The sequence below is a fragment of the Abramis brama genome (genome assembly GCF_963993115.1).
Source record: "Abramis brama genome assembly, chromosome: 16".
Taxonomy (NCBI): domain Eukaryota; kingdom Metazoa; phylum Chordata; class Actinopteri; order Cypriniformes; family Leuciscidae; genus Abramis; species Abramis brama.
In genome coordinates this window covers 31,833,523-31,977,701 of record NC_139978.1, presented here as the reverse complement: position 1 = coordinate 31,977,701, position 144,179 = coordinate 31,833,523, and the positions used below count along the sequence as shown (strand labels likewise).

The window sequence follows — 144,179 nt, the reverse complement described above, 5'->3', positions numbered from 1 at the left end:
CAAGCCCTGTAACACCAACAATATCAACATATTATATCTATCTATTCTGCGGAAAATTAGTATTAGAAGCATTTCAAATATTTCAGTGTCGATATGTTGATGATATATCGAAATAATCCAGGTTGGCGGGTGTTAATGTCAAGCCCTGTACATTTATATATATATATTTTTTTTATTTATTATTTTTTATATACATAATTTAAATAAAATAAAATATTTCCTTGTTTGGGTCCATGGAAAGCTTTTATCGAACAGTTCTCTAGTGGAGGTGTTTCTCAGGCATTAAATGCTAATGCCGATCTCTGTGTGAGCAGTGGTTGTGTGTTTTGTGTGATGAAGTGTCCCACCTCCGGAGTCCGGACCATGCTGGATGTGGGATGCGTCTCTCCAGCCTGAGTGGTGAAAGGGTTGCTGCTGGTGTTTTGCATAATGCACTGAAGAGTTTGGGCTGTACAGAGGCACTGTTGCATTAGTTTGGAGAGGTTATTGAGAGCTAGCGGTGCTGTGGGTGGAGAAATGCATCAGGACTTTTGTGGCCCAGAACAAAATGAACATGAAATAACTCTTGGACTTGTCCTTGAGCGAGTCCTGTCCCCTGAGAGATACTTCAGCTCCTTCTCTCTCCATGTCTCTGTCAACATTTAGGCTTATCTGTCTCGCTCACTTTCACTCTGTCTCTCTTGTCCTGTCCACTTCTTATCTTTATCTTCTTAATCAGAAATGATTCTCGCCTTCACAGGGCAATGTTGAATCAAAGGAAGAGAAAGAGGACAGTGAGAAAGCAGCTCATATCACTTACCATTTAATACCAGGTTTCAGTCGATGAGTAAGAAGTGGAATTGGAATGGCTGGAATAGGAATTTTAAATGAAAAGAAATCAAAAGAACTTTAACACAACAGATGTATTTCATTAGTCCAAAAATTATATCATTATTTTTTTTTACTAAACTCTTTATTACCCTTTTATTCAAATTATTTTACAGCACTATACGTCCACCACACTGTTTTCAGTTAACAATAAATTAAGAATGTACATTTCCTGAAGAAAATGTGAAGTGGTGCTTGCAGTGGCAAAACTCGGCACGGTTGCTAGGGTTTTACTAGGCGGTTGCTATGGTGTTCTGGGCTGTTTCCAAGGTATTCTGGGTGGTTGATAGGGCGTTGCTAGGGTGTTCTGGGTGGTTGCTATGGTGTTGCTAGGCGGTTGCTAGGGTAGTCTGGGTGGTTGCTAGGGCGTTGCTAGGCAGATGCTAGGGTATTCTGGGTGGTTGCTAGGCAGTTGCTAGGGTATTCTGGGTGGTTGCTAGGCAGTTGCTAGGGTGTTCTGGGTGGTTGCTTGGTGATTGCTAGGCGATCAAATAAATTAATATTCACAGTAAACAGTGGGGTAAAATAAAGGATTTTCAAATATTCTTAAATGAAATATACATTTATATTTTTGGAATTTTGAAACATTGATTATTACTATTATCTTATGGAAATAACTCTTATGTTGTGTAGATGTTAGCTTTTATGGGTATGGATACGTTTTTTTCCTACTAAAAAAATAATTGATTAAAACTATGAAAAGCTATAGCTTTTATATGCACTCCTTTGAATTTCATTCTATTTTAATTCTACATCCATAAATTGACAAAATTCTGGATTTGAATTGGACTTTAAAAGGCATTCTCAGTCCAATCCAGAATAGCGCACAACTCTGTTTAGTAAACGCTGACTCTTGCCAGAGATTGCTCATGTTAGTTTTACAGCCTCAAATATTGCCAGATCTCAACTTTACTCTGTAATGTTTCATTGGAGACATTTAAACAGTGACTCATAAGTCTATTTTATTCACTCAGCCCACTCTCCCAGCAACAGTTCTCAGTCTTTTTTTTACACACCAATAAGTGTATTAATGGACAGTTATCTGCTGTATAGGGTGTATGTTCTGGGCCTTTACATTTAATACTCACTATTTTTTCACCCCGGCAGCCCAGTGATAGGGCAAATAACTTAGTGGGCCCTACAATTGCATTTATTGGCATCAAAAAAAAGAAAGCTTTGAATTTTAAGTGTTTTTCACTGGCAAAAATGCTTACGCTGGCTTTTCTTTGATTCAGCATGCATCCTATTTAATTTAAGCGCTGCACTAGCTCTACTGCACATTTTCAGCTTTTATTTGGCTCTCTTCACAGCTTTGGATGTTGCAATGATGAAATGTATAGCGACACTGGCTCATGTCAACCTAAACATCCAGTTCTGACTGTTATACGTGTGTTAAAGGTTCACTGCTGGCAAAATGGGCTTTCAATAAAACTTTGCTGTCTATGCAGACACAGTGAAATCGGTACCTGACTAGAGAAAACTGAGAAAAAAGGCTGTCGTCTGTCGCTTTTGCCAAAACTTCAACACCCATAATGCACTGCGCATGTTGCCATCCAAGACCGCTCCCAGTCTGCTATGGATACACTTAAAGGGATACTCCACTTTAAAATGAAAATTCTGTCATCATATACTCACCCTCATGTTGTTTCAAACCTGTATGAATTTCTTTCTTCTGCTGAACAGAAAGGAAGATATTTAGAAGAATATCAGTAACCAGACAGTTTCTGGTCTCATTGACTTCCATAGTATATTTTTTTCCTACTATGGAAGTCAATGGGACCCAGAAACTGTCTGGTTACTGACATTCTTCTAAATATCTTCCTTTCTGTTCAGCAGAAGAAAGAAATTCATACAGGTTTGAAACAACATGAGGGTGAGTATATGATGACAGAATTTTCATTTTAAAGTGGAGTATCCCTTTAAGGCTTGCCCAGACTAAAAGATTTTTAAAATCTTATCATATTTTCCAAATTTAAGAGACCACAAACATGACGATAAAAAATCATAGATTTAACAGTTGTGTTGCTATAGTGTGTGGAGTGCCGTGATGTGACCAGGAAAACACACCACACAGTAACAGATTCCATTCACAAACAACCAAATTCCCGACTGTGAACACATGAAATCTCACAAAATCTCTCACGGTCAAATGTGACTTTCTAATAAATAAACATGGCAGACATTGGGCAAGAAGAATTAATAGTGTTTAGATTGTTTAGACAGAAAATTGTCGGGGGAAAAAAGAAAAAGGTTTGGATGAAGTCGTGTTATGCTTCCGTCTTCTGTCAGCTCGCTTTCTGATTGGCTTTCGTTTCGTTCCATTTGACAATCTACACGGTGCGTGCGCGTTTGTCCTCGGGGTTCACCTCACACAACAGGATTTCTGATCACAAATATTCAACATGTTGGATATTTATGATTAGAGATTGGTGCGGCCCCGACGTTCTTCTGAGCAGATTTAATCACTCTTAACACAGGAAAATCTGATAAAATAATCTGTAGAACCATCAAGATAATCGGGATTTACCTAGGATTGTCGGAAAAGGAGAATTAGGCCCAAAATCTGCCCGTGTGTAAAATTTGTAGTGTGTGAGTGCCTTTACTAGATTCAAATACTGCCTAGGAAATACTTCTTAGCAAACTTTTAGTTATAATGGTGGACTTTATTGTTCCCGGTGCAAGAATTAAAAGTAAACGTTTAGCGGGAGTGAGATCGGTTTCCAGTGAAGGATCCAGTGTGTTGTAAGCAGTGGCTCAAGAATATGGAGAGAAAATCTGGAAAACCTCTGTTTTTGTTGCCAACATTTCAAACACGAACACAGTGTTTTTAGGCCAAACTCATCCAAAGAGTTTCAATCTCTTTGGTTCAAAAAATATCCGAAAGAAAGCTGTTGCCATAGTCTTCCATTTTTACCACAATGCTGTTTGGAGTAGACAAAGTTTTTCAGTGATAAACTTACAAAAACTGTTTTGTTAATAACCCTCTGTCGATCCGACTGTCTGTGGGCGGGGATACCAAAATGCGGATGTATAATATGTAATTTTTTACAAAATCCGACAAAACTCATTTATTTGGTGACAAATAAATGGGAATTTCTCAGTCCAAGTAACTCGAAGAACGTGTAAACATTGTTCATTTATTGTACATATACTACCAACATTGTAACAATACAAAGTGGGTTGAAAATCGGTGAAGTTACGCTTTAAGTCATGTAAGTGTCATATTACTGTGCCATTAGCAGCACCAAACTAAATTTTCTTAATCAAACAGGTTTTCTCAACACTCCACATCACATTAAGTCTCTTTTAAGTTTCATGCATTACCAGACATTTATCAGCCATAGACTGGATTTACATTAGTTTTACAATTAGTTTGTTGTTCAGCGAAGGTTAACCACTGTCATATTGATATTGGTAATTTAATATGAATGCGTGAGAAGCCGATGAAGGGTCGGAAATGAGGTCACAAAGTGTTGACAAATTGTGACGGCCCAGATGCATCTTTCCTTCACACCAATTAACAGCTGCTTTTTCCCATTTTTTACCCAATAGTAAAAGGCAAGGATGAAAATTAAAGACCTGCCTGCAGTGCTCTCAATAATTAATAACCTATCTATGAATATTTCATCGGCTCCAATACGTTTGCAGATGTGAGGGGCTGTGTACAGGCATGGCAAATAAAAAGGAAAGGAAAGTGTACTAAAAGAGAGATCAGCCCCAGAGGGTTATCGGCTACGCACCCTCCTAATCTCCAATCACCACTGTACTACTGCACATCGACGGGGAACAAACCCATTGTCTTGCTCTTCATTGTTGTACTTTGCTCTGATGTTGGAGTCATGTGAACATTTTCATATCATTACGTTTTAATGGTTTGCAGTAGCAACGCATTATTATGTTCTGTGTACATTGCAGAGTGTGAAATGTAGCACCTTGTAAATACAATTGTCAGGATGCTTGTTTGTTTCCAGCAAATGTAATCACTTTTAAAAGCTCAAAGGCGAAGATTTAGCAGTATAACTTTTTGCACCAGACTCGTGAACAGCTGGCTGGATAATCTCGCTTAAATTACAATCTGAGCCATTCATTCAGTACACTTCGCTTGGCCACTGACCCGAGTGGCACAACTTTTTATAATAGACACAGTGAATCAAACAACATCTGTATCATTTTTTTCCTTTCAGTTTTTGTATCATGAGGACTTTGGCACATGATATGCAGACACATTCAAAAATCTGATTTTTTTGTTGTTTGAAAAAAAGAAAAATCAGGAACTGGTGAAACACACTATAGAGTAATGATTTTTTATGTATTCTAACTTATTAATATTGATATTAATGGCAACATTAGTGTATGTGTGACCCTGGACCACAAAACCAGTCACATGGGTCAATTTTTTGAAATTGAGATGTATACATCACATGAAAGCTGGATAAATAAGCTTTCCGTGGATGTATGGTTTGTTAGGATAGGACAATATTCGGTCGAGATACAACTGTTTGAAAATCTGGAATCTGAGGGTGCAAAAAAATCGAAATATTGAGAAAATCTCCTTTAAAGTTGTCCATTTATGTACGCGACTGTGCTGCATTCACTCACAAAAATAAATGTTTTTTATATTTACGGTAGGAAATTTACTAAATATCTTCATGGAACATGTTCTTTACTTAATAGCCTAATGATTTTTGGCATAAAAGAAAAATCGATCATTTTGACCCATACAATGTATTGTTGGCTATTGCCACAAATATACCCGTGCTACTTGAGACTGGTTTTGTGATCCAGGGTCACATATATGTATGTACAGTGCATATTTAATTTTATAAAAACATTAAGCATGACTATGCAGTGCAACAATTATATTTTCTATAAGTGTGTAATAGTGTAATAATATATAATATTATAATATTTACATAACTATTGCAGTGCAGTGTTTCTTTTCTTTTCTTTTAAATTAGATTATATCCTTAACTGGATAGTTCCAAGAGTTTAAAGAGATTTATTTTTCTATCTATTTTAATTATTTTCATCTTTGTTTCCTTTAGGGCCTTATTACTGTAATCTCTCGAATGTGTATTTACATTACAGATTCACTAACCCGCTCAGGTGGTTCTCTCTGTCTCTCTCTCATTCACTCTTTCATTCAGCTCTTTCCCAGCTCTCTCTCTCTCTCTCTCTCTCTCTCTCTCTCTCTCTCTCTCTCTCTCTCACTGAGTCTGTATGTCCCATCACACACATATGCACAAGGAAGCCCCAAGGGTTGGTCCTTTTTGCTTCTTCCTGTCAGGTTGCCATGGCATCAGGCAAGGTGGCCCCATTTCCTGCCGCGCAGAGGGGCCGGGGGGGTTACGTCCAGAATGACCGTCCCAGTGTCTAATGCGATCGGACAGGCGTGCGGAGTAGTGTCACACGCTACAGCCAGACTGAGACTCAGCTGACGCACACACACACACACACACTCACAGATACTTCTTCATCGCTGAAGGTGATCTGATCTCTGCAGCAGCAGGATGGGCGGAAACAAGATGGCTTCTGCTTAATATGATCTGTCTCCTGTCTGTTAAAGGATCAGCACCTCTGAGGGTGAGAGGGGGCATTGGAAAGATATATCCCTTTAAAATCTCACTTGCTTCTCTGAGACAGCAGTGAGATTAAATAGAGAGCAAAAAAAAAAGGAGAATTTGCCTCTGATTTGTTGATTAAAAAAAGGCCATGCTGAGATTTGCCATGATACCAAATATGTAAGAAATCCCAATATGTACTCAAGATCAAAAAGATCTAATGATCTGAGCTGCTAGCTCTGCGTTCTAACTGTGTGTCAACTATCATCTTTTTGTCTTTTCTCCCAAGAATTCTTCCCCAGATGCTATTAAAATGCACGGGCTGGCAGAATGAGAGTTAGCGCACTGAGAATAGAGAAACACTCTAGCCTTAGGCAAGAAATACACGCAAATATGCTAACGCTGATGTAAATGCTTGGCCAACACATTGCTAGCATAATACTGGTCTCTTCTGAAAGTAGACACACTTGTTATTCTCAGTAGTGTTGTCAGTGTTAACTAAAACTAGATATGTTTTTCAGTAATTGAAATAAAGATTACAAAAACCTAGACTTAAAAAAAATGAATATCTGACAAAAACTTGAACTGAAACTTAAATTAAATATAAAAAATGGAAAAATAAAAGCGAATTTAAAACATTAATAAATACTATAATATTGTTTTAATAATAAAGTCACACTGATTTAAAGCCTGTAAGTTCAGCTTCTATCTACTTGAATGGAGATAATATTAGAGAATATAAACACAGTATACAAGTAATATATAAAACTTTGTCAAAATGAATTTTTAATAACATTAAATCAGGAATAAAACCTGACAGCAATGGTATCATAAACTGCGCTTTTTATGCTCTAATCATACCAAAAATAAATAAATAAATAATTTGTTTATACATATTATATTCCCATTCAGGTACATTAGTTGCATGATTGGAAATAGCTGACAAGATGGCCACCAAGTGAACCATGTGAACACTTGGACTACAAGGATGTTTACCAAACACTTGACATAACAGATACCAGATATTGAATCATGATTGAGCAGGTATGAGTTTCTTTATTACATTATAAATCTGCTACAGTATGCCAACATTTATGATGATATAAATGTGACGAAGGCCAGCTATAAGAGCTGTGCTGGTAAACATCACTCCCCTGGCCTCAAGAGGCTCACTGGCGACTGGTGCTGTGGTTATTTAGCACCCTTGTTAGCGCGCCCGCCTCCTATGCCGGAAACGCTGGTTCAAATCCCATTCGGAGCAGTGCGAGTAGAACCGGAGGGGTTTCATCCATCCATCCATCCATCTTCCGCTTATCCGGGGCCGGGTCGCGGGGGCAGCGGTCTAAGCAGGGATGCCCAGACTTCCCTCTCCCTAGACACTTCCTCCAGCTCTTCCGGGGGACCCCGAGGCGTTCCCAGGCCAGCCGGGAGACATAGTCCCTCCAGCGTGTCCTAGGTCTTCCCCGGGGCCTCCTCCCGGTGGGACATGCCCGGAACACCTTCCCGGGAAGGCGTCCAGGAGGCATTAAGAAAAGATGCCCGAGCCACCTCAGCTGGCCCCTCACGATGTGGAGGAGCAGCGGCTCTTCTCTGAGCTCTTCCCGAGTGACGAGCTTCTCTCCCTATCTCTAAGGGATCGCCCAGCCACCCTGCGGAGAAACTCACCCACAGCTCATGACCATAGGTGAGAGTAGGAACGTAGATTGACCGGTAAATCGAGAGCTTCGCCTCAGCTCTTTCTTCACCACGACAGACCGGTACAGAGACCGCATTACTGCAGAAGCTGCACCGATCCGTCTGTTCCATCCTTCCCTCACTCGTGAACAAGACCCCAAGATACTTGAACTCTTCCACTTGAGGCAGGAACTCTCCACCAACCTGAAGTGGGCAAGCCACCCTTTTCCGACTGAGAACCATGGCCTCAGATTTGGAGGCGCTGATTCTCATCCCAGCCGTTTCACACTCGGCTGCAAACCGTCCCAGTGCATGCTGAAGGTCCCGGTCTGATGGGGCCAGCATGACAACATCATCCACAAAGAGCAGAGATGAAATCGTGTGTTCCCCAAATGACACCCTCTGGCTGCGCCTAGAAATTCTGTCCATAAAAATTATGAACAGAACCGGCGACAAAGGGCAGCCCTGCCGGAGTAGAACCTCGGATTCAGGAGGAACAGTGCGGTTTTCGTCCCGGTCGTGGAGGGGTTTCATAACGTTGGTAAATGTACATTAGTAGTAAATGTAAATAAATGTAAAAAAACAGACCAGTAACAAACCTCAGTACTCAAGAGAGTGATAGGGTTACCCTCATTTGTTTGAGCCATTAAACAGGTGTTTTATTGGACAGATAGCTGCTATAAAATTGTGATTTCACTTGCTCAGCATGACTTTCCTGAGAGTAGTTGACCTGAAAGAGAACACAGTTAAATGCTAATATCAGTTATAGCACCCCACGCTTGGCTTGCATACTTGTATTGTGTTATGAATTGCTGCTAAAAGCATTTGCTTTCACATACCTGTGAGAGTACATTTCAGGCTTTATTCAGAAGATTGTGTCATTAGGGATTTTGAGATCTCAAATGTCATCATGATTCCCGGTAGCTTTGTTTCCAAAGAAACAGAACAGGTTGTACGTGAGTAAAAGTGACTCTAGTGTTGTTAAAATCTGATCTGTCCAACCTGAACTGCCTATAGGAAGCTTGACGACAACTCGACAACAAGCTAATGCAAGAGATTGCATGAAGTGTTTTGGACTTTTATGCACCGATATGTTGTGACAGCACAAGTCTTAGAAGTACATCAGACGTTTGAGGCTCTTTGCAGCAAAGAGGGACACACCCCATCCGTCTGACTGTCCCCTCCCCCGTCTCATCTCGCCCCTCTTCAACACACCTCTCAGGGGAGTTCATTTGTGTTCGACGCATGAAAAGATCATAGTGTGGAGGGGGGTGATTGAGGGTGGGTAATTTTTCCCCATCTTGTTTTCATTTCCAGAGCCAGTGCCGTATGAGCGTTCATCCACATTCTGGCTTTGTTCTGAGAATTTTGAACAGGCCTATCGCTGCAATCAAGAGCACTTTCCACAGGCTGAGCAGATTAAAAGACCCCCAGACTCAGCGGAATATAGGCGGCTCATGTCTCTGTGTGAAAAGTGTTGTATTTTATTGTGTTATACTGCCGCCACACGTGGAATTGTCTACCATTTAAAGCACTCAATCTCAAGTCAGGTCTCTCTGAGGTTTATGACATTCACTAATGAAAAGCTCTTTCATATTATGAAAAGTACCATGGTGTTTTCTGAACTTCTTGGAGTGTAAATAGCATGGTAGGCTATATGAATATGGGCACCTAACCCTTCATGATATTTGTCAAAATATAGGACACCATGGTATTATCATCATGGTAAATACCATAGTACTTTTTTTTTACCATGGTATTATGAAAGAGCTCTTTATTACCATGGTTTCACCACAGTACATTTTTAGTTCAGATGAGCAGTTAGGACAACAGATCACGTAGAATCACATAAAACCCTGTGCTCTCCTAGTTATTGTCTTATTTTGCTTATGACATAACAGAAAGGGAAGTTGCGCTTGATTGCATCACTGGGTCTATTTTAATGTGCAACCAGGATGTGTGGTTTGTGAGAGACAAAACTTTGATCCTCTCACTGATGTGCTTTGAACGAAGTTATTGTTACATTTGGTGCACAATATAAGTGTCACTTTCCATCTGCTCAGTGCTCCGTCATTTATCAGCTCTCATTTTAAATGTTCAGGACCCACATTTTACATTGGATGTCAAATGCTGACCAGTACAGAAATACTTTATCCTAAAAAGTAAAGAAAATTGTATTCAAAATGTTAAGTTATTTAAATTAAATTGATCTACATAGCTATCCAATAATTCATAGTGCAAAAAACAAAACAAAACAACCTATACCTATAGTCTGGGTCATATTTTATTTTACTTTGCATAGTTTTGTTCATGGTTTTCAAGGATGATACCATGTAACACTACTTGTCCATGGTGGCATCTTTCTTATTTGATAAGCCATGAATTTACTTGTCATGAATATTATGCTTTTGACTCTGATTGCATGAACTGAACTGATTGAATCAGTTCATGCATTCCCTGGTAATCAAACCCATGACCTTTGCATTGCTTTTCTATTTAAAGTACAGTAACACAATAAGTGACAGATGTATTTGCATCAACAGACTGTAGAGTTTGATTGGAAACACAGCCTTTAACATCAAGAACAAAAGATATTGGAATTGTTTTCTATTTCTATCTAGCCTATTTATTTTGCAATCCTATCTATGGTTATCCTAAATATGGGAATTCTTTATATTTGTATATCTATTTTGCCATCCTAACTATACACAGTTATACAGTGAGTTTAATTTTATTATTTGAGTTAAGCATTGTTTGTTTTTTTCTCTGTTCCCATCAGTACAAACCTTGACAAGAATCACTGTTACGACTCTTCTAAAGTCAGTTAGTGTTGCCGTTTGTTCTAATCAGTGCTGTCTTGCTTTAACTTCAATTACAGATTTGTGAAAACATATGGTGGGACTTTTAGATTTTCCTAGTTTAGTGTCTGTGTGAGTCATGCTATAAAACCTATTAACAGCTCAGTCTTCAGTTCTTCTCTCGCACCTCCTGCCTGTTAAATCCAGCTCATTAGCACCGAGCAGCAATCAGGGGAGCGATGCATCACAAACCCTGGCATAGTGGGAGATCAAACGGTAGTCCATCACCAAAGGCTCCTGTTTGAACTCGGGGTATATGTCTTTCTTTTTATGACGTTGAAAACAAAATGCTTTTTATGACAAATGCCACGTTGTGTTGTTGTATGTAGGTTATTTTCACTCCAGATGTCTTTGTATTGCGGAAGATTGAATATGTGTGGTAAGCAAATTCAAAAAGTAGCCAAAATGCTTGAGGCTTAAACATGCTCTTGAGGTCTCAAATGCCTCTGGCCTGGAGATATTTTTGTCCGTTGGATGTTTAGAGTGTGATAAAGTGCTTGGAATCTGTTTTATTGCATTGGTATTCATTTTGCCTTTCCTGCCGTATAGTTGCAGCCCCTCTGAGAGCAGTTACACTCAACGGTTACAAGACGGTGCAATTCTTCCAGGCGCACTTACACTTATGGGAAGATTGTACTGAGACGTATGGTGGAGCACACAGGCTTTGATGTGTGGCTCCTTTCATGTGTTTGTTGGAGCCTGTGTTTGGCAGGTGTATTTTTTGCATGCAGGCCGGAATAATGCTGCACGCTCGCTAACAATTGCTCTCTGTTTGACTAGAATGAGAGATGACTGAATAATCAATTATCAGAGGGATCTCTGAGCACTGGCAGGGGAACGAAGTGTAGGATATTAAAAATGTCAATTCTGGATATTTACTCATTGCAAAAAATGCTGCTTTGATTTGTTTGTGTGATCTTAAGGAGAGCAGAAATTGCAGTCTTTATGTTTAATATTCCTTCTGCGTGTACTGCAACTGATGCTAATAAATATCACATCTAAAGTTGCCGTTTATGTCATTTGCACTCGGCTGACATCATATAATCTGCTTGATTTATATGTCTTCTTTCTTTTTCATTTTGCAGGGCTGGATGAGAAAATTCCTGTTTTCCATTTCGCAGAAATCTTCCCTCCAACTGTCAACTACCTACTGGGCACAGCACTCTAGAGATGCTCAATATGGAGAGAACTGCCATTTCCACTTCACTGCTCACAGTCTGTTTTGTGTTGGCTGCGTGTCGCTGTTCCCTTGCGATTCCCTTCTGCCCTGCCCAATGTGTCTGCGAGACCCGCCCATGGTACACACCTCAGTCAGTCTACCATCAAGCCAAGACTGTTGACTGCAACGAACTCCATTTGAGCAGAATCCCATGGAATATTTCAATTGATACTCAGGTGCTGCTTCTTCAGAGCAACAATATCTCCAGGGTAACCTCAGAGCTCCAGAGCTTGGTCAACCTCACGGAACTGGATCTCTCCCAGAACCACTTCACACAAATCCAAGACGTTGGCTTAAGTAACCTAACCCAACTGGTCACACTCTACCTTGAGGAAAACCAAATTAAAGAGCTGCCTGATATGTGTATAAAGGATCTAGTCAGCTTAGAGGAGCTTTATATTAATCATAATCAGATCTCTTCTATTGGTCCTAATGCCTTTTCAGGCTTGGGGAACCTGTTGAGGCTTCACCTTAACTCCAACAAGCTTGTGGCGATAGACAGCCATTGGTTTGAGTCCCTACCCAACCTTGAGATCTTAATGATTGGGGAAAACCCAATTCTTGGGCTGCAAGATATGAACTTCCACCCCCTCTCCAAGTTGCACAGTCTGGTTCTCGCAGGAATGGGGCTCAGGGAAATACCTGAGGGTGCTTTCCAGGGATTAGAGTATCTCGAGAGTCTCTCGTTCTTCGATAACAAGCTCACGGCTGTGCCGAAGAAAGCCCTGCGTGTTCTACCGAGCCTCAAGTTTCTTGACCTTAACAAGAATCCTATCGTCCGTATACAGGAAGGTGACTTCAGAGACTTTCCCCACTTAGAGGAACTCAGTTTGAACAACATGGAAGAACTTGTGGCGGTTGAGAGGGGCGCGTTCTCAAACTTACCACAAATGGCCAAATTGGAGCTCTACAACAACCCTCACCTGTTCTTTATAGACCGAGCCGCTTTCCTAAAAATGCGTGTCTTGCGCACCTTACTGATCCACAATAATGACCTCACACTTTTGCCCCATGAGATTTTATCCGCTTTCCCCAGTCTGGATGAAATCAGTCTTCATAGCAACCCACTCAGGTGTGATTGTCTCGCCAATTGGGGGCCCATCCTGGGCAACCAATCGAGCCTCAAAGTTCTGGAGCCCCAAATAACTCTTTGTGCATCCCCACCTCATCTTGTCGGCCAATCCCTTCAGGAAGTGGTGTCTGCAAGTTGGAATGGGGCAAGCAATACCTGCCTGCCTCTAATTTCCCAGCATGCCTTCCCTCCACTGCTCAATGTCACCTTAGGACAGCTTCTAACACTCAACTGCTGGGCCGTGGCAGATCCAGCGCCTCAGTTTTACTGGGTGACACCCACCGGTGACAAAGTCACTTCTGAAGCTGTTTCCCCATCCTCAAATGAAGGAGGAGGAATGACGAAGAAGAAGCACCGGATGCAAGAACAAGGAGCTCTTGAGATCCCACATGTCGAACCTGAGGATTCTGGTCTCTATACATGTGTTGCTTGGAATGCAGAGGGAGCCGACACCAGAAGTGTCTCTGTCTACGTGGATAGGAGCAACTGGCATGGTGGACGGTCTATTGGAGGTCATCATGGGGTGTTGAATACCACCGGATCCTTGGTAATCCTGGCAAAAATTGTCCATGCCCAGTCTGTGGTGCTCGAATGGAAGGTGCACCCTTTTGCCGTCTCTTCCAACCATGAGGTGGCACAACCCAAGTGGCTCAGCGCTACCGTAAAGATTGACAACCCGCAGATCAGCTACACTGCAATGGTCCCCGTAGATGTCCAAGAGTACAACCTCACACACCTCCTACCTTCCACTGAGTACAGGGTTTGCCTGACCATGGCCGGCACCGAGCAGACCCAGCACTCTTGTGTCAACGTGACCACTAAAGAAGCCAGCTTTGCTGTGGAGATGGTTGCCCAGCCGGCCAATGTAGCCCTGGCAGCCGTCATGGGCTCAATGTTCGCCATCTGCATCATGGCTCTGTTGGTGTTCTATATGGGACGGCGCATGAAGCAGAAATCTTGTCATCACTCTCTTAAGAAATACATGCAGCACACCACCTCCATTCCCCTGAACGAACTCTACCCACCGCTTATTAACCTCTGGGAGAATGAGACGGAAAAAGAGAAAGAGGGCCCTGCTGACCCTCAAAACTCACAGATAGACACTTCAAAAACGTATATGTGGTAGCTGCACAACAGAAAGTAGATAACAGACATTTTAAACAGTATATGTACTGTTATGTACATAAATGACAAGTATGTGTTACTGATTTGTCATTGTGAAAAATATATGTATTTTTAGATTGTACCCTTCAATGCCAAGCACACTTGGTTGCAGTTGTGATTTGTTAGAAGACCAACAGATGTGGGCAGCAAAACACATTTTATGCTTTTGCATTGCATTGTATTTTCTGAGACTAATTCCACGTTAAGCATGCCAATGTGTTAATAATTCATATAATTTATTCATTCTATATCAGCACTTAGCACGATAATACACTAACACAGATCAACACTATTTATATCGCCTCACACATATCAAATGCGTTCACATGACATCAGATACACAGATTCTGGAGTTTTTGCATGGAATTTTGCATGATATTTTGGTGCTAACAGGGTGAGTCCTTTCCTAGTTCTCTCACTTCTAAAAATACACCGGTGTGAGAAGGTGACATAAGCGTGCTCGTTGCTCTCATTTGTCTTCAGCTCGTCGCATTTTATCACCTGCATTGTAATGAAAATAAAACCTGCCAGGTGCTATGAAGTTGAAAACTAATTAACTGTCATATGTAATTAATATCTGGAACACAACTGCGCAGCTGTGCTTATTTATTCTTGCATTGTTAAATAACTATTTATTGAAGAGTGTTTGAAAATGGCTGTGTTTATTAGCACTGCCTGAAAATGTATTTCATAATTGATAGAAAAAATCATTAGCCTATAATGATTATGTGGTTCAAATGTGTGACATTTACTAGCAGACATTCACCTTCGTTAACAATGATGGGGCCGTTTTATGCTTTGCACCTCATCATGCGCTTGTTGTTTTGATTACTGAGAGATTGCTTCAGTTCTCAGTTAAATATGTTGCCAAACTCAATATTCACACAATTCAGTCTTAGTGCGGTATATTAGGTATCAAGTGAGTGTGGAGAATGAGAACTGAATTGAATGAAAATTGAAAACAAATCAATTTTGTTGTTTTTTCTCCTCGCATAGATTAGTTAACCTTTAAATTGCACATGCCACCCTTAAAACAATATTAATTTTGTCTAAAGGTTTTGACATGTTTAAAATTTGTGCACAATCCTGCATTATATTGATCAATACAAATGTTATGCAAGACACATGCTCATGTATTGTTGTTCTGTTTTGTATGAGCAAATCCAACATCCATCCAGGTATGAATGAAATATAACCAAATCAAATTTTGATCTATCAAAAGTGTTCTAAAAGGCTTTAACTTTAAAGGTGCACTCTGTAATTTACCCTAATTAAGAATAATGTAACCCTAAAAAATTACATTATATTTTATTTTTACATTAGAGAGGACTCCAGTCATATCTAATCTAATAAAAGCTTTTACATGGACAACATATGACTTTCTATAATGGCATTTCAAACCGGAAACTTTAGCTTTAGCGTGATGCTGCATTCACATTGCTAATTGTCAGTGTACTGTAAGTCCAAGAAGACTCAGTGCAACATAAAAAAATTATGTTATGAATTATTTGAATGGATGTGTGGGAATATTTAGCTCTGAAGGACTGTGAGGAAAATATACTATCTTAAAATAACATCTGTTTTCTTGCTCAGTTTTTGAGCTAATTATTGTAATTGTTATTATTTTGTATTTTATGCTGAATTTTTTATTTTACTTTATAATTTGTGGGGATAGAAAATGCACTCAAGTCCATGTGGACAACTTCTAGAATTGACATGTTTGCAGTCAGTTCTGATATGAAATGTATTTCATACACGTCACATGATTTTAAGGTGTTCTTTCATCACTGACTGTAAATCACATTGTGTGTTATTACTGGAAGAAGAGCAGAGAAAATGTCACCTTAGATTAAGCATTAAATGTTTCATTGCAGCTCTGCCCTCTAGTGGTGGAGGACACTAATTGCGTCTTACACGATTTGCTGTCTCTCAGTGAATAGCAGGGTATTTTGTAATAGAGGAAAAATATTGCTATATTTCAAAGTCAAAAATAATGGTTTTACACTGTTAAGGCGTGTTGTGACGTCCATGCGCAGTAGTTCAGGAGAAATGATTGTCTGAAGAAACATTTGAGAGAAATAAACACAATATCACTACAATAGGCTACAGCTTCTCTTTATTGTTTATCCTTGAAGTTTATGTCTAAAACTGTTTGAGTATCAATACATTATTTTTAACTTTAAAATTGCTTCTGCTGAAAAGTTTCCCCTTTAAAACTTTTGTGACAAAGTGCCATTTTAATTAGTTTAATATTAATAGTTACATATTTTTTTTACTTGCACCCTGATGATCCAACCCAGCATCAAAATATTTTGGAAGCCTTTATTTTCATAAAATGAGTTTTAACCTTTTCAATTGCTATGTTATAAACCAAGATATCATCCAGTCATTTATGTAATTAACCCATTACATTTTGATATATTGACAAGTATTTTCGAAAGGTTTATATTTATTAAAGGTTTTTTTTATTCTAGGTTTTTAGAATGTCCACTCTTATTATATTATATTAGCCTATATTATATAATATATCATATTATATTACATTATATTCAGTAATTGAAACATTCACATCATAACAGAATCAAGAACCGTATAGTTTGTCATCAACAAAGTCTAATTAATCAGGATTTTTTAGTTTTCTAGTATAGAGGATGGTATGCAAACTATACTATTTTGTATTTTATTTAATACAACAGAAACCAGGTTGAGGAGGTATAACAGCATTTTATTATTATCAAAATATGAGATATAATAGATAGTGGCCACACTTAAACTGTAGGAATGTCACTGCATTAGAAAACTAAATATGAAGGGAGGTGGCATTTATTTAAAAGACAGTATTTTCAAAAACACATACCATTTTTAATGATCATTTATACAACAGAAGGTCACAAATGTTTGACTTGAACACTTTAATGGGTTAAACCTTGTTATATTTCTGCTTTGGAATAATATCTTAATATATCTTAAAATACACAGCTATAAATTCATAAACAAACTTTTGCAAAATAATATCCTATGAAATACGATTTGGATTACTAACATTTTAACTGTTGTTTACAAGACTATCACATGTCAAAACACATTTTTAAATGATAATTAATATTTATTTTGTTTGAAGATGAAGGGTATTAGGCAATTTATGCTTGTTTAGCTGCCCATGAGTCCACATAGTATTAATCCACTGTTACTAGTTTATTTAGATTTAATAAAACCATAAACGTTCATAATAAACAGAATGTATGTATGTATGAATGAATGAATGAATGAATGAACAATTCACCTGACAGCTTCTGAAGCAGAGCACAGGAGAGGCGGAACGAGCGGCGAGACGGAAATGACGTGCCGGTGTCGTCAGCTGTATGTTGATGTTGTGTGGCAACAGTAAGACCGAGGGACGGAAGACAGTTTGTTTTTGTTCTGTTATCCGCTGTTTTTACCCTCAAAACCACCTCCTATTGAATTAAATTCGCTCCAGGGTGAAAGGAGCAAACATTACGAACTAAAAGACGCTCACGTTTAAATGTTAAAACGCGGTTGGAGTCGTTAAAACGGACACCCTCCCTGTACGGTCATGACGATCCTGCCGAAGAAGAAGCCGAACTCATCGGTCGGTGTGTCTGATCACCCCGACGACCCCGACCGCAGGACCGGCTCCGACCCGCATCAGCACCAGCACTCCCACGGGGTCCGATCGGGTGCGAGGCCTCGCGCTTCCCCGCCACCTTGGTCTTATCAAGCCGCTCCGCCGGCGTCCAGAGAGGACAGGCGAACTGAATCCAGCTCCCGGCCGCAGCAGGCCTCTCCTCCGCCGGTGGGCGCCGGGTCTCCGGTTGGCCCGGGGGATGCGGCAGGGATGGCGTGTGTGTCCGGGGGTCGGGCTGAGCTGTCAGGTGGGGTGGGCTGTGGAGGTGGGATGGGAGGGTGCTGCTCGGGGCCTGGGCTCAGTAAGAGGAGGAGACAGGCGACCTGCTCCGGTGGGGTGGCCGGTGGAGGGACCGTACCCGGGGCGACAGGGGGAGGAGGCGGTGGTGGTGGAGGAGGAGGGGGTCCCAGTCCCGAGCAGGAAGAGGGAGCCGGGTATAACAGTGAGGATGAGTATGAGAATGCTTCCAGACTACAGTCAGAGGATCCAGCGACTGTTGAACAGGTATGTGGATGGGTGATGTCACCTAATGCTGAGAACCATTGACATGCTGTTTTATTTAGATGTGTGACACGTGGTCTGACACTGTGTAGACACTGGTATATATATATATATATAGTTAGATAGAAAGATAGTTAGACAAACTGTCAAATAGAGACTGACAGCTAGGCAGATATACTGTAAATAGATGGATGGATGGATGGATGGATAGATAAAGATAGACAGAACAACAGACAAAAGTATAGATAGATAGATAGATAGATAGACAGATAGATAGATAGATAAAATTATGGATTGACATATAATCAGATAGGTTAAAGATAGGGAGACAGACAAACAAATTAAAGCAGATATTGATTGTATAAGTGAAGACTGAAGATCAGTAAAAAGCTGTTTTCCATTAGACTGCACTCAACATGCATGGCATTAGTGATGCAGTGGTTCGTCTTGGCAGGAAACAAGTGTTTTTAAAATGATCAAATTTGCCTGAGTAGCCTAAATGTAGTCCACATAAAGGTCCAGACTGAGGCACAGCTGTGCTGAGCTCCATCTCCTCTGCTCTTTAGAAGAGGGAGTCTCTTTAAAGTCAACATGAAAGTAAAATTGAGCCTATTTCATTTCTGCCTTATTTTTACTCAATGCATGATATCGTGAAATTAAATTCCCACAAATTCCCAGTGGATAAAACCAAGGCCTGTCCTACATTTTCTTATTCACAATCCTGTTTTACTCAGAAATATGCGTTTATCACGAAAGTAAAATGGGTTGCAAAGGTTGACTTTAACCTTAAAGGGTTAAACCCTATATATATATATTTATGTTTTATTTTTATTTTATTTTTTACAGTCTATGGTTAAACCTTAGGATGAAAAAAATCCCATAAATTCATAAACACTTTTGCTGTAAAATGATATACATTGTGAAACATGATTTGGGTTTTGTATGCATTTTAACTGTTGTTTCCAAGACAATCACATGCCATTCTTGCAATTTCAACACGTGACGCACTTTTCAGCATTCCGTTGATAAATAGAAAGATCAAAAGAACTGCATTTATTTGAAATAGAAATATTTTGTAACATTATAAATGTCTTTACTGTCACGTTTTTTAATTTAATGCATCCTTGCTGAGAAGAGTATTAATTTCTTTAAAAAGAAAATGTAGTTTTGTTATACAATACACATTATAAACAGTCATACCTCAAATGATGATTTAGTGTATTTTTTTGTGCATTTAAAATTTTAAGCCACTAAAAAGTTGCTAACCACAGACCTTATTTTATTCATAAATCTAAAACCACTGTTCCAAAAACCCATTAGAAATTCTCAGAGGTGGACAAAGTACACAACTTCCTTACTTGAGTGATAGTACAGATACTAATGTACTGATGAAATATTACTCCATTACAAGTAAAAGTTGTAAAGACCGATTTTTTTACTTAAGTAAAAGTACAGAAGTTCTTGTTTTTAAAAGTAAAAAGTAAATGTCAATGCGTTGTTTTATTATTGTTGTATTGTTACAGTACCTTATGCCTCTGAAGCAACCTAGTGAATACACCGACCAGTTTATAGTATCTGTGGAATTAAGAGCTTTTAGAATGTTACAAAATCTATAGAAATTAAACAACTGAATTGATTAAAAAAAAGACAGCCATAATAATCATCTTCATCTTTTCTTATTTAACACTCCTACCACCCCCACAAAAGAATTATGCATCTATGTGTATCCATTTATACACATTTGAATCAAGTGGTCAGTAAATACAGACTGATCAGAAAAAGAAACAAAACCCCAGCTACACAACTATAGCTGTATAACTGCCCAACAGAAATACTTGTTTGCCATGAACAAAACTTTCAAACCATTAGTTGTGACAACAATACTGTTGCTCACAGATCACTAGTAAAGAGAATCGTACTAGTCGTCGAACTTCACGACACGTGACCCTACAAGAGTGATTACTGATAGGCTGTCTGTTACCTGCACAAATCAAATCACGTATTAGAGACGAGAAAAAATGATGCCCTGACTACTTTTTACTCAAGGACCTTGACAGAAATGTAGTGAAGTTAAAGTAACAAGTTTCCAGAAAAAAAAATACTCAAGTAAAGTACAGATACTCAAAAAGTACAGTACTCAAGTAAACTGTCCACCTCTGGAAATTCTTGAGAGAACCGATGGTTCAAATGCTAATTCTCTTCTGGGTTTCAGGACTGCAGTCTGACTCTGAACTGGGCTGCATTTTCCTAAAGCATCATAAGCCTAAGTAGATCAGACCATTGATGGGATCATTTATACAATCTACTATGATTTTGATGCTTTTGAGAAACGCAGCCCTGCTTTACCTGTGACGCATATCTGAACCTCACTTTACCCGGACATAAGGCTCACTAATATTAAACATTATACCTAAATTCTTTGCTTATGGTGTTAAATGATTATTGAAATATTAATATCCATTAAATATGAACATATTTGTCTAAGGCTGAGAAAATTGTAATGGGATGAATGTGCATAAAATGTGATGATCTTAGAACTTCTTTGTGATGCTCTGTTGACAGTCTGAGAATGCACTAACAATGACTTTAGCATCAGAAGTCCGTCTGTTTATCAAGCACGTAATAATGATCCCCCACTGTGTCTGTCCTGAAGTTTTGCCTCTGTTACAGCAGGAACACTGGTTTGAAAAAGCACTCCAGGAAAAGAAAGGATTTGTCATCAAAAAAATGAAGGAAGATGGTGCCTGCCTCTTCAGAGCTGTTGGTGGGTACATTATTAACCACTTGATGTTCACTCAAAGTCAAAAGATTCAGCATCTAGTTATCTAGTTCATCTATTGGCAATAATGTAGAACCTGGGTGATTGTCCTTGTCAATTTGGCAGAATGCCATCTTACATTTTTATTTGTTGTATTGTAGGATTTGTAAGACGTAGACTGTTCACACACTACTCTTTCTATTTCTGTGATATTCATACTCTACACAGAGTATGTACATTTTCTATATGTACAGTATAGAAAACGCAGATGACCTGCTACGTTTGGTAACGTGTGCTGCATCAAAGCAAATTTCGACTTTTCTCCAATGTTAAGTGTCTGGATTTTGATTTCATGTCGACTTTAACCTTCCATTTCCATTGCAGCAAATTAAACACAAGTATTATCATCTGATTTTTTTTAAATACACCCGTGTTTAAAAAATCTGGGGTTTGCAAAAATCAGTAATATTGAGAAATATCATGGCAGTTTTGAAATAACTATTTTCTATAGTTAAATATTTGTTTAAATGTAATTTATTCCTGTGATGCAAAGCTGAATTTTCAGCATCATCACTCCAGCCTTCAGTGTCCCATGATCCTTCAGGAATGGTGCTCAAGAAACTTTTCTGATTATTATCAATACTAAAAAACAGTTGTGCGGCTTAATATTCTTGTGGAAACAAGAATAAATAGAAACTTTGATAAATAGAAAGTTCAAAAGAACTGCATTTATTTGCAGTTATTTTATTGTAACATTATAAATGTCTTTACTGTCACTTTTAATTAATTTAATGCATCCTTGTGGGAAAAAGTATTTTCTTTTTTTTAAAAAAAGCCTTACTGACCCCAAACTTTTAAATGGGATTTTTTATTTATAGGATTTTTATTTATATTTATTATGTTGCAAGTTAAGACATTTGTACACAAAATTGAATGAAAGATTTAAAATAACTGTTTGTATTCCCGAAACATTACCTATATGCCATTTGCTGGAGAAAAATGTAGCAAACTGCTGCTTGAAATGGTTGTTATTACATAATGTGTTATGTTAACTAATAGTAATAGTTTACTTGACATGATGCATTAAGCTAAAATGGACCATCTTTTTCTTAATACATGTTCAAGATCTTATTCTGCTTGATTCCACTGTAAACTTGCATTTTCCCTATGTTTATTTTTTCCCCTTGATGGAAACATTAAGGAAAACATTTTAGAAAATGAAAATGGGTTGATTTTATGTTGACTTTAAGCAGTGTGCTAGAAGCATAACATTAATCAGAATATATTATTGGTTTGTTAACAAAACAGCAATGCTTAATAGGAAACCTTAGACCTATCTAAATAACAGTACTGTACCAGAACATCCCTCTGGATGGCGCTACTCATCTACATAAGTGAAGAGTGCAGTCAAGCACTTGTGTCAAAACATAACCTGTTATCTGAAGTTTCACATACTGTGAAAGTTGTATTACACTTCAGTTTCAGCTTGACACCAAATTCTTAAACTTTTTCTGTTTGTTGCATTTCTTGCATCGTGAATACGAATGCACGGGTCTTTACAAGCCATTTTAATCATTTAGGGTGTGACAGCCACTCTGGGGGTTCACCTTTGACCCGTTCCCATAATTTTACATGACTGTCCACTTTATATGTCAAAGTGGTTTTATTTTTGACGCATAAATTCAACATGACTGACGAAAGTGGTGCAACACCAAGTATCTTATTAGCATTTTTTTAAAACTAAATTATTAATGTATTTCTTTGTCGTTCACTTTCTGTAACTGTGCATTTGTTTAATCTAGTGGAGACCATATACATTAAACAGTGTATTTGTTTACTAGGATTTTTCCCTCAGCATTCAGCAACTCTCTCTGCAACCACCATTGTGTTTCCTCTTTCATTCTCTCTTTCATTCTCTCTTTCGTGTCTCTGTTTCCTTCTCTTGCTGTTTCTTTCTCTCTCCTTCATGCACAGCTTGCACACGTTCATTTCGTGAATCTTTTCCCTGTTCTCGTCATCACACCTCTTTCCTTGAGTGAGTTTTATGCAGGGTTTGATAGACAGGCATGTGATGTGCTGACCTACATGAAGCATTCCCATCAGGGACACTGTGCCACAGTTCTTGCACCGCAGGTGTGAAACTATCCATCTCCAAACAATCACTCGAGTCAAACAATCCATGTTATATAACTAGCCCGATGGTAATAAGGCTCTCACAGCCAGTGGGATCATGATAACCCAGGACAGGATAGTTTCTTACAGGACGCTGTTGGTGTGAAGTAATAGATATGGATGTGTATTAGATTATAATTATTATTGTGGTGTACTATAATGACCCTGTGGCTTATGAATCTGAATCTACTCAAGGCATTAGTTTCTTGCTCCCGAAATGTAGCTTTAAATGACCATTAAATGCAGCTTCTTTTTTATTTTTGGGTGAACTGTTCCTTTAAGACTACACTAATGTTGCATTCCTTTTATGGATAACCAAAGCAGCATCAGATCCTCTTCTTATAATAAAGGCGTAGGTGAGACTTGGTATATTTTAGTTCTGCTTTTTTGCAGAATAATGTTTATTGCACAGAATTAGGAGTATTCCTAACTCTCCTGTGTAACTCTTTTATATAAAATAGAAATAAATCTATCTTCCTATTTTCCATGATTTGCATACTTATAACCGCATACTTTACTTCAATAATGTATGCTGGCGTGTTGTTTATGAATTTGAGATCGTTCTCATCACATAATAATTAGTTCGTGGCTGTCAACAAGGCAGCAACAAACCAGATCTCTGCTATCAGATTTTGCCCTTATTTTCCTGGTCATCCTCATTGTTTTGTTGTTGTTTTGGTTCTCATATTATGAAAAGGTAGGTCAGGAGAGCAGTGCTTATTTCCCATGATTATCTATTACAATCCTGCATGACTAAACAACTTTAGATTACCGTTCAATGTCAAATGTTTTTAAAAGAAGTCTCACAAAGGCTGCATTTATTTGATCAAAAATTCAGTAAAAACAGAAATATTGTGAAATATTATTACAGTTTAAAATAAATGGTTTTCTATTTGAATAGATTTTAATTTGTAATTTATTCCTGTGATGCTAAGCTGACTTTTCAGCATCATTACTCCAGTTGAAAATAGTCGTGCTGCTTCATATTTTTCAGGAAACTGTGATGCATTTTCCTCAGGATTATTTGATGAATAGAAAGTTGAAAAGAACAGCATTTATTTGAAATAGAAATATTTTGAAATATTAGTTTACTTTAGAGTAAAATTGAAATATTTTATAAAATCCTTACTGTCACTTTTGATTAATGTATTGCATCCTTGCTGAGTAAATGTTTTAATTTCTTTTTCTTTTCTTTTTTTTAATCTTACTGACCTGAACGGTTTTTTTTTATATATATAAATTGCTTGGTGTAGAAAGCTTCAATAATGAAAAAGGTGACTTTTGAAGAATTTCTACGTCACCTTGAATGACTCTTCAAGTTTCCCATGTTTAGCACAACCAAACCTGACACTCGCAGTTCATATTCTGCAATAAAGAGGCTTGTGGCGCTGGTGTGCAAATGCTTATGCAATGTTTTGCAAATTGGTTTGCAAATGATTTTCCAAGGTATTTTATCTCACAGATGCTTATATCCTGAGAAGTCCATTCCATGGTAATTTGTGGTAATGTTATAGACCATCAGGAGGACATTTAAACGCACCTTCCAACTATTTTCCACCTGTCTTATATTTTATGCTCTGGACATTCTGTCTAAAACCTTTTTGAGCTGGAAACTGTATTGAAAGGATGTTCTTTTTTCACTATCCAGCCAAAAGGCATTTACATTTACATATAACAGATGCATTTATCCAAAGCGACTAAAGGTAGGGGAACAAAAGCAAAAGAAACGCACAGGTGCCTACAATTTGTATTTGTCTGGAAATAATGAGTGTCCACTGGTTTTGACAGAGTTTCTGATCAAACCCGTCACATTTCACAGCATCATGGGTGGGTGGGTGGGGGGCGTATGTTTCACTTTTACAGAAAATGAGCGCCATGTCGGACATATGGTCACACGCACACACCTGTGTCTTCTGTTCGATAGTGAGAACTCTGCCACTGTGGTTTCTGTTTTGGTATTACAAAGAAAAAGTTTCAAAAGGTTTTGTGGTTTCACATATCTGCCATTTGGTTTGGTTAAAATGAGATGGATCCAGCAATCTACAACGTTCAACAACTGTTGTAATACCCAGCTTTAGTGTGGTTTTATAGGGCCACGTCCTAAGTATGAAAACAGTTTTGTTGTGAATAAGTCTGAATCACCACATCCTGACGAAAACATTGCAGCATGTAATGTGTTCTGTGCTGTAGTAGTAGTTGTGCAGGGTTTTGTGTAGTGAATGCGCTTCTCCTTTATGATGCGTGGGAAACAGTGTCATGTGTTAGATCCCTGCCCTAGCTCCCAGCATTCTCTCTCATTTCCAGTGCTGCTCTGCTGGTTATCCAGAGCACCGCCCCTCTTTCCAGAGCTCGACCTGGACTCTGGTGAACAGGGAAGCAGTTGACACCATTACCAGCACACACACACCGGCTGTTTACACTTATGAGCGGGGTGACCTGACCCAGCCAGCTAAACAAACATTAATTAGGCTCTTCAAAACGGTTTAACCAATGTATTTTCCAAACTTTGGCCGTAAATAGCTCAGCCATCCGATGTGAACGCTTGTCCACAGTTCAGCAGGTTAAAAGGTGCAGATTCTTGCACTGTAATGGGAGCGCATTTAAATGTTTTATTTTTTCCAGTCTCCATTGAAGATTAAGGTTACATGGTAGATCGTAATCCTACACTGGAGGAAGTTGATGTTTGTTCGAGTAACAGTGCACTTGTTTGCTTTTGGCTTGGATTTGCACATTTCTTCTGAAATGCAACAGTGCCAGCTGTGCATTTTATCAAAGACTCCCTCTTTCCGGGCAAACCTCAATACAGAGGGATAAAAGTGCCTGGCTCAGTGACCAACTATGTGGGCTGATCTCTCTACTTGGTCCACAATAGTCTGGCTGTGACATTTATTTTGTGAAGTATTTGAATAAATATTCAAAAAGCATTGAGTTTTTCGGCTCTAAAATCTGATTGGATGATCCACGTTCAAAGGCATTGTAAAATAGCTGATATGTGCGCACCTGTAGCCTCAGATCATTTGAATTTTACTTATCTGCCTACAGTTATTCTAATCAACTCTTTTACCTCGCAGAATAATTGTTTATACTGGAGAAAATCATGTTTCAATGTTGGGAATGGTTAATGGTGGTTGCGAAGCAGCGTTGTTATTGTTAAAGGGTTAGTTCACCCAAAAATGAAAATTCTGTCAGTAATTACTCGCCCTCATGTTGTTCCAACCGCGTAAGACCTTCGTTCATCTTCGGAACACAAATTAAGATATTTTTGATGAAATCTGAGAGCTGGATCACTTCTCCATAGGCTGCTAGGTGACCGAAACTTGCTGGCCTAGAAAAGTTATTAAAGAGATCGTTAATATAGTCCAAGTGACTACAGTGGCTCAATCTTAAGTATATCAAGCGACGAGAATACTTTTTGTGCGCAAAAACAAACAAAAATAACGACTTTATTCCACTATTCATTTCCTTCTCTCTGGGCCTCTAGTTGGTTCATGTAGTGTTTTTGCGCTGCGCGTCTGTGTTGCACGTCACCACGTAGGCTCACAATTGGCCGACGCTGGTCATGTGTGTGATGCGTGTTGACGTGCAACACAGATGCGCAGCGCAAAAACACTACGAGCCCAAAAAGAAGGACATGAATAGTGAAATAAAGTCGTTATTTTTGTTTGTTTTTGCGCACAAAAAGTATTCTCGTCGCTTGATATACTTAAGATTGAGCCACTGTAGTCACTTGGACTATATTAACGATCTCTTTAATTCCGAAGATGAACGAAGGTCTTACGCGGTTGGAACAACATGAGGGTGAGTAATTACTGACAGAATTTTCATTTTTGGGTGAACTAACCCTTTAACTAAAACTATTACAAATGGATTTCATAATTGAAATAAAGCTCAAATAAAATATATAGCCTAAATATTAGATGAAAAACTTAAATTCAAAACTGTAAACTAAAATGAAATCAGAAATGCTGACTGAAATAAGTTGAAATAATACAATAACTAAAACTGAATTAAAATCAATTTAAAGTGGAAAATAATTTATTTATTTTTTACATAAAAATAAACGCTAATTTAAAATATGAATAAATACAATAATAGTATTTAAATAATACTAAAATAACACTGCTGCTAAGGTGTTGTAGGTGGTTGCTCCTTCAGTTTAAGTTTGTTTAAATCGTTAATCTTAAGTATGGGCAATAGTATTAGTTATGCTTGCCTTTGCAAACACCACTAATAAATTAAATTTTTTATTGAACTTCTGTGTAACTTATTATGTTGTGAATTTGATGCTTTTTAAAAGTTTAACCATGGCAAAGTCACTGTAATGCAAAGCCTAGGCCTATGTTTTTTTTGTTTTGTTTTGTTTTTTTACTTTTTCCAAGAACTATTGCATCAAAACCCTGTTATTTTTGTAATCTAGGCTTCTTTTGTTCACTCCATTTCCTCAGAATTTAGTTTAAATATATGTACTTCCTTTTGTCAAGTCAGTTGTTGTTTCCACTTTCTCCTCATGCAAGCTGCTATTTCAGGAACAAGCGTTATTGTCTCTGATCGATCTGAGGAGGCGCCAGTGTAGACGGAGGGCTAAGAACGGCCTCACCTGGGGCAATACTAACCCTAACCTCACATGGGCGAAGCTTTATATGAAAATCGCCGGGATATGCAAAGTGCATTCCAATCTAAGCCCTGTTTATTTTCCCCCGCACGCACTGTGGGATCACTTCCAGATACCTGCTTCGGTAGTAAACAATACAGCCTGTGCCCTGCCGGGAACCTCTGACGGACAGCTCGGCTGCATTCCTCTCGTTTTGTTGTTCGTCATCTTGTTGTGATTGTAGAGCAGATGCCATAAATGCCATAACATGATTTGACAGAGTGGGAAATGCCAGCCCGCTCTCAAAGCGAAGGTGGGGCCGAAATTCCTCTCCTCCAGATTCATTGGTGCCTTCTCTCCACCTTGCCCTTAGGTAATTAAAAGGACAGTTCACCCCCCCAAAAAAAATTCTGTCATCATTTACTCGCTCTCATGTCATTCCAAACCTGTATGAATTTCTTTTTCTGTGCAGTACACAGAAAAAAAACAATAACATTGGACCGACTTTCATTGTATGGATAAGATGCACTTAAGTTGTGTCCCTAATGACTTACTATACACTATGCACTTATGCTATGAGCTATTTACTGTAGTGTATGAATTTTATAAGGTTATTTTGTCACCGAACATCGGAGTCGGATATAGTCCCTCCCCCTCCCCCTCCACTACGAATACAATGCTGCCAAAGTTGAGTGCCAACATTCCACACTTTTTTTTCATTTTTTTTCTTTCAGTTACGACAATTAAGGGTGTGTTCACACTTGGCATGTTTGGTTTGATTAAAATGAACCCTGGTGCGATTGCTCTGTTAGTGCGGTTCATTTGAATAAGTGTGAACGCTGCTATCCGAATCCTGGTGCGCACCAAATAAGCGGGGGCCGAGAACGCTGAAAAGATTGGTCTCGGTCCACTTCCAAACAAACTCTGGTGCGGTTCGAATGAAATATGAATGCATCACAGACCAAAGACGTAAACGAACCAAAAACTGGACACGATGTCACAAGATGCGACCCTAAGATATGCTCAAGCATATCTGTTTTTTCTCGTCATAGTCGCGATGTTGCCTATATCACAGTTCTGTGTACAGGCATCAGATCGGCGTCTCCTCGCAGCAGATCTGCATTTGTGTGTGACGGAGGGATTCCTGCTGCTGTTTTGACTCCTTTACACATTTATAAGCTCTTCACGAGTTCTCAGCTGGTCAAAATACCATCATATGTAGGCTATACACATACAGTGTATACATTTAGCCCAGCACACAGCATTGTTTTGGATGTTCTGTAAGTTCCGTCACCAAATATACATAATAAAAGCCGACCAATCAGGTTGTGAACATATCCCTTTAGGTTCGGTATCTTTAGTTTCGGTGTTAAAATGCCAATGTGAACGCTAAGCGGACCAGGACTGAATTTTTTTTTTTTTTAACAAACCAAGCCTAGTGAACACTCCCTAAGTGCGTCATGCGGTGTTTGAAGTGCGTCATGAGGTGTTTGAAGTGCATTTTTTCTTTTTGGAGTTTTCAGTGCGAACACTACTCACACTATTTATACTACAAAATAGCATAGATTAGTGTATAAGTACGTGAATTGGGATGCACCCATAGTCATACAGGATTGGAACATGACATTGAGTAAATGATGACAGAATTTTCCTTTGAACTCTACTACTATCCCTTTGAACTCTTGTATTGATTGAACTTTTTAAAGTTTCCCCTAAAACATGAAGTAATGAATTTTAAGGTTACATAAATCTTCAAATCAGTCACATACAGGTCAGCACACTGGATTATTGCGGATGTGAAATGTAAAAAGCATAGGTCAGCTTTCAACTATCTTTTTTTGTTTTTGTATTGGTCCAGCATAGTATTTCACTCCTGGATGTCATGTACTGTAGCTTTGTGGCAAACATGGAGCAAAGTTTGATGCCATGTTGGAATCAAGGGTTGCTAGTAGATTCCTTGTCATACATTGATCAACACCTTCTGGGATAGGAAAGTACAGGTTTCAACACAAGCACTGCTCACGTAACGTCTTTTAATAGTGCTTGGTTTCTATGAGACGGGAAATGGTGAAGAACTTGAGGATGTTGACTAGTTTGATCCAGCGTAAACCAGTGAGTTTGCGTTTTCCGTCACCAAATATACATAATAAAAGCCGACCAATCAGGTTGTGAACATATCCCTTTAGGTTCGGTATCTTTAGGTTCGGTGTTAAAATGCTAATGTGAACGCTAAGCGGACCAGGACTGAATTTTTTTTTTTTTTTACAAACCAAGCCTAGCGAACACTCCCTAAGTGCGTCATGAGGTGTTTGAAGTGCATTTTTTCTTTTCGGAGTTTTCAGTGCGAACACTACTCACACTATTTATACTACAAAATAGCATAGATTAGTGTATAAGTACGTGAATTGGGATGCACCCATAGTCATACAGGATTGGAACATGACATTGAGTAAATGATGACAGAATTTTCCTTTGAACTCTACTACTATCCCTTTGAACTCTTGGATTGATTGAACTTTTTAAAGAAGTTTCCCCTAAAACATGAAGTAATGAATTTTAAGGTTACATAAATCTTCAAATCAGTCACATACAGGTCAGCACACTGGATTATTGCGGATGTGAAATGTAAAAAGCATAGGTATATCTTTTTTTGTTTTTGTATTGGTCCAGCATAGTATTTCACTCCTGGATGTCATGTACTGTAGCTTTGTGGCAAACATGGAGCAAAGTTTGATGCCATGTTGGAATCAAGGGTTGCTAGTAGATTCCTTGTCATACATTGATCAACACCTTCTGGGACAGGAAAGTACAGGTTTCAACACAAGCACTGCTCACGTAACGTCTTTTAATAGTGCTTGGTTTCTATGAGACGGGAAATGGTGAAGAACTTGAGGATGTTGACTAGTTTGATCCAGCGTAAACCAGTGAGTTTGCGTTTTCCGTCACCAAATATACATAATAAAAGCCGACCAATCAGGTTGTGAACATATCCCTTTAGGTTCGGTATCTTTAGGTTCGGTGTTAAAATGCTAATGTGAACGCTAAGCGGACCAGGACTGAATTTTTTTTTTTTTTTTACAAACCAAGCCTAGCGAACATGCCTAAGTGCGTCATGAGGTGTTTGAAGTGCATTTTTTCTTTTCGGAGTTTTCAGTGCGAACACTACTCACACTATTTATACTACAAAATAGCATAGATTAGTGTATAAGTACGTGAATTGGGATGCACCCATAGTCATACAGGATTGGAACATGACATTGAGTAAATGATGACAGAATTTTCCTTTGAACTCTACTACTATCCCTTTGAACTCTTGGATTGATTGAACTTTTTAAAGAAGTTTCCCCTAAAACATGAAGTAATGAATTTTAAGGTTACATAAATCTTCAAATCAGTCACATACAGGTCAGCACACTGGATTATTGCGGATGTGAAATGTAAAAAGCATAGGTATATCTTTTTTTGTTTTTGTATTGGTCCAGCATAGTATTTCACTCCTGGATGTCATGTACTGTAGCTTTGTGGCAAACATGGAGCAAAGTTTGATGCCATGTTGGAATCAAGGGTTGCTAGTAGATTCCTTGTCATACATTGATCAACACCTTCTGGGATAGGAAAGTACAGGTTTCAACACAAGCACTGCTCACGTAACGTCTTTTAATAGTGCTTGGTTTCTATGAGACGGGAAATGGTGAAGAACTTGAGGATGTTGACTAGTTTGATCCAGCGCAAACCAGTGAGTTTGCGTTTTCTGGCATGATTGCAATTTGCTTTAGAGCAGATGTCAAGGAGCATAATTCAATAGCGAATGCTGTTTATAAAGTCTTTTTAACCAAAAACCATTTTGAAACTCAGTTGTAAAATGGTTTCAATCACTTGACTCGCAGACGTTGATTGTGATAAGACCGTCTGCACCCTTTAACTTAGTTTCCTCGGGTCTTAGCTGCCCTATGAACTTTTGCACATCTGGAAAACAGATGCTCAGCAAGTCTCCCCAACTTTCACCTAGACACCACCAAGAGTGTAAGAGCTGCATCTTCTCTTGCCAGGATATAGAAAACAATGTCATCACCGACACTTGGCATCGTCTCTTACAAAACCAAGCTGTTGACGAAATCGTTTAGACACATCATTGAAGTCTGGAGTTTACGCTAGACTGTCAGTGGTCCTCTGTGACCTGCATTGGATATGCCAGTAGACAGCATGCCTGGTTGCAATACAGTCTCGTGAGCGTGAATGAGTGTATTTGACCGTCGGTGTGTTTCTGGGGCAATAGTAAGCTCTGTGTTACTCAACGCTCTCATGATCAACGGCTGACTTTTCTGGCATTAATAAAAGGCAGTTCAGTCCGTACATAAGCCATCCTTCGATATCTAACTGTACTTCCTCAGCACAGGGTGTACTTTGAAAAGACGTTTGTGATCTGATCCCCAAATGTGCTTAAGAATCAATATGTATTGATCTATACGATCACAATCTCAAATTCATAGTCTATTGAAGCGCTGCAGATAAGTGAGCTGAACACACGGTAGTCAATAAGGCCATTGAGTGGAGTTACCTTTGGGCCTGCTGTAACTGCTGTCTGTTTTTAGAGTACCGCATCGATTAGTTCGTTTGAAGAGCATGTTTACTGATCAGCTGTCGAGGTGGACGTGGCCTGTTAGATGTTATTGTGACCACTGGAGTCAAGGGGCACATAAGTGCAGGTCAGAGCGGTGATCTCAGCTCTTTCTGGATGGACTATGCAACTCATGTTCCACACTGTCATATTTGGACATGGGGATCAAGGTTTTATGAAGTAATTACAGTAGAAATATCTATTATGTCATACCTGTTTGCATCCATAAGCAAGTGTAAAATAGCCTATAGTCACAGAAATAGTTCACCCCAAAATGACTATTCTGTCATCATTTCTATGCCTTCATGTTGTTAAATCTGTATGTCCTTTTTTCCTTCTGTAAAACATAAAAGGTCATGCTTTTCTTAATGATACGCATTACTCTTTTCGTAATGATACCTGTGGCTTTAAAATGGCAAAAAAAGACTTACCATAAAGAATCATAAAAGTCCTTAATTTGACACGTGCATTATATTCCAGTTCTTCTAAAGTCATATGTTAGCTTTGTGTGAGGAACAGGCTTAAATTTGGATCTACTCATTCAATTAAAAGATCTGACTCAAAAGAATTAACACAGACATTACACAGGTGCAGATTTTCAATGAATGACAATTTAAATTATCAGTCTGTTTCTCACACAAAGCTATCATATGACTTCAGTACTTGCAATGTAGCGAAGATGCTTGTCTCCAAGATGCTTGAAGAAACCTTATTAACATGCCTAAGACTTTTGCACAGTACTGTACATATATATATATATATACATACATACATAGATACATATATATATATATATATATATATATATATACAGTGAGGAAAATAAGTATTTGAACACCCTGCTATTTTGCAAGTTCTCCCACTTGGAAATCATGGAGGGGTCTGAAATTGTCATCGTAGGTGCATGTCCACTGTGAGAGACATAATCAAAAAAAAAAAATCCAGAAATCACAATATATGATTTTTTAACTATTTATTTGTATGATACAGCTGCAAATAAGTATTTGAACACCTGTCTATCATCTAGAATTCTGACCCTCAAAGACCTGTTAGTCTGCCTTTAAAATGTCCACCTCCACTCCATTTATTATCCTAAATTAGATGCACCTGTTTGAGGTCGTTAGCTGCATAAAGACACCTGTCCACCCCATACAATCAGTAAGAATCCAACTACTAACATGGCCAAGACCAAAGAGCTGTCCAAAGACACTAGAGACAAAATTGTACACCTCCACAAGGCTGGAAAGGGCTACGGGGAAATTGCCAAGCAGCTTGGTGAAAAAAGGTCCACTGTTGGAGCAATCATTAGAAAATGGAAGAAGCTAAACATGACTGTCAATCTCCCTCGGACTGGGGCTCCATGCAAGATCTCACCTCGTGGGGTCTCAATGATCCTAAGAAAGGTGAGAAATCAGCCCAGAACTACACGGGAGGAGCTGGTCAATGACCTGAAAAGAGCTGGGACCACCGTTTCCAAGGTTACTGTTGGTAATACACTAAGACGTCATGGTTTGAAATCATGCATGGCACGGAAGGTTCCCCTGCTTAAACCAGCACATGTCAAGGCCCGTCTTAAGTTTGCCAATGACCATTTGGATGATCCAGAGGAGTCATGGGAGAAAGTCATGTGGTCAAATGAGACCAAAATAGAACTTTTTGGTCATAATTCCACTAAACGTGTTTGGAGGAAGAAGAATGATGAGTACCATCCCAAGAACACCATCCCTACTGTGAAGCATGGGGGTGGTAGCATCATGCTTTGGGGGTGTTTTTCTGCACATGGGACAGGGCGACTGCACTGTATTAAGGAGAGGATGACCTGGGCCATGTATTGCGAGATTTTGGGGAACAACCTCCTTCCCTCAGTTAGAGCATTGAAGATGGGTCGAGGCTGGGTCTTCCAACATGACAATGACCCGAAGCACACAGCCAGGATAACCAAGGAGTGGCTCTGTAAGAAGCATATCAAGGTTCTGGCGTGGCCTAGCCAGTCTCCAGACCTAAACCCAATAGAGAATCTTTGGAGGGAGCTCAAACTCCGTGTTTCTCAGCGACAGCCCAGAAACCTGACTGATCTAGAGAAGATCTGTGTGGAGGAGTGGGCCAAAATCCCTCCTGCAGTGTGTGCAAACCTGGTGAAAAACTACAGGAAACGTTTGACCTCTGTAATTGCAAACAAAGGCTACTGTACCAAATATTAACATTGATTTTCTCAGGTGTTCAAATACTTATTTGCAGCTGTATCATACAAATAAATAGTTAAAAAATCATACATTGTGATTTCTGGATTTTTTTTTTTTAGATTATGTCTCTCACAGTGGACATGCACCTACGATGACAATTTCAGACCCCTCCATGATTTCCAAGTGGGAGAACTTGCAAAATAGCAGGGTGTTCAAATACTTGTTTTCCTCACTGTATATATATATATATTATATAGGTTTTTGAGGTGCCTTTTTTGTTATTTTGGAAATGACAGCCTCAGTTGGAATTCAGTTTCATGAAAAGCGTGGCCACGAAAGAAAGTCTAGTTTAGTCTAAGTCTAGTCATTCAGTTTAGATTAATAAATAATGACAGAATGTTCATTTTGTTGTGTTTTGTCCCTATTAATGGCTTTTTGTTGCCTTTTATAGAAGTGTTTCTCTGTGCACATATCAACCCCCTTAACTATGGTAAAATTACTGCAATGCACATATTTTCTCATAGTTTATTGCTTCAGTAACATACAACCCCAATTACAGAAAAGTTGGGACATTTTGTAAAACGCAATCAAATCAAGACTCTGTGATTTGTTAATGCTTTTGAACCTTTATTTAATTGACAAAAGTATAAAGAAAACAAATTCAGTGTTTTCACTGGCCAAATTAATTATATTTTGTAAATATAAACTAATTTGGATTTTGATGGCTGCAAAACACTCAAAAAAAAAATTGGGACAGAGACAAAAGAAAGGTGAAACGATTACAGAATATCTAAGTTAAACTTTTGAAAAAGTCCACAATTAGTAGGTGAATAGGTAATAGGTGAGGGTATCTAGTTAGGGTATAAAAGGAGCATCCACCAAAAGCTCAGTCTTTGCGAGGAAAGATGGGTCATGGCTCACCCCTTTGTGCCCAATTTCATGAAAGAATTGTCAAACAATTCAAAAAATCACATTTCTCAATGAAAGATTTCAAAGTATTTAGGTCTCTCATCATCTACCATACATAATATTGTGAAAAGATTCAGTGAATTCAGAGAAATCTCAGTCTGTGTAGGGCAAAGCAGGAGACCTCTGTTGAATGTAATTAAAAGGAAAGGTGACAGACAGTGGTAAACGTGTCTCTTTCCCAGCTTGGTGTTGCAGCCATAAAATTAACATAATCACAGATTCTTGATTTTTATTGCATTTTACAAAATGTCCCAACTTTTCTAGAATTAGGGTTGCACATTTGCACAGTATGCATGCAGGGGTTTAAAAAAAGACTTTACTTAAAGCCTTTATGTATAATGTATAATAAAGGTATTCAAAATGCACGTTATAGTGCATATGTTTTAATAAATAATTGTAACCAAAGTTAAAATGCATTATAATACTTGAAATTGAAATTGGTGGTTTGTCTTGTGTTTAAATGCATTATACTTTCTAAAGGTGTAACAATGAATAGATAAGTATTATAATGTATTATAACTGTGGTTACAATTACTCATGATATCATACATTGTATTATATGGTGCATAATTAATGCATAAAAATACTTTTATAATGCATTGTATAAGTAAATTATTACCGATTTGTTTTATTTAATCTTTTTTTTTTGTTCAATTTTTTTTTTTTAATAACGTTTTGCTTTAGAATTTGCTTTCATGACAGAAGCACTTGAGCCGCCATGAAAAAAACCTGATGATCACGTTCTCCAGCATGATTTGAGATGCTCCAAAGAGCATCTGGAGCTTCAGTGGAAGACAGTCTGACCTTCCACATGACCAGTCACATATTTGCTTACGTTAATACCTAGAAATAGTGCAGAATCTTGAGTATTTCTTCATTTTTCAAAATTGTTTTAAATGTGGTCTCATAATTTGAAGCCCACTGTATATGCATCAGGTTTGGTATAGGTTGTTGCTCTTGTTCATACTATGCAGTTTTTTTATTCTGTTATTTGCTTTTCTCTTTGTAGCATCCATGTTGTTTACACATGACACACTTCCTGCTGTTGAAATACGTGAATGAAGCTCATAAACTAACGTAGGGTGTGTAAAGTTCCTGGGAATCTTTGACAAATTCAGCTCATTGTGATGTCACTGTGGCCCTGCTCTTTGAGGATAAACCTTATCGATGACCACCAGACCTCAAGGGCAGGTCTGAGCTCTCTCTTCTCTGAGTTTAAGCTGGGCCTGCCCCTTTCTTAGAATCGAGACGCTATCTGCGGCCTACATTAGTGGAAGTGAGCTTGTGGTTTTGTTTTTGCTTGGTGGACCTCTGCTCTTCTCTTTTCTCGTGAACTCTATCACCGGCATCAGTCTTTCGTGGTAAACCTACCCAGTGTATTTCTCTTTTCTGCTTTTTATATTCACTGTCGATCGCTTCTCATCAAAGTGTCCGCTGGCGGCAGAAAGGTCAACCACCAGCTTAGTGTTGGGAAACGTCCTATTGCAAGGGTGATCGTTGCGGTGGGCTAGTCGCGTTTTCACTGCAGTTGAGACACAGTTATGTGAATGTAAACAGAAATGTCTGCCTGTTTTCTATGTTTGGTTGCGCAATCAGAAGAAACCTTATAAGTAATACAGACAGAGATCACGAATTTGTCTTCTGTACCGCATTATTATTATTATTTTTTATTTTTTATTATTCTGTTAGAAAGACAACATAGATTTTGTTTTTTCAACCTAAATTCTGATAAATCAAGCAAATGATAAGTTATTTGAGGTGCAGCTTGCATAAAATGGTTGGAAAATATCATGTAGGTTTATCACGTGTATCTTGGGATCAGAATATCATATCACTTATATTATACTTTTATTAAGCAAGGATGCATTACATTGACAGTAAATATAATGTTTCACAAGATTTCTATTTCTAATAAATGCTGTTCTTTTGAACTTTCTATTCATCAAGAGTCCTAAAAAAGTATGACAAAAGTATTAAATATTAAACAGCAAAACTGTTTTCAACATTGATAATAATAAGAAATGTTTCTTGAGCAGCAAATCAGCATTTAAGAATGATTTCTGAAGGATCATGTGACACTGAAGACTGGAGTAATGATGCTGAAAATTCAGCTTTGTCGTCACAGGAATAAATGATATTTTAAAACATTGTAATTGTATTTCCCAGTATGACTATTTTTACTGTACAGTATTTTCAATCGAATTAAGCCTTTGAGAGAAGAGATTTCTATCAAAAACAAAAAAATCTTTTGAAAGGTAGTGTAAAAGTGTAAAGAACTTAGTATTGCCACTCAGGACACTCTTGGAAACACCCTAGAAACCACTCAGAACACCTTAATAAATACTAAAAATTTCTTAGTGTGAAAAACCCAATGAATGAGGTGTTTTAGGTTGTTTCTAGGGAATTGCTAGGTGGTTCATTATTGGACCAGGTCAAAAGAGCCTGTGAAAAGTAAGTTGGGCCACAAAAGTATTAACATGCCTCTCAACATGCCACATGACTTTTATCACTGTCCATAACATAATTCAGGATCTATCACATAATACAGTTTGTCATCATTTACTCACCGTCATGTCATTCCAAACCTGTTGAAGATATTTTAAGCGTCTCAAAATAAAAGTTTTTTTGTCCACAAAATAAAAGTCAGTGTGATCCAGTGTTGTTTTGACACCAACGTTCTTCAAAATCTCATTTGTGTTAAAAAAAGGTCATACAGGTTTGGAACAATGACAACATTTTCATTTTTCCATAAACTGTCCCTTTAATGTTGGGAGATTTGGAAATTAACCATTAACCAAGTATAAATGTTGAAAATGCAATTAGGTCAACATACTTAAGGAACTATTTTTCTTGAGTACTGCTCACTGTTTGTTCATGCAAAAGTTCCAGGCCCCATGTGGCAGCACCACTATAGTAAAGCTGTTTGTTATTCAAATTTGGGGTGAAATCAGGAAAAAGGCGAAGGCAGGTGTTGATCATCACACATGAGTCAGAATAATGCAAAGGAGCCGAGGGGAATCCCTGATTCTCCCCCGCAGCACCCACTGACGACAAGTCTAGTTATCCACTGCATTGTGCTGTAATGAATGGAAAGGGCAAGACATATGGAAATACCAACAACAGACCAAATGGGGAACCAAAAACAGACCGAATCTCCAGCTGCTGTTCTCCTGTGTGTGAGCTAAAATCTTCCAAATGACAGCTTCAAGTGTTAAGATCCTGGTTTTAACAAATGAACTTGTGTCTTAAAGGCTCACTTCACCTATTTAGAAAAGTAAAAGCATTCATTGATCTAAATGGAGATTTTTACTTGACAAAAGTTGGCTTCAGAACTAAATTGTAGTGTTGCACCAACCACATTGAGCTTTAAATTAACACACGTCCAGCTGTAAGCATTCATAAATGGAGGTTCCACTTTTCCCAAACAAACCTTGGGAGTGACATCTATAGCTAGCTCATAAAAGCAACATGGACCTGCCAGAAACTGCTACTATTGTTCGTTTCGGGAACAGAACGACCGGTTCTTTCAGATCAAATTAATATCCTAAGAAGCACAGAGCGTTCACTCATTGCTGGATGTGCCAATTGCAGTAATGAACTGGTCTTTAATCAAACTTTATGAGAGCTTTTGCTGTGGGATATTCGTTTCTGCACCAAAGACTTCCTCTTCCTTAAACACCCTATTTCATTTGATCAGATATGGTTTACTGGGCCTCTTCTGAGAACTAAAAAAGTGCAAGTGTCTTAAAATAAAGCACCTGTATTGGTATATTGGTCTGAACTGTCATTTGAAGCTTGTTTTTTTTAAGCAAAGCGAATGCAACTTCCTTAGTCTGTTCAGAAGTGTCACAACAGAAGTAGGCCGATGCTGCGAAAGAGGAAATTGACTAAGAGATTCTGAGAATCTTTGCGGCAAGTGGTCATGTGACTAGCCGGAATGAGCTTTGAGGCTGAAGCTCATTTGCATATCGCTGCTTTTGCAAGGAAAAGGTGTCGGCCTCTGAGTGGAGCTCATACGCCCGTTTGTTTACATCTGTTCCTTATTTGGGCCCCTGGTCTTGCTTTGAGTCACTCACTGGCACTTAAATGAGTATGATAAAGCCCGCCAAAAGTGGCGCTTGCAGAACGAGCCATGCAGCTTTTGCATGCATGCATGCATTACAGAATTTGCCTACAATCAAACCCCTCAAGGTTCCTCAGTGGTTGCTTGCTCCCTATAATTTTGTTAGGTGTTAAAAGAAAAACGATTTAGAAAATTCAAACTACCATAATAACTAACATGAACAGTATTTTGTTTTGCAGCTTACCCTGTCCTCCTGTCTTGTTTTTGTTGTGCAATTGTTATTTTTATGATCTAAAATTAAAGAGAAAAATGAACTGTGTACTGTGTATTGCTACATAACATAATTCAGTTATAACTTTTTATTTTGCAGAGACACTACAATAAATGTAAGAAAATGTAAGAAAATGCAATAAAATATGAAATGCTCTTAACTGCTGTAAAATTATTGCATGCAGAGACTTATTGTTAATTTGCACATAACCGTGGTATCATCCTCTTTATACAGCTGATCAGGTTTACGGAGACCAGGATATGCACGAAGTCGTCCGCAAACATTGCATGGATTACTTGGTATGTGATGTTCTTTCTTTGGGATCATCAGAGTGTACAAAACCTGATTATGTTATAATTTCTGTATGATTTTACTTGCAGATGAAAAATGCGGATTACTTTTCAAACTATGTGACAGAGGACTTCACTACATACATCAACAGAAAGAGGAAGAACAACTGTCACGGGAACCATATTGAGATGCAGGCTATGGCGGAGATGTACAATCGGCCAGTGGAAGTTTATCAATACGGCACAGGTCAGCACAGGGTCCAATTTGCATTATGGTGTCCATAAAATGTGATTATGCACATTTAACTACATTGTAAAAAATTATATGATCAATAAGTTATGACAACATGTTTTAACATTGCTTTAACTCATCCCAAGTTTTGAAAAAAAGTTATAGATTCAACAAATTTTTTAAAAACAGTTCAATGGAATTTAAGCTGAAATGACTTAAACATCCAAGTTGATTGTACTTAATTTAAGGCAGCAACTTTTTTTTTTTACAGTGTCCACTATGCAAGTACACTAGTGAATAGCGATTTTGTTAATATGAAAATTATTTTGTGGATGTATTGTAAGGAATTACATGTACATGCAATATGTTTAACAGACACTGTAGTGATGCATTTTGCTCGTATAGTGATGCAGTTGACCTGTATGTCTTGTTCTCGATGTTTCTAAATGTTATTTTGATGGCCTCTTTTAGAACCAATCAACACGTTCCATGGCATCCATCAAAATAATGACGAGCCAATCAGAGTTAGTTACCATCGGAACATTCACTACAACTCAGTTGTGAATCCCAATAAAGCCACGATTGGAGTTGGGCTTGGACTTCCTGCCTTCAAACCAGGGGTGGGTACCTGCAGCTGCCACTAAAGTCAACATGAAATGCCATTCGCAACCTATTTACTTCCATAATATGTTATGATAATGAGTGAAGCAGGATATTCAATGAGAAATAATGTTGAGTGGGTCAAGCTTATATATTGGGGTTGGACAATGAAACTGAGACACCTAAAACACTTGGTTTTAAACCACTATGATTTATTAGTCTGGTGTAGGGTGAAGTTACTTCTTACTGTGAAGTTCTTCACAGTGGCCAGAGGGATTTTGAGCCATTTCTCTTCCAGAACAGTGGCCAGGTCACTATGTGATGCTGGTGGAGGAAAACATTTTCTGACTGAACACCCCAAAGTGGCTCAATAATATTCAGATCTGGTGACTGTGCAGGCCACGGGAGATGTTCAGCTTCACTTTCATGTTCATAATACCATTCTGTCACCAGTCCTGCTGTGTGTATTGGTGCATTATCATGCTGATGCACGGCACCAGCTTCAAGGTACAATGTTTGAACCATTGGGTGCACATGGTCCTCCAGAATGGTTCGGTAGTCTTTGGCAGTGACGCCCATCAAGCACAGTCGGGAATGCCATGATATTGCAGCCCAAACCATCACAGATCCACCCCTGTGCTTCACTCTGGGCAGCAACAGTCCAGATGTTACGCCTCTTTGGGGTTTCTCCACACCGCAACTGTGAAAAGACAGTGAAAGTGGACTCATCAGAGAACAATACATGTTTCACATTGTCCACAACCCATGATTTCCTCTTCTGGCACCATTGAAATTGACATTTGGCATTGGCACGAGTGACCAAAGGTTTAGCTATACCATAAATATTGACTGTGGAACTCTAATGTTATTTTATTTGGACCAGACTACTTTTTTTTTTTAATGTCCAACTCATTTGAACTATATTACATAAGAGATTCACAATACTTTTTGTAACATAAAGTAATCCGTTAGCGAGGACATTTTTTTAAGTCTCATTTAAGTGAGAATAGCTGGTGATTGTGTATTTTCAGTGTGAGATATGTGGTTGACCCCTCTGAGTTTGACACTGTGGTGTCACTATTGTCTATGTGTATTCCTTCACGTACACCTCCATCTGCCTGTGCAAGAACGGCCATTTTTCACACAATTATAATAAAAAATTTCACGTAATATATTTTTTAATTAAACAGCCTGCAGCGGTGGCCTGTATGTTCTACTCAGGAGTGTGTAACAAAGTCTTTGTGGGTTTGTGAATTGGGAAGTCCATCGTCTCGTCAGAGTGTTCCTCCTGTTCACTCATGCAGTTCCGTCAGCTGATCCACAGTCTGAATTTGGAGACGGTCGTCATCAAAGAAAAAAAAAGACAACAAAGTGTGACCTGCAGTGTCCTGTTTTCCCTGATTGCTCTGGGTGGAGAGGGAAACATTCCACACGTTGGTGGTTTTCGGGGGAGACCCATTAACAGCACACTGTTTTGTTTACGTGCCACATGCCTTGTGATAATTTAAGCCGAGCAGAACAAAGACAGATCATACCTTCCTATCAAAATTAGAGCTTTCGTGTGTGTGTGTGTGTGTGTGTGTGTGTGTGTGTACATGTTTTTCTATCCCGGTGGGCACACAGACTCATGGGGACTTGTGTCACTGTGGGGACCTAAATTGAGGTCCCCATGGGTAAACAAGCTTATAAATCATACAGAATGAGTTTTTTTGGTAATGTAAAAATGCAGAAAGTGATGGGTAGGTTTAGGGGTCTGGTATGCACAGCCCTGTTTTTTGACATTGTTACGAGTCCAAGTGCTGGATTCATGAACATCTTCTTTAGAAATTTTGTTAGAATGTAAGTGTGATTATTAATACCCTCTGCATCGCTTTAATGCACTGTGTGTTAAATAGTTATTTTTAAAGAGCCTGTCTTAAGATGGAGCAGTCAGTTACATTTATTCATGCTCTATATATCTATCTGTCTGTCTATCTGTCTGTCTATCTGTCTGTCTGTCTATCTATCTATCTATCTATCTATCTATCTATCTATCTGTCTGTCTATCTGTCTGTCTGTCTGTCTGTCTGTCTGTCTGTCTGTCTGTCTGTCTGTCTGTCTGTCTGTCTGTCTGTCTGTATATCTGTCTGTCTGTCTGTCTGTCCTTCCAATTTTTAACTCTTTTGACTTGCATTTGTATAAAAAGAGATAGACCGCAGAGTGATATAAGAGACAAAAATATTTGACTACTCAGTGCCGTGACTGACCAATCAGAATCAAGTATTCTGGGGAGTTTTATAATGAAGTTCTTTATGAGATCCACGCTTAGAAAGTGTCTTAAAAAAGACGTATTGCTCGATTTGCATTTAGCTTAACAATGTTTTTCCTCTTCCCACAAATCGACTCCTCTTCAGCGTGCTCCAACAGAAGCATTCTGACCTGTGTCACCTGGGGGCAACGCTGTGGTATTTAGCCCATCTGTCTGTCAAATCGCAATAATGCTTGCACACCATTTTTGTCGAACTGGCTTGACAGAAATTCAGCACTCGCCATTTGGTTTTTAATGTTGAAATAGTTATTTTTAAAGAGCCTGTCAAGATGGAGTGGTCTGTTACATTTATTTGCTCACCATGTTTCTTGCGTTCTTTCTAGAGTGAACGTGTGCTGTGTATGGATGCTCTCATATCTATCCATCCATCCAATTTCTAAACCGTTTTTGACTTTTTATGAAAAGATGGACTGTGGAGTGATATAATAGACAGACTGTGACTGACCAATCAGAATCGAGATTTTTGTAAAAGTATACTGTTTCTGGTTGCTGTCAAATGCAGCTAATCCAGTCAGAATGAAAAATCAAAAACCCTTTTTATGAGATGAGGATCATCATCAGTGTCTGTCTTTAAAAAAAAAAGATGTATTGCCTAATTTGCATTTTAGCTTGTTTTTCCTCCTCCCACAAATCAGCTCCTGTTCAGGAGACATTTTCACCTGTCACCCGAGGGGCAACACTGTGGCCTTTAACCGCTTCTCTGTGTCTCTCTCTTGTTTCTATGCAGTTTGCAGACCAGTCACTCATGAAGAATGCAATTAAAACCTCAGAGGAATCTTGGATTGAGCAACAGATGCTGGAGGACAAGAAGAGGGCCACCGATTGGGAAGCCACCAATGAGGCTATAGAAGAGCAAGTGGCCAGAGAATCGTACTTACAGTGGCTTCGAGACCAGGAGAAACAGGCGCGACAGGTGTGGGACCTGCCCGTTTTAATACTAATCCTACTAACTACCTAACATCATGTCTCATTCAATCAGAACCAGAAGTTACATTCCTAATAGAATGACTGTCGGTAGGAATCAGGTATTTGACGTGTGATAATTACAAAAACCTTTGGCGTCATAAACTAATCGCTGTTTTTAACGCTGATCGCACTGGAATTACGCACACGTAAGCTGTGATGACTGCTACATTGGTGAAGGTACACAAAGCCTTGGACTATCGGTTTCGCAAAGACGTGCAATCTATGTGGTTTGCGTTTTCACACTTAAACCAGCTGTGAACAAGACCCTTCTTCACAGAAACAATAGGCTTTCTTATAAATCATCTTTTGAACTGACTGACAGCGGTCAATCAGAGAGAAATTGTTGAAGATGTGCTTCTGAATTGAATATTGTCATATCATCTAAGCAAACAAAGATAAAATATTTTACACAAACCTTACATAATCCTACTTTCCATAAATGTACTTAGTAAGAACGTTTACTGTTTTGAATGACAAGCTATAAAGTCTTCACAATCACATACCAATTAGCCTGTTGACTTTTGATTTGTGAATAAACGTGTTTACTTTTGTAACTCCCTCAGCCTCGTAAGGCCAGCGCTACGTGCAGCTCCGCCACGGCTGCGGCCTCCAGTGGTTTGGAAGAATGGAATGCCCGGTCTCCACGGCAACGCAGCTCCGCCCCCTCTCCGGAGATTCCTGATCCTTCGCATTCGGACACACCCGCTAAGCCCCCCTCCCCGGCCGGAGCGGCCCTCGCACTATCCAAACCCCCGTCACCCTGTGCACCAGGTCTGTTATCAGTGTTTTGCAATAAGGACGGTGTCATTAAAACTAACAGTATGATGCATTTCCTTCAGCAAGCCAATTTATGGGGTAAATGGTACACGAGGTTCACGGATGATTAAACTGATTATAAGGGTGAATCTCTGGAAACCTTTCTAGAACATGTCTGGGTCGTATTTCACACCAAAATCTAGAGGAATTCAATAAGAAATTATATTTTGCTCAAAGAAAGCCTGTTTGTAAAATTTTAATTCTCATTACCGTAATGTACACTAGCATTCCAAAAGTTTGGGGTTAATTTATTTTTTTTAGAAAGAAGTCTCTTAATGCTCACCAAGACTGCATTTATTTGATCAAAAATGCAGTAATATAATGTGAAATATTTTTACATTTTAAAATAACTGTTTTCTATTTTAAAATATTTTAAAATGTAATTTATTCCTGTGATGAAAAGCTGAATTTTCAGCATCATTACTCCAGTCTTCAGTGTCACATGATCCTTCAGAAATCATTCTAATATGATGATTTGATGCTCAAGAATCTTTGATGCATAGGACGTTCAAAAGAATAGCATTTATTTGAAATAGAAATCTTTAGTAAGATTATAAATATCTCTCTTGTCACTTTTGATCTATTTATTGCATCCTTGTTTAATAAAAGTTTTTTTTTTAACTTACTGCCCCCAAATTGTTGCATATAAACAAAAAAAATGCAATATTTATGTAAAAAAACAGTTATCAAAAAACATTATTGCAATTATTGTGGTACTGTATAACAATAATGCAAATATAATGAGAATTATCATTAAGAATAATGGTAACTAAAGCATCCAGATGCATTACAGTGATTCAAATGTGCGCCTAAATTTGCTTAATTTTAATGAAAATAAGTTCACCATGCAAAAAAAAAAAAACCCCAAAAAACGTTTTTTTTTTTTTTTTTAATGCAAAATATTTGTTTTTGTAGGTTAAAATGTTACATGTCTTTTTGTGAAATTCACTCAAAACCACTTTGCAGGGGAAGCCACATAGATAGAAACTAAATCTCTATACTTTAGTCTTTCAAAATAAAGATTTCCTGCGTTCCGTCTCGCCGTTCAGGTCCCAGTAACCAGGCTTGCGTTGGACCAGACAGACCCAGCTCGTCTTCTCTGGTGTCTCTGTATCCAGCACTGGGCTATCGGGCCATTATGCAAGAGATGTCCCCTACTGCTTTTGGTGAGGAAGTGGAATCATGCTTGCCAATTCGTCTAGCTGTCCCGCCTGATTCAGTATGAAAGAATCCTGGGCTCAGGAATGCCATGTTAATCACCGCGCTCGCTCGCCTTCCTCATGCGTCTCACACAGCTTGAATCTGTGATATGATCCATGTGATTCAGCCTCGAAATGCACCCAGGACTCATGCAGAAAGCAGCGTGTACAGTTTTATTATGTGCCGTTAAATACACTTGATTGTAGTGGAGTATCGGCACACCCCAGCTACTGTTGACAGCGGCATTGTTTCGGCTAAGAACTTAAGAAGGTGCAAATAGGGAGTGAATGTTTTTCACAAATTGAACTCTTGTAATGGATCAGTCTAAAAAGTCTGGCCACACCTACTCATTCTATTTTGCACATTTGAGAATAATAGTATAAGCATTAAAACAATAAAAGGCATTTTTTTAGGAAGTTCCAATGTATGTTGGACACTTGTTGCCTGCTTTTCTTTCACTATAACGTCAAATTTATCTATCAAAAAATTTAATAATTTTATATTTGTAAAGAAATGCACATGTAGACTCCATGTGTATTTATGTTCAAAACTAATTTCAAGCATTGGCTTTTAATACGAAATTCAGTCATATGTGTTAAATGTTTGGACTTGTATATGTATATAATATGTTTTTATCTATGTGACCAAACCGTGATTTGTTTTGTTGCTCTTGTTTTGCAATAGGACTAACAGACTGGGAAGACGATGAGATATTGGCGTCCGTCTTGGCCGTGTCACAACAGGAATACCTCGATAGCATGAAGAAAAACGCCATGCATAGAGAACCTTCTCCAGATAGCAGTTGATAAAGGAGGGTGAAGGCACAATCTGCAACCGAAGCAGGAGGCAGACACATGGGGATCAAACCAATCACATTCTCTCCATCATCATGCAGTTCACACTGTCCTTCCTTTCCTTCACCCATCCATTCATCCATCCATCAGTCCATCACCGGCCTCAGCCATCCAGCAGTAATGGCTCATTGTTGTGATACTCGCCTAACCACTCCTTTTCTTTCTTACGCCATCATCATCATCATCATCATCGGACTTCTTTAGGTGCATGTGAAAATAAACATGACTGATATCATTATTGAATACATGGGGAAATAAAAAGTTATTGAAAAAAAAGTCATACTTTATCCTCTTAATAATTGATTAATATAATCTTGTTTTATTTTCTTGTTTGGGATGAAAATGCTCCTTTTTTTTTTTTTCTTGGAATAAAAAAACTTTCTGAAGAAATGTACTTCTTTGTTGGCGTCGTTTTTGTGACATATCACTAACAACATTTGATCGTTTTTGGACACACTTGACTGAATTTGTTTCTCATTAACTTAATTGCCTGAAGCACCTTGCAAAACTAATTTCAGCATTTAAGGTTGAACTTTTTGATCTAACACACACCAGTTGGAACATGAAGAAGCCGACAAGTGTCCATCATAAGTGTGAACTATTTCCATTCTGTGCACCTTATGATGTTGGTTGAGAGAATGACAGAGCACAAAATTGCACAATTTTCCTGTGTTGAGTTCACCGAGTTCATGTGTCAGTTCTGATAGGCTGCATCAGTACATCACTAAAATGTTTCGATTTTTTTGTCTTAGATTCATTGTCGTTTTTGATGACAACTATCATTCTCAAATGTGGAAAATAGTTTTATTAAAGAATGAGGTGTGTGAATATTTGACTGGTAGTGTATGTGGAAGGGTCTTTGATGCATGCAACTTTAATGCATTGCTGAAATCTACCAGTCAAGTGTCTCAAAAGGATTGCAAGGACATTAAAGTCTGGTAAGTCAGGTCTGCATAAAGTATTGGCAAACACTATCATTTATCTATTAAAAGTTCTGTATTTTTTTTGCATGTCATCATCATGGAGGTGAAACCACATCAGATTTTGTAAATAGCTAATGTGGGACTGCCCCACATGCACAGAGCAAGCTGGAGAATGAGTCATAATAGCCTTCAAACCAAAGATCATCTCTGTTTATATGTGCTGATGTGCACAATGTTTTTCGTAAATGATTGTAATTTCAACTACATTATGTAGTATTTACATTTTGACGATTTTTTGATTACTACTAAGTAATTCAATAGTGACTATGTTTTTCAATGCTATTGCTATTCATTAATTACAAGTGCTTATTACTTTGATACAAGTTACTGTCCAAATGGGGATTCAATTCTAATGTTACTGTTAAAAAACAGAATTAGGATATTTTTGGGGATATTTAATTTTATTTTATCAATCAATAAATTCCACTAGAAACAAACCTTGTATTATTTTTATTTAATACTGTGAAGCTGCTTTGATACAATATGTATTGTGAAAAGCGCTATACAAATAAACAAGAAAAAAAAAAATATTTTCTCATTTTGTGTGCAGATCTATTCACTTCCAAAATGAATGCATACGAATTGTATACCAGTTTTTTTTCTGGTAACTATTCGTTTAGTACTAGTAGCATTTATTAATTACTAGTATCTATTCCAGGTTTATTTGTACCTATTTGTGAGAAACTCAATTGTCATTAATCTCTACTAACTAATAAAGTTTTTAAAATGAAATTTCTTTTTAAAGAAAATATAAATATATATCAATTTAGAATAGTCGTCATGTTTGTTATATGAATTTCATTAAAAATGCTACTAGAAACAGTTGCATTAGTGCATGGATGATTTAAAAATGTACGCGTTAAAAAAAACTCAAATGTATTCCTGTCATCGCGCGCGCGCGCGCGCTTTCTCCGGTACGTTAGGCAAACGGGAGGTGGCGATTCTTAGAATTTTTAACCACCGCTCATTAATATTGCTTTATTTAAAAGTTTCAGCGCTGTGATTGGCTGTCAGTTCAAAACACTCGAGCGTGTTGGCCGCGTGAGAGTAGGCGTGTTTACACATGTAAACTTAAAACATCAACAAACTGAGATTATTCACAGTCCGTGCGAGCGTTTGAAGGAGAGCTCACATATACGCTCACTGAAATTTGAACTGAATTGAAAACAGACAGTGACCAATCATAACAGACTAACATGGATATGCACTTCTGAAGCGGCTGACGGTGATAGCTGAAGATATCATTTGGGTTTTTTATTTTTATTCTTATAAAAACTGAAAATGTTGGATACACGTATTGTTGACCTGCGTTTGGATCAGCTGGAAGAAGTGAAAGAGAAAAATGGTGAGTTCATTATAATACCGAACAACAAAAATATACAGATTTTACTTGAATGGCAATGTTTGAATTTGTTCTAACACATTGTTTTAAAGTACTAAACAATTAATTAAATAAAAAACGCTTTTTCAATTTCAATGTGATCTTAATCCAGATGCATAATTTAGAATAAACGCCATTCATTATTCCTGGTTATGTTGTTTCTTGAACATTATTGTGTTTATTTTCAGTTAAAGAGCACTTTGAGAAGCAGTATAAGATGGGAACCCTTCTGGGAAGCGGCGGGTTCGGTTCTGTGTTCTCCGGACAGCGCATTTCTGACGGGCAACAGGTAAAAATGATAGAAAAAAATAAAATATATAAAAATGTAAATTATTTCCCCCCTCATAAATGTAGTATTCTAAATGACTTATGTTATGATTTTTAGGTCGCTATTAAACAAATATCCCGTGACAGAATTCAACAGTGGGCAAAACTGGTGAGTAATCTTTCATATAAGTGCAATTTTTTTTTCCAATTATTTCCCTTACAAGTATTTATTTTTATTTTTTATTTTCAAAAATACCTGCTTGAATAGCCTACGTACCAACGAAGTAAAAGAAATATGATTAACAGCGCCCTCTGCTGTTTATTATTATTATTAAAAATTTTACCGGAACAGAATCGTCTTAATACAGAAAGTGACGTAGGCGTGACGATTCGGAACAACCTAAAACGGGAAACTAAGTGGGCTTTCCCTAATGTGTCAGAACCAGTTTCATAGACCTAATCAACAAGATAAATTTGGTTTCAAAACAACAAGTACATTTATAGGCCCACAAATGTGACATGAACTTGTACTTCCCCTTATAAATAACATTTAGGGAGTTTACACCTGCAGTAGGGAATTTTATCAGGGAAAATATAACTGTGTATTAAAATCATTTTCAGAATTTAAACTCAATAATGATCATTGTCTTTTTGACTCCCACAGCCTGGGGAAGCAAACGCGGTCCCCATGGAGGTCGCTCTCCTCCTGTGTCTGGGTGGAGGGTCGGGGTCGGTACCCGGTCACCGCGGCGTCATCCGGATGCTCGACTGGTTTGAGATGCCGGGTCAGGGGTATCTCATTGTGTTTGAAAAACCCCAACACTGCCAGGACCTGTTTGACTTCATCACTGAACGTGGGGCCCTGGAGGAGCCCATTGCACAGAGGTGCGAAAAAGGAGACAGTCTTATATTTTGACAATGAGTTCTAACAGTAAACTCCAATACTGATGAGAATTGTCTTTTTCAGGTTCCTCAAACAGGTCATTGAAGCCCTCCAGTTCTGCCACTCCAAAGGAATTGTCCATCGGGACATCAAAGACGAGAACATCCTTATTGACACCCGCACCGGTGACATCAAAATCATCGACTTTGGTTCTGGCGCTCTACTGAAGGACTCCATTTACACTGACTTTGAAGGTAAGGCAGCTTTGGGGTGGTTAATGCGTATTTATGAATATAACATGAATGTGGATCAGGTACGAATGACCCCTCTGTCTGTTTAGGTACCAGAGTCTACAGCCCTCCAGAGTGGATCATCCACCAGCGTTACAGCGCTCTTCCGCTCACTGTGTGGTCACTGGGCGTACTTCTGTTTGACATGGTGTGTGGAGACATTCCCTTTGAGCGGGACAGCGACATTGTACAAGCCACTCCGAGTTTCACTAAACGCATCTCCAAAGGTGAGCCCTCAAACGAAATGAAATGGGAGTCATCAACCCTGTCTACTTTCTTAAAGGGGTAGTACGCCCAAAAATGAAAATTCAGTTCCCATTCATTGACCTCCATTGCATTTTTGTCCATACAATGGGAAAGTGTGCCGATAAACTATGTCAGGTTTATTCAACCTTTATTCTGTTTCATTTCAGAATGCCAGTCTCTGATTCGCTGGTGCCTCTCGTACAGGCCGGAGGACCGGCCGAGTTTGGAGCAGATTTTGCTGCACCCTTGGATGATGGAGACCTCTGAGGACATGGGAGATTTGCAAGCGGAAAGCAATATTAAGCCAAGCCTTTGAATCCTGAAGGACTTTTCTCACACACAGTTTTGTTTTACACTGGACTTACTGAACTCTACTTGCTGGCTTCTGGACACTTCCTTATTTATTTTTTGTTTGGCTGCCTTCAACGCTGGTTTTTGTTTCATATGGACTTGGGTTCTGTGCTTCTCGAAGCTCTGGATTGATGCAGTTTTACTTTATGAGTGAATTTTTCCCACGACTACAGCCATCACAGCTCAATGCAACAGCGGGAAACGTTACTTCTCTTATTTATTGCTGATTATTTATTTTTTTCAGCCACGTACTAATTTATTTGTGCGCTCTGTGGTTCATGAAGTTTCAGAAGCAGCAAACTGTGTTCGTTTTGTTTGTCTGTTCGTGTTGTTTTAAGTTCAAACTGACTTAAATGACAGTGGGTGGACTTGCAGTCGCTTATTAGACTGCGATGATACCTGGTTTTACAGGTTTTTGCTGTACAGTGATATTCTCTCCCTGTTCTAAGGGGTTTCAAAAAGACTGGATCTGCTTTCCAGTCTTTTGATGGGAGGCCTGCCGTAACACACACTCTCAAAGAAGGTGCGACAGAAGAGAAGAGGAACATTCCTGTGGATCCTGTTTACTCTAAATTAACCAATTCACTAGGTGGATTCCGCAGAGCCATCAGCCAGGTGGCTTTTGGTTTCTGTCGGGATTGTTTGTGAAATACCTGGTCTGTAACTTAAAGAATGTCGTCAGGAACGTGCTCAGATATGTGTCATTTTGTTGAAAGTTCCCAAAGGTTTGACTAATGTCATGAGGGCTTCAACCACTAACCCACTAGTGATGTTTACTAAAAAGGGCCAAGTGAGTTTTTCCTAATTGTTTGATTTCATTATAACACACCAAAGAGATCTGCCTTAGTGTTTTATGTGAGGTAAACAGATACATTTGATGTGACCAAAGTTTGGGTCCAAAACAGCATTGCTGTGTTCAAATCAAATTCTTTGATTTGAGACTTTGAAATTGAATGTATGTGAATTGGACCTCTCCTAACATAATGTGTAATGCATTTGTGTAAACACTGGGGTATTTTTTGATACAGTCAATTTTATGAAAAACAAAATCCTTGCCATTTTTGCTTGGGTTGGCACAACAACTTTGCTGTAAATACTTGTGTATTGAAATATTTGTGTACTGTGGCTGCTGTCACATGATGTTTAATTTATGAGATTGTATAAATAAAAAATATAGAGGTGAAATATCTATATTTAAAGAAACATCTGTCTTGTCTTTTATATTGTTTTGCTCAAGCAAATTAATTAAAAGAAATTGAAAGAGGAACTGCTGCCAATTTAGTGGTTAGATCTAAATAGTGATCATTGTTTTCTGTTCATACTTCAAATTGAGGAGATATTTGAACAGGTATCTCCAGTCAAACCATTCAGGTCACTAGTGTTTAATGAGTTAAACTTATCTTTTGACTCTCAATGGATCTTTATTTAGGAAAATGTATATTTAAATTATCTATAGTAGTAGGCTACAGTATAGTACATTTAATTATGATGTCTATGCGGAATCTATTAGGTGCTGCTGCCCCCTACCGGTCCCTGTGGTGCAATACAAATCTGTCTTCTTTACTGCACCCACTTGACTGTACTTTCCCCCCTCCAGTTTACATGTACTAATGTATTAGTAGGATTAGTTCAGCTAAATAGAAATTAAGCCATTGTGGATGGCTATGAAAGTCTCAGATTGGGATAATGGAAAAGGGAAAATAAATGCTCATGGGAAAAAGTGTAAAAAAAAATAAATAAATTCCCACGGACAGTTACGGGAAGTGATTTTGTGGGACGTCAGTCATAACAACCTCATCTGTGCTGTTTCACCAAAGTCTTTTAAGGCTAGCAGCTAAAGTATTTGGTTTAATTGAGCAGCGGCGTGGAAATTATATCATTTAGCTCTGTATCATTAATGATCGAGCGGATCGTGTGAGTTTGTGGGTATAATTAAGTTGTTCGATGATGATGATGGCAGAAGCAGGCAATGAAAGTCCAAACAAAAGCTCTGAAGGCAAAACATCTGCCCACAGACAGAATGAAGGTAAAAAACAACTTCATCTACTATCTCTCTGATTCAAACACAGGACTCGATGCTTTGGCTGTCAGATCAAATGCATTTATCATAGAATTAATATGTTTTTGTTTTGTTTTGTTTTTTTTAAGTGTAGTTTTTACATGGTATACTAAGATCGTTTCAAGAATGCCATGGTGCTTTTTGCATTCAATCAATAAAAGTACAAAGACGTACCATGGTAAGGAGGATTGTCGGCGTGAAACGTAAGTTGCGACAGTTTTCTCTTTCCTTTTGTGACATACGAGTTAAAGAAACTGCATGGCTGCATCCGAAATCACATACTTTCCTACTAGTAGTTAAAAACAGTATGTGACAATCAGAGGCTACTGTACGTTAGGCAAAAAGTACCCGGATGACCTACTACTTCCGGTTAAATGCTGAAGTGTGCTTATGATCGACATTTTGAGGCCACAGGAGAGGATGTGAATGGAGGTTAAGTAATACAACTGATGCTGGTAGGTCACATGATAATGACAACAGTACATCCAGATTACATTCATACTACACATACTATATAACATACTTTTTAGTGGTCGTGAAATGATTTCTTATTCAAAATAAGTACCTACTCGAGAGAGCGAGTTTTCGGTTTTCGAAAAGGCAGCCACTGCTTCTCGAATGAGATAAAAATGTATGACGTCAATTTGTAGGCCAACGGCAGTAAGCATGACACTGGTTTCCTCAAGAAAACCCAATAAGATTTTCCCATAGGCTTTTGGATTATCGCTAAGAACAAGATTTGTGATCAACAAAAGTTGATGATACTTGCACGTTTTGTCCATCAATATAATTATTATCACAGATGAACACAACTTTTATGAATTCTGAAGCCTAAATGCAGTCGCCAGAAGTAAAAAGCTAAAGGTAGGCTATAAACGAACTACACCACGGTCCCACTAATTCAACGTCACCATCACTAAGCTTCCGACAACATTTTCAGTTTTTATCGAAAAACATTTTGAGACTGTTTGAGACCCAGACCGTTTGAGTTGGAGTAGTTTATAAGAGCACAATTATAAGCATAACGATGCTTTAAAGCACTGAGTTTACCTGTTCGGCGTGATGACGTTTAACCTCCTCGACAGCCTCTGTACTGTAGTCCGATTTAGCCACTTGTTAGCAACCGCCTTTTTCAAGACGCGTAACAGCTTCAAAAAATCCAGAGTGGGGTAATATTGATGTATTTTATGTCGTAGAATAAAACGTGAAAAGTGTCTTGTGTTCACCACAGACCAAGGGGGTAATCTTTCAGAAAAAACTGAAGCTTCCCCGGGGCCCGCCATTGATTAGCAGACCCCCACCTGCTGTTAGCATCCATTGACTCCCATTCATTTTGGCGTCACTTTGACAGCGAATAACTTTACATCTGAGGCGTTTATTCTCCATTTGTCCATTATTTATTTCTAATGAAACACGAAAATGTATAAAAGGCTCCATTACCTTGTATCTTACGTTATGGCCCAGTAGAAGCAGTTTTTGTAAAAATAGGCTAATGATTGCGTCATAAACACGCGACTCTCTGTCGCACAGTAGAGAAATTACCGTAGAGACAGGAGGAGAAGCTCGGGGGGACGTGGAGGCAAAATGACAAAATAATTAATCAGAATACTTAGCAAAAGTTTCTCCTGCTCCTAGCTCATGGACAGCTCCTACTCACACTCTCTGTCTCTGCAAGTTTCGGAAGGGAATGATTCAGATTTCTCTTGGCACAGCTACTAGAAGACAGACGGGTTGCTCACGTCACATCTACGTCATCAAGCTCAGTTTGAGTCTGCGCAGTACGCTCCGCCATCAGGAAGTGAGTGCTTCTAATTGACTTCACTTTTCTCCGTTGAATCCAATGGGGTCGCTGTGTCCATTTCTTTTACTGTCTGCCACAGACCTTATTTCAGCCATTTAACCAAAATCCCATTAAAAAAACATTTTCTTCGGGACTATGGTACCGGAAGTGCTAAAATGCTAACTCGCTTCCGCGTTTTGGCCTACAAAGTGATGTCATACCTGCATCACTCGATTGATTGGATGGTTGTGGTTTGCTGTTGGTGGATCTCATGTGAGTGACTGGTTGTGCCGCCCTCCCGCTGAAAAAGCGATCATCAGAGAAAAGTTGTCGCAGCAAGAGGGAGAAATTATTTTCATTAAAGATTACGAGGGCAAATCAATTAAAAACTAATATTATGCATGAAAAAATTATTCATAATAATGCAATATTCCATTTAAAAATAACAATTGGAGTTTGATTTCATGGTGACTATATTACCATATTAGGCCAATTACTTTCTGATATATCATTTAACAGGATAAAAGAATACTCCCTTTTTGAAACTCCCTTTCTCCTTGTCTATATAGTCCACCTGACCTAATCATATTTTTGAGAAGAATTCTCAGGAAAGTGTTTGCCCTTCTCACATTCTATTATTATTTCTTAGTGAAAGCCATTGATAAATGAACTTGCTTGCCAGGACATAGTTTCCACACGCAGCAGCGTGAATTAATCGTCTGTAAGAAGTGTGTTTTCATCCGTTTAGGTGTGTCTTTAACTGATGATAATGACTAGCTACATTCAGAAAAGTGAGAGATGTCCATGCATGTTGGTGTTTGTCAGTGTGTATTATTTCCAGATTTCAAGTCTTTACAGATGCATTGGTGCCTATAACAACAGGTAAATGATAACTAAATATCCCTGACTTTTGTCTCATGCAGTTAAGATAATGAAGTTCATCAGTCTGGTGATTCTGGTGATCCAGAATGCATCACTCATCTTCAGCATCCGCTACGTATGGACACTGGCTGGAGATCATTGTCTGGCCACATCTGCTGTCGTGATGGCAGAGATTCTTAAAGTCCTCACCTGTCTGTTTCTCATCACGATGCAGAAGACAGGCCAAACATCTTCCAATGGTATTGCTTGGGTTGGCCGAACGATTTTACTCTAAATACTTGTGTACTGAACAATGTAATGTGACTGTTGTCATATGATGTTCCATGTCAGAGATTTCATCGATAAAATTTAGATTTGAAATATCTATTTTAAAAGTAACACTTGTCTTCTTGACCATTACATATATTTTCTAAAGATAATAAGAGAGAACTAAATAATGGTAAATATAAATATCGATTATATGCATGTACTGCCTTTTTGTATAAGAATTTGTTCAAATAAAAACTATGCAATAATGATACAATTTGTCTTTGCCTTTATTTTTAATGTATGTATTAAGTCACTTTAACAAATATACAATCAAAATCAGCTGTTAATAAATCTGATCAATATCAAAAATTATTACTTATGAGGAGAAATGTGTATTTAAGCAATAAAGATGGGTATTTTTACTTTTATACGCCACATTTCTCAGACTTTATAAATGTTGTTATATTTGTGGGGTTGTTTGTTCAACCTCAAATAATTCAATATGAATCTAACCTGTGTATATTTATTCGCTATAAACTATATTTATCACTTTTTTTTTTACCATTAACTAACATTATTACATTATAAAATGCTTATGTCTCGCGATAATAAGACATAAAAATATGCAATGATTGTGTGCTTCTGCCATCTAGAGGTCCTTGTAGAGCAACACATCATTCTTCTTGAGAGACAGTTGCAATGGATTTTTTTTAACATTATTATTATTGAGCAACAATATTTCGAGCAACAATTATTGAGCAACAATATTTTAGTTACCTGATTACTTTTAGTTACCTTTTTACTGATATTGTTTCTTTTCCTTTTTAAATTCATACACAAGCAAGCATAGATGAATATACTTTTTTTAAATTGTTTTTTTAGCACATAAGTATGTGGTGTGCAACAATTAAGTCAATTAAACGTTATAGATAGCACATATTTAATTAAGAATTAAAACTAGATTTTAAATGTAATAGCCATATGTACTTTAAATATTTTTCAAATAGCAAAGTAACAATATATTATTATACAAAATATTTGTTTTCCAAAACAAAGCAGAAAAAACGCATCCTACATTGCTTCCATTTTCATAATTTTCTTTCAGTAACTGTAAATTAAATTTCTTTGGATTTTGTCAGTAGTTCCCTAATTCCCTTACAAAAATACTGTGGCTATATATGAAACCACCATAATACCACCGGAGGAACCATACCACCCTAATACCACGCCATTTGGTTACTTCAAAGCAGAGGTGGACAGTAACAAAGTACATTTACTTGAGTACTGTACTTAAGTACACTTTTTGAGTATCTGTACTTTACTTGAGTATTATCTTTTCTGGAAACTTTTTACTTTAACTTCACTACATTTGAAAGACAAATATTATACTTTTTACTCCACTATATTTCTGTCAAGGTCCTTGAGTAGAAAGTAGTAACGTCAGTCAGGGGATGATTTTGGTTTGGAAATGAAAGTCGGGTTGACGTCAAAACCCGACGTCAGATTTACGTTAGAACCTGACGTCGGAACGTTGGATTTTGGTTGGAAATGAAAGTCGGGTTGACATCAAAGCCAAAAAACTAAGCCAAGGGCACTATTTGAGGGAACACCCATTTGGGTGTCCGAAACCATTGTAGACGTTATTGAGTGCACTTATTCAATCTCATATTCAATCCCACTACTGGAACTGTGTTCTAGAAATAAATGTGATATTGATATGAGGGTAGGCAGGCATAGATTCAGAGGCATAAGGTACTGTAAGTATTACATTCAACAATGCAACAATAATAAAACAATGCATTGACATTTACTTTTTACTTTTGATACTTAAGTACTTTTAAAAACGAGTACTTCTGTACTTTTACTTAAGTAAGAATCGGTCTTTACAACTTTTACTTGTAACGGAGTAATATTTGACCAATAGTATCTGTACTTTCACTCAAGTAAGGAAGTTGTGTACTTTGTCCACCTCTGCTTCAAAGTGCATATTGCAGAATGCAATGCTATTGCTAATACCATAGTAATTTTGAAGTACTTTTTATGCCACTTCTTTGATTCGAGGCTGCCCGCGGGCGGCGCTAATACGTTTCCGTAGTTCAGATCGCGATAGAGCGAAGAAGAAGAGCGTGAGCGCGTGTGATTGGTCGAGGCTCTCGCGAACGGCTACAGGAAGTGATTGTGTGCTTGGGGACGTCAACACTTTTCCTCGAGCACCTCTGATCATTCCGACCTTATTCACCGCATATGTGAGCTGTTTCATGGAGCAGCGGTGGGGAAATTATCATCAAGCTCTGTAACCAATACAGATCGAGGGGATCGTGTGAGTCTGTGGGCAGAATTAAGTTCATGTTCGATGATGATGATGGCAGCACCAGACAATGAAAGTCCACACAAAAGCACTGAGGATAAAACATCATCCCGCAGACAGAATGAAGGTAAAACAACAACATAACAACATCTTCAGTATGCTATCTCTCTGATTCAAACACCTGCCTGTTTAAGGACTCTGCTTTGGCTGTCAGATCAAATGCAATGAAGTATTAAAAATGTAACATGGTGACCATAGTTACCTACCCAAATTCCATGGTTACCACATCCTACTATCATATTACCATGTGTTTTGGACATACGCCATTAGAGTGTTTGAAGTACAATGTAAATAACATGGACCATGGTATCTGAATATAGGACTATTGCTGTTTGATACTATCACTTACAAAAATGTACCAGTATCTTGGAGGATGTACATGAGTTTGACAATCATTCAGGAATTTAGCAAAGTGCCATGGTATTACCATCTGATATCACTGTAGCATGGTAGTACCGTCACAGTATTGTTTGTAAAAGTTAGCGTAAGAATATTCAAATAAGGAAACATCAAGATCAAAATACATGTTTTGTCATCTCTCTGCTTTTTAACCCTGTATGAATTATAAAATCACAAAGGCAAACAATATCTATTTTTTTGTTTTACTAAAAACAAAAATATAATCACTCCCAATTTACTTTGAGAGTGTTGCACATTTGTCCATTGCAACAATATAGTTTCATGAACAAACATTAAAAAATTAAAGTTAGTTAATGCATTTGGTATCATGAACTAACTAAGGTTAATTCTGTTAATTTCTACACAATTAACTATTTATTATGAACAAATATGAATAAACAATTCTGTATTTTTAATTCAACAATGTACATTAATAAAACTTGTAATAGTTGGTTCATACCTAATGCATTAACTAATGTTAACTAATTGCCTGATTTTTCGCACCAATTTCTCTGCCATTGAAACATCTGTGAATGTGTAAAAATGCCACAGTAACAGAACTCTACATTGTAATAGATGGCATGCATAAAAAGGGATAATCGTGGCAGTGGTTTGCTCTTGTAAAGCTCTTTGAATTTCCTCAGACAGTGTGAAAACTCCAATGTCATCTTGCAGACAAAAGCTCTTTTCATGTGTCTTAATGAGTTTTGACAGCGTGGCAGAAGGTGTGTGTTATACATCATGACATTCTTTACAAAAAAATTAAAACTGGCAAAACAGGATCACGTTTTCACAGTTCCTGTTCGTCGTGTCTATAGAAACTGTCTATAGTTTATTTTTTTGCCTTTATTTCTGTCTTTCATCTTGTCTTCTCACATTTGAATCCAATTTTAGTTCGATAATTGTGTAGTTTTGGCCATTTAGTATCCAGTAATGTGTCAGTGAACTGCATTAATATGTTTCTACACGCAGTGTGGTGTGAATGAATGAAGTGTCTGTAAGCAGGGTGTTGGCACCGGACTGAGCAAACACTGGCCCAGTGTTGACATGTATAGGTGTGTCCTAACTGGAAATATAAGCTAAACATTGACTAGCATTCAGAAAAGTGAAATGCTGACGTCAGTGTTCAGATCCATTTCCAGTTTCACGCTTTCAGTGAAAAACCTGCTTTTTGTTGACCCAAATATTCTCGTGCTTGTCTCTTGCAGTCAACAAGAAGTTGAAGTACATCAGTTTGGCGATTCTGGTGATCCAGAATGCATCGCTCATCCTCAGCATCCGCTACGTGCGGACGTTGCCGGGAGATCATTTCTTCGCCACATCAGCCGTAGTGATGGCAGAAGTTCTTAAAGTCTTCACCTGTCTGGTCATCATCATGATAGAGAAGAGAGGTGCGTTCACTGGAGTTGTGGCCTGTTACGTGTAGAATATGTCTTAAAGGGATTGTTCACCCAAAAATGACAACTCTCTCTTACTCACCCTCATGTCGTTCCAAACCCGTTCATCTTCGGAATACAAATGAAGATATTTTTAAAGAAATCTGTGAGAGATTTCTGTCCTTCCATTGACAGCTACAAAAAGTTCATAAAGACATCGCAAAACTAATCCATTTGAATCGAGTCCAAATTTTCTGAAGAGACTCGATCGCTTTATATGATGAACAGATTTAGTCAGTGGAGGCACAGAAATCTTTTAGATTTCAGGCTGAGTAATTGAATCAATTTGTTTCATTTTTGGGTGAACTAATAACCCTTTAAGTTCAAAGATGGTTCTAACAAGATTAATGTCTTATCTCACAATACTTTTCGTGTTGAGCAATATTGATGTTGATTATTATTTTAAATAAATGCCATTTTGATATTCTGTTTTATGCAATGACACTCATATCATACATGTTAGGGATAGTTCACCCAAAAATGAAAATTAGCCCATGATTTACTCACCTTCAAGCCACCCTAGGTGTATATGACATTCTTCTTTCAGACGAATACAATCGGAGTTATATAAAAAAAATGTCCTGGCTCTTCCAAGCTTTATAATGGGAGTGAATGGGTGTATGTCTTTGGAAGTCCATCAAAGCGCATCCATTCATGATTAAAGTGCTCGACACGGGTTAATAAAGGTCTTCTAAAGCGAAGCGTTAGTGTAAGAAAAATATCCATATTTAAAACTCTATCGACTAAAATAACTAGCTTCCGACAGACAGCCGTACGCATCGATTTACGCCAAAAGAGTAACCCTTGAACTTGACGCACAACGTAATGACGTGGTTGCCCAGCCCTGTTTGTTTGAACCGCGAGAGGCGGCAATTGCCGTCATTACGTTGTGCATCAAGTTCAAGTGTACTAACAAAAAAAACACCACTTCTACTATTATTATTAGGGCTGCATCTAACGATTATTTTTGTTGTCGATTAATCTATCCATTATTTCTTCGATTAGTCGACTAATCTAACGATTATTTTTACGATTAATCTAATGGTTATTTTTGGGATTAGCCGATTTATCCATTGGCAAACTTTCCAATAAATAATAATAACAACAACAATATATCAGCTGTAGTGCATCTGTATATTATTTTAACATGAAATCTATGGATGACAAAAAAATTGTATTTCAGAAAGGGTAATTGTCATTTTATTATGAAATATGCGAACAGGAAGCATTTCGTCACCTTCCTAAAATAATTGCCTAAGTCTTTTTTAAGGTTTCAGGTTTCTCAGTGCTTTAGTCGTTTGTTTTTAAAGTCTACATTAGAGACCTGCGCCGCGCGGGACGGATTTCTCCCTTAATAATTCCTAAAATGCTAAAATGCTGACATCTCAGTTCATCGCGATCTCACAAATCTCTGTTATTATCAGTGAAACTGGCTGCACAATGAATCTTTCATAATATCTACAATTTGTTTGTTATAATCAGATGATTTGCCAGTATGCAGAATTCAGCACTGAACAAAAAGATTCTATTTTAAATGCATCTGATTGGCCATTGCGTTCAAGAAATCAACACATATGTCTGTGATTGGCTACACTGTTCAACGCTGCAAACATGTTATAAATAGAGACTCTGGCCTGTAAATCGTTTCTATTTTGTTTTAGTTGTTCTTGTTGCTTTTGTGCAACAGATAAATGAAAATTTATTTGTTTTTAGATGTTAACTTTATAGATATTTCTATTTTGTGGGAGTCCCGCGAATCGTTTTATTCTCCCTCAACCAGCACACACACGAGTGCATTACCGCCCGCGTCCGCACTTGGCCATCAGAACTAACTGTATATTCCCGCGCCGCACTCTGTTGCGTTGGGTCCCGCGGGAGTGCAGGTCTCTAGTCTACATGTGCATACACACCTTTTAAAAAAATGGCACATGCACTGAAAGCTTCGCGGGAGCGGGAGCAGAAGCCGCCATTACTCGACATTTAAACGTAAATAATTAATGTGACGCGTCGACGCATTTCATGCGTATCGACGTATTTTCATAGTCGACGTAATCGATGACGTCGACGCGTCGTTGCGGCCCTACAGCAGTATGTCTGATAACAACGTGTCTCTTCTCATTTTATTTGTGTAAATGCAGGTAATGTGAAGTCCTTCGTATGGTTGTTGTATGACTCTATATTCATCCAGTATTCGGACACACTGAAGTTAGCAGTTCCGTCACTCATCTACACTTTACAAAACAACCTGCAGTATGTGGCCATTTCCAATTTACCAGCAGCCACTTTCCAGGTAAGACTTCTCCACAATTTATTTATTTGTGTGTGTGTGCATATATATGTATATCTGTATATATATGAAATAAAGTTTAATGATATGAAAATATGTAAACTAAACAAACATTTAGTTTTCTCACCCCAAAACATGTTATGTTTAGTAAAAACAAAGTTGTCAGTGTAGATTTGAAACTTACAGAAGGCTGCAATGATTCATTTCGTTTTTGTAGGTCACATATCAGCTGAAGATCTTGACCACAGCGTTGTTTTCAGTGCTCATGCTGCGGAAGAGTCTGTCTAAAATCCAGTGGATCTCACTAGTGCTGCTGTTCGCCGGTGTGGCGATCGTCCAGGTGGAGCAGGAGAGTGGAAAACAGAAGGAGGCTTTGACCGGCACCAACCAGAACTACTTCAAGGGCTTGGTGTCCGTGATCGTCTCGTGCTTGTCCTCCGGGTTTGCCGGCGTTTACTTCGAGAAGATCTTGAAGGGCAGCTCTGCCTCGGTGTGGATGAGAAACATCCAGCTCGGGATCTTCGGGACTCTTTTGGGTCTCCTCGGCATGTGGTGGAACGATGGCGCCGCCATTGCTGAGAAAGGCTTCCTGTTCGGATACACTCCCCTCGTGTGGGGCGTCATTTTCAACCAGGCGTTCGGCGGCCTTCTGGTGGCTGTTGTCGTAAAATACGCAGACAATATTCTCAAAGGCTTCGCCACCTCGTTTTCCATCATCGTGTCCACGATCACGTCCGTCTACCTCTTCGGCTTCCACGTGGACCTGATATTCACGCTGGGCGCGGGATTGGTCATAGGCGCCGTCTATATGTACAGTCTCCCCAAACCAAACACCAGCACTTCCAGCACCAGCACATCTTCACCCAGCCACAGCAACGGAAGAGACTCGGAGCTGGATGCTTTCCTTCCAAAGTCAGTGCTGGTGAAATGAAATGAGCCACCTTATCTGTGTCCCCTTCCATTAATCGCTCTTTACCTCTCTCGTGGAAGTCCTAACTCTCTCCTCTTTCTCATTTCTCTCTGCTGCTGTGGGTTTGGGTGCTTCTGTGAACACGTCTAGGCCAGATTAATTCTTTAATTTGGAAAGCACAAACCAGAGAGACGTAGACTTAGTTTTCACTGTTTTCAGTGTTTTTTTAAATACCAAAAACAAGCAGTGGCATTTTTCACCTGGGATATCTGTTGAAACTCTTTCTAACATCTTCACCTCCCTTCCCTGTTTGCCTTAAACAGCATTTTCCTGTTAGACAACTCGATCTCGGGGGAAGAAGACGTGAAGCAGGATTTGGGCTGGATTGACTTGAAATCTAATGGAGGAAACTCACAAAACCTGTAACTTCCACTTTTCCACTTCCACAAGAGCAAAAAAACAAAGCCTATTAAGTGCTAAAACAAATGATTGCATTGTGAAAATTAAGCATATTTAACTTTCAAATTTCAAAATCAACATGAATTAACTTCTCTTTAAAATAAATAAATAAATTTAAATAGTATATATTTTTTGCACTTTATGCAAATTTAGAAAAGGAATGTGTTTATTTGTTGTGAAAACAAAGCAAAAGTCACAATCTTAATGGTCCACATAACACACATAGGCTTAATGTTCTTCACACAAAATATAATTGATCAAGTTCCTCTAATTTCTATCATTGTGATTTTGGTGTGAAATTTACCCAAGTATCATCTCGACAGGTTTTGTGAGATTCACCCAAAGCTTCTTCTACATGCTAAGTACTTCGCCCCGAATCATTGTCTCGTGTAAATAGAGAAAAAGAAAAATAATGGTTGAGAAAAGCTGTTTGAATGTGTGCCATGTTTAAAGCATGGCAATACCTCATGGCAACACCTCTTAGGTTTGTACAGTGGCAAGGAGCTTGTTTCACTCGTATCTGTAGCAGTAATGTGGCACTTTGTCGTCTGCGTGTCGGCTTTGGTTTCATGCTGGGTGATTTGGGCTGATATAGTCGAGGAATCAGATCAAGGGAAGCTTTTAAAATCAGCTTGCAGGGAATTATAATATAATTTACATCAATCTCAAACATTTTTCTCTGCAAGTCCTCCTTACCCATAATCAATGTGTTAAGCGATGCCATACAGGGCATGTCTGAAAATGAGCTTGAGCTCCATTAATGCTATTAAAATGTGTTTTAATATGCTTGAACTCGAAATATTTGACGGACAATCACTTAACACATTGTTTCCATGTGGATTCTTGCTTTACCACCCTCGGCATTTTCAGCTCACAGCTCTTTACTGTTCAGGAAACTGATTAACATGGTCATTTTCTAACCAAATGGCACCTTAGTGAAAGCTCTTTTGTTTGCTTTGTGTGTGCAAATGCCTGCGTCTCTATGTGAGGGGGACTAGTTTTGCTTAACCAACAACTGGTTAATGCTGTGCCTTTCTCAATCAACTTGTGACTGAATGGTAACTATATATGTTAATATAGTTCTTACACTGTACATAATATCAAAATAATATCTTCTTTTTATGATGCAAAAAAGTCAAGATTTGTGGATTTATCTTATGTTATGTATTGTACAAACAATTTTGTGCACATATTTGATACAAATATGCCAAAACTGTTCTCAGTAAATCCCCACGCACCTCAAGAGAACGTCCTGATATAAAATGAATGTTTTATTTCCGTTTTTTTTTTTGCAGTAGGAAATATGCTCACCAGAGCACATATGGAAATTTGGTCAACAGGTGAAGGATCATATTGGGGAAACATATTGTGGTGGTTTGGTAAAGAGGCTTTTGTTGCTCTTTAAAAGGGTTTAATATGCATGTCAGAATTCATATTAGCTTAAAAGAACTGGGTTAAGTGCTGTAAAGTAGATTTTAATTCATTGTTTTGGGTGAAGAAATGATGGCCGCAGTGTTTGTTTACTTTCTTTGGTGGTTCATAAGCACTAATTGACTTTTTTAAGTCAACTTGAAATCAGAATTAGCTCTGTTTACTTTATTACATGCTGGTGGTCTTAATGTGCATAAATTATCTGTGCACATTATTTCTAAGAAAGAAATGTTTGTTGTATCTAAATATAAAGTTTTCCCCATCCTCAAAATTGCTTTCTATGGAAGCTTGTTTCTGCCACAGAATAAAAAAGGTAATTGCAACTTTTTATCTCACAATTCTGACTTTTTTTCCCCTTGCAATTCTGACTTTATAACACGCAATTGCAAGTTTATATCTCGCAATTCTGAGAAAAAACTCAACATGAAACAAGCTTCCATAGCTGTCCTTTTTGCCAGTTGTTAATGTAGAAGTTTAAAGGATGCTTAATGTTAATGTAATGAATAATGCTACAATAACAGCAAATAGAAATTTACATTAAAAACTTCCCATTATATGTAATACCTGCTTTCCCGATGAAACCAATACCTTTTATGATGGTAAAAAGGCTCGTGAATAACGTTTCATGTTGATTTTAATTCAGAAATTGTGATATTACTAGTTCCCTTCAGCTTTAAAGTTGATAGTCTAGATCTTAAACCCCATCATGGGATTGTTTTTAGAGACTTTTTCAGAAACTAATGAGCCGAGAGTGGCCTCAGGCAGCTAAAGTGATTTTTGTGTGTGTGTGTGTGCGGTAAAATATATGTTATCTAGATATGATTGTGTCTGTGTCTGTGTGTGTGTGTGTTTGGGTATGAGAGAATTTACTTACAAGCCATTTTATGACACAAAATCATGTAAGTCTTTCATATTTGTTTATGAGAGATTATTATGATGGTGTTTGACATGATGGCCTTGAAAGATATATCATCATAAATATTAATAAGGGTCACAAAAGATAGAAGCATTTTCAGTGAATCACAAAGAAACAAGTACAATGTGAACTGAAAATTTGTATTTGTTTTCTTTTGTATGTTCGGCTCATTGGTGAATAGATCTGATTTTAAAGAACTTGAGCTGAAAGCGATCGCATGTACAAAAATATGAAACGTTGCACATGTCCAGTTGAGATTTGTTCAATTTTGTGTTCTGTGACAACTGTTAACACCTCATCATTGCAGAAAGACTGCACAGATTTCATCATCACAGCTGATCAATCAAGGACGGCCTCTGTTAAGCCCTGTCTCTGGCACTATGATCTATATTGTAAATAGTCTGTGAAGAGTTGAAGTACAGCCCCTGCTGGCTAATTTCTTATAGTGGCCTCTTTCTTGAGGCTGACAATAAACATCGAATAGAGAATAGAGTTTCTGTTTCTTATATGAGCTTCAAAATTTTATCTTTCTTGTGTGTGCATGTGTGTGTATAATCCCAGTGTAGACTTGAGAACTAAGCGAATACATGAAAACGTAATTATATTTCACCTGAAAATTAAAGCAAAAACAAATGTTTTTTTTTGTTTGCATGGAAAAATATGAAGACTATTTTTAGGATTTTTTTTAGTTAAAGCAATAATTTACTGACAGTTAGTTTCATTGCTGTGATTAAGGTAATATATCTGGATTTTCCACTTTGGGGTTTTTGAGGTTTAGTTACTTTCTTCTTTAGTGATTCTCATTTCTGTAGTTTAGTCATCTTTACGCTAAAATAGTTACAGTGAGGAAAATAAGTATTTGAACACCCTGCTATTTTGCAAGTTCTCCCACTTAGAAATCATGGAGGGGTCTGAAATTGTCATCGTAGGTGCATGTCCACTGTGAGAGACATAATCTAAATAAAAAATCCAGAAATCACAATGTATGATTTTTTAACTATTTATTTGTATGATACAGCTGCAAATAAGTATTTGAACACCTGAGAAAATCAATGTTAATATTTGGTACAGTAGCCTTTGTTTGCAATTACAGAGGTCAAACGTTTGCTGTAATTTTTCACCAGGTTTGCACACACTGCAGGAGGGATTTTGGCCCACTCCTCCACACAGATCTTCTCTAGATCAGTCAGGTTTCTGGGCTGTCGCTGAGAAACACGGAGTTTGAGCTCCCTCCAAAGATTCTCTATTGGGTTTAGGTCTGGAGACTGGCTAGGCCACGCCAGAACCTTGATATGCTTCTTACAGAGCCACTCCTTGGTTATCCTGGCTGTGTGCTTCGGGTCATTGTCATGTTGGAAGTCCCAGCCTCGACCCATCTTCAATGCTCTAACTGAGGGAAGGAGGTTGTTCCCCAAAATCTCGCAATACATGGCCCCGGTCATCCTCTCCTTAATACAGTGCAGTCGCCCTGTCCCATGTGCAGAAAAACACCCCCAAAGCATGATGCTACCACCCCCATGCTTCACAGTAGGGATGGTGTTCTTGGGATGGTACTCATCATTCTTCTTCCTCCAAACACGTTTAGTGGAATTATGAGCAAAAAGTTCTATTTTGGTCTCATCTGACCACATGACTTTCTCCCATGACTCCTCTGGATCATCCAAATGGTCATTGGCAAACTTAAGATGGGCCTTGACATGTGCTGGTTTAAGCAGGGGAACCTTCCGTGCCATGCATGATTTCAAACCATGACGTCTTAGTGTATTACCAACAGTATCCTTGGAAACGGTGGTCCCAGCTCTTTTCAGGTCATTGACCAGCTCCTCCCGTGTAGTTCTGGGCTGATTTCTCACCTTTCTTAGGATCATTGAGACCCCACGAGGTGAGATCTTGCATGGAGCCCCAGTCCGGGGGAGATTGACAGTCATGTTTAGCTTCTTCCATTTTCTAATGATTGCTCCAACAGTGGACCTTTTTTCACCAAGCTGCTTGGCAATTTCCCCTATCCCCTTTCCAGCCTTGTGGAGGTGTACAATTTTGTCTCTAGTGTCTTTGGACAGCTCTTTGGTCTTGGCCATGTTAGTAGTTGGATTCTTACTGATTGTATGGGGTGGACAGGTGTCTTTATGCAGCTAACAACATCAAACAGGTGCATCTAATTTAGGATAATAAATGGAGTGGAGGTGGACATTTTAAAGGCAGACTAACAGGTCTTTGAGGGTCAGAATTCTAGCTGATAGACAGGTGTTCAAATACTTATTTGCAGCTGTATCATACAAAGAAATAGTTAAAAAATCATATATTGTGATTTCTGGATTTTTTTTTTTTTTAGATTATGTCTCTATGTCTCTTATCATGCACCTACGATGACAATTTCAGACCCTTCCATGATTTCCAAGTGGGAGAACTTGCAAAATAGCAGGGTGTTCAAATACTTATTTTCCTCACTGTATGTAATATTTAATTTACTCTGCATAAATTAAATGCAGTAAAACAAATGCTACCCTGATGCATAAATATTAATAGTTAATAAATGAGAATTAGTTGATCATGGACTTCTCATGATTTGCTGATTGAGCTTTTCATACATCAAACTACTTTACTACAAAATACTCCCACTTTACCTGTAAATACAGTTTAAAATAATTTAACAGGCTTTTTATGGCACATGCTGACATAAAAAGTATAACCAGAACAGGTTATTAGAGGTGATTTTGCTTAATTTCTGCACGAGCATAACTAACCACTAACTGATCTCTTGCATAATAATGTTAATGCACCCCTTAAACTGCATGGCCAAAGTATGAGAAAACTTGAACACCACATCCATATGTAGTATGGACTTATTGAACTTTTAATTTCATAACCATTGTTATTAATTAGGCAGTCGGTCCTCCCTTGAAGCTTTCATCTTTATGGATTTGCATTAGGGATGTTGTCATGCTGGAACAGAAAACGGCACCATTATATTATTGTATTGTCCTTTTATCGATTCTTTGTTCCTGTTAGTAATGGGCGTCGTTCAAATAGCCAAATCTGTTCATTACAAAAGTGTCTCCACATACTTTCAGTCATGTAGTAATGAGAATTTCTACCAGATACCTTTAAAATATGAGCACAACTCGAATATACATTTCACAAAGGATCAATGTGAGATCGGGTATTTACTTCGGCATGGCTGTATGATATTCAAGAATGCATTACATGTATAAAAACAAGCAAACACTGATAAATATGTATGTTTATATAATGTTAAAGTACACATACAGTATAGTGGAGAAATGCATTACACCATATTATTTCTCTGTTTCTCTTTAACTGTACAATTAATGTGTCCTTTCTCTCTCTTTTCTGTTACCATTAGTCCCAAGGCCCCAGGAAAGAAGAAAGGAAATTGACAAAAACATGATACATGAGAAGAGATGATGAGAACACACTGTGCCTACAGGTCCAACACTCCTGCCCTATTTCCAAAGGAAAAGATGAGGGTTATGTTTCAAGTGCCTTTTTATGCTCACAATATTCACTCCGTTACAAGTGATCGTACTTCTAAACTAAACTGTGCTGACTATGAAACCTCATATTTATACTGATACCTCACTATCACTAATGTTATGCATTTGATATTGTCATCGATTGAAGGTGTAATATTAATGTAAACTGGGAATTTTTATGTTTTGTATGCTGAAACTGGAAAAGTACTTTTTTCAGTGGCCTCATCAAATTGAGAATTCAGAAGCTGCTGCCTTATTATGAAATATTTTCTTTCTTCTCTTATTGTAGTTTTGCTTTTTTACTAATAAGTGCTTTAAGTGTAATAAGTGGGAAGTGGGGGGTAAAAAAAAAAACCTTTCATCGCAATAAGTGTAGGCTATTGTGATGTCAAAACATTTGGTAGCTAACTAAACATTTTATTTTATTTTATTAAGTTTAGTGACAACGTTACCATGTTTACATGGTGCAATGACTGGTAGGCTTCTGCTTTTAATATTGCTTGATACAATTTTTACAATTTCAATTCAATTCAATTCTTGTGGTTTGATTCCGATATTTATTCAATATCGATTCAGTTGGATAAATAGTACAGAAGATAGGCTACATGTTAATTTTTCTCAAGAAAGAAATTCTCACATAATGGCTACAGAAAGCCCTGTCAGCTGGTATTATTAAAGGTTAAAAATAACAACTCAAATGTAAATGCGGTTAAAATAAATATAATGCGTTTTTTTATAATAACGACTTTATATTATTTTAATGATATAAGTAAAAATATAATAAATATGTAATATAGAGAAAAAATTTTTTTTAGCTAACTAACGTGCTATGGTCATTAAATGGCTTTCCTGAGGTAAATGTAAGGTTATGTGACAGCTGTTTTATTGACCTCTTTCCGCGGTTGAAAAACACTGATTGATCGATATTATGTGAGGCATAACATTCCGATAAGTTGTACTGTATCTTTCAACATACCTATTATTGTTTATTCGTGTTTATTTACTATTAACTAGTAAAGAGAGATGATCGGTTCACGTGCCGCTTGAACTGAGGCGCTACAGTGATCTGTCACATTTAAAAGCGCCAAAACGGTAGGCCTATTTATTGTTTGAATTTCGTAATAAAATTGACAGAATTTGAGAGCTGAGAATTAGTTTCATGATATGAAAAGGAACGTCTTGTCTGTCGGTGTCAGTGTCCTCTGCGTGAGAAAATGGATGTGTGGCGTGAGAGCGTGTGAAAAGTGAGAGTTGCCAGCTCTGCTTTGTGTATTAGTGCCTTTAACATTTCAGCTGTGCTATGTGTGACAGAGTTTCAAATATACTTTAAATAATCAAGCAAAATTTTCTTTCTCCACAGTGCACTTCAGAAACTCAATTTCACGTTGTATTATCATGTTATATATATGCCAATGAACTTTAGTTCAACTCTTTAGAGTACAAAAACTGCATTTCTGATCTAAACATATTGTGAATGCATATCACCGTGCTGTACAAGTTTTGTTTTCAAATATCTATTCTAGATTATTTTTTATTATTATTGGCTGAGCAGCAGTAAAATGTGACTGAATTGCAGTGGGCATATTTCAACCTTGTAAACATACAGTTGCCTTACCATTTCACAATCCAAGTGAGGGGACCTAAAACTAAATGTTTAATCATTTCAGAAGATTAATCAATATAATTGTTGTATTTGTGTTTGGAATAAACATGGTTTTGAATGTGATTTGCCTTGTTGATATTAATACAAAATGATGTTATAATATTGTCAGCTTGAGTGGGTTTAACCCCAAAATCCCTGGTCTAATTTTCCCCACATTTATCACCTGATATGATCTTTGAATCTGGCAAGAATTCCTCGATTAAGGTGTAATTTTTCAACAGAACAGTTTACATTTTAAAGAGAGCATTTGAGTGAATTAAACGACTCTTTGAAATTGATTTGTTATAACACTTTATTTAAAAAAATAAAAAATAAAAAAATAATTATATATATATATATATATATATATATATATATATATATATATATATATATTATTTTATTTTATTTTATTGTCAGAGACTTTTACACTAGCATTTTCCCGGCTTCGACACAGGAAGTGAGTCATGCCGTAGAGTGAGTTGGCACGTATACCGGAAGTACATTAGTGTGAAGTGGAGTCAGGGTGCAGCAGAAGTTTTGACAGATTCCTGTAGGCCTTTCTGCGAATATTACTGATTTTACTTCACATTCTGTAAGTTCTAATACAGCTATTTATTTAATTCCTCTTAAGTCAAATCAGAGCTCTTATGAATGCGAATAATTGTGTGTGTACCTCAAATAACAAAGCGGATTTTCTTATATCTTGTACTGCTCTGACAGAGACATGTTTATGTATGTAAGTTTGTTGACATATGTATCCCTACTATTCACACTTTTTTTTTTTTTTTTACCGATATATTTCTATTTTTATCTAGTAGTACGTCTTATTTTTTCCTCATTTGCAGTCAGTCTAAATAGTTCTTGACTAAATACATTCGTAATTCGTTCTTCATATGTTATATTTGGTAAGATCTGTCAATAAATGTTTAATTCTCCCTTGATTATGAAACCATTTAGGTGTGAAATGTTTATTTTCTGCCTTTAAATTCTAATCTATTATTAATAATTTGATAAATATACCTGGTCTGGCTAGTTTTCTTCTGTTTAATGAGCGAACCTGCTCTCTGTGAGCAAGTGAGTTTGGATGATTTACTACAAAACCCAATAATTTTTCCCTTTTATTTGACATGCATTGGTTTTTGATCATGTCTCAATCTGTAAAGACCTCAGATGGTCTCATCTTGTGTCTGGGGTTCTCTGTTGTAGACATAAGATGGTGCTGTTGTATCACTTGATGATTTAATGAGCATCACCTGAGGTCTTGAGTGTCAATGTTTTTTTTCCATGATAATAAAATAATATGAGTTTAATTTACTCCAAGGATTTCGTTCAGACATAGTACATATAGGCCTGGTTTCACAGACAGGGTTTAGACTAAACCAGGATTAGACCTTATTTCATTTAGGGCATTTAAGTAGCTTTTTATAGTCATACCTTAGAAAAAACATTACTGATGTGCTTCTTGAGACAAAACAATGGCACTGATTTATTTTAAGATATATCAGTGCAAGTTGCTTTCAGTTAAAACAGCTCAAACATGCATTTTAATCTGGGACTAGTTTAGCCTTTTCTGTGAAACCGGGGGATAGTTTCCCAAATCTTGTGCCTGTCACATGCTTTATGCTAAATTATGTTCACAGGGCCTGGTAATTGATGTCCATTTAATCAGATAGACTGATCACTTCTGATATGTCCTCACAGACTTGCAGATAGCCGTCATGAGTCTTCAATGGACAGCCGTGGCTACATTTCTATATGCCGAGGTATTTGCGATACTACTACTATGTGTCCCATTCATCTCCCCAAAACGGTGAGTTTCATTTTCTTCTCTCACACTAGTTTTCTTCAACACTGGCCTATTTCCAGGAAAGATCTTCTGATCTTTAGCCTAAAAGAGTATTGTCAGTACTGAAATGTGTCCATTTGTTGCGAAATAATGTTGTTGTGCTAAAGCCCTAAAAATAAATTGCTACTCTGAGCCTTTAGTTTTTGATTTGGATGTTTTTGATTTCAGCACTACCAGGATAATTAAGTTTAAATTAAAAGGTCTTGTGAGGGAGTTAATTTCTTAATCTGAGAGCATTCACATGATCTTCCAAACATTTCAAAGGTTGTTAGGTTGGGGCACCTGGTAAACATTTTCCTTGAATCACAAAGAAACACTCTGAGAAGCATTTCTTTGTCTTTTTGAGGAGTCGCACAGATTCTCAAAGACATTTGTTGGTGCTCCCTTTTAAGTGTGTTGTAAAAATGTAAACCTTATGATGTTCTTTGGACTTGTTGAGAAAGATCAGTGTTATCTTATGTGCCTTTTTGCCCTCTGTGTATTAAGGTTTTATCTCTGCCGTTGCCTTTGTAGATGGAGCAAATTTTTCAAGTCTCGACTGGTCTCTGTCATAACGACATATGGAAACACTGCCTTCATCGTCATCATTTGTATCCTTGTCTTTCTGCTCATAGGTGAGCTTGAACACACCTTACCACATCGTTCCCATTAAGCAGTCTTCTTCAAACTTAACTGCATAAATGTACACACACCAACACACGGCAATGAAGTCAGTATGTTAAAGAGGATACATTTGTTACAACTAAGTTGCAAAAGCGAGTCATTCAGAAATAATTGCTGTATTCATGCCATAATGCGCTCATTAGCATATGACTGTCTGCAATTACATATTAATGCTTATTTAGTATTCAGCAGCTTCGCAGGGGTGAAGATTTTGTACATTATACACACTATATAAAAATATGAAAGTATTTGAAAATGTGTAAAAGTAAGTTATATTATTTATACACACTGTTTTCAAGATTAACAATAATAATAAGAAATGTTGAGATGTATTATAATGATTTCTGAATGATCACTGAAGATTGGAGTAATGATGCTGAAAATTCAGCTAATAAATTACATTTCAAAATATTTTACAATAGAAAATGGTTATTATAAATTGTAATAATATTGTAAAATATTTTTTTATTAAATTAATGCAGCCTTGGTGAGCATAAGAGACTTCTTTCAGAAACATAAAAATATATTTTAGGCAATTTATATGAATTGAGTATATGCAATAATTTAAATAAAACATTTAATGTGTAAATTTTGACAGCCCTACAAACATTACATTTGTGCAAATTCTCTCTTTGACGTTTGCATGGAATGTACTAGATATATGAATGAAAAATAGAAATCAAAGTTTGTGTTTCTGCTCTACAGATGCATTTAGAGAAGTGAGAAAATACAGTGTCTCAGAAAAAGTGGATCTGAGCAACAACCCTGTGGCCATCGAGCACATCCACATGAAGCTGTTCAGGGCCCAGAGGAACGAATACATCGCCGGCTTCGCTCTTCTCCTATGTTTGTGAGTGTTTTCTCTCTCTCTCTTGCCATGTTTGTCTCATTTTCTGTGACACTTGCTCCCGCAGGTCTCTCCCACTTCTGTATTTTACCCCCCTTAACATGTACATCATGTCTCGCTTTGGCACTGGTTTTCTGAACACGATCAGTTACATGGCCTGACTTCATTTTAGTTAATGGCTCTCAACAGATTTTCTGGACAAGCTTTTAAACAGAACATCACCCTTTCAGAACGGGGTCGTTGGGTTCTCCACGTTCTGTGCCAGAGTGTTCAAAAAAGATGTGCAAGTTGTTTGATTTTGACTGTGTTATGTTACAGTGCCTGCTAAAGTTACCAGCCAGCTGGCAAATAACATATTTACTCACCAAACACCTTTTCATGAGTGTTAATTTAGGACCCTGGGTGTGCAACTACTGGTTGCTTTCAGTAGGTTTTGTCCTGGACTTGCCAAATGTTTCTCCGCTCTCAATGTAGCCAAGCCCAGCACTGCTGACCTCATCTGTCTCTAAATGAGACCGTTCACCGACTCAAGGACATTCAAGACACATCGATTACTTGCGTCAAATCAAATAATGTTCAGTTAGAATGTTTATCAGTGATATTCAGTTCAAATAGTATCAAGGTTATATTATTGACATATATTACAGGTCATGTTATGAAAAGTATATAAACTTAAGTAGAACTACTACAGGTGCAACTCTGTCATATGACAATAAATAAACCAGGCTTGTTTATAATTTAAAATATGCAAATTAGTTACCATGTGCATATTTGATATTAAAAAGTATATAGAATCCTCAGAAGACTTTTTTTTTTTTTTAAATATGATCCAGTGTTACAGGAATCCTAAAACCCAGAAACTTGAAAATTATGTCTTGACATAATGTCTGGGGTTAACACAAGCTCGAGATATTTTCATGCTTTATTCTACGAAATAAAATGCATTAGTAACACCCCACTCGTAATTTTTTTTAAATCCTTTTACGGGTTGTGAAAAAGGCGGTAATAGAGGTTGTCGAGGACATTGAACGCCATCATGCCGAACAGGAAAACTCATCTACTCATTAGTCCACTTTCACATTCACGTGTTTATAATCACGCTCTTAAAAAACTATTCTATCTCAACTTTCAGTGAAAATAAAGAGTGAAAAAGCTTAGGGAGGATGACGTTGAAGTCATGTGACCGTAGTGTAGTTTGTTTATAGCCTAACTATTATTTATATAGCCTATATATAGCCTAACAATTACCTCTCTATTAAAGCACCGGCCATCTTGAGCATCAAAATACATGTGACACATTTTGTGTAGGTGGGCGTAGATACAGTGCAATTAAGTTGGCCAATCACAGCAGTGGCCGTTTACTTGCATTTCTGAAAGATTTAATGCCCCTTGAAATGAAGTGTTTATGAGTGAAAAATTTAATTTTCACAAATATTAAGGCATATTAATGCAAAAAAACTTAGTAAACTTCATAAGCTAACCTATAGAAACATATTATAAAGATCTGATAATGCATTTTATGACCCCCTTAAAGTTAGTTAAGAGACATGAGAAACTGCTTATGCTCCATGCAAGGTGTTAGTCACAATGTCGAGATTAGCACCAGTGCCAACTGGAAAAGGTCATATAAAGTCATACACATTAAGTGTGTGAAAAACATGGTTGGATATTATTTTGTATGTTTTCTGTAAGTTTGCTATAGTTCAAGCTTACTAATTTTACAAGCACAGATTTATCTTGCATCTCCACCTTGTTGGAGACAATGTCTTTATTTATAGTCATGAAAGGTGAATGAGTTGTGTACGTGTGAGGCAGACAGAGAGCAGAATATGTCGCTATATTACAGTAGACATGGAAAGAATCTTATGTTGATCCGGTTAGGGGTCCCCCACACTGTTTCCGTTCACAAACCATGGGTACTGAAATTCTCGCAGCCCAATTGGTCGGTTCGTTGTTGTGCACTATACGTAATGTTTAAGAGTCTGCCAGCTCTGCATAGTTTTTCCTTACAGGGGTTTCACCATATTTTCTCTGAATGGCATGTTATTTATATCCTGCTGGATGACTACTACATCCATTAGTGATACTACTTCCCCTGACTGCTGGGCTTGAGTGTCGTTTTCGTAATCACACGGACAGCTGCAGGACATGTGATCAAGCAACTGGTGACGGGTATTATATTTAGCCAGTGTTCATTGCATTCTCACTGGCCGAAAGGCCATGACTCCTGTTACAAAATGGACCTCTTCATCCTTGGCAGCAAACGTGCAGATACCACAAAGGTGATTGAAGCAGCGTATGACAGTTTGACATGTGATTCAGGCGTGTTATGATTCAGTAGGCGCCACACATTTCCTAGTCCCACTAGTTCATATAAACTTAAATTAAACGTTCAAACGTTAGGCCATGTTTAGGTATCGTATGGCTTGGAGATAGGTGCTATCTCTGAAGCGTGATGTTCTGCTGATGATGCTTCTGTACCTCATGGCAGAAGAGTGAACAGGTGATGTGCTGGGTGGTAGGGGTCGGTGGTGATGTTTCTCGCCTTCCTGATAATTCTGGTGTCGTAGTGTGAGGCTATGGTTGGCAGACTGCAGCCAATGATCTTGGAGGCTCTGCGCACTATGCGCATGCTTTCTATGACGGCTCGTCATGCCTTTCTGGCTAACCCCAAATTTCCTTAACTGATGGAGGAAAAAGAGTCTCTGATGGGCTTTGCCTTACAATGAGACTGATGTTCAGGTCCCATGAGAGGGACTGGTGTATGGTGGTGCCCAAGAAGCAGAAGGAGACCCTCTCAACAACCTGATCATTGATGGAGAGGGGAAGGTGCTGGACTGCCTTCTTTCTAAAGTCCACTATCATCTCTTTTGGTCTTAGATGTATTGAGGATTAGGTTATTGTCCTCGCACCACCATATGAGAAATGAAATATTATTTATACTTGTTTGCATTTGAGTTAACATGTCTGTACTGTATAAGCATGTACACTAAGGGATTTTATATGCCTCATATTTGGCCAATAAAAATGTTTAAAGCACAGAATAGGTTAAAGTGAATGCAGGTCACCTCAGATCACCTTGTTACCTCATACAGAGCATTTGACCAAGGTGTGGGCTTCTCTTGCATTTATGCAAGTTGTGGCTGTCCATGGTTAAACCAATCTGCATTATGGTCACAACAGCCTTTAACAAAACCTTGAACCCTTTTACACATGTGGACATTGACATGAATGCATTGCATGCCGCATGCCTTTAGCCTCTGCACTCAAGCACACGGTTCAGATGTCATCAGCCTGCATCTCTCAGCTCATCTGGTTTTATGAAATTGTAATTTTAGAAGACTGACCATGTTAGGTGAGGAGAGGAGAATAGCCAAAATGTGTACACTGGCTTTAGGTTGGCAAAAACCATTTGATATTTGACTATGGTCAAGTGGTAGTGACTAATCTGTTTATGTAATTTTGATCACACCTTATATGTCCTTAACTACCATGTACTTACATCAACAACAACAAAAAAGTACTATGTACTTTTTGTGTTAATGTTGTATTGTGAAACGCTTTTGCTGCTATTGAGGTGGGATACGGGTAAGGTTAGGGACAGGTTTGGTGGTATGGGTAGGTTTAAGGGTGGGTTAAGGTATAAGGGAAAGGTCAACAGTTTAATTATAGAGAAATTAATTACAGCTATAATTACATGTAGGAATCTTTTGTAAATATAAGTACAATGTAAAATCACGTATGTACACAATAAGTGCATTGTATCAAATGATTAATTTAAATGTTAGTACATGGTAGTTAAAGACACCTAGTATAAAGTGGGACCTAATTTTTTGTCGTGCTGCCAGCCGGCAGTGATTAATGAACATTGATGTTTCCTAGAAATGTTTCTAGGAAGTGTTGTGCTTGGACAAGAAGTGTTTCATGCTTCAGGAGTGATGATTAGTAACCCAATCTCTGATTTTGGATTGACCATTTGTCCTGAAGTGGACCGATGTTATTCCTGCAGTCCATAGAAATGTCATACGGGCGTCTAAGCTCAGCATCGACTCCTCCCTTTTAGATTTGCATGTTAAAATGAGCCATATGTTATTCAAATGAAGTTATGTGTGTGCCAACGTACTCTTACTCTGAAATTCAATATACATACAGTATACAATAACTAGTTTTGGAGAAAAACATTTATTTCATAATGTGATTCCCCCCCCCCCCCCACTTTCAATTCTTTTACTTCAATGAAAAGTTAGATTTTTGCACATTTTTTGAATGAAAGATCAAAAGGATAAACAATGCAGATTTATTTTCTTAATGCCATTTTTGATCATATTTACCAGGGGTGCCATTAATTGACCACAACTGTATATTTATATATACAGATTATGCATATAATCAAATTCTATATAAACGTTCTGCAAGAAATGCCTTATAAGAATGTTATAGAGTGTTTAATATTTAAAGGAGTAGTTCACTTTAAAATGAAAATTCTGTCATCATATACTCACCCTCATGTTGTTTCAAACCTGTATGAATTTCTTTCTTCTGCTGAACAGAAAGGAAGATATTTAGAAGAATGTCAGTAACCAGACAGTTTTTGGGTCCCATTGACTTCCATAGTATATTTTTTTCCTACTATGGAAGTCAATGAGACCAGAAACTGTCTGGTTACTGACATTCTTCTAAATATCTTCCTTTGTGTTATTAAATTCATACAGGTTTGAAACAACATGAGGGTGAGTATATGATGACAGAATTTTCATTTTAAAGTGAACTACTCCTTTAATCCATGTTTAATAACATAAAGGTCTGGTTTCACAGACAGGGCTTAGATTAATCCAGGATTAGGCCTTAGTTCAATTAGGGCATTTAAGCAGCTTTCATAAACATGCCTTAGAAAAAAAACATTACTGATGTGATGTGCATCATGAAACAAAACAATGGCACTGATGTATTTTAAGATATATCAGTACAAATTGCTTTCAGTTAAAACAGCTTAAACATGCATTTTAATCTGGGACTAGTTTTAAGACTTCTCTGGGAAACCGGGGGAAAGTAGTACTGGTAAACCAAAGGATTGCTATGCTGTTGATAGGGCCTTTTGGGTAGTTGCTCTGTGGTCAAAAGGAAGCACTCAGCCCTAAATCTGTATGATATTCTGGTCTCTAGATATGGCGAAGGTCCATACCTGGGATTTTTTTTTTTCTGGCAAGTGAAAATTATGCTTCAAATCTTAAAGAATCATTCATGTCCAAGCACAAATGTGTGGGACGAGTTACACAATGAAGTCCAATGTTTAGATTTGGGGGTTTGTTCAAATAATAGTAATAGAGATTCTTGCCTCTACAAGCACTACTAATTATGCCAAAATCTGTGTCAGTACAATGCAGTGTAGGCTGCAGTGGTGAGCCGTAATGATCAGATACACAATGACTGTTTAGTAAATCCACTTGTGTCTGAGTTGATGTTGTTGTTTTCCCTCCAGGCTGTTGAGACGTCTGGCCACACTGCTGTCTCAGCAGGCTACACTGATGGCCTCTAATGAAGCCTTTAAAAAGCAGGCGGAGGGAGCAAACGATGCTGCGAAGAAGTACATGGAGGAAAATGAGAAACTGCAGGAGGTGAGAGAGAGAGAGAGAGAGTTGTGTATGGCAGTGCCGGTCCACTAAAGCTTTTTCATGACCCCCAAAGGCTTCCAAGGTGTGGTAACTTTTACCTGGTACCTGGTTAATGACCAATGGTGTAACTACAGGAGTGTGGCCAGGATGAATGTGCTATATAAAGGAACCGTTCACCCAAAAATAAAAAATTCTGTTATTGTTTACTCATCCTCATGTGGTTGTCTATGACTAAATGTCTATGACTAACACAAAAGAAGTTGGTAAGCTGCTCTAGTCCCTCAATTCAAAAAAGAAACAATGAAGTGAGTGACTACATGATGACAGAATTGTAATTTTGAGATGAATTGTTCCTTTAATGAATCTGTTTGTGCTTTATTTAAAATTCCACATGCACTTCATTAGAAATGATTTGATGCTCTCGTGAGTCATCCTGGTTTGTTAGGTGTTATCCATCTCTCAGACCTCAGAGAAACTGTCAATATCAATATCAATATCATAGTGCTGCAGACTTTGCACTTTACCTCTAGATGGCAGAGTTTCACATTATGTCTTGAATTAGAATTAGAATTTCAAATAACTGTTTTCTGCATTTTAATATACTTTAAAATATAATTTATTCCTATGGCAAATCTTGAGCAGATTTTTTGAATGTGTCCATGAAGTAAAGTATTCATTTCTGACCCAACATTTTTAAATAGCAGTGTATTTACCTCTATCTATTTATGGTCAGAATAGATGCTATAAAAATATTTTAAAAGTTACAATGTTAATTTTTAGACAATTGAGTAGGAATATATTTAGGAAATATAAGAAATAGTGTATGTATATATATATATATATACACACACACATATACATGAAAATATTTTGACTTTACTTATGAAGAAGTCGTAGTTGATAACATATTTAAGTAGGGTGAGTTTTCCAAAGGTTTGGTTTAGTGGTTGGTAGCTGAATGGTTATAGGTGACGATGAGCTTTCACCATTGTGCACTTGATGCACTTAAACTCATTTGCGTCTGACGGACTTCCAGGGAAATTCAAGGTAGCTGCCAACCAATTTGTATAGTTAACATCTGTAAAATAACCAGTAGTACAAACAATGTAGAGGGGAACTATAGTTCATTCGATCACTTCCACATTGGCAGGCCTTTTCGAATTCAGTGGAAAGAGAAAGTGGCAAGTGTTTTTCTGTGCCTTCAGGGTAGAATATATATATGACGTTCAGTCCCCACATAAAACAGGACACTATCAGAGAACCACCGATGACACTCGTTTGCTCGAGGCAGCTTTGACATCATCAAACTTTGTCATGGCTGCATTTCAATAATTAATCTTTCTTATAGCACTATATTAATATTTCTTGAGCATTCTGGGAAGGGTTTGTTCTCAGTATCTTAACCTGAGTATTAAGCTTCAGTTAATTCAGCCTGAATTGGTTAACAGGCAAAGTTCACGCTTTGTTTGGTAGACAATTACAGTATTGCATATTCTGCAATAAGTAGATTTGTAAGTGTTAGAATTTAAAGTAGATTAAAGTTTGAAAATGTACCATTAGCCTTCATGGCACGTTTAACAGTGTTATTATAGTTTTGAATTATTAATTTAATTATTATTTCTGTTTTATTTCCAGGTTTTTTTTTTTTTTCAGTTTAGTTTTCTCTATAATTATTAGTTTAGGTTTTCTTTAATTTGTTGATTTTTTTTATTTTTATTTTTTATTTATTTTTATTTTTAAAGTTTTAGGAATGCCAAAGTTAATACACTAACTATCATTTAAAAAAAAAAGTTAACAGCGGTACATTTCTCAGCAGAGTCTAGTTATTGTTATCTCGTGGCATTTTCATGTTTAATGCATTCAATTATTATTATTAGTTGTATTATTTATATACTATTATAGTATTTATTAATATTTTGAATTAGCTTTTATATATTTTTATTTCTATTTTATTTCTTTTTTTGTTTGTAAATTTGTTATTTGCTTTTGTCATTTTTAGTAGTTTTTGGTTTAAAAAAAATATTTCTATATAGCTTTAATATTTATTTCAGTTTTAGTACTTCAACCTAAACTTTATTTCAGTTGGTTAAGTCAAGTAATTTTTAATTATTGTTTAATATTTTTTAAGTTCTAATATTTCATCTGCATTGATCTGGTCAATTCCTTGCATATATTTAGCCACTTTTACACTTCACTATGTCTGTGCCTTTTGATTATTGTAGCCAAGAGAAACAAATAAATGCACTGACTGTCATAACAATGGCAAAACAGCTTGAATGTGGTATGCCATTTGCAAACACTATTTCCTGGATAGCATGTCTAGTTAGGTATTAAAGCCCTAGATACAGTAATCATATGCTGTGTTATTGGCTTTAGCACATGTAGTTTGTTAGTATGTAGATGCCTGAGCGTGGAGAATGCTGGGATAGATTAGCACCGCGTGGCTCAATTACAGTGCTGACGTGCAGTAGGTCACCGCTTTGATCTTAACACGTGGGTTATCAGACACATGGACATACGCATAGCATACTACCATAATTTACATCTGTCAAATGTTATAACGCCATAAACAAGAGCACAAGCCATGCTGACTGACAGATGGTGAAATATTTCACTTTAGTAAATGAAGTTTGACTCTAGCAGAATGAGGCCTGTAAATCTCATTGTGTTTTCGAAGCGTCTGGGCTGGATGCGTGTCCTTGAACAGGGTGAGATGACCTGACCGGCCTCTGTGATCCGTTTTGCTGCGGTTATTATTGTTTGACGCAAAGGTCAAAAGAACCAGTACTGGTCCTGTATTGATCTCTGATCTCTGTCCTGGGTCAATCCATCCTCCATCACTGTCCCCAAGCAGGTGTTAAAGCACTCTCACATTTAATCAAGTGAGAATAAGATCATGAAATCTGCATGATTCTGCTTCATAAAATGAAGTTATATTGCAGCTATTAGTTACATGAAATGTTTTTTAATAATTCATAATGCAATTAGCCAAGCCGACTCCTTCGGTAATAAAGCACTGATCATTTTCATGAGGCTGTGGCGGTTGGAATGGATCATATTCTACAGTTTATGCACTTTACTTTTTAGCAAATCCACTTATAATGTTAATCAAGGTTTTAAGGGCGCTGTATATGTGAACAGCTTGTAACGAATTTAAAAAAATGAGACCTTCCTCAACTTCCTAGGTTGTCTATGAACGTCTTTAAACTGATTTTTTTTTATGTGAAGGATGTTTTTGCCTGAAAATCACGTTACTATGGACTGACCCTCGTCTTCGGAAACGTCTTCAAATACATCTGACTTTAGTTGTTCCCAGGGGCCAGAAAACAACTTTATCCTGTGCGACGTGATTTAAAACACTCTCCTGGGTTTGTACCCTTGTCCAGCTCACTTTACAAGGGGTCATTTCAGAATGTCCACGTGCCTTGGGCTGCAAAACTTGAGCGGTTTAGCATTAAATATTCACTCAGTCAGGTTTTAATGGTTTGTGGAACATGTACAGAGACTCATTTCATATATAAGAAATTTTCAATTCATTAACAATCTTACAAGAATGCTCCTCATGGCATTATGTGTTAATTTTTAAGCGGAACAAGAGTACAGCATGTCTGTAAGCAGACTTGAGTAAGCTTTGACTAATGAAGTTTATTATTGACCTCTTGAAATCAAAATTTCAATGAAAACTCCAGGCAGGAAATGTGTAACCAAACATGTTGATCAGCGGTTTGCAGAAGCAGCAATGGTATAGAACGATTTTTTGCAGGTTATGCAAAAAAAAAAAAAACATGAAAGTTAGTGGTACTACTTACACCCACTCGAACGATTTGTTTGCTAAAAAGAAGCCATTGAGCATCATCGAGAGGTGAAAAGGAATTGGATAGAGCCGTAACGGCTCTGGAATTGGATTGGATTAAACCCGCCAATAGCGCGCCAATTGGATAAGCCAGTTTGTGATTGGTTCCCGCAAATTTGTAAAGGAAGCAGCAGAGATAAATGTACAGGTTTCCAGCCTGAGCTGCAGGGCGAAATCAAATCGCAGGCAGATCAGGCTGGATTTACTCAGTCTATATTTAGCATTTACACTTTCTCTTTCTTGGAAAACAGAAATATTGACGATGTCTTGGTCTCGGGACTTGCTATTTTTTGTCAAAATGTGCAGTATATGACACGTGGCTGTATCCCACAATGCAGTGCACTCATCTTGACCTTTTCCAACTGATTTCCACTGTAAACCAGAATATCTGCTGTGATTCCTTTTTTCCTTACTTTTTGTATTAGATGATAATAGGATGCTACTTGCTAAATTAAACATGCGAAGTGGTGAGGTCATGTGACACATTTGCATATTGCATACTCTTTCACTGTTTAAATAAAAATAGTATTTAAGTATGTACTGCACAGTATGCTGCTGTTAGAGGTTATTGTATTTAACTGCTTATGTTGTTTGATTTGATCAGACCATTTATTCTGTAGTGTTCTGGTGTTTGAGTCTACAGGCTAAAATCTTTCTACAGAATGTTTTCTGTTTGTAGCAGGTCATAGGTGAATGTAGGTCAACATATGATGGTTACTCACTAACTGAATCTCCTAAGATGATGACACAGGTGGAGATCATTGATAAACCTAATTTTAACTTGATTGCAATCCCTGGAAAATAGAGCACTTGTTCTCTCCGTAACTTATGGCCTGTGAAACTATCATTTGTCCCATTAAAAGTTGAGCCTACAGGACAGATGATTGCGTTTTCTGTTAAATGTTTTGCAAGCCTTGCAGCTAAATTCCTGTCCTTGTGTTTATCTGAAAACATCAGAAAACGGTTTGCAACCTATTCGGCCGGTTTTCCTGAAAATGCAGGGTGGAACTTGATTTTAGTCATTAGAAATTTAGTCAATAACAAATTGCACAATATACCATGTATTACCAAATGAAACAGGGGCTTTCGCACAGGAGGAATCTTTTCATAGTTCCTTGAACTAATGGTGGAAGTAACCGGTTTTTGGTGTGTTCGCACAGCAGGAACTGGGAATAATTTTAGTTTTAGGGACGGCTTTTGGGGGAACTATATTAGCTACCACTTCAGAATAGGGTCTAACCCAGAATAATAGGAACTACCAGTAACGTGTTCAGGCTCTGGCGTTCTCAGCGCCGTCAAAGTAAAAGTCACAACAACAATCGCGGCTTAAGCTGCGTTCACACTACAAGCGACTTTATCGCTGCATGTCGCCGGGCGTTCCCACTACTGGTTGCCTAGTAATGTTTGTGAGTGACATTCACGGATGGTACTCCACGTTGTAGAACAAATCCGTTTTCTGCTACAAACAAACATTTTGGAAGGAAAAGTCTAAATATAAATGGAATTAGTACATAAAATGCATAATATTAAAGATGAACAAGAAACAGCTAGTGCTCTTTGCCATCGTGGCTATTTAACTGCAGCAAACAGGTCAAACTGGGTCTATCTGGGTTCACAAAACCATTCAGGCTCAGAGTCAGCACGGCGAGTACCACTGTATGCGACAAATTATAGGACAATTTCTGACTGCTAAAATTAGCTTTTCATTCATCTTGCCTCGTTCGGACTCGGCACTGAAGAGTGACGGATCACGCGCGCTCCACTGACTTCACTCCTATTGGTTGTCACTCCCGAAAGTCACTCTTCATTTGCATAAAGTTAAACAGATGTCAACTTTGTCGCGTCGCCGGACACGCCCCATCCGGTCGCCAACGGTCTCTGTCGCTCGTGTCGCCGGAAATCACCTCTCCATTGAAATTAATGTACCTTGTCGCTTGTGGTGTGAACGCAGCGTTACGTCGCTTCAGAGGTCCTACTGTGGGTGTGAATGCAACCAGGAAAAGGGCCCTAGAGAACATTTTAGTTCTCGGGGAACCGCCCTGTTGGTTAGTTCCTTAAACTACCCGGTGTGAAAGCCCCTTGTGTTGACATGAACTGTTTCATCACATAATCTACACCCTTGATATTATCAGGCAACATTTTTTGAGAAATAGCTGATCATTACATGAGATGACTAACAGAGAGACTGACTGTTTTTCATCAGAAACTGCGCAAAGCGGGCGTTGAAGTGCCTGAAGTGGGTGGGAAGGCCAAGGGTGGCGTGGAGGAGGATAAGAAAAATCTGACAGAAGAGGTCAAGAAACTGAAGGATGAACTCGACGCAACCAAGAAAGGTACTAAATGGTTCTGATTCACTCGTTCACTGAACCGATCTGTTAAGCCCACTTCCGTTTACATAAAAGAAAAGTCGCTTGGTGAGCATAAATGGCCTAAAGTTTGGCAAATGAACACATTTCTTCATGGAGATTGTTAGTATCAATATAATTATTTATCCATCAGGTTTTGTTTAGATCATGAAAGGTGGCCTGTGATGATATTGATTTAATATTTCTTTCCCATTGTAAATGTCAACAGAAAAGTGTGTATGTGTGTGTATATATATATATATATATATATATATATATATATATATATATATATATAGTACTGTGCAAAAGTCTTAGGCATGTTAATACCCCCACCCCCACCCCCCCCAAAAAAAAAAGAAAAAAAAAAAGGTTTTAAGTCAGTTATTTATATCTTGCTGTAGTGTGTCAGTAGGAAATATCAATTTACATTTCCAAACATTCTTTTTGCCATTAATTGTAATAATCCAGTGAGATTTCTGTATGCACAAGGAGTTTGACAACAGCCGGTATGATCTGATCTCACCATCATCGAGTCCGTCTGTGATTACATGAAGAAACAGAAAAAACTGAGACAGACTCAATCGAGAAGAACTGCAGGAACGTCTCCAAGATGCTTGAAGAAACCTTATTTCTACTCCTACTGACACACTACAGTAAAATATATAAATAACTGACTTAAAATCTTAAAACCTTTTTTTTTGTGTGGATAATAACATGCCTAAGACTTTTGCACAATATATATATCACAAACATATATTATATATATATCACAAACATATATTATATATATATCACAAACATATATTATATATATATCACAAACATATATTATATATATATCACAAACATATATTATATAAACTCAAACTTTTATGTTAGATGCGATTTAATCAATTTGTCATCACTAATTTGAATATATTTTAAAATGTAATTTATTCCTGTTTTGACACAGCTGAATTTTCAGCATCATTACTCCAGTCTTCAGTGTCACATGATCCTTCACAAATCATTCTAATATGCTGATTTGCTGCTCAAGAAAAATATTTTCAGTGTTGAAAACAGTTGTGCTGCTTAATATTTTTGTTGCCACTTATGCTTTTTTTTTCAGGATTCTTTGATGAATAGAAAGTTCAAAGCATTTATTTTAAATATATATATTTTTTTATAAGATTATTAATATCTTCACTGTCACTTTTGCTGAATTAAAGTATTAGTTTCTTTAAACAAATCTTACTAACCTCAAACGGTAGCACAGTTGGCTTCTGTTTTGATTTCATGTTGCCAGGATGTTGGTACAGAGTAAATCTAAATAATTCAGAGTTTAGAAAAATCATTTGGCCCCTCTGGTGACCCTGCAGTGAGCAACACAAGATGGCTGCAGCTGAACAAGACTCCTCCTCACAGAGGAATGAGCTTAGTAAGACGGATTCCCATGCCTCCTTCCACATCTACACTGTATTTAGACTGTGCTTAGGGGTTCATGACCCTTTGCTGACCTCCCAACGAGTTCTCCGTAGGGTCATCTCGTACCAAAGCACATTTTGAGGGTAGTGCACAAAGCTGTCAGTGAGCTTGCAATGAAGTCATTTTATTAATTTAGTAATAGATTTCAGATCTTTTAAACGTCATGTAAATAAAATTAATAGTGTTATACACTTCCATTCAAGTCAGTAAGCCAATTAATCATTTTATTTATCAAGGATGCATTAAATTGATCAAATGTAACAGTAAAGACTCTTATAATGTTACAAAAGATTTCCATTTCAAATTAATGCTGTTGAACTAGAACTTTCTACCCATCAAAGAATCCTGATAAAAATCAATCAAGGTTTCCACAAAATTAAGCAGCACAACTGTTTTTCAACATTGATAATGAGAAATGTTTCTTGAGCAGCCAATCAGCATATTAGAATGATTCATGAAGGATCATGTGACAAGTTATATTTCAAAATTAGTTCAAATATAAAAGTTATTTTAAATTGTAATACTATTTTGCAATAATACTGTTTTTACTGTATTTTTGATCAAATAAATGAGCCTTTGTGAGCATAAAAGACTTCTTTCAAAAACATTAAAAATGCTCACTGACCCCAATCTTTTGAATGCTAGTGTACAGTATGTCTATCACATGGTCTATTTTGATCTAAGTGGGCAGTGTTTGCTCAGAATAAGCTGCAAAGTGGACCAGACTTGCTGAAAGTCAAACGTCTGACTCTGTGATGCTACTGTAACATGGAGACATTTTTCTCTGCTGATTCTCTACACTGTTTGTGTGTGTGTGCAGCTCTTCAGAAGTCTGACAGTGATGTGAAGGCCATGAAGAAGCAGGCCGAGAACCTCACAACAGAGTACGACCGTCTGCTGGAGGAACACGCCAAACTGCAGGTCAGAGCTCACGCATGTCACACCTCTATCTTTCCCATCATAACTCTACAAAGACTGCAGCCTTCTAAGGCAGAATCCTAACTGAAGTGAAACCTGACGTAACCTGAAGAGAGCTTAATGATTCCAATAGCATCTCAAGTATGTGAGTTTAGACGTGGCGTGTCTCTGGTTAATCGTTTATTCTATTTCTGAACCTCATTGGCATAAATGCCTATCGAGTTTAAAGTCTGATTTATTGCTGTGAATCCGTTATTTTCAATTAACCATTTCATTGAAAGATGTTGTAAACCTGTATGAATTTCTTTGTAACCAAACAGTTGATGGGCCCCATTGACTTTCATAGTATTTTTTTCATAGTACTATGGAAACTTGAGGGTGAGTAAATAACAAAAAAAAAATGTTTTGGGTGATCCATCCCTTTAAGTGTTTTTAAATTCCATTTTCATTCATTACCTTAACGTTTAGAAAAATGTTGCCCAAGTTGATAGCTCATCTAATCTAAATCATCAGAACAGATAAAATAACCTGTTGCTGTTCATTCTGAGGCAAGGTCATGGATAATTTCCAAGAACACGCATACTGATAAAATCTATGCCTTGATGCAGATGAAGTTGATATTAAAAGCAACTGAGAAATGAGGAAATGTAAATCTATCAAACCACTTTGAATGCTTTCAGTTTCTGTTTCCAGTCCGCCCTGATGCCAGCTGTTTAACTTGGAGTGAATTCAATCTGCAGTCTTGACAATCTTTTTTTTGGCTGAAAGCACATATTATAATGCAGCTAGTGAACACTAAAGCTACTGTGGCATCTGTTTTTACTGGGCTTAAAGGTATACTTCACAAGATGCAAGATGCGTTCAAAAGTTGACATGTAGTTGCAAAGTTACTTCTCGTCAGCATCAAAATAAAGCGTTAGCAGATGTCAAGCAGACAGAGTTAGTTGACATCTAGTTGCAGAGTTACTAATAGTTCGTAGAACGTGTATATAGAAGTTGACCATGGAAATAAAGTGTTAACAAAAAAACTCTACCGTTAGAGCTACAGTAATGCTTTAATCCATAGTCTTGGTAAAAGCAATCTCAGAGATATGTTAGGTATCTATCACACACACAACTGCGAGGCAGTGTACAGTGGCACCACTGGCACGTGTCCAGTTGGCGTCTGTTAGCATGTAGTGTGAACGCTACATTGAAACCCGTTTAAAAGAAACTGATATCAGTATATTTAGTAAAGTTAGAAATTTCACACATGCTGTCATCAGTCTGTTACTAAAATGACACGTTGAGAGTCAGTTTTCACACATGAGCACTATAGAACCATAGTTGCATTTCAAGACCCGAGATGCAATGTTTCTCTAATGCACACAAGGAAGAATGTTTAATCTTTCTCATTTTGACCATTTATATGGACCAATGTATCAATACCTTAATGATCTATAATCTTTAAGCAAAAAAAGTAAATTACACACACGTTCTCCTCTCCAGCTGAAGCGGGTGTGTGTTTGGGTGCGTTCTGCTTCACTGTGGCTGATTGTGGTAGAAGAGATTACTCGCACTTTAATCACTCGAGCGAGGGAATCGCTGCACAAGGGTTTTTTTTCCCTGAAGTCCATCTGATAAAGCTTTACCATACATTTTTCTCTCAATGAAAATAGCTTTAGAAGCCGGCATGGCGTTCAAAACAAACATACAAACAATTTCCCTGAAGTCTGCCCTTGTCAGCCAACTCCTGGAAACATTAATGTGACGACCGTGTGTGTATGTGTGACACAGAGGGTGGGAGTCTGATAGACAGGCTTCTCTGGTTTACATAGAAGTCAGCTGCTCATAAGAGACTGTGACACATGAACACATGCTGCAGTTACGGCCGTTACACACTCAGCAAACAGCAACAAGGTGCTTGATCTCAGACACCGCACTGTAAAGCCCATCTCCTCATTTTCATTGCATGACATCACTGTTAGATGAAATGTTTTTGGCTATATGTATATATATATTTTACATTATAATATTATATAAAATTTTATTTTCCAATGCACAAGTTCCACAATACAATTTTCACAAGTATGAGAGTTAAAAAATATTAAGATACAAATTATATTTGCTAACTAAAAATACAATTTGAAAAATCTTTGCCTTTAAAGTTCACTATTCAAGAAATTTAAATCTGTTTTTTTGGGGGGGAAAATGAAATGCATATATTTATGTGTATGAATGTGCTTGCGAATGAGATTTTCACCATTTTTAATAACTCTTTTGCCTTCATTTTGAAAGGTCCTGTGGTGACCAATGAATTTTTACTCAAAAATATTCTGTGTAGTTCCTCAATTAATACACACTTTTACAACCTACATGTATAATGATTAATCATATTATACTATATTTTCATAATTTTGTATAAAGTATAGTCTAATGTTCTAAAATAAAGTATAGCATGACACATTTCATGACACTACTGAGATTTCTTGTCATGTCAGCCACTCAAAACCAGCAGCCAAATCTTCCAGGATTATGCAAATCTCTGTCAGTTGGAGATGTTCATCTTCTTTCTGCTCTGTCTCTGAACACAGGCCAAAAGTGATGCTCAACAGGACAAGAAGTCAGACTGAACGAAGACCATCATGCACCCGCTCTCTTTCCTGCATCCTCATTGGCTGATAGCAGCTCAGCTGGGCTGCGCATCACTCCTCTGGCTGTGTAAGAACAGGCTTCCGTTCTTCATTAATGTGCTTTCCATGTGATTCATTAAAGCCTGCGCAGGGTTTTCATTCACTTTTTGTTTTCTTTTCGGTTTTTGCTGTGAACTTCTGGTGTTTAATTTTTATTTCCAAAGTTTTGGTTACAAAATGTCAGTTTAGAATTGAATATCTGCTGACATGAGTATTACATTTAATTTCATGATTTCACAGTTTGTATGTCAGGTACATTGAGCCTCATCCATGAAACACAAGCTTCTGTGGTTAAATCTCTCTTACGTAAATTGTCACGTTGAATTAAAATCAATGTTTTACATAAGCATGATTTCACAGTTTACACAAATGCATTCAGCTTGTGATTCATAAATGAGGCCCTTTGTTTCTATAAAAGGACCAAGAAACACTTTACTGGTTATTCTAGCGGAGATGTTTTCAATATAAGTGTTGGGTTTCAAACTTTAATTGTCTGCATTTTAATGAACAGTTTTTCTTGCCATATGGGGGAAAGCTTCGATCTTTCCTTTGAATTTGGAGATTTGGTTTCAGTACAGATGCATGTCTTGGTTAATTTTAGATCTTTGATTTATAGGCTACACAACACTTTACACCCAATATGCACTTAAGAAAGAGAATCCCTCCAGTTTACGATCGACGAGCCTCGTGCTTCATGCTAAAGGAAGATATTTTTGTTTGTTTTTTTCCGTTTTTTTTGTCCTGGGTGTGGGATAGCTCCTTTTTTTTCTGGGCTATTGTAGAACAGAACGAGTAAACTGCTTCTTTCCAGTCCTGTCTGGTTTGAGGCCACTGAGTCGGTATAATCTGATACGAGCCTGGCAGGGCTGTTACAGTGGGTAAGAATGCCACTTTGGCAGGAACAGTAAAGCATCCCCAGCTGATATTGTGTTTCAAAACACGGCACGCTCTATCTCTGGTCTTCTAGGTATTGAAATAATCACATTTGAGGGCCACACAGTAGCTTTGCATTTAACATGCAGGTAATGTTTGGCATCGCTAAAGGTCACCGCGTTCGCTCTGGTTTACAGTTCAAACGTCCTGGGTTTCTTCGGGTCTCGTCTGGCGTGTGCAAGCAAATATCTTTGCAATCTTAGAGCAGTGTGACCTGAAAAAGGAATCAACCGGAATGACATCATAGCCGTGTTAAATTAGGGATCTGTGGGAACAACATTAGTGCTTTTTTGGGCTCCCAGAGGAAAGGGCATCGGGCTCACTGCAAAGTGTCGGATAATTCATAGTCAAGACCTCCTGGACTGTTACCGGTCATAAGAGCACGAGGAATGCCATCTGCCACCATGACACTAGTTTACGATTTCATTCAATCAACGATTGGTTAGATTAGTGAAAAGTTAACCAGAGCCCCAGTTCAGTGAAAATGACAAGTGTATACCTGAAGATCGTGCATTTTACACACGTGCTTTGGCTGTCATTGTGTAATTTTTCAAAACCGTAAATAAATGAATGAACTGTATGATACTGTTAAATGGGCTCTTTCTTTATATGCATTCCTAATTGTAGCTTCTTCTTTCTTATATTATGTTTTTAACTGTGACTTGCAACAAAAAACAAAAAACATGCACTGTTGTGTTGGCAATGACAATAAATACTTGCCCTTCATGGAACATGTTGTGTAGTTTTGATAGCGTAATGCTGTTATCTGCCTTGAATATCTTCAGGAAAATGTCATCGGTAATGTCAATCTGCATCACTTCACTACGAAATTTGTGAATTTATGTGTTCTGGTGATGTGCTGTAGTTGGGATATTGATCAACCAAACCAAATAAATTCTACTTCATTCATCTTGACTTGATTGAGTCTGCAGTTTTTTAAATTCTTTTTAATGTTTGTTTTAACTATTTTAATAAAGCCCATCAAACCTGTCATCATTCAAATTTACCATAAGTATCATAAAAGTGATGCATATGATTTGTGCACTTTTGCAAACAGAATCAAATGATTCATTGAGAAAATTTTACAATTAGAGTTTTCCCCGTTCTGTTCTTCGCACGCATCTGCCATATGACTTCAGAAGACTTGAAATATTATACGTTTTGTGGGAGTTTTGTGTCAAAACTGAAAAAAAACGACTAATTGACGTGTTTGAAACGACATTACTTGGGTGAGTAAATGACTGTGAACTATTCCTTTAAATCTCAAGCAAAACTCAAAATAAACGGGTTTCCTGAAAATGTGCTTGCTCTGGGCTATTTCCTCAGGCAAATTGGGGAGAGAGGAGCTGTAATGTAAAATATGTGAAAAATTATGTGTTTTTTGAACAATCAAGCATTCTAGTGAGCCCCAAAAGCAAGACTTAACCCACAGGTTCATGTGTTCAAACACATGAACATCTGCATAGAGAGATTATATCATAGAGATATTAGCAATGCCAACATCATTTGCACAGTTAACATGTTTATCAAGGTGGTCATTTAATAACATGCACTTTAATTATTGATAAACTGTATTGTAGTCCTACAACAAGGAATTTATTAATTAGCCTTTTCACATTGTATTCTCAATGGAGTTGTTAAATCATTCATGTGGCTTTTGCTAAATGATTCACAGCACTGAAATGAGGTCGGACTGAATTGCGTACAGCAGGATTTTTCCTCCTTACGGTCCGGCACACTTATCATCAGTATTCGGTGGGTAATTATTTTAGCTGTTGATATTAAACAGATGAATGCTTGGTCTATTTCTGTCTACATACCACAGCTAAAATCTGGGCCAAAGTCTCATCAGAGTCGTGAACTATGTGCTTCAGACCCAGTGAGGAGGAACGCTACTTGAGCAATAACATCCAGAATTGGCTATTTGTGTTATTGTAAACTTACACACATATTGCGTATAGGCTGTTTGTTTTTGAGTTGGATGGGTTCATTGAATGAGCTCAGTATATGTACAGTATAGAGCAGGGGTGTCCCATCCTGCTCCTGGAGGTCAACTCCAGTTAAACACACCTAAACCAGCTATTCAAGCTCTTACTAGGCATACACACCGCCTGGCCAAAAAGTCAGGGATTTAAATATAACATGCTTGAAACATAATAATCACTACAATAATGATCCAATCATTGACTTAATAAGCTTATGCCTGTCTGGCAACAGTTTTTCTAACCCTAATTGATGGAGTGTGTAGCTTTTCATTTCTTAAACAATCATGTAGAAAGACACATCATGGCCATATTCCAGGATGACAATGCCAAGATTCTGAGGAGCATGAAGAATCATTTTCACAGATGAATTGGCAACTCTGAGTCCAGACCTTAAACTCATTGAAAGTCTTTGGGATGTGCTGGAGGAGACTTTACAATGCAAGAATCCAGCACTCTGTAAATACAAGATTTGACCAAAAATGTATGCACCTCTTGATGGAAACGACATTTATTTTCATCAAGATGCATAAATATTTAGTCAAAATCTTGTATTGACAATGTATGAGTCCAGCACTCTGCAAAGTCTCCTCCAGCACATCCCAAAGATTTTATTTAAAAAAAATATTTTTACTTGTGGGTAGATTTTTTTTTTTTTTTTTTTATTATTGTTTGCGCACTTGAATTATAAGTAAATATCATTAGTAGTTATAGTTATCAGAGTTTTGGTAATACAAATATTTTCTTATCAATGTCTGTTTAATCTTCCTTTCTCTAGTGCTGGCTGCTTAACTATTGAATAATTTACAATGATGTCAGATTAAGTTGACACACACACAAACACACACACACACACACACACACACACACATAGGCCTATTTTGAGCAGTAGCATTAATCATTCAGTATTAATCAACCCCATTCCTGGCCACATGTCAATGTCCAATGGTCCACTGGTTCCATGATAAGTTGTAAGGAACACTCTCAAGTCTAACTACCTTTAATTTAATAGTTGTTTATTTTTCTCCTGTTTTCCAGTTTCCTCTATTAAATCCAGTCATGCTTCAGGATGTTTTGCTCCTCAGTTCTGCTGAAGGAGTGTGTGTGTGTTCCTTCGGGACAGTGACGTCAAAGCAAACCCTCTATGAGGACAAATGAAATCAATTTGGATTTTGTCATCAATCGTCTTTCAAAGCATTCTGTGCAATTACAGACTGAACCTTCTGATGTCTATCAGATAGTACTCAAACGTTTAGATCAGATTTGTTTCTCAGATGCATTCTGTTATGTAATTAATTGTGCTTAATTACTGCTTATGCTTAACTGCATTAAAAAATGACGGCACAACCCACTTAAATACCTTGTGATGTACCATAGTGAGCTAATGTTAAAGTTAATATTCAATGCAAACTGCTTCAAGCTGTGTAATCCATGGTTGTTTTTGAGTGTAAACAGCGAGTCAATTTCGTCATCATGGGTAACTAGCTCGTGTAAACGTGTTTAAGTGAGTGGGAGCTGATTTGAGCGTTTGTGCTCCAGGACTGAACGGCCAACTGTTTCAGGCTCTGGGCAGAAATAGAGCAAAGGAGCTCAGCTAAACATAGTCAACAAACTTCTGCCAGCCGCAGCCCGGCTTAATATGGCAGCTGCGCTCTCCTGACAAACAGGCATTTGTCTTTAAAACCAGTCTGAACCGCATGAGAATCATGCCTGGCCCTCCTGCCCGCTCCGGTGAACAGGCCCGACAGACAACAACTGCGTCGCCAGGAAAAAATGATGTGATCATCTCGTGGACAGTAAAACCGACAAAGATCTTCACTCGTTTATATAAAAACTGCTCTAATGGTGATTAAAGCCACTGTAAATTAGTATGGATCTGTAACCCTGTAATAGTCAGAAAATATAATTTATAGTTTTTGTTTCATGTTTTCTGTTGAGAATCATATTTGATACATCTGGCTTTTATGTCAGTGGCCCAAACTGAGCAAATAAGCAGTTTGTTGCGGTTTCTAATATTTAGCCTAAGATGAAATTCTGATAGCTTGTCATAAATCAATGAGATCTCAGTATAACAGAGTACTTGCATAAAAAAAAAAACAGTTGTCACTCTATATCTCTCTCAAAATTATATTTAAATGCTTGGTTTTATGATCAAAGCTCAGTATTTTTTTTTTTTTTTTTTTTTTATGGGGGCCAAAACATAATGCAATGCAATACAATGATAAATAAATGTTCATTAAAAGCCTGATCATATTTGATGCATTTTAAGATGAGGACGATGTCTGAATAATGAAGTAAATTTAAGTTGCTTCAGTCCCAGTATGTGTTCATGTTGAAATATTACTAACAATATAAATGTTATTATGTGGTTTTGACGCTCTTTAATGTTGCTTGTAAACAACATCACCTGACGTCACCTTTACCTCAGAAAAAATAATTGTATGTATACACACACAGAACAACCCACATCTGTAAATGAGACAACGACAAGAAAGCACATTTTTCATGGAGTTAGTTTATTGCCTTTTGTTGCTTTGATTTGGGCAGGTGGAACGGCACAAGATCACAGTGTGGAGCATGAAGCCCTTCTTACATGAGAGGGATCCTGTTTGATAGATGGGACACTAACATACACAGTACAGTTACCTTAGCTTTACTACTGTTAGTTTTAAAAACGGACTACCATGGTTACATCACAGTGTGTTACAAAGCACAAGAATGAAAGACGTCAATGAGCGTATCACCAGATCAACTGTGAAGTTTCAAGACAGTATCGTCACCCAAAGCTTTGGACTCTCTCATTAGATTGTCCTCTCGAGGACTGCTTCATCATTCGCTCTGCATCTGTGACCGTCTTTGGAATCAGAGGCTAAATGAGTTAATAAATGAATGTGTTCATTCATCTGTGATTCTACTGTGCTATTCACCATTCCCTTTAAGGACTTCGCTCTCGACAAACGGCACCATTCAGCAAACCTTCAGTGCAAAGATACTGTCGAGAACATTTGGCAGAGCACACAAAATGACAAAAAATGTTCTTGTTTTGTTAACATGTATTTTTCTAGATAAACATTTATACTTAATCACTATTTAATAACTGATCCACTGACCAACCCAAGCTCTTATTTGGATGGAAAGAAAGAAATTTTTCTGATGCCTAAAATTGGTGCTTGACTTTGATTCCTTGTTTGCAGTTTTTGGACTAAAATTGGACTAAACGGTTAAAGAGTAAGGCCTTTGGTAAACCAGTAGCTCCTAATGTGAACCGCAGAGGAGGTCTAACTCGGTCCTCAGATATCTGAGGGGCACTTAGATCATTTCATTCTCACTACACACAGTCATAAAGGCATTTTCAACTCTATGGGAATCAATGGATGTGCCGCTAAATATTGTATTACCCATTTAAAGGGTAAATAAACTGATGGAATAAAATGCTCAAATTTTCCACAAAACCATAGAACGCACGTGTTTAAAGTGGGAGAAGAAATAAGCAGAACGACTCAAATTGAAACGGTTTGCTCAACGAAAACCAAATGGAGCTGGGTGGTCGGCAGAAAATACTGGAGTTTTACACACACAATCTAACACATTTAACAACTGCAGCACTTGATATTTCAAATAAAATCAGATTCATGTGCTATCTGTCTCATATGCCTCCCTGCAACTGCATTTCAGTAAGAATTCCCACTCCCTGTTATCATCTTTATCAAAAGTACATACGGCATCAAACATTAAAATATAACACACAGATATCATTTATATTTATATGCATATAAGCAAAATAATAGCCTTCACAAAATAAATCTCTGATTTATTTTACAGTATGTAAATCACAAGAAAAAAAAAAAAAAAAAAAAAAACGCTTTCTAACACGATTAAAAAGTGCTAGCAGATTATTTTACAACAATGTGCAAATGTATTCTGAAGCCTTACATTATGTAGTCTAATTTGTACATTCTGATTACATCTATAACGCCACAATGATTTAGTGTTTGAGTCGATTCTCCCACAGGGCAGAATTCCCACAGGTCGGAATGAGGCCGGTTCGTCTTGGTGTAATCTTGGCTATTTGTCCATGGGTTCTCAACTTAAGACAAATAAAGGCAAAGTTTGGCAACTATGTGTCTATAGTTCACCTGCTGTCACAGGCATTACAGCAGAACGACAGAGATCAAGCGTTCTGCACCTGACATTGGCAAAAAAAAAAAAAAAAAAAAAACCTTGGTGGTTCTAGGTGGAAACCATCTGACTATGTTATTTTAAATTGTCCTTTTCAATTCTCTGACAACCTGCATTCAAACTAGGGCTGTGCAATTAATCGAATTTATGATCAAATCGCGATTTCTAGGGCGGCCCCCTAATAGTCGACTAAATGTTAGTCGACAAGAAGAGGATTAGCTGACCAGCTAAGGAAGGAAGGAAGGAAAAAAACGTTGAAGTCACGTAGTCTGTGCGGGACAGATGGCTAACAAAGGGTCCATGCAGTAATTGCAGAATGTCGGGCAGGAATTCTAAACGTTCTCCTATCATCCATCAACCTCAAATGTGGCTTAGTATCATTCAAAACGTGTAATTAGTAGCAACTTTACATAACTAAAATGAGCCGGGTAATTTGCAAGACCTGTCAAACCATCATTGCGGCAAAACAGTTTTTTACAAACTGAAAAATGTAAAAGTTAAAAAAGCCATAAAAAATAACGTATCATTTATGCAAATGTATGGTGCTCGCAAAGTATGTGTGTAAGAAACTGAAAAATCGTCAAAAAATAGTTTTGTTTTGTCCATATTGCACAGCCCTAGTTCAAACTGTGGAATATTTCATTGTTAGTTGAAGCTACAGGAATCTTTACGATAATGTGAAACTTTATTTTAAATGTCTCCATTAAGATTTTAAAATCATAAAATAAAAATATCATAGAACATAGTAATACTGGCACTCAAAATGTAGAACTGAAACTAAAATCAAAAGTCGTCATGAAACATTGTTTTGCAACCAATTTGAAATCAGTAATGTGATGTTATTGGTTGCGTTATAAAAAATGGGTGTTTCATGTTGAATAACGATTCAATCCTAAACAAAATGCAACGTTTGGTTCACAAGCACCTTAAGGAAGTGCCACTTCTTCATTTGAAAGCCTGCCTGTGTCTAATAAAAACTCTCTGGATGTTTCCAAACATGAAGCGCGTCAAGCTCGCGGGACATTTCAACTCGACTATGAAGACGTTGTGTTTTTATGGCAACCGAAAGCATCTCCTGACAAACTTGAAGAGAGATGGAAAGTGGCACATACAGTAAACGCTGTAATATCCTGCACCAGGTATTGAGGTCACCTGTCTCAGATGAAGACACGTTGAGAAAGCGACAGAAATTATTTTGCATTGTTTGGCAACCACCAACTTATTGACATGAAATCTGCAAAGACACATTTAATTTGATGGTTAGATCTATATCTATTTTTGCTGATCCGTTAAACTCAACATCGTTTATTGACGCATATATTTTAGTTCAAATCTGCATTAGATTTGATGAATTTGAGAAAGTGAATTACTATTTATCACAATTGTTCTGGATGTCATTATGGGCCAATTTAAGTCAAGGTTGCATTTGTAAAAAAATTAATTCGAAACATGTGATTCTCGCTCAGATTTGATACTCGTGTGTCAATGCAAAGAGACCCTTATCATGTTCAGGAAAGTTGCCTGTGGGAATTCTGCCACTCTATCAAATGAAGTTACAGGCTACACTATACTGTACCCTACCTCCAAAGACACGCTGATTAAGTCCTGCAAGTCTTGATATCTCCACTGAACATTGCACATCTTTTTTATTTTTAATCATGAATAGACTGCAGTTTGAACTGGTGGAAGAGGAAGAACATCTGGTAATGTGCATGCTAGAGGACCTGTAGTTTGAAACAAATGTAACCATCAATATCCATCAGCTGTTTTAAGACTGTAAGATGATGCAGTATTCCATAAAATGTCAAATAAATACTGAGGATTTCTTCAACCAGCTTGCCTTAGGAGGGTTGTCGTAGGATTTCCCTTTTGATCTACATAACACTCTCAAAAATGATCACCTTGTTCTCCTCCGTTCCAGGAGACAGAGAGGTCAGGCTTTTAATGTCAGTGTCAGGGGCCATGTATTCGAGGTGATGGCCTCCCCACACTGGTTTGGTCAGACTTTCCCAACGCTGCATGAAAAACAGAGGAGACAACCACAAATAAGCTTAGCTGTGACAACTACAATGAATGACCATCAAATTAAGCTTTATGTCAACAAATCGCTTCTGATTTTTACATTTAGAGTGTCAGCAGGTGTTCCCTCATTATCCTACATTATTTTCTAATTTGCATGCAAATTATGGGTTATTTATTTATAAATCAGGCCCTGACAGACTTTAACAAAAGCAAAGTCATTTGCGTTCTTTGTACGGTCATTGTTTTTTTACAACCTTTTTCGTAATTGAAATAAAGCATCGGAATTTTAAATAATGCTAAAAAACATACCAAAATTTAAGACTAAAATTAAAACGAAAACTTAAAATATTAAAAATATTACAAATTAAAATATTAATTGCTGCAACAAAGCTTAACAAATGAAATATCACTCATTAGTGAAACGATTCATAGAAAATGTTCACCAAATATATAGTTGTTTATGGAAGCTTGTTTCTGCCATGGAATAAAAAAGGTAATTTCAACGCTTTATGTCATAATTTTTTTTAATCTCACAATTGTGAGTTTACGTCACATAATTGTAAGAAAAAAAGTCAAGCTTCCATAGTTGTTTTCTGTAAAGCTGCTTTGAAACGATGTGTATTGTGAAAAGCACTATAAAAATAAATGTGAATCGAATTGTTCTATTAAATTACTGCAGATTTAAACTGACATTTCCTGTGTGTTGTGACGCAGTTTGAAAAATAGGAATATGATTGTTTTTAGTCCAAGCGAGACGAGCAGAGAGAACTATTGCATAAATATACCTCTGGCCAGTGTGTCATTCATGCAGTTTGCTAAACCCCAAAATAATCTTTCTTGATTAAACATAAGATTAATCACAACTACTTGACATCCCTATTATTTTCCACTTTTTCTGCAGCATCCTATGCTAGTTTTCCCACAACATACATGCCACAACCCTCAGCTACCTTCTGTGTGTTTGGAAGCAAACACTGAGGGGGTGAAGCATTGTGGTCTATCTGCAGAGGAATGACAACCATTAGCCTAGTTACTATAAATACACGCGTCGTTTTCTCATGAGTAATTCTGTGAAGAATGGATCGTGCTAATAGTGTTAGAATGGATCACTTAAGTAAACAAAACTACTCTTTCGATGCCCTCCGCAACTCTTATTATATTATAGCTAGTGCATGGGAATCAGAGCAGTGGTTTGAATAGTGAAATGGTTGCAACGGTGCACACCTCTCTGAATGTTCCCTTGGATCCAGCAAGTTTGTACACGACGCTAACGGGGATACAGAGCATGGAGGAGAGAGCCATACACCATCCGATCACCTCTCCCCACCACGGGTACACGTACACATTGTTGTAGGTCAGAGGTTTGTAGTTCAGCAGGTGAAATAGGAAGATACCCTGAAGACATACAGAACAATGGCATCCATCTGATTAAATTATACAGGCATTAACATGTATCATTTTAATGGCTGACAGACTCAAGCTTTTTTAAAGGCATGAACAGGTGGGAGTATTTTCCAGCACTCACCATGCAAACACATGGAGTTATAAAGGACCAGCACCACTTTATCCACGGGAATGGCCGGTAACCGATCATACGGGCAATATCGTCCATGAACCTGTCAGCACCTGCACACAGTGGCATGAAGTCAGCACTCTTTTGGGCGTATGTAGGATTAGAATAGTGTTTGTGTCAGCACAGGGTCCTACATGCTATTTGTATCTCTTAATGCCTGCAGTACTCATGATAAACTGATGAGACATGAGAACGCTACATGAAGCGATTCTTACCATAAACCCACGCGACAACCACGCATTCCCAGAATGCTTGCCACAGTAGAGTCATTCCACTGGCTGAGTAGTAGTCAAAAAGCTGGAAGACGTACATCCCTCCCTGCAAACGCAAATATATGGAGAAATCATAAATTGGTATTAAAATGGACCCTATTTGACTAAATGTCTAAATAGAAACCGTGATACTTTTTTTCAGGATGATTCTTTGATAAATAAAAATAACAGCATTCATTGGAATATAAATATTTTGCAACAATGTAAATGTCATCAATTTAATGTATAATCTCTGTATAAAAGTTTCTTTATAAAAAATCTCATTTACAGTATATATATATATATATGAGCTGTTTAATATTACATATTTTTTGCAATTTTTGCAAACCTGACATAACAATTTATAACATAATCAAAACCTGTCTTCCATTTGTTATTTTCTAGAAATTAACATTAAATAAACATCAAAACAGACAACTTTTATAAAATTCTATTTTATGCAACAAATCATTTTCCATAATGGTTATGGGTAAATGGGGTGCAAGTGATAAATTATGATTAGTTTCTGATTATTATTATAGTTTTTATTATTATTTCCTGTAAATTATTTTCCCAAATTCAAAAAGTAATATTAACCAATTATATCACAGTTCACTTTTCACAATCCAATCAAATCCCTAGCTCCACCCTATATTATTCCCCATTCAAAATTTTGTTTTACCCTGAAATGGCAACGTTATCAATGCCTAAATGAATCTGCAGCAGTCATGGTACAGCAGTCAGGTGGTACAGCGGTCACGTGGTACAATCAAGAGCTCTCCCAGCTTACAAGTTGTAATTACAAGTTCTACAAGGATGTGAACGCTTTTTACAATTTGGAATCTCATAATTACTGTAATTACGTCTTGGCGTGAACGCATCTCAGAATGTAAGTTAAATGCATCATGAATGTTGTTTCAAGCCGTCTTTACACAATATTTTGTCAATGTGAAAAACACATCTGAATCAATCTCACAAATGCTTCTTGTCAGGTTGTTATTTTCAGTGAGATTCTTTGAAGCTTTCCTGTGTAAACATTTGAGTGATTGTGAGCTTTATGAATCACATCACTCCCACATACAGTAACAATTTCTCATGGAAGATCAGCTCTAATATTCAGTAAAAGGGCTTGGGATAAACCATTATATTCTTATCTGACTAATGGGGTATAACACCGCTGACTGTGAGAGAATAAGATGCTGATATTCTCACACCTGACACTAACGCTTATGAAGGGGTGTTTCATTAAGGGGACTAACCTGTGTAACCATGGAGAGATCTATAATGAAGCATAATAAACAGCAGATCGCCACAGCGATTTCGCGCTGATAGCGCATGTAATACTTTCCAGGGAAAAGATCAAGAATGCCAGTTACGAAACCCTCCACACCAACAAACTGTGAAAAACAAGATGTGTTATTAATGGATTTGCTTTCAAATATTTTCAGTTGTGCAGTGATATACAGTATGAATCAAAAACACACAAGGGTGATTCTATGCTAACTGGAAAAAATGACCTCCAACAACAAAAAAAACCCTTTGAGATTAAGTTCAATTCAATAATACCACATTAGGCACTCTAGACTCATGTCAGTTTAATTTTAGCATATTTAGTTTTATATATATATACACACAACACACACCATCTCTTAGCGGTTTCCATGTGAACTGACCTGACTGTCCAGTCCTAGCAGTAGCAGCATGATGAAGAACAGTGCAGCCCACACCGGAGCCACGGGCATCATTGAAATGGCTTTAGGGTATGCTATGAACGCCAAACCAGGGCCTGCGGGGAGAAGAGAAACATGAGAGACGCGTCACCACGGGCTACAGGTCGCCCGCAACTCAGACACACATACACACGTACAGCACCAACGGAACAGAGAGAGACAGAACTGAATAAAAGAGAAAGAGAGAGTATGAGAGATAGAAGCACCTGGATGAGGTGAAACGAAGTGATAGCTTGTGGAAAAAAGGGGACGGAGGGATTTAGTTTGTTCCTATTTTGTATTGTTTTTGTTTGTTTTTTACTGCTCCTCTATATTGAAGGCAGGTTTCAATTAGCCATTTAGTTGTTATTAATGTCTAGCATTTGTGCATTTCTAATGCTTTTCATTGGAGGTGAATCGTAATGTAGTGTAGGCAGTGTCTCATTAGAGGCCTGTAAGTGCATGTTAACATCGAAGGCGTTTAAATCTATCAGCGTCAACAGTCATCGGCTACAATACTGGTAAGTATCACAGCACACCGTTAGTTCACGGTCAGACAAATATAAAAAGCTGGTTAAATACAAATTTGAGTCTTGAGTTTGTCATCTGAAACATCTGTGTGTCCTAAAATATCAAAGGGACACAAAAATGAATAAATGTTAATGTAAACTAAACTGAGCTGGCAATCAAATGACATGGATTTCTGCATTTCCGTCTAAAATTACTGTTTACCTATTTTAATCATAAAAGAAGCAAAACTAAATACTGTACTTAAAGGGGTCATATAGTATACTTTTTATCATTTATTTAATTCCACTGATACTGCTTGTAAAAAAAAATTTACGGCAAAATATTCATTGTTTAGTTCACGCTCATGATATATGGGTTTTTTGTTGTTGTTGCTGGTTCTCTTACGAGAGGGAACGAGTATTGCGTAAGTAGCTTACGCTTCGGGAAAGTTCTCTTTCTTCGAGATCTGAAGCCAAAAAATTATCCTTAATTTTGCATTTATTGTCAACGCAGTGCAGCGGCAGGCAGACCAAAGCAAGCTGTATAAGCGTGCTCATTGGCTGCCAGGCGGCAACTGCTTAAGCCTACCAGTGAGCCCGGCGTGACGTCACACCCTTATAACCGTCAAGATGGGTGTGGCCAGTGTGTATATAAGGAGGGCTCACAGGCTGAAACTGAAACCAGCGACCAGCAAGCTTAGGACAGCGCCTGAGGAAGCCGGCCGCCTTCGCCGCCTTCAGCCATCCGTTGATCCGTTGACCCTCCGTTGACCCTGCGGGCTCGACTTGAAGTTTTCGACCAAGCTGTCGCTCCGCCTGTCCCTGCCGGGCCGCGCAAGAAGAAGCGCCGCTCGCAGAGACCACCGGAGACTGATGTAACTGAGGAGCTCGCCGGAACCTCTCCCTCGAGCTTCTCTCTCGCCCTCTCTGCCCCCCCCTCTCGGCCGCTCAACCGCCGGCTCTCGCCCGCGCCGCGTCAGGGGATGAGGCGAATGAGATAGACACCCTCCCTCTGTTCGAGCCGCGCTACTGCGCCGCTCACAAGGGATGGCAGAAGCGGATGGTCTCTGAGCGAGCTTCCTCTCCCTCTGTTCGAGCCGCGCAAACTGCGCCGCTCACAAGGGATGGCAGAAGCGGACGGTCTTGGAGCTCTCTTTACGTTACAAGAAAGCTACTCCGTCCTCGCGCGTCACTCACCGGCGAAAAGGAGAACAGAGTGTTTTCGTCTCGCTGTGGCCGGACCTACCTCCATTTCTCATACATTTCTCAGTCCCCTCTTAAGTTCAGGCGACTGGAATTGTTCATATCGCAGTATACGAGCCTGTTATAAATACACGCACGCCTGCAAGCAAACGCCGTCACAAGACATGACGCTCTCTTATATCCTCGCTCTAACCAAAAGCTATTGTATTCTCCCCTGTGGCTCAGTGGTGGAATCTTAGGCTTTCGCGCCAGAGACCCGTGTTCGATCCCGGCTCTCGCGGCAGTTAATAATTTATGCTGTTCGCTTCTCCGAGCTCGCGGCCAGTTTTTCTTACATACAGAAAGCAAACCCGCTCTCCCCCTTGTTGGGCCGCGCAGATTGCGCCGTTCACAAGGGATAACAGAGCGGACGGTCACTAGCAACGTTCAGCGCGCGCGCCTAACTCACCGGCGAAAAGAGGAGAGAGAGTGTTTTAGTCCCGCTGTGGCCGGACAAACCGCCAATTCTCACACATTTCTCAGTCCCCTCTTAAGTTCAGGCGGCTGGAAATATTACTATTGCAGTAAACGAGCCTGTTTTTATACACGCACGCCTGCAAACGAACATGAGGTCGCTCTCTTATAACCTCGCGCTAACTGAAAGGTAATGTGTTCTCCCCTGTGGTTCAGTGGCAGAATCATAGGCTTTTGCGCTAGAGACCCGTGTTTGATCCCGGCTCTCGCGGCAGATAAAAATTTATGCTGTTCGCTTCTCCGAGCTCGAGGCCAGTTTTTCTTACATACAGAAAACGAACCCGCCTCTCGTACCACTTCTACTCATGGTGCTCGAGTATTTATGAGCGTCTAAACACGAGGGAAGAAAAGACGGTTAAGTCCCGCTGCGGCTGCAAATTCGCCCAAGGGACTGGTTTATATCTCGCAATCTAAAAGACGCGTACTTTCAGATCCAGATAATACCCTGTCACAGGCCATTCTTGAGATTCGCCTTCGACGGTCAGGTATATCAGTACACCGTCCTGCCTTTCGGCCTGTCGTTGGCACCCCGTACATTTACGAAGTGCATGGACACGGCTCTCGCTCCCCTGAGGGGTCGGGGAATGCGATTCTGCATTCGACACCTGGCCGCGTCCTTCCAGCCGGGCAGCACCGCACCTCTCAAGACATTTCAGAGGATGCTGGGTTGTATGGCTTCAGCTGCAGCAGTGCTTCAGCTGGGTCTGTTACGTATGCGCCCGCTACAACGCTGGCTGAATGCCCGAGTGCCTCACAGAGCCTGGGCTTCCGGCGGCATTCGAATCAGAGTGACTCAGAGCTGCGTTTCAGCACTGAAGCCCTGGTTAGTGGCCGACTGGTACCAGCGGGGAGTGACAATGGGAGCCATCTCACACCGCAAAGTTATCTCGACGGACGCTTCCACCTCAGGTTGGGGCGCTCTTTTCGAGGGCAAACCGGTCTTTGGCCTGTGGTCAGACCAGGAGAAATGCCTCCACATAAACTGTTTGGAGATGATAGCGGTCGAGAACGCGCTCAAGCGCTTCCTCCCATTCATACAGGATCACCATGTGCTAGTCCGCTCGGACAACATGTCCGTGGTATCCTATGTGAACCGACAGGGCGGTGTCAGATCCAGGAACCTGTGCAAGCTGACAGAACGCCTTCTCGTGTGGGCTCACCGCTCGTTGCGCTCGCTGAGAGCCGCGCACGTGCCAGGCCACCTGAATGTCGGTCCAGACAGACTGTCCAGAGACATCATTCCCCCTGGAGAATGGTCCCTGCACCCCCAGACAGTCCAGTTTCTCTGGCGCCTATTCGGCAGAGCGGAGGTCGACCTCTTTGCGTCGAGAGACATTGTCCCAGACATGGCCCAGCCTCCCGCTGTACGCTTTTCCCCCGATCTCCCTGTTACCACAGGTCATTACAAGGATCAGGGAAACGCACCACCCAGTGCTTCTTATAGCCCCGCCTTGGGAGAACCAAACCTGGTACCCAGAGCTAGTGAGGCTGTCGCACTCATCCCCATGGCCGATCCCGGTGAGAAAGGATCTCCTCTCTCAAGCCGGTGGATCGATCTGGCATCCCCATCCAGAACGATGGTCTCTGCATGCATGGGTAATCAACGGATACCCGTTGACCTGCCAGAAGGGGTCGTGAACACGATCACGCAGTCTAGAGCTCCCTCCACGAGACGGCTCTACGCGTCTAAATGGTCGGTGTTTTCTAAATGGTGCGCTACTAAGAGCTTGGATCCACGTGCATGTGGGGTCCCACGGGTGCTCTCCTTCCTACAAGAGCTGTTGGACAAGGGCAGGTCCCCTTCCACGCTCAAAGTGTATGTGGCGGCTATTGCAGCGTTCGCTGAGACGACGCGCGGCCAGGCAATAGGAAGGAACAAGCTTATTATCCGCTTCCTCAGAGGGGCTAGAAGGATAAATCCCCCGTGGCCCCCCTCGGTTCCTATTTGGGATCTGTCCTTGGTCCTGGAGGCCCTGAAGGCTTTTCCCTTTGAACCGCTTGAATCCGTGGATTTAAAGTACCTTTCACTCAAAACCGTTTTTCTGATAGCTCTGTCTTCAGTAAAACGCGTGGGGGATCTGCACGCGCTATCTATTAGCCCTGCATGTCTTGAGTTCGGACCAAATGACTCTAAAGTCATTCTCAGACCGAGACACGGGTATATTCCCAAAGCGATTGGTACCCCCTTTAGGGCACAAATCATCTCCCTCTCGGCTCTGCCAATATCCGATAAAGGGGACAGTGATAACCTCCTATGCCTTGTAAGGGCGCTGAGGGTTTACATCACGCGTTCCGCCGCTTTCAGGCGGTCCGAGCAGCTCTGTTTCTTTTGGCGGACGCACCAAGGGTCTTGCCGCCTCGAAACAAAGCCTGTCCAGGTGGATAGTGGACGCGATTGCAGCAGCTTACGCCTCCAAACACCTGCAGTGTCCTTTGGGTGTCAGAGCCCACTCCACTAGAGGCATGGCCTCTTAGTGGGCCTGGTCCAGCGGAATTTCTATTCACGATATTTGTATGGCAGCGGGCTGGGCCTCCCCATCTACATTCATGAGGTTTTATAACCTGGAAGTTCCCGCCCTGCAGGCTAAACTGTTATCAGTATAAGTGGCATGTATGCTGCCCAGTCGCTAATGCGCAGACTACGTCCACATACTGGTTATTTTTCTGGTTGGCACCAGGGGAAGGATTCTTTTCCACAAATAGACCAGTGTTTCCGCTCTATTCCCTTTCCCTATACGTGTTTATGCACTGTGTGGGCCCGCGCTGCCGGCCACACCATTTACACTGATGTATATAGAGGCTATGCCGCTCTATCTTATATGTGAAGTGAAGTGCTTGGTACAGGTGTTGGCCCGACCGGCCACCTGTTTCAACGTTATGTTTTTCCCCGGTCTCCCTGGGATTCATGTGTTGGATGCTCGGCGCGCACGGCGTTGACAATGGGTTCCCGAAGCGTAAGCTACTTACGCAATACGAGAGAACCTCTCGTAAGAGAACGTACTCGGTTACCTAATGTAACCTCGGTTCTCTCTAGAAGAGGGAACGAGTATTGCGTAACCTGCCGTGACGCGCCACGAGCTTTGCGCTTCAGACTATGAAAACCAGAGTTTCAGCCTGTGAGCCCTCCTTATATACACACTGGCCACACCCATCTTGACGGTTAGAAGGGTGTGGAGGGCGCGAAGCGGTTAGGGTGTTGGGTGTGACGTCACGCCGGGCTCACTGGTAGGCTTAAGCAGTTGCCGCCTGGCAGCCAATGAGCACGCTTATACAGCTTGCTTTGGTCTGCCTGCCGCTGCACTGCGTTGACAATAATTGCAAAATTAAGGATAATTTTTTGGCTTCAGATCTCGAAGAAAGAGAACTTTCCCGAAGCGTAAGCTACTTACGCAATACTCGTTCCCTCTTCTAGAGAGAATCGAGGTTACATTAGGTAACCGAGTACGTTTTGCCTATAGGACTTCTATGTATCTGCCCTCTTTGCATGTAAAAAGAGATGCAAAGTTTCCAATACGAATTTAAGCTGCTCCATCCATCAAAAACAGCCTCTTTGCAAAGCCTGAATTACATAGTGACAGATTTATAAAACATTTTTTATAAACATTTTTAAAACACTGGTGGTGGTTGAGGAGAGATCCCCTGATATGATTGTAAAGCGCTTTGGGTGTACAGTAGTACATATGAAAGCACTATATAAATGCCCCATTCTTCTATTCTATTCATTTTGACTGTCAGAAATGAACAGTGATCAGTCGCTGTTGAGATTTTTCTGCTATACAAAACAAGAACAGCACATGGTTTAACATATTTTCTGTACATTTTACTCTAGTTAGCTCTACAGGTGTTTAGGAATGATAGTATATATCATACTTTGTCATTATTACGTTATCATGACTGGATGTGCCATGTTATAAGCGTCATTGATGTGTCAGTTGTGTTGAGTTCAGAAAGAGTTATTTTTACAGCCTAGTTTTAATAGATTATGGACTGGATTCTTTTCATAGTTAATCAAACTGATTTGTCAAAAGATCATGCAAAATTGAATTTCTCATTATATGACCCCTTTAAGAAACTGTAGAGGTGGGAAATTCTTGCATTGCCAGCGATATATTGCCAACGACACACTGTTTTTACATGACTTTACAACAAATATGCCTGTCATGATCATGAATTCTGTGCGGACAATTTTAAAGGAGCTATATGTAAGAATTTTCATGTATTAATCGCTTTTTGTATTGTCGTTTGCTAAAGCTTGTAACGGCACTTAAAAAACGAGACCTTCCCCAACCTCCTAGGTTGTCTATGAAAGCCTGTAGGCTGATTTTTATGTAAAGGACTTGGGGCGGTTTTGCAGGGAAAATCCAAAGGATGTGACATTTATGTGAGCTCCCGAGAGCCTCTCTTCTGTTCATGAATGCTTATACAATGTTCAGGATAATACCTAAAGAACCATTCTGTATTGTAATTTCAATGTGTCACACAAAGAAAGGGGATTCATGCAAACTAGAGTCTCACATAGCCAGATCTACAGGGCTTGACAATAAGGACTGTCAGCGTGAAAGACGCTCAGGACAGTTGATGGAATTGTAACTTGCTCGATCGCCAGTGCTGCGTTGTCACGAAAGTTTATCATTTGAACATGTTTGAAGTCAGGTCAATTTAAACATTCACGTGATTTTTAACCATTCGGATTCAAGTGAAAGAAGCTGTGAAAGAGAGCTTTTCTGTGTGTACACACAGAGAGCCGAGTCTCACAGCTCTCAGTGTGCGCGCGCACACAACAAAGTGTCAAAAGGCCCATTTTGGGAGTATGCACGTAAACACTATCAGTTATGTCTTACTTGAACATAAACAGATGAGAAAATGCATGTGTAACAGTATATTGGATCCATGCATTTGGTCTTAAAGTGACAGCAGCCTAATAATCCTGCTGCTGTCTGTGTCTTTTTAAATAAAATCAAACAAAAGACAAAGAGAAAATCACTCAGTACTCTTGACTGAATAACTTTTGTAGCTTTAACAAGGATTAATCTATTAATCAAAATAAATATATAAAAAAAAAAAAAAAAAAATTGAGCTGTTGCTTGTAATAAACAGTATAATAAAATAATACTGAATACACACTTGTCTTCAGAAATGTTTTAACTTTATATTAATTAGGCTAGTATTTTTTGCTGGGGTATTGAAATATGAAGCACAAATATTTCAACGGTATCTACAATTTTGGTGGCTTAATTATTAGAATAAAATGTAACATGGGTCAAAACAACAAAAGCAAAACTTTTTTTTTCTTTTTTTTTTCTGTGAGGCCAGAGAAAATTTTGGCCCAACCAGGCCGGTAGAAAAAATCTATATAATCTGAAGTCTCAAATATACTTTATAATCAAACCTAATTTAAACCAAATTTTAAATCTATTATAATTTAATTTTAAAATGTAATTTTAATTACCCTTACGGTGGCTGAGAGAGCTCAACACGCTGCAACTGAAGAAAACACATGCAAATAGAAAAAAGTGTTCATCAGTTTTACAACACGTGTGCTCCAAATACTCACAACACAACCAAATACAGAAACGCGCTGCAAATACCACAGACCACAACGGAAATGTTTCCTGAGGGAACCCAATAAGTGACGAACCCGGCTGGGACATGCTTCTTGCTCGTGAGCATCCCTATGCCCTACTCCCTTCGAAGGGCAGAGCCCTTGAAGTGGGGACTTTGAAGTGAGCAGGGCACTTGTGAGCCATTATGTAGCCGTTTGGAACGCACTTTGTGAAGGGAGTGACGAAAGACAACGTAATTTCCTCATTATTTTCACCTGGGATGTTCCCATGACAACGCAGCACGGTGTCCATCAGTTGAATAGCTGTTCTTACAACAGAAATTTCTTATTATTGCTGTTAACATAACTGTTGCAAATAAATATAATTAAAATATATATAATATAATATTAAAATATGCGTTATATATCTGTGTGTGAGTGTCTCAACTTTAAAACTTGCCTTCTCATCTTTGGACCCTGCATTACCTAACATTTCTTATGAAACTTATTCAGACATAAGACGAAATGTGTGCAATGTAACTTAAGATTAATATCTTACCCTCATGTTCTTTTTCTCTATCATTTTTATTTTGTATTTATTTAATTTTTCAGCCATTGTTAACTCCTCTTTTCTCTTTTGTATTCTGAAGACATTGAACATATTGTTAATACATTCTGTATATTGTATACAAAGCATGTCCCAGCCGGGTTCGTCACTTATTGGGGTCCCCTGGAAACATTTCCGTTGTGGTCTGTGGTATTTGTAGCGCGTTTCTGTATTTGGTTGTGTTGTGAGTATTTGAAGCACATGTGTTGTAAAACTGATGAAGATGTTTTCTTAATTTGCGGGTGTTTTTTCTATTTGCATGTGTTTTCTTCAGTTGCAGCGTGTTGAGCTCTCTCGGCCACCGTATACCTCATCTGTCGTCATGATGCCAATGAATTGCAGAGCTTGAGCAAACATATCCACATCACTGTGATCAGTTGCTTTCTTAACTGCTGCTTTCTCACCGCTGTCATTTTGTTGAGTGTTTATTTTGTTATTGAGGAAAGCGCACAGCACATATTTACATATTCATTTAAACGTCGCTCTCAGCAGTGTGGAAGGAGTTGGGATGTTCATTAATAGTATATCGCTGCAAAGGTATTTCCAAATTTTACTACTAATCGATGAGTGAAAAAGAAAATTGCAGTGAGTATATAGGCGCCTTGTAGGCCTACGTTACGTGTGTACGAGTGCGAGCACAAGCAATAGTTGTTGGCTGCAGTTCAATTAACGGCCACCGGTGTCGCTAATAACAAGGGTTTCTGAATTCTACATATAGCCCATTTAATTGTCATTCAAATAATTGCGATTAATAATTCAATTCTGTTGTGTTCATGTCACTTATAGTGTAAGCCTAATAAGTTATTGTTTTACTTGGAATTATATATAATACAATAATAATATTATAATAAAATAGGCCTATATAATAATATAATATAGTCTGATTAAACCCACAAACCCTCATTTAGTATGAGGGATGACCTTTGACTATCTTTGTTTACTTAACAGTGTTTTTTTTTTTTTAATTCTTTGACAAAATGTGATTGAAATTTAAACTGCACTATGATTGCGGTTATCTCAATTAACTTTGATTAGATGGAATAACCATGATTAATCGATAATTGCGGCAAGCCTGACAACAAATCTTCCTTTTTTAATTTGATGGCTGATAAATGAAACCACGATACAGGGAAATTGAATGGAAATACAAGGTGAAGAGCCAGAAGAAGGATGTGTCTTATACTAACATCAAGTGACTGTTCTATGAGATTCAACACTGAACTGCACTGAAGTTTTTGTGCTGACAAAAGTTTGGAGAATGTTAGTGCTAGACATTAGCATGTTTCTATTGTGTTGGGGTTAAAACAGACTGAGTTTACAGCTTTTCCACACTTTGGCTTTGTCTCTCAAGATGGATGACCCTAATTGTGAAATGGCGCTAGGCTACGCTGTGCATGTCGGGCCTGCCTGTGTCGGCAGACGCTCGTAGGTGCTGACTTTAGGGCTGGGCTGTAGTAGTGGTGTAAATGCTAACATTAGATATCAGAGGTTTACCTGCGTTGGCAGACTGCTCCAGGACCCCTCTTGAAATCGAGATGTGCACATCTCAAGAGGCAAAGTTCCTGGTTAAATAATCCTTAAATTAATACTTAAATAAAGCCAAAATATAGATATAGAGATATAAATGAATATATATGAATCACAAGATATATATATATATACGGGACTGAAGACAATCAAGGAAAACTAGTCAAAGCATCAAATTTATGACGGGGAATCTGGTTCGCTTTCTAACTGTAACTGTCATCCGATTGTGTGCTGCAGGAAAATGAAAAATAAGAAAAAGCCACAAACAATGTGTCAATGGTTTCCTTCTCAAAGTTGTCTGGAAGTACAGCACATCACAACCCACTCGGACATCACAACACAAACCCACTGACACAAAAAGGCTCATTTAGACCTTAGGATCTGTTTCTTAACATCATACTGACACAGACAACACACTAGAAGACAAGGACCAACACACACGCAGATGAGATTTCACACACTCTCACTCATTCTGACAGACACACATTCAAAACATGTCTGTGTGTGTGCATATGTGCGTTCTGGATGTATTCTTAAAGGGGTCATATCATATTTTTTTCCCCCTCGTTTATAATGTTTTTGTTCTGAAAACATCATATTTCATAATTATTTTCAGCTTTTTTTTATCAGTAGCAATAGTTTGGGTTTCTGATTCTTGAAATTCAAGGATCCTAAAATTAAAGTTTACAGCTGAAATTGTATTTGTTGTAAAAATGAATAACTTTGCAACATTAAGGGCCAGATTTACCAAACAGGGCAAATTAGCGTGAGAGCGTAATTCCATAAAAGTGCCGATGGGAGTGGAGAGTTTGGTCTGGTAGTAGTAAATCACCTTGCATGATTCATTTAAATACTCTCTCCTCCCATACATTTTGCGTCTGAACGGGAAACTCCTAAAGGTCAGCCACAAAACTAACTGTGTCCTTGCCCTTTCAGTGCAAATTTTTCACTGCGTTTCTTTAGTAAATCCTGACAGTAGTTTTTTAACACCAAAAGAGGATTTGCGTCGCAGACGAAACACAATGAACGCTCTCATTTGCATTTGGAGCCTTGAGAGCGTTATCTTGCATTTGGATGCCTGGTGTTTATAAATGCAAAAGTGTGAGACACTTCTGGGAGGGAATTAAACCAAATCATTTTGATGACAGACTTTAGCTCAGGCATTTCACAATGACCAAACCAACATTTGAGATGCTGTGCAATGAAACTGATCCTCTGGTTAGTCCAGTTATGCAATCACATCCTCTGTTGAGGCAAAGTCATGTAAGTGTTTGTTGCGCATTGATAGATTTATAAACACGTTTTCAAACTAGTTTATGTGCATGTCTTGAAAAATGGATGAAAAATTTTCCACCTCAATTGAGCATTTTTAGAATTTATGTGCATCTTAGTGTGTCCATCCAGTGTTTCTTTTCCCGCTAACCCAAAATTTGTATAAAAATAGGAGGATGGAAACATTGTGAAGCTGCTAAATAAATGTGACTTGATTTAAATGCCATCTCAGTCATGACTAGCTACATTCAATTTAATTTGTTAATATTTACATTAATATTAAACTTAACTTGGCATTATGAAAAGCCCAGTGAAAAGAGCATGGACATGATTTGACCCCTTTAAAATATGCAGTACACCGGTAGGATATCAACAACACATTAAAGCTGCGATATGAAAATTCATTAAATGCAAGGACGTGAGGGTATAAAGTCAGTGGCATCTTGCCAGGTTATTCAAAAATGTTATCACTTCATAGTCATTTAGTCTTTCTGTGTGTCTCCTTCAGGCCAAGAACATGCTGTCCTTTACTGAGCCTCAACAAACCAGTGCACTGCTTCTGTGCCACCGCACAGCTGAAACTGATTTTAAAATGACAGTACTAATTTACTATGCAGGAGAAAGAGTAATACCATTTACACAAAATGGAGCTCAGCAACAATTGAAAAACTCTACAATTTTAAACCAGGTCTAATGAGGTTTATTTTGGGGCGGGGGGGTTGGGGGGGGGGGGGGTAGTCTTAGATTTCTTAGATGCTTAGGAGGTTAAACTATTTCATTTTGATTAATTAAATTTGTATAACTTTTGTACACATCAATGTTATTTAAATGTCATGCCCAAAGGTTCATTATGATATTGTTCATTTTACTGATTAAAAATCCAGTTAAATGCAAATGCATGCAGATGATGGGCCGACGAGTCAGTAAATCTAAAGTTTCTATCAAATATCATCTTTAGTTCTACAGAAAACACTGTTCAGTTTTCTAACAGCCAGATTGTAAAATGTTGCTTGTAAAAAATGGTATTAGCAAGCCTTTATTAAAAGTAATTTCTTAATAAAGCTTTAAAGGATTTTAATGTCACGAAATTATATCTTAATTATGCTAATGTCCATGTGTCTATAGAAAAGTTATACACAGTATATATATATATATATATATATATACTATATATATATATGTATATATATATATATATATATATATATATATATATTTGCTTTGAAACAATTTTCTCTCAGAAATGAGTAGTAATAGTAAATTTCACAAATTATTAACAAGAAACACATTGAATTAAATGTGAAATTTTGAAATAAGAAAGACTGAAACAGAATTTTCTAATAAAACATACTCCAATAACCGCTGTTTTCTTAAAAAAATAAAAAAATAAAATAAAATCAGTGTATGAAGATGATGGCTAAAAAACATAAATGACCTTCAGCTAACCGTCGCTTTTTGGATATTTAGTGATTTCCGAAATCTTCAAAGGGAAAAACGATTATAGTGTGCATTTTTTCTTTATGCAACAGATTTTATAAAGACATTTATGCATATATTTCCTTTTTGTAAAAAAGACATGAATCTAGTGCCAATTCTGGAGGATAGTCATGTTATGTACAGATCATTAGTGATAACTTCATAAAAATCTATGTGACAGATGGCCTGGTATTCACACTTAAATGTGAAACATGTAGGCCAATGTGTTATGAGCTACAGTAACACCTCTGCATGCGTGAGATGAGCCTATCCTGCACATCCTGCTCTGCATGCACAGATGAGAGATAAATTCATGCCGCATACCATTAGTCTAGTCTGTGATGTTCATTTCTATTAGAATGATCAGTATTTCACTATAGGTAACATAAACAAAATAAAGATTAGACTTGAAATGCCAATAAATGTCTGCTTTTATGTGTGCAAATCGAGGGATTGCATTCTGGGAATCATGTAGTCCTCATAAAGTGTTTGTGTTCATGGAGGACACAGCATACAGGAAGAAAACTGCACTAATTGTGATAGCAAAAACTCACAAACATACACACACACATACACACACGTATACACACACACACACACACACACACACACACACACACACACACACACACACACACACACACACCATTCAGAACAGACACATTAACATTAACATTAACATTCACACTCTCACACACACACACACACACACACACACACACACACACACACACACACACACACTATTCCACCCAATACAAAAATGAGTGACATACAGTTGTTGTTAATTCATGAACCATTATCTGTTATTTACCATTATAAACTCATAACACACACAAAAAAGTATGCATACACACACAAACACACACACACATAAAACGAACTGCTAATTGTCTGCTCCCTTTCACAGTAATATGACTAAGAGCAAATATCATTGTGTATAAATATAAACACGCTCTTCATTGACATTCTGTTTTCAGTGATACTGTCAAACCAACAATAAACATTTATAGTAATACACAATACAAGTCACATGTCACACTGCATTGAAATTCATTTACAATAGAATAACGTCATCATAGCACATATGTTCATGACTCACACAATGCATGTTTCGTTCATTTTCAGCAGATCTTTCTTGCATTAAATATTGATCTCATAAATGATTTACAAGAACCAGCCCCAGGTCAGCAATGCTTATGTGAACTAAAAACAAGTGGAAGTGAATTATTGAACACCTGCATTAAGAGGCACGTTGTTTCAGGCCTGGTACTAAGATCAGGGCTGGGTGGCACACACATCAAAAAGCTTTAAAAATATACATATGTTTGTCTTACTTCCCATTATAGTACATACATAATCTGTCACCTGTATTGAAGAAATTACTGTAGACTCTTACCCGATTCAGCCACTTTAGAGATGTCCACACCTTGCTCAGAGGCCATGAAACCCAAGATGGAGAAGACCACGAAACCAGAAAAGAAACTGGTGCCACTATTAATAAAAGCCAGAACAAAAGCATCCCTGAAAAGAGAAGAAAAACACATTAACTGCAGCTCGGTTGTGGCATGTGTGTTAATGCCAGGTGGTTGTGTAACACATTTGATGAAGCATATGTACCGTATGCAGTGTTATAATCTTTATGCCATAAATGCATTCATAATGTATAATAATAATAATGTCACCTTACTATCAATTATATCTTCTCTTAGTTTACTTCTCTCATTAAAGAGTATACTGCATTAAATAACATGATTTCATGATTTCAGAGATATCATGTACTTTAATGCACAGAACCACTTGAACTGTGGTTACATGCACTCATTTATTTAGAATTATTAATAATTAAACTATTTCATAATTAACAAAACCAATTATTTAATCATTAGTACTTCATACTTAAAAAATAAAAAATAATTCTACATTTAAATTAATACAAATAAATCATGAATAAAATATTAAATGGAAAAATTTATATTGAGGCATGTTTTATTTTTGTAGTTTACTAATAACATTCACTTCTAATTGAACACAAATTTTTATCAAGAGCGAAAAGCTGAACACTTTAGTTTACAAAACTTCATAGTAGCTTATTTGATTAGTCTAATTTTTCTTATTTGAATAATGACTTAAAAATAGGGCAGAATCTTCATCAAAATAAATTCCACTTCTTACCAAACTTTGTTTGTTCAATATTTTTTATTGGATTTTCAGGATTAAAAAAAGATATTGCAGATTTTTAATGCATGTATATATTCTGCCAAAGTGCTTTGTACATTAAATTAAAGGCAAATAACTGCTGATTCAGTGCAAATTTGAGATCTATTAAAGTGAGAGGCTGTTTGCTCTTTGCCAGCCACACAATCCACAAAGTCAGGGCTCTCTGATTGGGTAAACGTACTAGACACAACGTCTTTCGAAAAGAAAACACACTGGTTCAGAAAGATCGCAAGGCGACATAACAAAATGTGTCCTTGTCTGTTCAAGGCTGTGACGGAGGCTTACTTATAGCAGTCATTGTTGAATCTGTTATAGCTGCCCAAGGCGGTGAGGGCTCCGAGCCCGATAGCGTAGGAGAAAAAGATTTGAGTACCGGCATCGATCCAGACCTGAGAGAGACAGAAAGAGTAAAGACAGTCAGACAAACAGATCCACCTCTGAATATGAGCTCAAAGTGACTCCAGGTACTTTGGAGAGAAGTTGAAAAGTGCTTAGAAACAGAATTAAAGTGTTGTGTATCAGACCGAAAGTAGAGGGAGAAAAGTAAGAAAGAGTGAAGCGTATTGAATTTACATTTATACATTTGGGTCAAATCAGATGATTTCATCCAAAGAGAGGTATGAAGCTAAAGGAGAAAACTAAAAGTCTCACCTGTGCCTCTCCTAGCTTAGACCAATCAGGTTTGACATAGTACAAGATCCCATCATAAGCTCCAGGAAGAGTAACGCCCCTCACCAGGAGAATAATCAGGACCACATATGGGAACGTGGCAGTGACATACACAATCTGTGAAAAACAGAAAATAAAGACACACAGTCATTTGAACTGTTTTCATTGCACATAACTCGCTGCTTAGCTTATTAACTTATTATTTGCATTTTCTAAGGCTATTACTGTTAATATTGCTAATATTTTAGTGGGGTTTTTGAAGCATAAGCATTAAACTTTGCCACACACTCATCCTGCATCGCATGTGGAACAGCCGTGACCCTCAAGTCGTGTTTGTTAAGCAAAATGATGCTACTATTTCTCGACAATATCAGAATTATCAAAACACCCTAGCAATGATTTTGCGACGTCCTGAAAACCACCCACAACATGCAAGAATGGTGTTGCATGAGAAAACACCACTCATATATTTATTCACTCACACAATATTTTCTTCATTAAATGTAAAAAAATCAAGTTTTTGACAATGTTATTTCAATAAACGTCCTTGTTTGCTAGTCATTTATGTGCATTTAAGAGCATTTGCTAGACTGATCGTAGAAAGACACATCAAATCTAGATAACATCATCTAGTTTAAGCCAACATTATCTGTAGATTTATATCAGGGAATTTGCTGCATTGCATCTCTAAAATACTCTTTATCTCTCTCAGGTCTCAGCAAGGACAGTGTTAGTCACATGCTGAGCATTCTGTCATGTGAATAAGGCTGAGAAGCATGTCCCGCACGTCTCACTGCCTTCTGTTATCAGATCATTGCTGAAATTTTTTTTTTTTTTTTTTTGCAAGGAGAGGTTTATTGATTCAGTGGCCAAACGGTGTGAACTTTGAACTCTGACAATATGAGACGGATTGTTATCAGGGAGCATTTAAATGAGACCGGCTCATTCCAGGTGTTGCTGGTTTATGGACTTGGCTCACTGTATGTTCTTATGAGGCTGGCAGTCTTCAGTAATTGCTCCACATAGACAAACAAAAGTAGGACAGCCATTCTAGATCAAGCCCATCACATTAAAGCACTCCGCTCAGCCCCAGCTCTTCACAGACTTCAATTGTTCTTTCAAAACTCTCGCCTGAATTCCCTCAGGAAGGCGAGCTCAACTCAAAAAGTACAATGCTGCCCAGTTACGACAAAAACACGGTCACTGTTTATGATGTGCTGTGGATAGTAAGTGCTGTTTGAATTCTCCACGTCATTCTAACATCTTTGTCTGTCCAAAGTCCAGAGCACCATGTCATCTCTAGTAGTCCTGACAAGAACAATAATGAATCCTGACATATAATTGAAAAATGCCCCCATTACCTCTCAAACGCATTGATCAATAATGATTGAATCAGCCTATTACGATTATTTATAAAGGATCATGTAACACTGATGTTTGGAGTAATAATTGGTGAAAATTCAGCTTTGCCATCACAGGAATAAATTCCGTTGAAAAATATGTTCAAATTAATTATTAAAGTTATTTTAAATTGCAATTTATTTTGCACAATATTCCTATTTTTTATTGTATTTTTGATCAAAGTAATGCAGTCGTGGTGAGCATAAAAGACTTCTTTCAAAAACATTTACCAACACTAAACTTCTGAATGGTACTGTACAATCCCATACCATTCAAAAGTTTAGGGTTGGCAAATACTGCAGGACTACACATTTGTATTTTAATAATAGATAGCTGTCTGATGCACAGCCGTTTAAATCAAACACTTCTATACCAAAACTCCATTACCAGCTCAGACTTTAAGATTCAGTACATGCCACTTTCAAGTGTAATAAAGATGCAGAAATAGACCTGAACTAAAAATACTGTCAGTAAACAAACTCGGGTTTAATTCCCATGAGGCCTGTGAATCTGGGGTAATCTGCCACTTAGTATCTGTGCCCCGTAATAAATAATCAGATTCTGAAATAGCCAATTAGCTCACTGTGTGTGTGTGTGTGTGTGTGTGTGTGTGTGTGTGTGTGTGTGTGTGTCAGTCATCTGAATGAGCTTGACTCGACGCTTACTCACAGTGTCCTTTGCATCAATGAAAAACTATGAATTTGGCAACTAAATATTTAACTAAATAAACAAGTTTAGATAACCTAAATTCCATTATTTACCTTCCTTTACTGTTTTACTAGAAACATTAAACCCTGCTTTGAGCACACACAGGAGTAACACAGCGGAGGTATGTTGTAATACGAGAATGACCTTCTGCACAGCAATACGCAGCAGGAATGAAATGAAGTTATTATATTTCTAAGGGCTCATATGATCCCGCCTCCCAGAGAGAGAATATGGCTGTTGGCCATTTGTACGAGCACCTTATCACGTCCCACTGCAGACACTGGCTCGTGACCGACCAATCTCACAGAGCCTTCCTGACAAGGCACTTTGTAATATTTCCCGCCACACCCCCATGGCAAATAATGTTGCTATGGCTACCTTTCTGCCTCACTTCAGCTCTACTGTGACAAAGCAGCAGTGGGTGGAGCTATGCCAATCAAGGTTACACAAGAAAGTCACATTGCACTTGAGCTAAACAAGGGAAATGAAATAAGATGCATAAGATGCAGTCTTTGACATCATATTTTTATGAATTTATGTGAGGCATAACAACACGGTAAGATTACATAAGAACATATTAAATGACCTGCAGAGTGAATTAAAGTTAATTAAAGATTCAGATAAGATAAAAATGTTGGTTTCAACTGGCTGTTTGAATTACACTGAAATTACTAGGAATATACAGTATGCTATGTTCCAGTGAGCTGTTAGTGAGCACAGTGGCACAGAGAAAGTAAGAAACAATTACTGTAGCGTTTGAAAGTCCAATTCATACTAGTGAATTAGTTTGTTTGGAACTTATAAAAAAGTAAAAAAAATAAAAAATCACATATTTTAATCCCTAAGCAGCATTTGATGTCTTTTCTTCAATTCGTGTTCAAAATACAGTAATATTGTGAAATATTATTACAATTTAAAATAACTATTTTTTATTTTAATATATTTTAAAATGTAATTCATTCGTGTGATTCATTCGCAAAGCTGAATTTTCAACATCATTACTCCAGTTTTCATTGTCACGTGATCCTTCAGAAATCATTCTAATATGCTGATGTGAAGCTCAAGAAACATTTCTTATATTAATATTTTCGTGTCAACTGTGATGCTTTGTTTTCAGGATTGTTTGATGAATAGAACAATAGAAAGAACAAAAGAACAGCATTTGTTTGAAACAGAAATATTTTGTAACATTATAAATGCCTTTATTCATCGATTTACTTGATGAATAAAAGCATTAATTTCTTTCAAACATAACTGACCCAAAACTTTTGAATGGTAGTGTGTATTTAAAAATGTATCATCTCTTTACAAAACAGTGAGATAGTTATTGTTAGTAGCTTGTAATGTAGCTTGCAATTTTTCCAAAAAGTAGCTTGACTGTAGTTTAACTAGTGGCTAGTAGCTTCCCTAACACAAGTAAACAATAAGCTCTGACTGTTATGTAACCGAGCTTAAGATGCAGAGCAGGTATTTGATTCTCTGCTGTCCACGTGACTGCTTTTACCTGTCTTCAAGGTTCACACGTGTTATGAGAAGCACTAAATAAAGAAAGATAGACAGAAAGAAGAAGTGTCCTCACCTTTCCTGTTGACTTCACCCCCTTCCACACACAGAAGTAAACCATCACCCACACGGCCATAAGACACAGCACCATTTCCCAATTTATGACGCCTGGCTGGTCCAGCCCATCCGAGATGTTCAGAACCTTGTTCCTGAAATGGAGATAAACATTCATGAATGAAAGCACTGTATAGCACTCACAAAGTTTTGCTTCATTGCAGGTTTTATTTTAATTTATAACTACCTAACTCATATGAAGCTTGAAAGTGATGACTTTCCAGAGGTATAGTCTACAGTCCCTGATGACATGAAAACTAATCATGAGCCGTTCTGAACGGTCAATCCATGTGCTCTGTGAACAGATGTCCTTCCAAATCTGAGATCTCACCTTGCATAGCCATTATGAAATGCCTGTAGATTCATAAACCTCATACACAGATCCAGATTGTACAGGCAGCACCACGTGACCAAATGTAATGCCACGGGTTCATTATAGGCAGTGAGCGAATTATGTGTTTAACCGGCTCTGACATGTGGGATTAATTAACAGTAAATCAACATGTCCAAGTAAGAAAAGCAAGTAAAATTTTAACAACAAAAACACATAACTCTTGTAAAGAGTGGTTGTTATATCAAAGGCATTTCAAATATTGCAGAGAGAAATGAATGGCTTAAAAAAACAATCACTCACTCCCAAAATTCAATAATAGGGGAACGCCCATTAGCAAGCTCTTCGCACGTCATGTTGCCAAATGTGGAGTTGCCAATGGTGCCGTTGTGGCAGTCGGAGTGGTGGAAGATCTCAATGCAGTTCTCTGAGTTCCATGGGTTGTCGCAGGTGGACCAGGGCAGCGTGGAATTGAATGACTTTATTAAGTAGTAGAAACCCCAGGCAAGTACCATGATGTAGTACGTGTTACAGAAGAACACAATGACCATGGAGGCAAAGCCAAGTCCTAAAACAAACCAGTGAAAGACAGCATGAAACAGCACTCGCAATGCATTTAACTTAAATCAGTTAAAAATAAACCCCTTCAGGTGAACAGTATCCCTTATATAACATGTACTGATGAATCATGAATTCAGACAGGAAATAGAGTAAAATAGAGGCAGGCAGATTTTTATTTTTAAGTATTTTTTTTAATTTTTTTTTAGGATACTATGCATCCTGATAAAGTTCCCTTGGCCTTTGGAATTAAAATAGCCCCACATCATCACATAGCCTTCACCATACCTAGAGATTGGCATGGGGTACTTTCCATAAGATCATCTCTCAATGCAAATCAAACTAGCTTTTAGGCTAACTGAAATAAAATCATGCCAATCTCTAGGTATGGTGAAGGCTATGTGATGATGTGGGGCTATTTTAATTCCAAAGGCCAAGGGAACTTTATCAGGATGCATAGTATCCTAAAATTTTTTTTTTTTAAATACTTAAAAATAAAAATCTGCCTGCCTCTATGGGAATTTAACATAGGGGTGTACTCACTTATGCACCATGTATTTTAAGGAAGAACATTTATTTATTTACGATACATTATTCATTCACAAAGAAAATTGGTGTCCTTAAAGGTTGGATTTTTCCTAATTTTTTAAATTAAGGCATTAAGTTCAATTTCCAAAATATGATTTTTTATTCCTCTTTTTAGTCAACTTTAGCATGGGTGTATTCACTTATGCATTTCACTGTATATATATTATGTACAGGTGATAGTAGGCGATAAGATATTATAATATATAAAATATTGTATTATATATAATATTTTTGTATAAATTATCATTTATATATTAATAAATACAAAATATTACTACACATAAAATAGCTACTTTTAATGTGTTCTATTTTAATTTATAATATAATACATTATAATATAATAAAATAATAGGATTCAAATGATAATATATATTATAAAATTAAATTAAATAAAGAATGCATGTGCAATGTTTTAAGGAATAACCTAAAAAAGCATCATAACTTAAAAAAAGTAAGGTAATGCATAAAGATGCAGAGCAAACCTTTAAAAAGAGGGGCAATGTTCCACACATTGATGCTTCCAGCTTTCATAAACTGACCCAGCGCAATCTCCAGGAAGAATATCGGAATGCCTCCCAGAAATATGAACAACACATAGGGAATGAGGAACACTCCTGTGAACACACAGCAATAGAGAATGACAGAGAGTGATGTTAAAGACAACATGGAATGACATTCACAACCTAAGTAAAGTTATTGCATCTTGATGCAAGAATAGGAATAATTGTTAGAATAACATGCAATTACAAATCATTCACAATAAGACAAGAAATGTGTACTAAAGGCTCGATTTGAAGGTCAAGCACTTGATATGAAATACAAAGAATTGCATTTTCCATTCATTCGAGTCATAAGATGTCATAATGTCCAATAAAAAAATACCTAGAAACATAAACTGAGGTCTCATGATGCATATAATGCCAATTAACCCCCAAAAAACAACACATTTTACACATCTTTAAAGTATTACAAAACAGGTGACCATTTTAACTGAGGGAATTATCTGCTATTTGTGCACAACACCTCCACATGTTTGGATTTGACTGCTGCTGGCTGCATTAGCATTCATCATGTGGTCTGCGGCAGTACGCTGACGCGTCGGCAGCAATAAACCTTCGCTCGACTGATCTGAGATTGACAGCCACAGTAGCGGCTTAGTGAGGGGGTTGGTCGCCGGTGTGATGCAGATTATCCACTGAAAACAGAGCTGGCATGCTCAATGAAAGTCTTGTTGACGTCACCCGCCAATCATCGGTGAGGTGACTGCAGGGGAGGATGGGTGCGTGTGACAGACAGAGAAAAAAAAGGATACGATGGAAAAAAAGGCAGAGTGGGACGCCGCTATACAAAGTGACATGCTTACATAATGCTAGCTCTGCAGGCTAGCTGCTACACGGCCAATTTAGAACTAATGCAAGCCAGATAATCTAAAACAATCAAACAACAACCCCTGTTGCTAATTTAAAAACACTGATATGAATGAAGTGGCTTCTTTGGGAGCACTGCCCGGCTTCCATTCAGAAAACGACAGCTTTCGTCGGACTCGTGACTCAGAAAGAAGCCTTTTGATGAACTGCCTACAGAAGGAAGCACCGAACACAATGTGCTGCACAGATCTCCAGACCGCAGCTGCTATGTGAGTCTATTCCTCTGTGAAAAAAAGGAAAATATGCATATGTGGGCTAGTGTCGGGTTGATTTGCAAACAAAAGAGAACACCATGGCAATGCCCCGTGAGCGGATGATGCATGAGAATGTGACTGCGGGTCAATGCGTGGACACGTACACAGCTACAGCGGAATAAAACAAGCGTGACTCACACACACACACACAGTCTTGCGCGTACTGCAGTGGCTGACGTCGTGCGCATAGAGCACCTGACTCTGTGTCAGCGTGTGCTCAATATAATGCTCTCAGAAAAGTGAGGAATCTTTTCAGCTCTTTCTCTTCCAATACTGTACATAACACCAAGGGTTTCATTCCTAATGGTGACTACTGAGTTAATTCAAGAGGAAGTAGGTACAGTACAGCAGAAGTACACAGTGGTAAATAATCCCACATTGGGATTGACATCTTCCCAAAATGTAATACTAACTGATAATCGCCATTTTGATGTAGCATTTTCTGCTTGAGATCTCATGTTTAGAATGTTAGAATTGTTTCTGTTATTATTTAGAACTGATGTGGGTATTCCTGGTGCGTCACTAATCAAAAATCAATCGCGAATCAATTACTAACTTTTTGTAATCACTAAATTATTTTAAAATGTTTTTTTATTTTCTTAATTTTTAACCTCATAAATGTCTTTACTGTCACTTTTGATCAATTTAATGCATCCTTACTGAAAAATAATAATAATTTATAAAAAAAAAAAAGCAATCTTATTGACCCCAAACTTTTGAGATTGTGATCAGAGTTGCCAAGTCTGCTTATGATACGTGACTTTGGGCTTCTTTTTTTTGCTAAGTCTTTTAAATAAAAATCACAAACTATGTTTTTTTTTGGGCTTATTCGAACGAATTTACCATAAACTTTGTTTCTTTACATTTATGGTCGCTGTTTTCTCCAATACATTGATTGACACTGTCCGCTCAGCTATAGCCAATCAGCACAATCATAAAAGTGCTGTAGCGTAATTCGTCCTCCCACATCCCGCCCCCTCCTCCCCCTCCTTGGAGAAAAATCACATTCAACGTGTAGGCATGTAATGTTGTAATCCAAGCGATGATAGTTTGTAGACGAAAATTGACATATGTACATTTTCACAAACAACGCCACCAACAGAGATGTACATGATGGAGAGGAAACATGGGAGATGATGGACGGTGCAGGGGAGGAGAGGGACCTAATTTAATTTTAAAATAATAAAAAGCTAATAAATTATAATCAACATTTCATGTCCATTTATTTATTTATTTGCTGAGTAGCCACAGACACTTTAAAAAAGTTGCTTGAATGTCTAAGTCATTTAAACGTAAATTACATTAAACTGACTCATATTACATAAAAAATTAGTAGAATCTTGTATAACTTAGAAAAAAGTTGAACATTGTGTAACTTATTTTGATGAGTTGAAGCTATGTAAAAACATTTGTTGTCATAACTTACTGATGATATAATTTTTTTTTACAGTGTAATAATTCTGGATATTATTCAGTCAGCTGCTCGCTGAAATACAAAATAAACCCTATAAAGGAGTATTTTGCAATAATGACTGAACACTGACAGTACATTATCCCTTACTTAACTTCCACTAGCTCACGACTAGACAGCCACCTCAGGTGTGGAGAAAATTTGTTAGGCCGTGTGTCCACCAAAGCGTTTTCGCCGAGAGTTGAAGAATGTTCAACTTTGGGTAAAACGCAGTGCTCATCTCTGTCACTTTTTACCTAACCGTCCAATCACAGTGGAGGAGGGGCGGGACTAATACCACACTGACCAACCGCTACATTATGCTTGTACAACGTCAACAGATGACAACAACAAGCATAATAACGGAACAAAATCATTTAAAACAAGTGCCAGAGAAAATGCATTACATTGTATAGAGATTTTAATATGGAATCAACACAGAAACAAAATATGTGTGAAATGAGATACTAGTAACACTTTCGCGCATATTCCGTATCATAACAAGCATGTCTCAACTGAAAAAAACGCAACGCTGCCAAAACGCTCTCAAGCGCCCACAGCTAGGCGTTTGCAGCAGAGCGCCTAGCGTTTTCAGCTGGCTAAAAACGCTTTGGTGGACACACGGCCTTAAGCTTTCTATTCTGGATGGGCTTAAAATGCATTGAGAGTTAGCGATCGCAACGGTGCTGAAACCTGTTTGCCAGTTTGCCTGCGAAGCCCCGCTGAGAAGTTCGCATAATCCTGTAAAGCACACCCAGGAAGCGCTTTCACTCCTTTCTAACGAGCAGCCCTTAAAACACAGGCAGAACTGATTGGATTCTTGGGTAATGAGGGGAGGCTATAAATATAGATTCCCACACCTCCCCCTTACAGAACAGATGGATATGGACACTCTGTCAACACATATGGCTCACTCCACTCAGAAGCCAATGATATTGTTTGCATGTAATACCAGGTGAAAATCGACTTGTCTCCAGCATCAGTATGTACTGTCGGCTAGCTAGAACCACATGCATTCAAATAAGAAAAACACTATTCTAGAAATGTAGTATGTTGGATTAATAAGTACATTATTCATTTTAGTCCCTTTTTGGCTTTTTTTGGTAAAGACTCTCAAAGGCTCATTATTATGATTTAGTAATTCTTTGTAATGTAGAACAATGTTAGCAATGTTATAATATAATATTCTTATTCATATAATATTCTTTCTCAGTCCTGAAACTCAAACCATTTTTATCACCTTGTTTAAGATACTACAACAACAACGATATCACAAACTGACATGATCATACTTGTTCTAGAATAATAAAAACATGCAAGGTTTGGCTCATGTTTGGGAAAAATAAGATTAAAATGCATGTAGTTTTGCATGATTTGAGGTATTAATCATGTCCTTATGCACATTTTTGTGCAAAAAGAGGAAAAGTTATGCTTCATACTTTATTCAAAGTTTACTCAAATCCCTAACTGTAAGTATTAGCAGTAGTGATGGTGCTCAGCAAGAATCCCTAATAAATGCTCTAAAACAAGAATATTGCAACTAGACTATTAAAACTACTAAGCGCATATTGACAAATTGTCAGCATATTGAAATAACAAGAAGATGAATTTACGGAGAATCTAATACACAATGGCTGAACCCTAAAGCACCCACGGTTAGGCCCCAGTCAGAAAAAGGGGATTAAAAGATTAACAGACGCTCTTCTTAATCGCCCGTCCATGTGGAGCGAGGAACTGATGTCAGTTAGGCAAGACGCCAACATGTTCTAATGTGCTGGCATCACTGGCCTTCTCATGCCTAACCATTGAGAAACAGACACATTGAAACAATGCGCATTTTGAAATGTCATTTGCAATATAGGAATTTGAAAATCCACTTTGTAGGCTTGGAAATGTTGGAAATTACATTTTGCCAAAGTTTTACTGGTATTGATGATCATCGTGATATAAATAAAAATTTAATTAGGGGTATGGCGATAATCATGATATTTAAAAATGAGCTGTACACATATGATTATGACACATAAATAAACCAATAAATAGGGTGATGTGAGATGTGTTCCATAATGCTCACGTGTAATTTATGTTTCATTCATACTCGTAGCCAGAGGGCGCCGTCGCACAGAAAGTCCACAAGTGAGATTCACAGGAGTAATAAAAACCCTTATATGGACAAACGCATACAGATATTGCTGCAGCTGAATAACTTGACCTTATTATATATTAGAATCTATATCTTAAACATATGTATGTATATTATCAATGCATTTTAAAATTATCGCGACGTGGACGATTCTGCATCGATACAGTCATAGACCATAATCGATTATAGCCTACTGTTTCTCTGATGTCATTCATCATATACGCGCTACTCGCGCTAGCGTAAAATGGCGGAGGGAGGCGAAACACAAAAGCGAGTAATAAAAAATGCACCCACTATTTTTAAATTTACAGCGTGAGCTCGAGTGTGTGCATGCGCGTGCGTGCAAGGCTTCGAGCGTGTGCGTGCGTGCGTATGTACGAGGCTGTATGTGTGTGCGTGCGAGTGTGCGCAGGTTGAGTGCAATTGTGTTTGTGCGAGTGTGTGAGCGTTATTGTAACTTAAGTACACTTGACAGTTTCATGCACTTTTAGTATTTACTAGGTTTGTTCTAAATAGTACTTGAATCGTGAGACCAGTGACGATTCACACCCCTAATATATACATATGGAAAGCAGGCCAAATCTAATGCAATGCATATATACAAACATTTCTGTGTCATGTTTCTTAAAACGTGACATTTCCTTAAAAAAAAAGTGAATACCAGGAAGATAAAACCAATCTGCTTTGTTTGTGTGCTGAAGCACAATCACAATGCCAGATTGTTATTAAAGACTGTCAGATCGGGGAGATTTTAGAAACGCTGTGATACCGTATTATAGACACAGCAGCCAAGGACGGGTAGAGGGCTTTACTGCAGAGATCATAAATCTACTATGTGGCCACCATTCTGTTCAGCTTGGCCTCTCTTAACTCTGAGACACCGCTACATAATGCTGTCACCTGGCAACAGAAAGACTGGACTGTGTCTGCGTCTCGCATGTACATTCTGTATATGAGTTAGCGACACCACAGTGTCAATCTGAGCGGCTCAATGAAAGATTTGTTACCTTAGATAGCAGCACAGACATAAGAGTGAGCACCTCGCTGAACTGACTGCAGAGCTGTATAAAGAAACAGATAAGGCAGCTAATGTGACCTATGACCTCCACCATAAAATCTTGCAGTACAGTATGAGGCTGTTTGCTATCAAATAACAATCTTAAATTGTTACGGTAACAAACTGCAAACATTCACAAGTATAAGAGATTTGACCTACAGATTAACACAACAGGGGGTCTCTTAACTTTAAGTGGTTCACATCAAGAACTTTAGACTGTTTTAATATAATCTGAGTTCTCTACAGGGAATTAGGAAAATTAGCAGACCTTCACTACAGGTGTGGAGAAATCTCTTGTGAGGTCTATGGGAAATAAATTAGCTCACGAGTGATTTGGCTAGAAACGGATTAGCAACACTGTATCAAAACTGCAAAGTCTCTAGATACAAACAACTGAAGTTATGGAGGGACGCAGAGAAACACTGTCCTTGAGGCTTTAGCAACACGATATATTAAATTAAGTGTTCACCCAACAATGAAAATGTACTATTTACACATCCATAAGTCGTTCCAAATCTGTATGACTTTGTTTCTTGCATCAGAGTTCTTATTCTTAACTAAAAATAAAGCATTTTCTTAATGGAAATAAAGCTGAAATAAAATTAAAAATAAATATTAGATTAAAAAAGTAAAATGTCACCGTGGCAACTTTTTGAAATATAATAAGTTGAAGTACTAAAATTACTAAAACTGAAATCAAAATAAATTACAGATAAATAAAAAATATTTAAAAAGTTATAAAAATGTCAAAAACATAATTAAATTACTAAAACAAAAACAAAAAACACTATCTTGCATGGAGCACAAAAAGTAAAAGTAGAATGTCAAAGTTGATTTATTCCAATGAAAGTAGATAAAGTGCATACAAATTCATAAAAGCATCATAAAAGTAGTAAATAAAACTCATGCACTTTGTTTCAAGTCTTCCAAAGTCATATATACATATTTTTTGGTAACACTTTCCAATAAGGTCTCATTTGCCTAACATTAGTTAATGTATTAACTAACATTACCTAACAATGAGAAATACATTTGTTACAATATTTATTAATCTTGCCGGGTCGTGATCACCATTCACTTTCATTGTATGAAAAAGAGAAACTTGGACATCTCCTTCCAGTGATACAGGTTAATAACAGTATATAATCATTTTTATTTTTGGGTGAGCTATTTTTTTTTTTTTTACGACAAACTTAAAAGATTGCATGGGTTTGAATTTGACCTGTGGCTAAATTTGTCTTCTGAGAGTGAGGAAAGTAAATATCACAAGTATCTCACAGACTCAACCTGTGAACACTGAGTAAAAGAATGTGTGACATGATCCGTATTTACTCTCCTTTTGCCAGCAGGACCTTTTTGGTCTTTGAGAGGTCTGATTTGATTTGGCATAACAATTCAAGATCCTGTCAGTTTTACAGACAAAGACGACACATTGTGTTTCGAAACCTGTACCAGGACACTGTAATTCTGTTACCTTAGAGATCCTTGTTGGGGGTAAAGAAAGTATTTGAGCATGAAGAGCTCTAAGAGTCAGCCAATTCTCACTAGACACTCATGCATCTCATATTTCTCAAGCTGGCACATCTTATTTGAATCACTTATTGTTTTCGGGAGAATTGATGGTCTTCGTGAAATGTTCCCAGCAGTTGGTTTCCATCACCTTTCCCCTGTACCACAGGTGGTGGAGATTTCAGATCCAAAACACACTGACATCTTCTCTATCTAAATAACCAGAACACAATGAAATCAAGTTATCCATCAAGACCAACTAGAATTGCAACCCAAGTGCTAACACAACATTGACCTAGTCTTGACATTTCACTCACAACAGGAATTCAGGGCAGTGCCAAAGACAAACACTGCTTTTAGACATGAACACTGTTACAGTTCACATATTCAGCGTAACGTTATACATCTTGACAAGATTTGTCTATGGGCCCTATCTTGCACCCAGCGCAATTGACTTTGTACACCGACGCATGTATCATTCCTATTTTGCACCCGCGCAAAGCGCGCTTTTCCCTCCACAAAAGCACGTCGCTAAACTAGGGAATGAACTTGCGCTCCCTGGGCGGTTCAGCGCAAAAAAGGAGGCGTGTTCCGGCGCAAACGTTCCTTCATGCTATTTTGCAGGTTTAGAAAACAATTGCGCCACTAACCAGGAAAAACTAGTTTAAAGTCAGTGGCGCGTTGCGCATGTTATTCATATGCTATTTTAAGGGCGCATGCTTGGCCATAATCAATGTAGCGTGTGCACAACGCGCATACACTTTGATTCTCTCATCTACACAGAAGCAGCAGTTTTCATTTTTGCAAATCATATATTATTACGATAGATAGATAGATAGATAGACAATTTATTATAAAAGCATACATCTAGCTTACACATTTACCCAAATTATCATACGCCTTTTTAACCGAAGTTAATTTGGGTGGGTTTCTCCATCCCCAACGTCCCTGACGAGAGCGTTGCTCTCCTTGGCTGTGAACCGCTCCTGGCGCGCGCCTGGCAAATCCGCCATTATAATAGGAATCCGCTTTAGAACAAAGCGCGCCTGCTCTTAAAGGGAATGTGAGATGACGCTCTGATTGGTTTATTTCACGTTACGCCCAAACCACACCTATGAATAATGAAGCTACTTCAGACCAACCCATTTTAGATTTGCGCCTGGCGCAAGAGTCATTTATCCCGCTGGGAAAATAGCAACAGCGTCAAGACCCGCCCACAAAGTTACTTGCGCTTTGACACTTGCGTTTCAGATCGTTAAAATAGGGCCCTATAAGTGAATAGGACAATATTGGAATTTTCCCAATGATAGTGGGAGACTATCCAGACTAGCATTATATTCATTCTGTTTGTCATTTCTCATCATTCTCTCTAATTAAGATCTAGCGAGGATGCCGCTATTAAGCAAGTTATTCTGTAAAGTGATTTGCAACTATCCCATATGTGTACTGTAATGTAATCAGGATTCGACAGTGAGGCTTATGATGTGCAAATGATCCACGACTTAATGTTTAATAAAGGTAATTTTTCATTAAAGAGGAAATTTTATGCTCTTTTAAGTCTTGATTTTGTTTTTAGGGTCTATTAGAATAGGTTTTCATGCTTGAATGTTCAAAAAACATTATTTTTCATATATTTTACATTTTTGCAGCACTCTCTTCCCAGTCTGTCAGTATCGCTCTGTTTTGTTCCTGTCTCTATGAAGCCCTTCCTTCTGAAAAACGCAATGTACTCTGATTGGTCGGCTGGACCAGTGTGTTGTGATTGGTCAACCGCTTTGAGCATGCTTCGGAAAAGTCACACCCTTACCACAACCGCGAGTTTCAACACACTACTAACACAACACTAGGGCTGTCACAATATTAGATTTTTCACACTGCGGTTATTGTGGCCAAAAGAATTCACGGTAACGATATATTGCGATGTCTATAGAAACCTTGAAAAAAAATGTATCAGTCAAATTCATCTTTACAAGTATTTATTTTGTGTTTTGCTTTCTTTTTTAGCCAATGAGTCACACCATTGCATACAACAATTACAACAATTGAGACTCTGGCTTCTTTGACACTGCCACGAGAGAGAAAATACTGTCAAGTTCAACAGTATTATAAATAAGCTTTAACAACACAACTAATAGCTTAACCTGTTAACTTGCGTTCCCATTTGAACCCAAATCCGAGAAATTACATACCCAAATGAAATAGTTCATGATGCCTTTGGACTTTAAACATTGTAGACTAATTTTAACAGAGAAAAGATCATTTGGAAGCTTGCTGTTATAGTGCAGTGGAGATCTGAACAGCACACGTTGCTATTTGTGTTTAAACTAAACTCATTTAAGCCTTGCCAATTTAAACATTCAAGCGCAAGAAGACGCGAAAAAGAACTTGATCGTTCTATGAGAAGATTGTGTGTGTGCGCCCTCATCCGAAACGTGTTATTAATGTTAATCTAACAACAAAAGACAAGGAAATCACTCACTGCTCTTCACTGAATAGCTTTTGTAACTTTTATAATGATTCATCTTTATTTAGTTTCTACAGTGAAGATTATGTTGTTTTACGTTTGATTACATTATACATTGTCTGTACCTGGAAAGCTGTGCTGTTGCTTGTATTTGAATAATTTGTTCTTATTTGTCCCATAACACATACCGAACCGTACCGAAACCGTAACCCTAAAACCGAGATAAAAACTGAACCGTGAGTAATTTGAACCGTTACACTCCTAATCCCCATACATCAAGACAAAAAAGTATGGCCATTCATTCAGCAAATGCTGGACGGCATCCAGAGCGATGGGGACACGGGGAGACAGCTTCGTCATTCAGGCAAACACAATGGATGTCTTTCTAATGGGGTCTTAAAGTGTTACCCAGACTTGGCCTTCACATTCTATAGCCATCAGAAGATGACTCATAGAGCAAAAAAGAGAATCAATGGCGAAACAGTGACGATAATGATGAGAGGCTCACCATGACTACTAATGCTCCTCGAATCCGTCATTAGCCAGCAACTATCACCCTGTAGCCAAAGACCGGTTGTCCACTGATGCTAAGCAGGGCTGAGCCTGGTCAGTACCTGGATGGGATCCCTCCTGGGAAAACCAGGTTGCTGCTGGAAGAGGTGTTAGGGAGGCCAGTAGGGGGCGCTCACCCTGTGGTCTGTGTGGGTCCTAACACCCCAGTAAAGTGATGGGGACACTATACTGTACTGTCAAAGAGCACCGTCCTTCGGATGAGACGTTAAACCAAAGTCCTGACTCTCTGTGGTCATTAAAAATCCCAGGATGTCCTTCGTAATAAGAGTTTAACCCCGGCATGCTGGCCAAATTTGCCCATTGGCCTCTGTCCATCATCACAGCCCCCAATCATCCTCATATACAGTATATACTGAGTGTCTTCATCACTCTGTCTCCTGTCCAGCATTAAGCTGGTGTGTGGTGTGGTGGTCTGGTGCAATACCGTCGCATCATCCAGATGGATCATGATGCACATTGGTGGTGGTTGAGGAGATTCCCTCCTTCTAAAGTGCTTTGAGTGCAGTCAAAAGCACTATATAAATGTAACTAATTATTATTATTATTATTATTAGACAACGGCTGTGTCCCAAAGCCTAATAAGCTGACTACTTAGACAGCATTTTGAGCATCATAGGCACCTTTGTGTTTAATAATGTGTTTAATAAAGACATGTTGTTAGCCAAATTAAAATTGCACTAAAGCTAAATGAAACTATTTATAAATTGTTTACACACATTTATTTTTTCAATTATATATACTTAAATTTAAGACTCAGCCAAGATTTGTCAGATAAAACCCTGAATTTGATCTTAAAGCTATTTTTGTCAGGTCATGTGTGACCTCTAATGGTTGCATAGAAATGTGTGACCTCTACTTGTGCTTTCATGCATTGCATTCATAGAGCATTTTCACCTTCAATATCCATTTATAGCTGCATTTGCCACTCTGAAATACAAGAGTACATGCAGAGTGAGCGATAATAAATGAGTGCTGATTTAAGACACTAGTCTAAAGTGAAAGTGAAAAAAAGCCAAACTGGATCATCTTACAGACATTCGATCCAGCACGTACTATGCGCACTTCTACTGTCTATGGCTAATTCATGGGGAACTGGTGTACAGACACATTTGACAATCACACCAGCTTTATAATTATCATTAACAAACTAATCCAGTTTAACAAAATAGTTTGAAATGCCATTAAACTTTAATTCATTCTGTATTGTCACTTAGTGGCCCCCAAAGTAGTATTTAAACTGAATAAAACAAAAAATGCTAAAGCTTTTTAAAAGACATTTTGTATTCGTTTTTAACAGTATATCTATTGCTTTATCATTAAAAACCAACTAATCAACTTTAAAAGCAAAACTTTGCTGGTAAAGTGTGTTTGTGCTAGGCTACATTTTCTTTTAAATAAATGCCATTTGGTTTTATTTTTTTATATAATACAATGATATTCAGATTATGAACAGAGACGGACCGATATTGCCTGCCAATATTCATGTCTTCATTTAATCTTTTATTTAATATCATGACTAACGAACAACATTGATGACACTAAAACTAGCCCTCAACATTAAACCACTGGACGTTAAACAGGAAACAACAGTGTTCACAGCTTACTATTTTAAGGTATTGTTTGGATTTGCAATTTTTGTTCAGCCACTGAGTGCATGAATGAATGAATGAATGAGTCACACACACACACACGGGAGGTGTCTTCCACCGTGCAAGTGACGTCACAGACTAATGACGTCTCATCTAAACTGAATGGTATCTGAATGTGCAGCGGAGAGTCTTACCTCCACCATTTTTGTAGCACAGGTAGGGGAAGCGCCAGACGTTCCCCAGACCCACGGCGAACCCCACACAGGACATGATGAAGTCCATCTGTCTGGTCCAGGTCTCTCGCTCAGGGTAGCCCTGCCTCTTCTCCACCGCAGAGATGGCTCCAGTGGCCGCGGGTCCCCCGTTAAGGGTCCCATTGACGCCTTGATGCGCGTTTCCATTGGGAATGAGATGGCCCTTCTTCTCCTCCACCAGGACCATGTTCAGGGCGCAGTCTGCGTCCAGAGAGGATTTCTCCATCTCTCGTGTAAACAAAGCAAATCAACCTCCTCACGAGAAGGGCTTAAATCAGCAGTCAAAAATAAATATTTGATCTCTTATTGTTTTTGGACTAAGTCAGTTTCAGTTGTCTTTTTACACCAATATGTCCCTTTTGTTCCTCTTTAGGTGCACAGGATCTGGTCCTTTATCCTTTTATTTAATAAAATCAGCTGTGTTATTCTTTACGAATGTATTTTTTTATTTTATTTATTTTTTTATTCCGTTGGCAGTTTGATTTTCTCGGCGAAATTGGCAACGGTTTTGTTGGTTCGTTTTTATCAAAAAGCGCGATTGTAAAATAAATAGTAGACTTTAAAAGAAAAAAGACACCGATTTAAAACAGCACCTTCAAAAACAATCCACGAAACACTTAAAGGTGAGTCTGAAGAATCGCATGGGAACGTGAATCTCTCAGAGAGAAGGCGACTGCGGAGACGGTAAAACCAAAGCGGCCCTTTGCGCGCGCGGATCAGATGAATGTAATGGAATTACATTCACGAATTGATCGCTTAAATCTCTTCAGACCATTGTTCTCATCGGTATTAAACACCCAGAATGTATAAATGAGACGCTATTCGGAGTCTACAGAAGGTGCGGCTGCTGCTGTCCCTCTGCGTGCTGACTGACTGTCTGATGCGTCCGCGCGAAGCCGCTCGGTGTTTTAACGGGCTCGGTAACGTCATTTGAAGCTCATCCCTCCCCCTCTGTCCCGCTTAAGGAAAACAGGGAATGGAGAGCTCACGTACGCCGCACACTACATACTGTATACTGCATACTACACCGCAAGTGCGATTCTAGCTCACTGGTGCGCTGCGCGAGATCAGATATGAAAAATGTTCAGTGCAGTTTGATCGCCACACAGCGCATTTTTAAAAAATTTAAGCTGTATAAATCAAGGGCAGTAAAATGTGATGTACACAAGCATAGATATGTATAGATAGATATATAAAATATTTTTTCTTTAAAAAAAAAAAAAAAATCTAAATGAGAGCCCTACAAAATAAGCAAATAAAAAGTGAATCAAAAATAATTAGATAGGCCTAACAGATAAAAATAAATAAATAAAAAAACAACTTGTTTTCAAAAACTGTTAAATAAAGATAAAGATTTTGGGGGCTGGAATAGGGGAATGGGGCAAAAAAGACCATTACCAGTCATTCAAAATCTGTAAAAAATGTATTATAAATTAATTTAGAATTCTTTTACCATTACATGTCACATGAACTATGCTTATCCATAAACCTTAAATAAAAAAAAAATGCTTATATAAATAATATAAATATAGTTTTAATTGTAAAATAAATAAATATATATTTTCATTTTAATGTTTTTTTTTTATTATTGTCTTTTGGGACTAGAAAGACAGCAATCAGCAGAAGTGGGAAGGGACTTTTTAGCACATGCGGGCAGTCTGTCAGTAGATGCATGGTGTGGCATTCCAAACATACCCACAGCAGGCCACGTAGTGCCGTGAGGACTATTATTCATCAAATACACCCATCGGGTTTTTTTGCATTTCAAAGTACGTAAGCCTCCATCTGACCACAGGAGATCCTGTTGTTCCATCTGGAAAATTACAAACTTCCATGAATCACTGCAGATTTTTCATTGATTTGACATGCTCTGCCAAGAGGGATAATATATATATATATTTATATATATAAATATATATATTTATGGAGAGAGAGAGAGAGAGAGAGAGAGAGAGAGAAAGAGAGAGAGACAGAGAGAGAGACATGTAGACATCATTCGGTTTTATCTCTTTTCCCAGTTACTAGTTATTGTTACTGCAAGAAAACTATGGTAACTAGTTATTCACAATAAGTAATTAGAAGTTTCTTGCACTGTATGCGATCCATGTTAATTTATGATGGATTAAAGGCAGGGTAGACAACAATGTCGGAGCTATAGCTTTGAAAGCATGTGATCCCACCCTCCCTTCAGAGCGTCTCCAAAGTCACGCCTCCTTCAAAACACATGAACATGTACAGCCAGAGCAGAGTCTGTAAAGCGTCACGAGAGACGCCGTTAAAATATGTCTTAAAGAGCATAACATTACAATAATAATAAACGTTAACAACTTATAGAGCTCTTACTATATACTGTAAGATGTGATGTGAAGAGAGTTTCAAACAAAAAGTGTTTATAGAAAAATTGCCTATACCCTGCCTTTAACAGTAGTAACAATAGTGAATTACTATGGTATTTTGGTGGTAACAGGATACCATGGTCATTTTTTTGTAAAGGCTATTTCTACCAAAGACAGTAGCTGCTATTAAGTTTTTCCTGAGACTGTTAAAGGTGGAAACAGTTTGTCCTTGTGGGATTATAAAATTAAACTAAGGTCAGATCTGTCTAATGACATGCATCAAATTTTCACAAACACGTTTTTGAACGGATTATAAGATTCTTGAAACCCAAATTCTAAGAAAACCACACATGTACAGTTGGAGTGAGTCATACTGTAAACATCTCTGGATCATATTCTCCCTAAAAATGTGGCAAATTACAGCGGCACGTTCTGCGAAATGTATGTGGCTGTTCCCCTGAGATGGTTCGAAGAAAACTCCTAATTTTATCTCTGTTATGAGTGAATTGTGAACATTGTGGTGTGTTTACTATTTTTTCTATTTAAACTATTTTTCCTCATAAATGAGCTGATTCCAGGGCATATGATAGGGAAATGTATCACATTTATAAAGTAAACGGTAACACTTTACAATAAGGTTCATTAGTTAACATTAGTTAACTACCTTAGTTAACATAAACTAAGAATGAACAATACTTCTTCAGCATTTATTAATATTAATTTCAACATTTACTAATACGTTATTAAAATCAAAGGTTGTATTTGTTAACATTAGTTAATGCACTGAACTAACATGAACAATGAACAGCTGTATTGTACTTGTATATTTTATTTAACATTAACAAATATTTTTAAAAAAAATACTATCTCAAATGTTTGCTCATTGTTAGTTCATGTTAGTTAATACATTAACTAAGGTTATCTAATAAACCTTATTGTAAAGTGTTACCAAGTAAATCAACTTGACACATACATTATTGAACTGCAATAACATCCCAAGGCTAAAAACTCAACCTATAGCCTCATACAATTTTAGGAAATTATTATGCAACACATATTGTTATATTACTTTTGCCTTGAAGTTTCACAATACAACAGTATTGCAGCAACATGCTAAATTGTAAAGCAAACAGAATCGAAGCGGCTACAGCATTCCTTCCACTTAACTGTTGATCAAACCTGTCCTCCCAACATCATGGTGATTTTCACAACTCTGAACAAACACTATACTGTAAGTCTGAGATTTAAAAAAATGGAGAAGTAAAATAAAGAAGCCCTGGTCATAAGTATAATTTACAGTTTTCATGTTGACTCATTCGTCAGGTGAAACACAAACCCCACATATGTTAAAATTAGACAGCTTTGCTCTCTGTAAACTTTAAAATAGCTTATTCCTGCCATCTTTCTTCTTCCTTACCATACTAGGCTGTTCATTTACTTGGCCACAATATTAAATAAGACCTATTAGGCTTTTTTACATTTTCAACTTGGAGTCACTCCAAAGGCAGTTATTTCTCAATCATTGCGCACTGTTTCTGAACTACCTGAAACGCCTTGATTGTGTTCTTCAGTTTTCTTCCTGGAATGTACACATCACAATATCCCTCATTTAAATCCCGCCCAAGGTATAAACAGGGGCAAGAACTGGTTAAATTGTGTCAGTAGTGTTTTGCAACTCAGTTATGCTAAAAGATGTGACATTTCCGAAACACGCTCTAAGCGCTTGACCAATCACAACACACTGGTCCAGCCGGAACAGAGAGTTACTGACAGACTGGGAAGAGAGGTGCTGCAACCATGTCAAAAATAGGTTTTTCAAACAAAGCCTGAAAACCTATCTTAGTAGGGCCCAAAAACAAAATCAAGACTATGTAAAAGGGCATATAGGTCCTCTTTAAGTACTGTAACAAAACACAATATCAGAATCCTCTTCACTTTCAGAAAAACTGTACAAAAATTGTTCCTTTACATGTGCAACAGCTTGTCACTGTGGTGCTGTTAAAGGGACAACTTTGTTCCATTTATACGTAATATTAAATACTGTCAGAAAGCATCCTTATTTGCCCCTAAAAGGTGCATATTAGTACTTTAGAGTAACTATGTTAACTAAAGAACTTAAAAGGCCCACACTGAAAAATAATATTTTGCTCAATTTGATTACAATTTCAGCTACAAATATGAATCATTTTACCATGGTTAAATGCATTCTACAACAAAGGTTTGCAGCATTTTCCTGCATTTAACTAGGCCTATATTTTATTGAAATACTGAAATTGTGACCAACAAAAAATAGCCTGTATCCACTTTATTTATCCGTGCACTGCAGAAGTAGGCTATTTTCTGTGAATGTGCAAGACTTCTGATCCATTAGCTACTATGTTGTAGGTAAATAACCAGAATAATAACAAGAAGTTGTTCCATTGTCAGTCATTGTGGGATGGGGAAATGAAGCCTCATAATGCACTGAGGCGTTCCCTACAGCAGATCTAAAAACTCGAGTGTTGAAAACAGTGCCATCTGCTGGCTAGTAAAAAATAAAGCAGCCAAAAGCCTGTGAAAGAAAGGTCCGTCAGATGAAGCATCCACCACACACGTGTGATGACTTTTCTCTCTCTCTAACCCATTCAGTGTGGCAAAAAATAATACACACATACTAACAGAGTTGCATATGGCTAGTATTTTATTTCCTGAAATAACTGGTAATCTTCGAGTGACTGGGCATTTTAAAATGTAATTGAATAGGTATTAGGCTACTCGTAAAATAAGATATGGGGTTCGAACATTCCGATACGCAAAGCGAATAGCGCACGTGATTGGAGTTGGACAGAAAGTGAGGTTTCGTTCGTACTCGTTCAGTGAAAAGAATACGTACACTCCCCGATACGGGGCTTCACTGGAGATTTTGCTGCGTACTCGATTCATGCTACGAAGGTAACTCCAATAGGCTATCAGTCACACTCACAGCATGACTGAGAAAACGCCACGTTCCACGGCAAACAAATATAAATATTAGCTAGCCTACATGATAAATAATGGTTAAATGATTACACCCACAAATGAAAATTCTGTCATCATGTTGTTCATGATGTTGTTGTTCCAAACCTGTATTAAAGTGCCCCCATTATGCTATTTTAAAGTTTCCTAATGTTGTTTTGGAGTCTCCTACAACAGGTTTACATGCATCAAAGTTTTAAAAAAAACTGTTTAATTTTCTCATAATATACATTTGCACATCACCACATTTTCAGTGATTCTCAAACGATGAAGCAAGCATGAAGTCAGATGAAGCCATCTCTCTAAATCCCTCCTTTCCGCGAGCTACTCTGCTCTGATTGGCCAGA

General features: G+C 38.0%; 6 protein-coding genes across 11 annotated transcripts in view; 5 read left to right on the top strand and 1 right to left on the bottom strand.

The window, feature by feature from the left end:
• LOC311098416 (leucine-rich repeat neuronal protein 1) overlaps positions 1-16,514 on the top strand; it is an 18,305-nt gene extending 1,791 nt beyond the window's left edge. Inside the window, exon 2 of the mRNA XM_084138602.1 lies at positions 12,046-16,514. Within this exon, the coding sequence (XP_083994728.1) occupies positions 12,131-14,377 (2,247 nt within the window). The 5' untranslated portion in view covers positions 12,046-12,130 and the 3' untranslated portion in view covers positions 14,378-16,514. The remainder of the gene's footprint in view (positions 1-12,045) is intronic.
• Positions 16,515-17,762: 1,248 nt separating this feature from the next.
• On the top strand, positions 17,763-47,847 carry otud5a (OTU deubiquitinase 5a). 3 transcript variants are annotated; one of them, XM_084138607.1, is made up of 9 exons: positions 17,763-18,565; positions 21,236-21,326; positions 40,422-40,486; positions 40,568-40,724; positions 41,181-41,329; positions 44,345-44,530; positions 45,147-45,354; positions 46,449-46,565; positions 47,284-47,847. In XM_084138607.1, exons 1-9 carry the CDS (start codon positions 17,990-17,992, stop codon positions 47,403-47,405), a joined length of 1,671 nt encoding a protein of 556 aa, XP_083994733.1. In that variant the 5' UTR covers positions 17,763-17,989; the 3' UTR covers positions 47,406-47,847. The 3 variants fall into 3 exon arrangements, with proteins under 3 accessions (XP_083994733.1, XP_083994732.1, XP_083994734.1); XM_084138606.1 differs by having other exon boundaries at positions 21,233-21,326; XM_084138608.1 differs by lacking the exon at positions 46,449-46,565 and having other exon boundaries at positions 21,233-21,326.
• Positions 47,848-49,534: 1,687 nt separating this feature from the next.
• Positions 49,535-53,057, top strand: pim2 (Pim-2 proto-oncogene, serine/threonine kinase). The gene is made up of 7 exons (XM_084086920.1): positions 49,535-49,781; positions 50,006-50,106; positions 50,203-50,253; positions 50,749-50,969; positions 51,052-51,221; positions 51,308-51,484; positions 51,671-53,057. Exons 1-7 carry the CDS (start codon positions 49,718-49,720, stop codon positions 51,817-51,819), a joined length of 933 nt encoding a protein of 310 aa, XP_083943046.1. The 5' UTR covers positions 49,535-49,717; the 3' UTR covers positions 51,820-53,057.
• A 5,933-nt stretch (positions 53,058-58,990) lies between these two features.
• slc35a2 (solute carrier family 35 member 2) lies at positions 58,991-72,412 on the top strand. The gene is made up of 5 exons (XM_084086397.1): positions 58,991-59,259; positions 60,800-60,982; positions 63,166-63,317; positions 63,532-64,226; positions 70,395-72,412. Exons 1-5 carry the CDS (start codon positions 59,178-59,180, stop codon positions 70,426-70,428), a joined length of 1,146 nt encoding a protein of 381 aa, XP_083942523.1. The 5' UTR covers positions 58,991-59,177; the 3' UTR covers positions 70,429-72,412.
• A 228-nt stretch (positions 72,413-72,640) lies between these two features.
• On the top strand, positions 72,641-94,240 carry bcap31 (B cell receptor associated protein 31). The gene is made up of 8 exons (XM_084138599.1): positions 72,641-72,761; positions 73,871-73,979; positions 74,529-74,629; positions 75,384-75,528; positions 81,005-81,140; positions 87,194-87,323; positions 89,623-89,723; positions 92,294-94,240. Exons 2-8 carry the CDS (start codon positions 73,888-73,890, stop codon positions 92,330-92,332), a joined length of 744 nt encoding a protein of 247 aa, XP_083994725.1. The 5' UTR covers positions 72,641-72,761; positions 73,871-73,887; the 3' UTR covers positions 92,333-94,240.
• Positions 94,241-97,804: 3,564 nt separating this feature from the next.
• slc6a8 (solute carrier family 6 member 8) lies at positions 97,805-139,534 on the bottom strand. Of its 4 annotated transcripts, none has more exons than XM_084138597.1 (14): positions 138,443-139,534; positions 126,265-126,396; positions 124,940-125,204; positions 124,268-124,400; positions 120,562-120,696; positions 120,196-120,299; positions 119,090-119,214; positions 105,006-105,118; positions 104,592-104,729; positions 103,297-103,399; positions 103,034-103,134; positions 102,733-102,903; positions 101,388-101,501; positions 97,805-101,210 (listed from the first exon to the last, which is right to left on the bottom strand). In XM_084138597.1, exons 1-14 carry the CDS (start codon positions 138,726-138,728, stop codon positions 101,202-101,204), a joined length of 1,929 nt encoding a protein of 642 aa, XP_083994723.1. In that variant the 5' UTR covers positions 138,729-139,534; the 3' UTR covers positions 97,805-101,201. The 4 variants fall into 4 exon arrangements, with proteins under 4 accessions (XP_083994723.1, XP_083994722.1, XP_083994721.1 ...); XM_084138596.1 differs by having other exon boundaries at positions 101,327-101,501; positions 138,443-139,533; XM_084138595.1 differs by having other exon boundaries at positions 97,805-101,501; positions 138,443-139,533.
• Between the last annotated feature and the right edge of the window lie 4,645 nt (positions 139,535-144,179).

Bases quoted from the DNA above. Each gene is read 5' to 3' on its own strand.
- slc6a8 (XM_084138595.1), bottom strand. From the start codon at position 138,728: ATGGAGAAATCCTCTCTGGACGCAGACTGCGCCCTGAACATGGTCCTG. The intron at 126,397-138,442 runs GTAAGACTCTCC...GTGTGTTCACAG, and splicing joins GTGCTACAAAAATGGTGGAG to GAGTGTTCCTCATTCCCTAT. The intron at 103,400-104,591 runs GTTAGTCCCCTT...TTGCGTTTGCAG, and splicing joins ATCTCTCCATGGTTACACAG to GGAGGGATGTACGTCTTCCA.
- slc35a2 (XM_084086397.1), top strand. From the start codon at position 59,178: ATGATGATGATGGCAGCACCAGACAATGAAAGTCCACACAAAAGCACT. The intron at 60,983-63,165 runs GTGCGTTCACTG...GTGTAAATGCAG, and splicing joins CATCATGATAGAGAAGAGAG to GTAATGTGAAGTCCTTCGTA. The intron at 63,318-63,531 runs GTAAGACTTCTC...TCGTTTTTGTAG, and splicing joins TACCAGCAGCCACTTTCCAG to GTCACATATCAGCTGAAGAT.
- pim2 (XM_084086920.1), top strand. From the start codon at position 49,718: ATGTTGGATACACGTATTGTTGACCTGCGTTTGGATCAGCTGGAAGAA. The intron at 50,107-50,202 runs GTAAAAATGATA...TATGATTTTTAG, and splicing joins GCATTTCTGACGGGCAACAG to GTCGCTATTAAACAAATATC. The intron at 51,485-51,670 runs GTGAGCCCTCAA...GTTTCATTTCAG, and splicing joins CACTAAACGCATCTCCAAAG to AATGCCAGTCTCTGATTCGC.
- otud5a (XM_084138606.1), top strand. From the start codon at position 17,990: ATGACGATCCTGCCGAAGAAGAAGCCGAACTCATCGGTCGGTGTGTCT. The intron at 18,566-21,232 runs GTATGTGGATGG...CCTCTGTTACAG, and splicing joins ATCCAGCGACTGTTGAACAG to CAGGAACACTGGTTTGAAAA. The intron at 44,531-45,146 runs GTGTGGGACCTG...TAACTCCCTCAG, and splicing joins AGGAGAAACAGGCGCGACAG to CCTCGTAAGGCCAGCGCTAC.
- bcap31 (XM_084138599.1), top strand. From the start codon at position 73,888: ATGAGTCTTCAATGGACAGCCGTGGCTACATTTCTATATGCCGAGGTA. The intron at 74,630-75,383 runs GTGAGCTTGAAC...TCTGCTCTACAG, and splicing joins CCTTGTCTTTCTGCTCATAG to ATGCATTTAGAGAAGTGAGA. The intron at 89,724-92,293 runs GTCAGAGCTCAC...CTCTGAACACAG, and splicing joins AGGAACACGCCAAACTGCAG to GCCAAAAGTGATGCTCAACA.